Source organism: Balaenoptera ricei, chromosome 10 (genome assembly GCF_028023285.1).
Source record: "Balaenoptera ricei isolate mBalRic1 chromosome 10, mBalRic1.hap2, whole genome shotgun sequence".
Taxonomy (NCBI): domain Eukaryota; kingdom Metazoa; phylum Chordata; class Mammalia; order Artiodactyla; family Balaenopteridae; genus Balaenoptera; species Balaenoptera ricei.
In genome coordinates, this window is record NC_082648.1 from 96,507,843 (window position 1) to 96,628,524 (window position 120,682).

The 120,682-nt window shown below is 52.2% G+C and overlaps 4 protein-coding genes across 13 annotated transcripts; 1 reads left to right on the forward strand and 3 right to left on the reverse strand.

The window, feature by feature from the left end:
- The first annotated feature begins 9,732 nt into the window (after window positions 1–9,732).
- PICK1 (protein interacting with PRKCA 1) lies at window positions 9,733–26,685 on the forward strand. 3 transcript variants are annotated; one of them, XM_059936942.1, is made up of 13 exons: window positions 9,733–10,037; window positions 10,189–10,286; window positions 11,416–11,527; window positions 15,097–15,225; window positions 17,118–17,184; window positions 18,405–18,494; window positions 20,895–20,948; window positions 21,704–21,766; window positions 22,734–22,867; window positions 23,262–23,354; window positions 24,180–24,230; window positions 25,238–25,382; window positions 25,847–26,685. In XM_059936942.1, the coding sequence occupies exons 2-13, from the start codon at window positions 10,246–10,248 to the stop codon at window positions 26,119–26,121; spliced, it is 1,254 nt and encodes a 417-aa protein (XP_059792925.1). In that variant the 5' UTR covers window positions 9,733–10,037; window positions 10,189–10,245; the 3' UTR covers window positions 26,122–26,685. The 3 variants fall into 3 exon arrangements, with proteins under 3 accessions (XP_059792925.1, XP_059792926.1, XP_059792927.1); XM_059936943.1 differs by having other exon boundaries at window positions 9,733–9,940; XM_059936944.1 differs by having other exon boundaries at window positions 9,733–9,887.
- Window positions 26,686–28,726: 2,041 nt separating this feature from the next.
- Window positions 28,727–33,438, reverse strand: SLC16A8 (solute carrier family 16 member 8). The gene is made up of 4 exons (XM_059934852.1): window positions 33,225–33,438; window positions 32,359–32,502; window positions 31,296–32,117; window positions 28,727–29,269 (listed from the first exon to the last, which is right to left on the reverse strand). The coding sequence occupies exons 1-4, from the start codon at window positions 33,436–33,438 to the stop codon at window positions 28,953–28,955; spliced, it is 1,497 nt and encodes a 498-aa protein (XP_059790835.1). The 3' UTR covers window positions 28,727–28,952.
- Window positions 33,439–35,471: 2,033 nt separating this feature from the next.
- BAIAP2L2 (BAR/IMD domain containing adaptor protein 2 like 2) lies at window positions 35,472–62,448 on the reverse strand. 3 transcript variants are annotated; one of them, XM_059936945.1, is made up of 14 exons: window positions 62,226–62,448; window positions 61,042–61,117; window positions 60,215–60,301; window positions 59,666–59,727; window positions 51,182–51,253; window positions 50,841–50,957; window positions 49,848–49,994; window positions 40,350–40,502; window positions 39,893–40,031; window positions 39,503–39,725; window positions 37,224–37,382; window positions 36,679–36,886; window positions 36,154–36,197; window positions 35,472–35,859 (listed from the first exon to the last, which is right to left on the reverse strand). In XM_059936945.1, the coding sequence occupies exons 1-14, from the start codon at window positions 62,274–62,276 to the stop codon at window positions 35,721–35,723; spliced, it is 1,677 nt and encodes a 558-aa protein (XP_059792928.1). In that variant the 5' UTR covers window positions 62,277–62,448; the 3' UTR covers window positions 35,472–35,720. The 3 variants fall into 3 exon arrangements, with proteins under 3 accessions (XP_059792928.1, XP_059792931.1, XP_059792930.1); XM_059936947.1 differs by having other exon boundaries at window positions 35,766–35,953; window positions 62,226–62,446; XM_059936948.1 differs by lacking the exons at window positions 61,042–61,117; window positions 62,226–62,448 and having other exon boundaries at window positions 50,841–50,952; window positions 60,215–60,239.
- Window positions 62,449–63,238: 790 nt separating this feature from the next.
- PLA2G6 (phospholipase A2 group VI) lies at window positions 63,239–114,493 on the reverse strand. Of its 6 annotated transcripts, none has more exons than XM_059936954.1 (17): window positions 114,421–114,492; window positions 105,554–105,942; window positions 94,979–95,194; window positions 93,773–93,956; window positions 92,009–92,196; window positions 89,592–89,688; window positions 88,213–88,395; window positions 84,674–84,782; window positions 83,452–83,613; window positions 81,590–81,668; window positions 78,973–79,136; window positions 77,063–77,213; window positions 66,616–66,752; window positions 66,088–66,242; window positions 64,741–64,908; window positions 64,137–64,210; window positions 63,239–63,987 (listed from the first exon to the last, which is right to left on the reverse strand). In XM_059936954.1, the coding sequence occupies exons 2-17, from the start codon at window positions 105,850–105,852 to the stop codon at window positions 63,843–63,845; spliced, it is 2,511 nt and encodes an 836-aa protein (XP_059792937.1). In that variant the 5' UTR covers window positions 105,853–105,942; window positions 114,421–114,492; the 3' UTR covers window positions 63,239–63,842. The 6 variants fall into 6 exon arrangements, with proteins under 6 accessions (XP_059792937.1, XP_059792934.1, XP_059792935.1 ...); XM_059936951.1 differs by lacking the exon at window positions 83,452–83,613 and having other exon boundaries at window positions 105,554–105,807; window positions 105,908–105,942; window positions 114,421–114,477; XM_059936952.1 differs by lacking the exon at window positions 83,452–83,613 and having other exon boundaries at window positions 105,554–105,807; window positions 114,421–114,493.
- Between the last annotated feature and the right edge of the window lie 6,189 nt (window positions 114,494–120,682).

Below are 120,682 nucleotides of genomic sequence, written 5' to 3' on the forward strand. Positions count from 1 at the left end.
TTTTCCCCATAACAGGCAGTCCCTGTTAGGCCAGCCAGGGCTGATGTGCTCAGCGATGCCACTGTGGAAGCGGATCTCCTGTTTTCCACCCAGAAACCATCTCTTTCAAGCTTCTGTCCACCATGCTGTTTTTCAATATTCTGGGACTGAGAAGAGCTTATGCACACGCTGCCCCACCCCAGACCAGTAACATTAGGATGTTAGAGAACCTCAGGTGGACCAGGCAGCCCAGGTCAGGGTATGCTTGTGGGAGGCTGTTCCTGAGGAAGTGACCTGTCCAAGGTCACACTGCTGCTCAGTGAGCTGAATGACCAAAGGGTGATGGTCACATGGAGGCCGGATTAGAACATGGCTCTTCCCCAAACTGCCAAGTCGAACCATTTGACGTGGCACATGAGGACCTGGAAAACCAGGCCCTGCGGACCTACTTACTCAGCACTGAACTGCTGTGGCTCACAGACACCTCACCGGTTTTACTCTGAGCCTTTGCTTATACTGTTCCTTCTGCCTGGAATGCCTTTCCCTGCTGCCCCCACCCTCTTTGGTCTAACTTCTACTCACCCTTTGAAAATCAGCCCCAGCATCATTTCCTCCTGGAAGCCTTCCTGACCTCCTGGCTGGGCTAGTGGTCCCTTTTCTGGCACTCATAGCACACTGTGCTTGCTGCTTCTACCGCACTTGGTTATACTTTTCTGTTCACGTGCTGACTCCCCTCCCCACCAGCCTCTAGCCCCTTGAGGGAGGAGTGTGTCTGATTCATCTCAGCATCGGCCTGGCCCCAGTCTGGGCGCATTTGAGCAGGAAGTCATAGGACTGGCTCTCCCTCTGCTCCTGCAGGAGCCTTGACAAGTCATAGCCCCGTTTCCCTGCCCCAAATGTGGGGGAGTTGGGCTTCACCAGGTCCCTTCTGAGACCCAGTCATCCTTAAGAAGGCAGGGCTGTTGGTGGTGCCCGAGATCCGGTGGGGCAAGGGGCCCTCGGTCAGGATGGACGTCCCCTGCGGTCACCTGCAGCGCTTAATGGTAGGGACCGGGTTGGGGTGGAGGGCGGCATTCTGGGCCTCAGCAGACCAGACTCCACCAAAGAGGCTGGCCCTGTGTCCCCGCATCAGGGAGGGCGGCCCCCAGCACTTATCAAAGGCCAGCAGGGCCCCCTCCCTCGGAAGATGACTGGGAGGGGGAGGGGATCTCCCTGGGGCTGCTAAGGCTGGGCCACTGACACTGACAAGCCGGCCATCCGTCAGCCCGCAGCACAATGCGGCCATTAACCCCTGCCCCCTGCCCCCTTTTAGCCACTTCCTCTGGAGGGCTTTCCCCCTCCCCACGGAGAAGGGAGGGGAGGATTTCTGTTAAGCCTCCCTCTTCAATGAGGGGCCCAGGAGCTATGGCCCCTTGGCTGGTTTGGGGAGTCGCAGCTCTGTGTCCCTCCCAAAACTTGAGGTCCCAGGTTTCCAGCTCCATCTTCTGTGGCCACCTTGGGGGTCAGGTGGTGCCTCCTCCCTCTGCCACCCACGGGAGTACCCTCGAGCCAAAGCAGTGTGTATGAGGAGGGACAGACAGGGACCCTGAGAGAGAGACAGGGATAGGGACGGAGAGATTCTGCGAGACACACTTTAGACTCAGGGATGGCTCCTTTCCATTTACACAGAACATTCAAAGGGACATTACAGACAAGTCCCACTTGTGAAATTCAATGTGAGAACCCTAAGTAAGATATTAGCAAAACAAATCTGCAATGAATAAAAAGGATATATACCTCATAACAGAATTTTGTTTATTCTAGAAAGGGAACCGTGGCTTTACATTCAAAAGTCTATAATGCCATTCATCACGTTAATAAATTAAGGGAGAAAATTCATATGATCATCTAGGCACTGGCAATAAATCTCAACATCTACTTCTGATAAAAACATTTTAGCAAACTTGGGATGGAAAGGAATTCCTTAAACTGATAAAGATTACCTACAGAAACCAGCACAAACATAGTTCTTAAAGGGCCAACAGATACATTCCTTAAATCAGGGACAAGTTTGCCCTCATCCATGCATCTATTCAACATTGCACCTGAGGTTCTATCTGGGGCAGTAAGACATGAAAAAAATAAACAATAACAACAAAGTATAAGGATTGGAAAAGAAAAAGTAAAACTGGCATTATTTGCAGGTGATACGATTGACTACATAGAGAATCCAAAATAATCTGCAGGCAAATTATTAGAACTATGAAGGAAATTTCACAGAGCTAGAGATAGGATATTCCTATATCAAATCAATATCAAAAACCAATTGCAGGGACTTCCCTGGTGGTCCAGCGGGTAAGACTCCGCACTCCCAATGCAGGGGGCCGAGTTTGAACCCAAGTCGGGGAACTAGATCCCACATGCCACAACTAAACATGTCACAACAAAGATCCCATGTGCCACATAAGACCTGGCACAGCCAAAATAAATAAATTAATTAATTAAAAAAAAATTGCAGCTACAACATGTGGATGGATGAACCCTGAAAACACGATGTTAAGTGAAAGAAGCCAGACACAGAAGGCCAAATATTATGATTCCATTGATATGAAACACCTAGAATAGGCACATCCATAGCAACGGAAAGTAGCTTAATAGTTGCCAGGGGCAGGGGAGAGGGGGGAGATGGGGAGTGACCGCTAACAGATGTAAGTTTCTTTTTTGGGGTGATGAAAATATTCTGAAATTAGATTGAGGTGGTGGTTGTACAACCTTGTGAATATAAACTGAATTGTACACTTTAAAATGGTGAATTTTCTAGTGTGTAAATCATATCAATAAGAAGTAACTGCATTTATAAACAACAGAGCAAACAAAATATAATTTAAAAAAATCCTCCACTTACGATAATAACAGAAATTAAATATAACAAAATATTTACAGAGAAAAGCGTAAAATATTACTGAGGTATAGCCACGCTGGAAAATAGTTTGGTAGTTTCTTAAAAAAGAAAATATCTGCTAATCATATGACCCATTTCTGGGCATTTATTATAGAGAAACAAAAACTCATATCCACAATGACATACGTACATGATTGTACATGGCAGCTTTATTGGTAATAGTTAAAAATTGGAAGCAAACTAAATGCCTTTCAGTGAGTGAATTATTAAACAAACTGGTACCTCCAGACCACAGAATACTACTTGGCAATAAAAACGAATTAACAATCAATACATGTGAGGATATGGATGGAGCTCAAGGGAATTACGCTGAGTGAAAGGAACTGTCTCGAAAGGTTGCATGCTGTGGGGTGATGTTCTGAAAATGACAACACTGTAGAGATGGAGCACAGATTAGTGACTGGAGGAGTTGGGGAGGGGAAGGGGGGAGATGGGTGTTGCCATAAATGAGTAGCACGAGGGGTCTTGTGGGACAGAGTTCTGTATCTTGATTTTGGTGGTGATTATATGAATTCACGCAGTTGATGAAATTGCATGGACCTATACACACACACACACACACACACACACACACACACACAGAGGAATGCGTGGAAAACTAGTGAAATCTGAACAAGATCTGTGGATGGTACCAATGTCAATTTCTTGGTTTTGGTAAAGCGCCGTGGTTATGTAAGATGTCACCATTGGGGGAAACTGTACTATTTTTGCAACTTCCTGTCAATGTATAATCCTTTGAAAACAAAAACTAAGACAAAAAAATTACTGGAAGACATTAATGAAGACCCCAAAGACTGGCTGGAAAAAAAATGAATGCTGGGATGGGAGTGGGCAGGATTATGGCTGAAGATACAGTGGCTGAGAGGTTTAATTGGTAAAGCTTGGTGCTGGGTAAAAAGAGCTTGGTTATCCTTTTTTGTCTAATCTTGTGCATTGAAAATTTTCCTTAATAAGAAGTAAAATAAAGAAACTAAAATAAATGCAGAGAGACAGCCACTAACTTGCATAAGGAGATTCAATATCTTAAGGATGTCAGCTCTTCCCAAATTAATGTCTAGATTCAGTTCAGTCCTGATCAAACCCCAACAGGGTTTTGGTGGTGCTTGTCAAGCTGATTCTAAAAGCAGTAAGAAAGGGCAGAGCACTAAGAATAGCTGAGATACTCCTGAAGAATAAGGTAGGGGCACTTGCCAACTAGCTAGGCTTATTATAAAGCTCTAGTAATTTGGCCAGTGTGGTATTTATCGGTGCAAGACGGACAGCTAGACCGATGGGACAGAACAGAGAGCCTGACACAGACCTGACACGTATGGATCCTGAGGGCGGGGTGGGGGGCAGGTCAGAGGGGAAAGAGGGAGAAGACACAGTTACAGCTGTGTCACATGCCATCCCCACACCTTCCTGTGGGGCTGGCTTTGCTCTTAGCATCCCAAGATGCCATTTCACACTTGGTGGAACTCAAAGAGGGCCAGGGATGCCCAAGGTCTTCTGGCTCTGGTCCCAGTCTCTTTCCAAAGCGGGGTCCTACCAGACCTCCCAGCCCCGTGTCTGAATCATGGGCCCCCGTGCTGAGCCTGATGACTCATATAATCTCTGGGGGGGGTTCCTGGAACTACATGGGTATTAACTTCCCACTTGAGTCTGAGAATCCCTGACCTGGAGAAAGAGAAAGAGAGAGAATGACAGAGAGAGGGAGAGAGAGGGAGAGAGAGGGAGAGAGAGGGGGAGAGAGGGGGAGAGAAAGAGCGAGAGAGCAAAAGTCAGTCCCTCAGCAGCCAGCATGGCTGCGCTGCCAGGGGCGGGGAACAATCAGGCACTGTCCGCCTCCCTCTGCCCCCCGGGCTCCCACTGGCTTTCATCACTGACCTAACCCGGGGGGCAGAGCACTAGGCGGGGGCGAGAGGGGAAGGTCAGGGGTCAGCCCATTATATGCCAAGCAGAACTAGGAATAGAGCTGCTTTGGGGGTGGCTGGGGGAACTTGGGGCCCCACGGGAGCCCACATCCCACCTCTGGCCAGAGGCAGCCGATTAGAGGAGGCAGGTCAAGAAGAGAGGCGAGAGCTGCCCACGGAATGAGGGCCATGGCTCCCTCAAAGCTAGGAACGGGCCTCTGGAAGGATGCAATCTAACCCCCTGCTCACCCACTGCCGCCCTAGTGGGAGACGTTTCCTTGTCCCTAGGGGGATCTGGCCCCCACCAGACCAGGGCTCCCTTCTGCCTCCCCAGCCCAGCTTCCCAGTCGGGCCACCCCTGCACTCTGATTCCCCACCTCACTTCAGACTCCGGGAGGGGGAGGCAATGCCCCCGCCTCCGCGACAGGCGTCTCTGGCTCCCTCAAGCTGTCGCTAGTGGCCTGTGCACTCCAGCCAACGCACAGATCTGACTGTTCTGTCCCTCCTCTGCTAGTCTCCTGTGGCACCTCAGTGCCAGGCTGAGAGGGTCTGGGGTTCTGATTCTGAAATTGGAGACCTCCACTACCTCTGACCACTGCCTGGTCTCTGGGATCCTAGTGACACAGTTTTTCATTCATTCATTCATTCGTTCATTCATCAGGTATGCATTGAATGTACTACTTGCCAGGCGCCATGCTAAGTGTTGGCGATAGAGGTGTGACCGAAACAGGCCAGGTTCCTGCCCTCAGGGAACTTGCAGTTTGGAGAGAAAGACAAGAAGCCAGTTAAGAAGCAAACAAATGCATAACCCAGACTGTGCTCCATGTGAGGTGGGAGATGAATGGATGTTCTGAAAGAGACTAGCCAAGGGCTGTGCTTTAGCTGGTGCTCATGGTGGGCTTCCTGGAGAAAGCGACAAGGTAACACGGAAGTAGAGATGAGGATGAAGTGAGGGAGTAGCATACCTGGGGGAAGAACGTTCCAGGCAGAGGGAGCTACAGGAGTAAAGGCCCTCAGGTGGAAACATTCCAGCATGTTCCACGAACAGCAAGCCGCCAGAGGCCCTGAACAGAATGTGACCAGGGAGGAGCAGCCAGGCCCAGATCTCTAGGTAAGGACCTGAAGTTTATTCTGCCTGTGATGGAAAGACATTAGTGCGGTTTGGGCAGGGGGTGTCATGGTCTGACTTAAATTTAAAATCAACACTCAGGCTCTTATGATACCCATTTTAACCATGGAGACTAAGGCTCAGAGAGGTCAAGGGACATTTCCGGGGTCACACAGCTGCCATGGAGCCAGTGCTCTGTCCAGCCCATCCACCAGCTCCCACGAGTCCAGTTACACCCTTTCCCATTGGGCTCCCCTTTTATTTTGGGGTCTTGCCCAGTGCTCTGAAGAGGGGAATGTTACCTGGGTCAATGCCTGCCACTCCCACTCATGTGACCTCTGGCAGGGCAGGACCTTGCTTTTCTTGTCCCCTGATGTGGAAATGGCCAATACGTGTTAGCTTCTAGTATCACTGCTATCATCTGTTTGCTTTAAAAACCCATGCTCTGGGCTTCCCTGGTGGCGCAGTGGTTAAGAATCCGCCTGCCAATGCAGGGCACAAGGGTTCAAGCCCTGGTCCGGGAAGTTCTCACATGTCGCAGAGCAACAAAGCCCGTGCGCCACAAGTACTGAGCCTGCGCTCTAGAGCCCACGAGCCACAACTACAGAAGCCCGCGTGCCTAGAGCCCGTGCTCTGCAACAAGAGAAGCCACCGCAATGAGACGCCCACGCACCGCAACGAAGAGTAGCCCCCGCTCGCCGCAACTAGAGAAAGCATGCACACAGCAAGGAAGACCCAGCGCAGCCAAAAATAAATAAATAAAATAAATAAAGACATTTAAAAAAAACACAAAAAACCCATGCTCTAAATCTCTATGCTGATGATGAATTGAACTGAATTCCACCCACCCACCTCTGGTTCCTTGACCTTTACAAGGGCCCATGAGGCCAGGGGTGAGTCAGTAAGGAGTCAGGCCTTGTTCTGGGGCCATGGCAGCACTGAGGGGTGGGCACGTCAGGCACAGGTCAGCACCCATTGCCCACAGACTCCAAAGACTCCCCAGCCAGCCCTGAGCTAGGCGGGGCAGTGACAGTGACAGGAATGGGGCGGGGGGGGGGGGGGGGGGGGACGACGACTCCGGTGCCCCAGGAGGTTTTTCTCCCAATGGCCACTGGGTGGCAGCACTTCCCCAGGAATATGGGATTGTGGGGGGCAAGCTTTTCCTGATTGAATCTGAGGCTCAGAACACAAAGGTTAGAATCTTGGAGGAGACCTAGGCCCAGAGAGGACTCGCCTGGGGTCACACAGCTTTCAGTGGCCGGGCCAGGCCAGGGGTCACCCTCCTGCCTGGATGGACTGTGGAGCAGCAGGAGGGGGAGGGGTAGTTCTCCCTGTGCTCTGGCCAGGACTCGGTGGTAGCCTCATCGTGCCTGTCACTGCCCTTGCTGTCTGTCTCCCCTGCCACACTGTGATTCTCTGAGGACAGGGGACTGTGCCTTGTACCCACTGTCACCTGCACCAGCTATGTCCTCTGCCTGGGTCACCCTGCCCCTCTTCTCGACCCGGGTCCCACCAGCACCTCCTTCAGGACTCAGCTAAGATGTCAGTTCCTCCAGGAAGCCTTCCCTGGCCTTTGTCCTGGGCAGAAGCCCCTCCTATGGGCTCCTCCTAGATGGTGAGGCCCCCAGGGCAGGGATCGTTGGTGTAGCTGAACAGGCCCACCCTGAGGGTGCACAGACACTGTACCTTCTGAGCCTGTGACACAGTGGTCCTCAAACTGCAGGAGACATTGAAGCCACCCACGGAGCTCTGTGAAAATGCAGCCTCCAAGATTCCCCTCTTCCCCGGAGACTCTGATCCAATAGGTCCGAGATAGAGCCCAGGAGCCTACGTGTGAGATACTTCCCAGGCGAGTCTGAAGCAGGGGCCCGAGCATCCTAAGGCCCTTGAAGTGTGCCATCAGCCTTGCCCTCTGAAGTAGTTGGGCAAAATGATTATAATGAGGAATGACAATAAAAACCTCTGATGTCATTTAAAAGTCTACAAATAACAAATGCTGGAGAGGGTGTGGAGTAAAGGGAACTCTCCTGCACTCTTGGTGGGAATGTAAGTTGGTGCAGCCACTACGGAGAACAGTATGGAGGTTCCTCAGAAAACTAAAAATAGAATTACTATATGATCCAGCAATCCCACTCCTGGGCATATATCCAGACAAAACTAGAATCCAAAAAGATACATGTACCCCTATGTTCATAGCAGCACTACTTCTGCCTGCGAGAGGTGGATTAGAGCTGGGCCTGGGAGATGGGGAGAACAAGGAAGAAAAGAGGAGGCTGGGCATCTTGCCCTCACCTGAGAAGAGGGACTGGAGTGGGCTGGGTGGGGGGTGGTCAGGAGGCTTGAGGGACATCTGTGTCATGTGAATTGTTTACAAAGCACTCATACCTGTTTCTCCTTTTTATCTTGATGTTTGGGAGAGTCATTGTCCCCAGTCTACAGATACCTGAAGCTCAGAGTCAGGTAGTGACCTGCCCAAGATCCCCTAGCTACAAGATGGCAGCATCTGGGCTTGATCTAGGGCTACTGTGAGGTGGAAGAACCACAGTCCTTGTTAAATTATCTGGGTTTGGAGACTGCTGATTTTTTAGAGTCGAAATTCTGGCCTGCCAACAGGGCTTGGAGGTCCCAGCCCTAGCTCTGCCGCTGACCACCTGGGAGACAAGGGGAAGTGCCTCTCTGAGCCTCAGTTTCCTTACCTGTTCAATGTGGCTGACAATACTTGTTCTTCTCTCACAGGGTCGAGGTGAACTTTGAAATCCTGTGAAAGTGATCTGAACAGTGGCGCAGTGGGTACATGGGAAAGTCGTCGCTGTTGTGGCGTTCTGCACAACTGCCGAAACTCAGATAGTTCCCTAAGGAGGGGGTGGGGTGCAGCTCCCATCAGGCCATGGGATATGTGGATAATCATCCTTCTGCATCTCTCCTTCCTCTGCTGCCCCTGGGAGGAAGCTGGACAGGCCTGGGCCCATGCTGCCTGGATGAGGCAGATGCCAGCGCTGGGTCTCTGGGAGTACCAACCCTCTCCAGGGAACTTACTTTACACAATACCAGTGGCAGCAGAGGTTGTTGGGGAGATGAGATTTGGACCCTTCGGCTGGGAAGCACTGATGGCGTTCCCTGAACCTCAGGTACACAGGCGCTGTGACTCTCAAGGGGACCCCAGGGGAGCTGCTCAAGACTAAGGAAGGAGTAGGGGTGTGAGGAGTCTTTCACTAAGTATCACAGAAAGCATCTGCCTCAGGGCTCTTAGTTTGCATTTGGAGAAAGGAGGCTCGTAAAGGAAAGGGAAGGGAATCCAATCTGTTAATAGAGCCATTGACCACAGGTGTGCAGGTGTTAGGACGGGCACTGAACTAGGTGGCAGGAGTCTCAGGGTCGAGATCTGGATCTTATATTAACCGTGGGTGGCTCTGGACAAAATCTCTTCCCCTCTCTGGCGCTTAGTTTCCTGGCCTGCAAAACTCCTGTTAGGCTGGCATCTCGAAGTATCCTTCCAGCTCGGACACTGTCATTCTAGTAGAGGAGTGACGGCACCCTAGGACGGGGGTGCTGAAAATGTGAAAGGGAAAGTGTCGGGGTTTGTAGTCCGCTGAACTTCTCTGGAGGTGTCCCCGCCTAAGGATGCTTCCGTTGCCACGGCAACCAGCCAGGCGGCTTGGTCCCCCGGCGTCCCGCTGAGGAAGCTGGGAAGAACCCTGACCTTACCAAGATGGCGGCGACCACAGGGCAAGGGGCGGGGTTGAGCGCCGTCGGCCTGTCCGGACGTTTCCTCTATTTCCGCTTTTTCATGCTAAAGGGGAGCTTCCGTCAATACTTGTTCTTCTTCCTCGTTCTGGGAGCCCCGGGAGGCAGGGAGGGAAGGGTTGCCTATAGGGACCCGGGCAAATACCCAGTGCGGGAAGACGGGACTTCCGCGTCCACCCGGAAGTGACGCGACAGTCGCGGCCGCCGACAGGTGGAACGGCAGGTGGGTTCAGGTGCCAGCCTGGCCCGGACCCGGCTGTGGTACTGACGCTTCCGGTGAGCGACAGAGGCGAGCTCCCAACGGCCTGGAGACCCGTGGGGCGGGCTCTGGAATCTGGGGCCCCGCCCTGGCCTGGAGTCCCCCCTGTACCTAGTAAGAATCACCTACCCACCCCCAACCCCGGGGTCTACCCCCATCGTCCGGAAGGGAGGGGAGGGCCCGGCTCTCCCACATCGCCGGGGTTGGGGTTGGCATTTAGGCACTGGTTCCCTAAGCCCTGCGCTCTTTTCTTTCCCGGATCCAGTTCCCCATTCCCCTGCCGAGCTGGGCAGTTAGCCAGCCCACTGGAACTCTCGGAACCATGTTTGCAGACTTGGATTATGACATCGAGGAGGATAAACTGTGAGTATGTTGTTACCCCAAGTCCCACTAGTGCAGGAGCCCCAGGTCTCTCAGGTGCCTGGACTTACCAGTTCCACAGACCCTTGCTTCTCAGCAGAAGATTAGGTCTTGTACTGTAGCAGAAATGAATCCTGCCCTTCCAGGAGCTCACCATCTGTAGGGGGCTGTGGACACATTGATGGATAAATACAGTCAGGGCCATAAGGGTGCTAATGGAGAATGACCTGGCTACGAGGAGAACCGAGCAGGCCAAGCAGTGCCTCTGCTGGGGTGTTCAGGGAAGGCTTCATAGAGGAGGTGACAGTTGAGCCAGATTTTGAAGGATGAATAGGAATATCATAAACATACCTTCCTCCCCAGCGTAGATGATCAGTGGGGCAGGTTTTCAAAAATTAAGTTAGTTTCCTTAATAGAATATATCCTCCCTCAGAGCAAGGACTGGGTCCAATGCCTTTCTGTGTCCTCAGCACTTAGTATGGTGCTCAGCATCAATAGGTTGTTAGCAAATGTTTGTCAAGTGAATAAGAGAATAAATGAGAATATTTACCACAAAACACAAATAAGTGCTAATGTATAGTGAAAACTGAGAAGTAATTGAGTACAGCAATTGACAGATGGGTGATGGATAGTTTAACAGGAGAAGGCTTCCTGGAGGAGGTGGCTGTTATGTTCCATATGTGCCTGAGAAGGAGGCAAGGATAGAGTCTGACTCAAATCTTAGAGGGAGAATGAAGGAAAGGGAAGGGGGACCTATTTTTACGGAGTGCCTGCTCTGGGCTGGGTTGGTGTTAAGTGCCTTCCATGTACTTTCTTCTAAGAACTTTGATAAAGTGGCCACTTTTTATCCATACCCTTTTATGGATGAGGAAACTGAGATGCAGAGAGGGTGACTTACTTACCCAAGTCCCACAGCTGATAAATGGCTGAATTGGGATTTGATCCCCCATCAGCATGGCTCCAAGAGCTCTGTGACGTTCCAGCACAAAATGCTGTCTTTTTGGCCAAGTGAGAAAGAGAAAAGCTGTGCAGCACTTGGAGGCTCTTGGGAGTTTTAGAAGGCCTGTCTGTCCCCGTCCCCTCCAGTCATCCTTTCTCCAGGAGACTCAGCTGCACGTGCTTCTCTCTCCAGCGGAATCCCTACTGTACCTGGGAAGGTGACCTTGCAGAAGGATGCTCAGAACCTGATTGGGATCAGCATTGGAGGAGGAGCCCAGTACTGTCCCTGCCTGTATATTGTCCAGGTATTGAGTGCTTTGGAGGTGGAAGGGAGGTGCTGGAGGGGGCGAGCCACCTCCCTGCTCGGGCGTGACAAAGGTTCATTTCTCCCCTCTGCACAGCTGACTCCTCATTCTCTTCAGAGGGGCTTCCCCGAACACCCACTGTCAGTAGGTCCGCCCTTGTTTTTCTCTGTCATTTCAGTCTGTTCTCTTCCTTCTCAGCACTTATCGCCATCTTGTACTCATGGATTTGCTCATTAGTTCTGTATCTAACTTCTTTTCCAGACTCTTTGCACTATGAGGGCAGGATCCCAGTTTGCTTTTTCACTGCAGTCAGCACCTTGTACAATGCCTGGCAAATAGCGGACCTTCACTAAAAATGTCATCAGTGAATCAATAAAATCATCAGCCTTTGGTACTAACACAAGTGAAGCATAGTGGGAAGACTAAAAGACTATGAAATAATAATGGCCTGAGTTCAAATGCAAGCTTCCCTGCTTATTAAGTAGTTACTTAAGCTCTCTGGGCCTCAGTTTCCTCACCTGGAAAATGGGGATATAAAATATGTAGGTCTGGGCATCTTTGGGTTGTTGTGAAGATTAAACAAAATGATATCACACAATGTCCGACCCTTAAGCAGCACTCCCTCGAGAGCAGCTGCTATTATTTTTATGACAGTTCACTTTCCCAGATGATCTGCCAGCGATACTGAACAATTCTGTGGTCCTTATAAGAAGGGCTGCCCTGGTGATATTCTGTCAGCTGTGACGCAGGAGTGGGGACAGGCCTCGTTTATTATGTGGCTGGTCAGAGTCAGTGATCTTTCTGTAGCCTTGGAAGGAAGCTTGCCCCGCTCAGACATAAACTTGACCTGGATTCCAGCTATGTTTTAACCTTCTCAGCTACGTAGCCATTGGTGGCAGATGGGAAACTGCAGTTTCTCTGAGGATCTTGCAAAAGAATCACTTCTAAGGCCTTGAAGATGGAGATTCCCTGGATCTGGTCTTGCCTGCTTAGGGTGTGGCCTTTACGAGCGCTTTGGCCTTCTCTGGTCCAGGAGGTGTTAGGGAGGCCTCCCCCAGGCCTGGCCTCCTTGCCGTCTCCCTGCCCAGCCTCCCTCCCCTGCCACCTCCCCCTTGCCACCTGTGGGGGGCCAGGTTTGTACTTAATATGAACTGTGATTATAAAATAATAGAATTGATTTTTTTCAAAAGTCAATTTTAATTTTATTCAAAGACTGACTTGCTTTGAACAAGTCAAGAGTACTAAAAGGCCGGTGTCAAATAAGCAATCCCCTCTGCTCGACGCCTTCTCACCACCCTTCCCCCACCTCAATCCTACCCCCACCTCAATCCTACCCCCACCCCAATCCCAGAAGCAACACCGCTTCCCACCCTTTTAGCTGTTGATTCAGGTATGAGGTCCCATTTTTCTCAGTAAGATGCTTACCCTGTTATTTTTTGGTCTATCGCTTGTAAACATCTGTCAGCTTCTCTCAGTATAGGAGATAAAAATTTAGCTTCCTTCCAAAACCTGTTTCTTCTCACTCTATCTTCCCAACATAGTTATCGTGTCAATTTTGGTTAAATCAGTATCGGTACAACAGATATTATGTTCGGGAAATATTTTCTGAGGGCCTGGCCAGGCTTTTTTGTAGCCACTAGAGAAAAGAAAGCAAGAAAACAGAGACCCTGCCCTCAGAGAGCTCGGAGCCTAGTAACATTGCTGTTTTTTTGTCTTTTTTTTAAAATGGCATAGTGTTTGCATATGACCTCTGCACATCCTCCCGTATACTTTATTATTATTATTATTTTTAAAATAAATTTATTTATTTACTTATTTATTTATTTTTGGCTCTGTTGGGTCTTCGCTGCTGCACGTGGGCTTTCTCTAGTTGCGGCAGGCGGGGGCTACTCTTCCTTGCCGCGAGTGGGCTTCTCACTGCGGTGGCTTCTCTTGTTGCGGAGCACGGGCTCTAGGTGTGCGGGCTTCAGTAGTTGTGGCACATGGGCTCAGTAGTTGTGGCTCGCCGGCTCTAGGGCGCAGGCTCAGTAGTTGTGGCGCACGGGCTTAGTTGCTCCGCGGCACGTGGGATCTTCCCGGACCAGGGCTCGAACCCGTGTCCCCTGCATCGGCAGGCAGATTCTTAACCACTGCGCCACGAGGGAAGCCCTCGTGTGGTTTTATAGGTGAGCAGACCCAGGCTCCTGGCCCAGGTCCCTAGCCGGCTAAGTGGTAGAGGCCAAGTTAGAAAGCAGATCCGACAGGCTCCAAAGCATCCACGTGCTCTCCTGCTGTACCAGATGGCACTGCCTGAAGACTCTAGAAATGCTGGTCCCTGCCCGCCCCCCCACCCCGACCCCCCGACTTAATCCCTGCGGCTGCCTCGGGGGGCCCAGAGGCTTCAGTGCAGATTGTCTGCCAAAATCCGTGACGGTCTGGGAAACGTCCGCTGCTGAAGCTCCAGCAGGATGTGGGCAGGGAGCCAGTGGCTGGCGCTGAGGCAGTGGCATTCCCGTGTCCTCCGTGTTCCCCAGAGAAGGGGTCGTGGAGGGTTGTGTGGGTGGGGAGGGAGCCTGGAGTTGAGTCTGTCCCCCTACTTTCTACCTTGCCTTCCACCCACCTAAGGATGTTCCCAGAGGTCTGTGTCCTGGCCTGCTGGCCGTTTCCAGCAAAGACTAGCTCTCTTTCATCAACCCCCTCTGCAGGCCCTTGGATCCCCACTGTTCCATCTTCCAGAAACAGCTATATATCTTTTATTGTTGTGATCTCCTTTACCATTCTTTTTCAAATAATTATGATGTTTTTATTGTGATTCTGGAAGGTAGCAGAAAGAAACGTTTGTCTTAATTATTTCATTATTTTCTTATAATATTAACGTATATGAAACATCATGAAATATTCTTTCTACGTGCTTTGCATAGAAAACTTGGAAAATAAAGATAAGGTATAGGGGAGACAGCTAATAATTTTGGCGTCTCTCCTAGCGGTTTTTGCCTGATGGGACTTTTGTATTCTTGGGTCCGGCTCTGCACACACTTGTGTAGCCTGCTCACCCCTCGCCCCGAGCGTCCCCCATACATCTGTCCTTTAACAGACACATTCAGCTGCACTCAGCCAGTGAGTGCAGACCCTGTGTTAGGGGTCATCTTGGGAGAAGGGGCTTACGTGTGTGGTGGGGCCCTTGCTCCTTGGAGACAGAGATGAAGTGCAGGAACTGATAAGTGGTGCCTTGGGGCTCCGAGTCAGCTCAGTGCAGCGTTGTTGGAAAAAATCTCAAGAAATGGCTTGGGAGGAGCAAACACTCCTGTGGTCGTGTGAGGTTTGGTGTATTTGATACCAGAAGAGGAAAGTCTCATCAGTCGCATTTACCTCCAGTTCCCCCTTCCCCTCCCCCAAGAATGTGGGTCACTTGTTTCTGGCTGTTAGGGTGCTTTCTCCCCTTGCCCTTCTCCAGCACCACTTAAGGGATAGAGGGCAGAGACCAGGACGGAGCCAGGTGCCGGTTGGGGTGGAGGGAATGACTGTCCCCCACCAGGTTTCTTCCCAGCTTTCCTTTTCTCCCCCGCCCACCCCCCCTTATGCACCCACAGGTGTTTGACAACACCCCAGCCGCGCTGGACGGCACCGTGGCAGCTGGCGATGAGATCACCGGGGTCAATGGCAGGTCAATCAAAGGAAAAACTAAGGTGGAGGTGGCCAAGATGATTCAGGAGGTGAAGGTAAGGGCTGCTGCGGGACTGGGGACACAGAGGCCCTTCTGAGACCTCCAGCCTGCCAGAGGGCCTGGAAGGGGGGACTGGCCCTTTCACAGCTCCCTCCTCGGTGCATCAGGGTCTGGGTCACACCCCGGCTCCCTGGGTTTCTTCCGTGATCATTCAGTAGATACTATTTATGATCCAGGACTTGTGCTGGGCCTTGGTGAGAGAGTGGGCACCAGGACTGAAAGGTCCCCGTCCTCGAGCTCCCAGGGGAGCTGTCAGACTTGGAACCACACCTCAGGGAGGGCCAGTGTGTCCCCAGTCAGGGCCGGAGGCGAAGCTGGAAGTCTGAGGTGAAGCTACCTGGGTCAGTAGACATCCAGTAAATGTCCACTGGGCCATGCTGGGCCCAGGAAGTTGTAAGAGGGAAAGAGGGACCCCTCCCCCTAACCCCTGTCCCTGTAGGAACTTTCAGTCCCCTGGGCCCTGGGCAGCTCCTGGTCCAGCGGATGGTCTCCTGTTCTGCAGACCACACTGCACTCTGCCTGTTCCCGGCTTCCCCCTCCCTGCCGCCGCTGCTCCAGGCCAAGGCCTCTCCCCACAGGGCCCCTCTCTCCCTGAATGGCAGGCAGCATTCCGGCCAGTCCCGGAAGCATGCAGCCCTTTTGCCATTTCCTAGAGATTTTTGCTGCTAGTAACTCTTGGGAATCCAAAACAGTGAAGGAGGTGCAAAGCCACAGGATGATTTAAAAGTCTGAGAGTCAAGCGTCCCAGCTGTATGTTGAGCTTGGCCGAGTGTTTGAGCTCCCTCACCCCATCCATCCAAACCTCTCCTCACCTCCCATCCGTCCTCTGTGTCCTCTGTACCGTGTTTCATTCTGGTACAGAAGTGGGGTGCATGTGCCCCCTCTGGATCCCCTCCCTCATCCCCCCATCTCTACTCACCAGAACCCTCCTTATCCTCCCAGGCCTGTGTCGCGCCAGCCCCTCACGTTGCCCACGAGAACAGGAGCTTTTGGTGTGTGAGCACAGCCTTGCCATTGCACCCAGACTCCCCAGCTCCCACGTTTGGGTGCCAGGCAGAGATACGGCCCCTATTTTACTGGTGCCCAGAGTGGGGGGAAGGATTTGCTTGCGGTCACACAGCTGGACCAGAGCCCAGGTCTGACTGCCACCGCAGCGCTCCTTCCTTTCCCCACAGCTGCTCTCCAAGGCGGCCCTGAGCACACTGCGCTGAGCCTTTTGCATCTACCCCTGATTCACTGCATCGGGTCACTTAGGAGGCAATTTTGAAATCCTGTTTTGCATTTGAATGGATTCTGTCCCAAGTTCAAAGGTCTTAGGATTTCAAGAACAAGAGTGACCTGGGTGGCCTCACGTGGTCAGGGGAGGCTTCTCAGGAGGAGCGCCACCTCTCTTCCAGTCACTAGACTGCAATTCATGTAATTTCCTTGAATTGCATCGGCCTCCCTTGCTGGCCTCAGGCCCTTGGGTGCTGGGGCTGCCCCTGCACCTGCTTCCTCCATCCCAGCACCAGGCACAGAGAACGTGCCGGGACAGTTTGTGGAGTGAATGGAGGGAGGATGGGGATGGTTTAGAGCGCGGGAGAAGATCCTCTGTGTGGCAGGAAAAATGATGTCGCAGAGGTTTGGAGTGTGGCCATGGCATGGGGGTGGCAGGGGCACAGGACATCAGAGATCGCCTGTCAACGATCTCAGTGTCAACAGGGACCTTGTCTGCCCTTGTCCCTGCTGATTCTCCAGGGCCTGGCGGGTGGTGAGAGAAGGAGGGACCTTTTTCCAGGGCTCAGGATTTTTTCATGACCACAAACTCCAGGGCAAACAGGCCTCCCCCGGGAAGGGGCTTGGGGTCCGGGGGACTCCGTCACAACTCTGCTTGTCCTGCTTTTCCAGGGGGAGGTGACTATCCACTACAACAAGCTGCAGGCAGACCCCAAGCAGGGCATGTCCCTGGACATTGGTAAGCTGGGCTGGGGCAGTGGCGTCCAGTGGCCCCATAAGCCCCTGTCCTGCCTTCTTATGACAATGCATCAGTACTCACATGGCTGTGGTCTCTGACTCTTCTGACCAAGCCGATCCAAAGGGCCTGGGAGGACCCAGGGGTACTCCCCCTGCAGCTGGTCCCAGGAACCTGTCCCTGGTTTCTCCCTGCCCTGTGTTTTACCCCGCTTCCCCCAGCCACCTCCTCTGGGACCTTGCTGCCCTAGGGTTGTCCTTTGTAGGGCAGCCCTCCAGCTCACCAGGCCCAGTCCCTCACCCTTCTGAAAGGGAGGGCAGCCCAGCCTGGACCTGGTACCTCATGCCCACCTGCATACCCCTCCTCAGCCCTGGCCCCTTCTACGCACCTGCTCCCAGAAAGGCTCAGGGTCTGAACTGGACCTCAGCTTTGGGGCAGAAGCCAGCCCTTCTGCCCATAGCATGCCCTGGAACATGTTGCCTCCTGCTAGAGGGTCTGGGCCTTGGTTCTGTGGAAGCTTCAAGGCTCAAGAGCTGGACAGTAGCTTGAAGGTCCTCTGGGCTAGCCACTTCATTCCAGATCAAGGCCCGAGATCCAGAGAGACGCTGTGTCCCCTGGGTGAAGGCACACCCAGATCTCTTGGCTCTGGGATCCAGCACCCTTTTCCTACACCCTTGGGCCAGAACCTCCTCCTGGTTTTTAAGGAAAGAGGCTAAGGGCAGATCAAGTCTGTCCTAGAGATTCTTCCTCTAAAACCCTCTGGTCCCATCCTAGTCCCCTTCCAAGGACCGAGTGTGTGACCACATATGCAGTAACCGAGTCTGGAGCCTGAGGCCAGCTGTCACTGATGGCACCTCTGCTCCCGGAAGTGGAGGAGAGATGGAGGAGAGGTTCTCCGCGGTCGGCCTGTCAGTTCGTATCAAGCCTGGGCAGCTCTGGGCTCTCAGTGGTAGCCAGTAGCCACTTTGAGTCCAGGCCTTTGGTTAAGCGCTTTACATATTTACCCCTTCCAGGCTCCCAGCGCCTCCCTCAGGTAGAGAGTGAACAGGGCGGGGGCCCAGAACCCCTCACTGGGACCCTCCCTACTTCACAGTCACCCACACACCAAACCCCAGTTCAGCCCCTTCTGCCCCTAGTGTCGCTCCCAGTGAATCGCGATGGGGCAGGGATGGCCTGGGGGCCCAGACTCTACCTCACTGAGTCCCTTTCTCACCTGGTCCCAGTGTTGAAGAAGGTGAAGCATCGGCTGGTCGAGAACATGAGTTCGGGGACCGCAGATGCTCTGGGCCTGAGCCGGGCCATCCTGTGCAATGGTGAGTCCCCTCCTTCCACCCCCTGACCCTCGGTCGCGGGGGACTCAGGCCCAGGCCTCAGGGGCAGGGGCACCATGGCTGCCCACCAGGCTGCATCCTTGGAGGCCTCTCCCGCTCCCAGAGCATTCACAGTAGTCAGCGGAGGCGTCTTACAGCCAGTGTCCTCCGTTCCCCAGCAAGGGTTCACAGGCCCAGGTCACAGATGAGACAAATTCATGGTGGGGAGGTGCCTCCCTCCAGCTCCCCAGGCTGGTGCCTTCGCCACTGCCCCCAGCTGCTCTCACACAGCCAAGGCCTCCCCCTCCACCCCCCGCCAGCCCAGTTCCACCCTGTGCCCTCTTGTCACCCCAGCATGCACTGCGCTGCTCCCACACTGCCCGCTCTGCCCCGCCTCTCCCCAGGAGGTGGCGCTGCTGCCCGCATCCCAGGGCTGGAGGTGGCTGCCCGCCTCGGGCTGGGGGAAAACCGCGTACACGCACATTCGCGCCCACGCATGTGTGCACACACACACACGCACACACACACACACACACACACACACGCGCGCGCGCGCTCTCTCCCCAGGGGGCCAGTGAAACACTCGGTCCTGCTCCTGCTGTCACCAGCCTGAGTTTATAAATAGCAGCAGCTCTGCTGTGTACGTGTGGGGACAGATATAAATACCTACATACATTGTAGGCTCAGCTGAGCACACTGGGCTTTATTGGCTGGGATGCGGGGTTGGGGGGTGGGGTCTGAGCTTGTTCCAAATGGGGTACAAAAGTGGCGGCTGCTATTTCCAGCTTCTTGGTGTCTATAAATCCCTGTTACTGTAGTTACCATGCGTTGGGATGAAATTAGAACTGGTTGTTGTGTTTTTCCCCCCAGACCTTGCAATTTCCCCAGCCTTAAATAGGGTTTCTAAAATTGAAGCTGTCATGATGTCCCATGACCCAGCTAAAAACAACAGCAGGGCACTTACGTGGCTCCTTCCCTGCCAGGCTGGCCAGGGGCCAAGGCTCTGGGGAGCCAGGGCCTGGAGGCCAGCCCGGTGGCCGAAGCCTCCTGAAGACCTCTGAGGTGCTCCCTTCCAGCCCCCAGAGCCCGGGCCTTCCTCCCTGACAGCCCAACACACAGCCGCCTTCTCTGCCCAGAGAAAGGCCCAGGCCCGGCTTCTGCTACTCCCCTTCTCTCCTGCCACTCTGAAAACCCTGGCCCAGGTCAGCACGGGAGACTGGGGGGCAGAGGGCACCCCAGCCTGCACGGCCCTCACTGTGTGCCTTTAGGCAAGTTGCTTTACCTCTCTGTCCCTCGATTTTCTCTACAAGATGAGCAAAGTAGTCTCTGCCTCCAAGGCTCATGTGGAAGAAGGACTGAGCTGCGTGGAGGGCACTCAGTAAGGCCAGGCCCTGTCTAGGAGGTGCCGGGCAAGGACGCCACCAGCATGGGCCCTGCCCTGCAGTTGCTGCCGGTGCTTCCGGTGGGGAGTCGGGGGTGGACCTCAGCCCTGTTGGAGTGGAGGAGGGTGCCACTCGGTGCTGGTGGGAGTCCCACCCACCCCGATCTGGAATGCGGCCCCCTCCCTGGCAATCCGCTTGCTCCCGTCTTGAGCCCTTGAGGTGAGGCAGCTGCCCCTGCCCCTCAGCTTACAGCCCTTACTGTCCCTGCCAGTCACGGCCTGGCCACTGTCGCTGCTGGACTGTGAGCCTTGAGGGCACAACTCAGATTTCACTCACCACGGGCATTCCTGGGCCTAACGGGGTCCGGCACACAGTGGGCGCTCAATAAACTACCTGTGAAGCCAGCGAAGATGATCACCAGGGCCCACTCCCGTGCAAGCTCTTCCTCGAAGCCCTCGCTGAGTTTCTCTCCCCTCCCCGGATTGCTCTCGCCTCTGAGCCGGCCGGTGGTGGTAGGGGCTGCCTTTGAGCCTACCTTAGAGTTATTGTCAAGGCGTCCCGTCTCTCCTGCTTGTCTCTGACTGCCTTGCTCCTCGGCCATCAGCAGGGAGTATGCTAGAAGTCCCAGGGCCTTGACTGCCAGGCATGGGCCTGCCTTCTGCTGGCCGTGGGGAGCCACCCGCGGGCTTGGCCTTGGGGAGGGCCCAACTGGTTTTCACTCCTGATTTCTGGACGTACCCGCATCCTCTTCACCTTTCTGCCCCTTTGCTGTGTCCCAGCCTGCTGGGGTGGCGCTTATCTCAGGAGCATCCTGAGGGCTGCCCTGCCTGCCCCCACTTGTCTGGGCGTGTCGGGCTCTCTGCAGAACACCAGTGAGCCCAGCTGACCCTGAGGTGCCAAATCCCCCTCCCTGGGACCACGTCCTGTGCTGCTCCTCTGGGGGCGACCTTGCCCCTCCCAAGCCTGGCTCAGGTGACCTGTGGGTCTCTCGCCTGACCCTGTGGCTCTCTGATCCCCACAGATGGGCTTGTCAAGAGGCTTGAGGAGCTGGAGCGGACCGCCGAGCTGTATAAAGGTGGGCAGGCGCACCCTCTGGCTGGCAGCCCCGTGGTGGGTTGGGTATCCCAATCTGGGAAGTGCCTGGCACTGGCTCTGCCCTGGGGTGGAGCTCTGGAGCCCTGCTCTAAAGATGATGGCAGTGGGGGCAGAGTGCCAGCCTACACAATTCTAGGACCATGGCCATTAAATATTCTTAAGGAAAAAAAATCTTAAGACATACTTCTTTTTTTTTAAAATAAATTTATTTATTTTTGGCTGTGTTGGGTCTTCGTTGCTGCTCGCAGGCTTTCTCTAGTTGCAGAGAGCGGGGGCTACTCTTTGTTGCGGTGCGTGGGCTTCTCATCGCCGTGGCTTCTTGTTGCGGAGCACGGGCTCTAGGCTCGCAGGCTTCAGTAGTTGTAGCACGCGGGCTCAGTAGTTGTGGCTCGTGGGCTCTAGAGCACAGGCTCAGTAGTTGTGGCGCACGGGCTTAGTTGCTCCGCGGCATTTGGGAACTTCCCGGACCAGGGCTTGAACCCGTGTCCCCTGCATTGGCAGGCGGATTCTTAACCACTGCGCCACCAGGGAAGCCCAAGACATACTTTTTCTGATTGTAAAAGTAATACATGCCCATAAAAATCAAATAATGGCACATGTAAACCTAGCAGGAAGAATCTGAAACCCAGGAACAGTGAGGGCCTCGGGGTGGGGTGGGTGTTTGGAGGCCGTGTCCTGGGCCAGTGTAGTCCCCACCATGTGCCCCCAGCCCCCTCGGTTGGGTCTCTCCCACAGGGATGACAGAGCACACCAAGAACCTCCTACGGGCCTTTTATGAGCTGTCGCAGACGCACCGGGGTAAGGATGCCCCAAACCTGCTGCGTGACCCTGGAAAAACCCTTGTCACCCTCTGGGCTCAGCACCTCCCCTACACCCATACAGTGAGGGTGCGGCCAAGCTCCTCCCTGGGGCCTTTCTCATGCCCATGCTCAGGCAGACACTGCAGCATCTGACCTCAGGCCAGGTTTGGGCTGGGCACTGTCTAGATGCTGGGGTGTAGCAATAATGGGGCCAGCGGGGAGCATGTAGACCAGCTAGTCTTTTTTTTTTGGGCCGCACCGCACGGCTTGTGGGATCTTAGTTCCCCGGCCAGGGATTGAACCTGGGCCCCCTGCATTGGAAGTGCAGAGTCCCAGCCACTGGACCGCTAGGGAAGTCCCCTAGACCAGCGTGTCTTCTGTGGGGCACAGTTACTCCTCCGGGCCCTGTCCCGTCTATCTGTACTGCCGCTTACAATGTACGAGGCCCTTCCTTATTTGTGATCTCGTTTCCTACAAGTTTGTTATTAGTTGGGCAGGGCAGCTACAGTTAACCCCGTTTTGCAGTTGGGAAAACAAAGCCCAGATAGAAAAAGTGGTCACGCAGCTCCTTAGGGGCAGAGTTGACCTAAGGCCCAGATTCCCAGACTAGTACTCTGCCCCCAGACAATTTCACCTCCTTCAACCTTGACCCAGCCTTCTCCATGGTCTGGTCGCTGTGGGGAATGAGGGCCAGCTCCCTTGGATGTAGACCCAGCTTCCTCAAGGTGTAGACTCAGGTGTCTACACCGGAGTCTATATTCCTTGGGGATGTAGGTCCAACTCTCTTAGGGGTATAGATTCACCTTTCTTGAGGTGTAGACCCACCTCCCTTGGGACGTAGACCTTGGGCAGACCTTGGCCTCCAGCCTGCCACAGCCCCCCGCCTTGCTTCTCCCCAACAAATCCCTGGCTTCTCCGTTAAGGGGTCAAGTAGGGGCAGCCTTCAGGACAAACTTGTCACGCAGCCTTTGGGGACGTGTTCTCCGTGATTGGGGTGCGGGAGCCCCAGCCAGCTGCGAGTGAGGCTTTCGTGAAGTTCGCCGACGCCCACCGCAGCATTGAGAAGTTTGGTATCCGGCTGCTGAAGACCATCAAGCCGGTAGGTCCTGTGGAACGTGTATGTCAGCACGTGATGGGGGATGGGGCAGTGTGGCGAGCAGAAAGGGTCCTGTTCTGGAGTCGGAGCACCGGGGGGCCAGTTCTGGCTTGGTCTCCTACACAGCTGACCATGGGTGAGTCACTCCTCCTCCGTAGCCTCAGCATTGACCTCCAGGCTTTTTTCTGGCCCTGGCTCCACCAGAGTTACAGCTTGCCCTTGACCTGGTCTGTCTTCTCGTCCTTGAAATGGACAAGGCTGTCTAGGAGTGCCCTTTGGCTCTGACACCTGAGTCCACTAGAAGGATTGACACATCAGTGCCATTCCTTGCCACCGTGGCCAGCCTGACCCCTCTGCCCATGGGGGCTTAAGCGTCCGCCCCATCCTCCCCTTCCAGATGCTGACGGATCTGAACACGTACCTCAACAAAGCCATCCCAGACACTCGCCTCACCATCAAGAAGTACCTGGACGTGAAGTTTGAGTACCTGGTAAGTGGTCTCCAGCCTCTGCGGGGGTGTGGGCCTGGCCTGCTGGGGTCAGAGCCCACCTGGAGATTTGCCCCTCCTCAGTCGGCCACACGGTGGCCAGCAGGGCAGGGCCAGAACCTTGGTCACATCTGATTGAGGAGGTGGGACCAGGGGCCTAGGGAGGTGCTGGGGAATCAGGCAGCAGCCTAGGCCCTGCTTCGACTGTTCAGAGGAGCCCCTGGGAGCCTGGGGTGGGTAGAGCCCTCACTCTGGAGCACTCTGACCCCATGGGAATTCTTTTGGTCACTTTTAACAATGGATTAGACTAGGTCAGTGGTTATAAAGTGGGTACCAAGGGATGTTAATGAGTTTTATGTTCAAATAATAATTCTGTGGTGAAAGGAGATGAGGAAAAATACTCCATCAAAGAGGCCAAGGTCCTTTGCTTGAGGACTTGTCAGAGCCTTTGATAGACCCATACGTAACATGGGTCTTCAGGGGCCTTCCCAAGCTCTTTGGACCATGGAACCTTTTTTCCCAGAGCATCTCTTGGGACTTGAGTGTGGTAAACGCTGGGCTGTCTCTCAGGCCCTTTCCACCCTCCTAGCTGAGTGCCCTCGCTGTCCTGAGCCTCCCGAGCAAAGGCCAGTCTGACTGAGGGGCCAGCCTCTCCCTGACACGTCTCGGCTCATCCCAGCTGAGGGTGCGCAGGGCCCATGAGGCCTGGCACACCGGCTCCTCTGGGTGGCCGAGGGGTACAGCGTGGCATGGGAGGAACTGGGGACATCAGGGTGGGCACCCAGGTGGTGCAGCCCCTCTGACAACCTGGCCTCACCTGTCCCACAGTCGTACTGCTTGAAGGTGAAGGAGATGGATGACGAGGAATACAGCTGCATTGTGAGTGCCACGGCGGGAGGGGGCACGGCTGTGGTATTGGAAAGGCTCAGGGTGCACAAATCTTCCCCTGCCTACCTCACAGAGCCCCAAGAATGGGCTGGGTCTGCCAGGGACACCAGGTGGGCCAGGCCAATCCAGGAGGGGCCTGGGGGTTTGGCCAGGCTCTTGTTTCTGGAGATTTGGGGCGATCCCCCCACCCCTGGCCCCTCCGGGCCTCGGAGTGCTGGCCAGCTTGCTCTGGGACACTCCCAGTGCCTGCTCCCACACCAGCTGCCCCCCAGACTTTGTGGGGCTCTTGCAGGGAAAAACTGACTTTCCTCACTCCTGAGAGGTGGTTTTTTACTTCTTTTAAATTTTTTTTTATAGATTTTTTAAAATTTTTAATTTTTTTTTTTATGTATTAATTTTTGGCTGTGTTGGGTCTTCGTTGCTACGCGTGGGCTTTCTCTAGTTGCAGCGAGCGGGGCTACTCTTCGTTGCTTCTCATGACAGTGGCTTCTCTTGTTGCAGAGCACGGGCTCTAGGTGCACGGGCTTAAGTAGTTATGGTGCGTGGGCTCAGTAGTTGTGGCTCGTGGGCTCTAGAGTGCAGGCTCACTAGTTGTGGCTTGCGGGCTTAGTTGCTCCACGGCATGTGGGATCCTCCTGGACCAGGGCTCGAACCCGTGTCCCCTGCATTGGCAGGCGGATTCTTAACCAGTGCGCCACCAGGGAAGCCCGTTTTTAATATTTTTGATATCAGGGTCCATCTGTGACTAAATATTCACTTATTTAATGTGGCAAGGGTTTGGTTTTTTGGTTGTTTTTTTTCACAAAGCTATCACTAAGCGCTTCTAGCGGTCCTGGCGCCTCAGAAATGGGGAGCCATGGTAGCTTTGAAGAGTGCCGTGCTGTGCAGCGGGGTGAGCCGGTGGGTCGGCTCTGCAGCCTCCCTGCCCCCGCCCCCCTCTGCCCCAGAGCAGGCTCCCCACCCCGCCCAGGGTCCCTGACGTGCTTCCCCTGCCCCAGGCTCTAGGGGAGCCCCTGTACCGCGTGAGCACAGGCAACTACGAGTACCGCCTGATCCTGCGCTGCCGCCAGGAGGCCCGCGCTCGCTTCTCCCAGATGCGCAAGGACGTGCTGGAGAAGATGGAGCTGCTGGACCAGAAGCACGGTGAGGGGTGTGGGCTGTGGGCAGGTGCCCGGCCCGCGGGCCACACCCTGCCTCGGGCAACCCCTACACCATCCTCTCCCCATTTCAGAGCTGGGAAAACTGTGGCCCAGAGAGGTACAGTACTTACCTGAGCTCCCAGGGCCACCGCATGGCAGAGCTCTGAGTCAGACCCAGGATGGGAGCTTCCTGGAGCCTGGCCTGGGTGGGACTGGCCGTGCCCCGTGGGCTCCTTGGGGTGTAGTCCACCATCCCCCCACCCTGGCAGGGCTCCTCCACTGCCTGACTGGGAGCTGGGAGGCGGCCTGGGTTCTGTGCAGGGCTGGGCAGCCCTGGCCTTGCCCCCTCCCGGGGCACGAGGGGTCAGTGAGGTGCATGATGGGATGCCCAGGCGGGCAGGGAGGGTCTTCGCCACGCGCAGGCAGCCCCGGCCCACTGGCGCCCGTCTGCCCGCCCTCCTGCCCCAGTCCAGGACATCGTGTTCCAGCTGCAGCGCTTCGTGTCCACCATGTCCAAGTACTACAACGACTGCTACTCAGTGCTGCGTGACGCTGACGTCTTCCCCATCGAGGTGGACCTGGCCCACACCACGCTGGCCTACGGCCTCAGCCAGGATGAGTTCACTGACGGCGAGGACGAGGGGGAGGAAGACGAGGAGGACACGGCAGCCGGGGAGCCGTCCAGGGATGCGCGGGGGGCTGCCGGGCCCCTGGACAAGGGCGGAAGCTGGTGTGACTCCTGAGTGCCCCCTTGGGGTGCGGATCTGGGGGGTAGGGCGAGTGGGAGGATGGCAGCACGGGAGTGGGGGCAGGGCTGCCGCACAACAGCGTGGCGCATAAAGGCCTGCTGGCTTGGGGCGCCTGCCTCCCTGCTCCTCTGTCCCAGCACAGCGAACCCGGGCGCCCGCCCAGGAAAGGCACTGGGCCGTGGCCTGGGACCTGGACACTGGCCCCTCCACCTTCCCTCCCCACCTCCCCAGCCAGCTGGAGAGCTTGGTCTCTGGACCTGCCTTAGGAAGGAGAAAGAGGGCAGAAAGGAAGAGGGGCTGGAGGTGGCAGGGAGTCCAGGAGCCGTTCCTCGTGGACACCTCCACTGGCCCCCCGGAGCCCTGCCGGGAGGGGGCCGTGCGTGGACCGCGAGCTTGGGACCAGGGTTTCACGTGCACCCTCACCTTGCCCTAGGCTGGCCCCACCCCAGTCCACACTCACCTCGGCGGCCTTTATTTGTTTTATTCCCTCGCTCAGCCACTTCCCTGGGGAGGGGCTGGGCGCTGGGCCTGTAGTGAATAAACACAAACCCAGATGGAGCCGGGCTCTTTGCAGTGGCCTCAGACCCTCTCTCCCCTCGACGCCCCCTCTTCTGCCCCCTGATCACCAAGGCGGGGCAACAAGGTTTACTGACATTCCCTTTATAGCACTGACTCCTCACAGCAGTTGTGTGGATTAGCACTACTGTCCCCATTTACAGATGGGAAACTGAGGCTCAGAAGAGGCTTGCTCAAGGCCACATGGTGTACAGGGACAGAGTGGGATCTGGACTCAGATCCATCAAATTCAGAAGACCCCACTTTTCCCCCTGCCTCCCAGGCTTTCTGCTCTGTGGAGCCTCTTATATCCTCCCTCATCTTTGATCCGTCAGTGCTTCTGGCCATGAACTCAACCTTTATCTGGGGAAGGGCAGGGCAGATACTGGGTCAGGAGGACCCGAGGCCCCAAACTGGGGAGAGTGCTAAGGGTGCCCCGGCCATTCCAGGTCGCCTGTTCTGCCAGGGCCGAGGGGAGAAGCCCAGTGGGCGGTACCACGCTAGTACCCCGCATGTCCGGCTTCACCTGGGCAGTCCCAGTCCACACCTGTGGCCCTAGTGTGATGATTTACAGTGGCCCTTTTCACTCTCAAAGTGTCCCTGTTTGGACCATGAAATATGTGCTCGTCCTGAGAATGGGAGGGGTGCAAGAGGGTGTGAGAGGTGGGCAGGGTCCACAATGGCCGGGGCGGGGGGTAGTTTCCTGCTTATTAGGTTTGCGCGTGTGGGTCCCGGGCAGAGACGCGAATGGGATCCTCAGGCAGGATTGGGAGTGTGGAGAGAGGGATGGGCTGTCACCATGTAGATCCCCTAGAACCGTCAGACTATACCACCTCCCTGAGGGGGCAGCCAGTGTGGAGGCCAAGGGCACAGACGGGAACCGACAGCCTAGGTTCCGGTCATAGCTTCTGTGACCCTGAGCTACCTCCTCACTTCCTGTGCCTCAGTTTCCCTATCTGTGAGTGTGGCTAATGAGGGTGCCTACCTTCTTGGGTCCTTGTCGAGGATGAGATGAGTTACATTTGTGAAGGGCTTAGCACGGTGCCTGGCACAGTCAGTGCTCCGTGAGGATTTGTTAAACAAAATAAGATGTAGTCACTGTTGTAGTGGCTTAGGGGAAACCACAGACACAGTGTAAGTTGGCCAGGCATCTGCAGGGGCTCCCCACACCTTCCTGGGGCATGGATGGAAAATGAGACCAGTGGGGAGGGGGTCACCAGTGGAATGGGCTCCCCTGAGGAGTACGGATGAATGGAGTCAGGGTCTGCGGATGAATGGAGTCAGGGTCTGCGGTGGGAAGGCTGCTTCCGCCACTGGGCCCCGGTCACCAAGCTGGTGATTTGGAGGGAGGGAGGCAAGGAAAGGGGTGTCTAGTTTGTGGGAAGAGAATGAATACTTAAATAGATCCCTAAACCTTCCTAGCCAGGGTGAGACCTGGAGCTCCCTGCACTTGACTCCAAGTGCCATTGAGGAGCTATCCCTGGGACTCCACTGGTGGGCAGGGGAGCAGATGCCAGGGTCAGCAGTGGCGTCCGTAGGGACACGTGTCCAGAGCAAAGGTCCCAGGACACCCGAGTTTATCCCCTACAGAGAGGAGACCCAGAGCCGGGCTGGGGAGGGTCCCTCTTAGGAAGGTGAGGGGGCAGGGCAGGTGCCGTTCCCCCTCCCCCACCCCCCTGCTCTCCACAGGATGGAGTCATAGAGTCAGGTACTCTCCACCTCCAGTGTGCGAGAGGAGCCCGGGGCTCAGGGCCAGGATCCAGCCCCAGCCCACCTCTCGGACCTGTGCTCTTTCTCTGCTCTGGGCTACTCCAGCAGCAGTTGCTGCCAGCGGGGGCTTCAGTGTACAGCTCCGAGCAGCGGGGCGGCTGGAGCTGGGACACTTTCCCCTGCCGTCCTCCACCTCTGCCACTTCCTCCCCAACACCCACGGCGGTGGGGGGGGGGGTGGTCGGAGGGCCCCAGGAAGAGCCTCTCAGACTCCCTGCTAACCCATCCCCCAGGTAGCAGCCAGAGGCGCGGGAACAGAACCTCTTTCAGCTCAGCTTTATGGACTTAAGATTCACACAGGCCCAGACCCTGCCGTGCACAGCAGCTTCACTGGCGGGGCCAGGGCCAGTGGGCAGATGAGGGAGGCAGCTCCCGGCACGGACCCTGGGGGTGACCACCGGAGCGGCCGCCCGTGTGCCAGGCCCTCCAGGGGCAGCCGGGGCTCTGAGAGGGGAAGCCCCATTCCTGAAGTCCCTGGCCACCCCACCTAGTGGCCCCGCACTACACAGACTCGGAGTCTAGCCCCGGCTCTGCCTCCATCTCGGGTTCCGAGGGCCCAGTCCCTGGGCTCGGCACCTCCGGGGCTTCAAGGCCACGGGGCTCCTCGGCGCCGGCAGGCAGGGGCTCAGAGTCCACTTCGGCCTCAGCCTCCTCCGTGTCGCTGGCCCCGCCCTTGGTGGCTGGGCTGGGCGTGGCGTCCTGAGAGCGGCGCAGGCAACACTTGGTGGCGACAGCCATGAAGATCCCGGCCAGCGCCACCTCAGAGCCTGCCAGGTAGAAGATGATCTCGTAGTTCTTCAGCGCGTCCACCAGGCGGCCTGCGGGGAGGGCCGATGGGGAGGTGAGGGCCTGCGGGGAGCCCACCCTTCACACATACACCCACACCCTCAGGTAAGGGCAGTGCTCTTGGTGGGCTCACGGGTAACACACACACATGCCCCAGTCTTTGTTCCCATTTTACAGATGCAAAAATCCATGAGGGTTCTGCCATTTGAGATCTTAAAACTGTCACTTCACCTCCCTGGACCTCAATTTCTTAAGTGATATGGGGCCTTTGGTGAGGCAGCACTTCACAGTTTACAAGGGACCTCCTGTCCTCGGGATTCCAACCCCACATGTACCCTGGGACTTGCCCAGCTGGGGATATTTGACCTGGGAGTGGGGAGAGCACTGGGCTTAGGCCTGCTCTCCTGGGGGCCCCCAACTCTTGTTCTTTCCACTTAACCTCCTTGGTCTTCAGGAGCCTGGCTCGGCTCTCCCCCCAACCCCCAGGCCTCCCCCCTCCCAGGAGGCCCCATGTACCCAGGACTGAACTATCATTAGCATGGGGGCTGGGGACAGGGCTTGTAGAACTCTTGTTTCCTTCTGTGTATTTTCCAGGTTTTCTATCACAGGTACATGTTACTTTCATACTCGGCAAAATCTTTTAATTGCAACTATTTCCCCTAAAGTGTGGTTCTTCAGTGGGCTCCCCCCGCTCTCGGAGGCATCCTTGTGGCTGTCCACACCAGGCTGTGACCCCTCCGTCTGTATCTCTGAGGCCTTGGGGAGGTTCCCTGGAGTCCCCCAAGCCAGCTGCCCGCCTGAGCCCCTCTGAGCAGTACCCCAAACTTGCCTTCCTGACCCCTGCCCAGCCAGCCAGTCTCGCCCCTTCCACACACAGCCCTGTGGTGTCCCTCACCTTCTTCTCACCCCACGTGCCTTCTCTGCCTATTAGATCCACCCCAGGGTCACACAAGAAAATGGAAGATGGGTCCCTGAGCCTCTGGCTGGTTTTATAGCTTTTGGTGGTTGGGCTTGGGGGCTGCTCACACAGGGGTTCAGGTTCAGTGCGATTCCCACTGCACTGAAGTGGAAATTCAGGGTCAGGTGAGATGACAAAGCTTGATGACGGCACTCAGCTAGCCCAGCCCTGGAAGGATGGGCAGCTCACCTCATCTCAGGTGCAGCCTGGGCCCTAGCGAAGGCGGCCCCCCTTATTGCTCCGTCCTACAGCCTGACGTCAGCTCTCTCCCGCTCACAGGCAGGCTTCCTGCTGTTTCAGGGATAACCTGACAACCCAGCAAGACCCTAATGTCCCCCCCACCCCACCTTTCTGATCCTAGCTCCTGCCTTACTTGTATAGGAACAGTGTCCCCCAAACACTCCCTGTGCCCTCTCCTGGGGGGTCCTGCCCTGCCCCGTGAGACTGCCTTCATGCCAGCCCCTGCAGGAAGCCTTCCCCTACCACCTCGTCATGAGGATTTCCTGTGATGTGTAGAGCACCCAGCAGGCAGTGTGCACAGTGGAAGACTCCGGCACCCTGCCTCTCTGTGAGCGTAATGAGCCCTCCCACTCTGCTCCTGGTTCCCCAAGGACGCTCCGTATTCCAGTCACCCTTAGAGGCTGGGGAGACTAAAGCACTCAGATACAGTGTTTCAAAGGTATGGGCATTGAGCACCGGGCAGGGCTCCACTCTGATTCTGGGATTGCAACCTGTACTGGGCCTCTGTGCCTCAGTTCCCCCACCTGCAAAAGGAGAATACGCATCTGCACTTCACAAGGCCTTTGTGCCATCTGCTGGAGATGAGCCAGTGGGCCAGCTACTATCCATGCTGGGTTCTTCCTGGCACATTTCCTGGCTTTTTTTCCATCCCCACCCTGAGCTGGTGGTACAGCCTGGGAGGGAGGCTAACTGGCCATGGTAAGGGGAGTCTACCCCACCGGGCTGTCTCTCCCCCTCCCCACCCCCCATGGGTCCCTTCCCCTCTCTCATCCCTGGCCATTCCGTCTGGGATAGGGAGGGGGCTTCCCTTGGGCTTAGGGGCACTAGGCTGCGTCACCCTCTCCTCCTGTGGCACGCACCGGCAGAGGGCGGTCCGATGAGCACAGCCACAGCCTCGAGGAGTAGCACCAGGCCCAGCGCACTGGGGAATCGGGGCGCACCCACAGCCGCCATGAGCACCTCGAACTGCAGGGCGCCCACCATGCCGTAGGAGAGGCCGAAGGCGACGCAGAAGGCGACAAGGGCGCCGTAGGTGCGCGCGCGCGCGCTGCTCAGGTCCGTGAGCCCGTTGGCCATCAGGGCCAGGCTGAAGAGGTATGCGACGTGCGGCCGCAGGCGCGCCAGGCCGGCCAGGGCGCCGCAAGCCGGCCGCGCCACGATGTCTACGAAGCCCACGATGGACAGCAGGAAGGCAGCCTCGGAGTCAGGCACGCCCGCGTCCTTGGCGTAGTTCACCAACAGGATGGCGGGCACGAAGAGCCCGAGCGCCATCAGGAACTTGGTGACGGCGTACACCGCGAAGGCGCGGTCGGTGCACACGGTCACGTCCAGCAGGCGCCGGCGGGTCCGGCCACCAGAGGGCGCCTCGCGCAAGCGCAGTCCCGCATTGTCTGCCTCCGCCTCCCCGGGAGCGTCGCCCGCGCTGTTCCTGCGCGGCCGCGGCCCGGGTGGCGGCCGCATGACGGCGCCGCACGCGCAGCAATGCAGCAGGAGGCCGCCGAGCAGCAGGAAGCCGCCGCGCCAGCCGAAATGCTCGAGCAGCTGCTGGCCGAGCGGCGACAGCGCCGACAGGAACACGGGGCTGCCGGCCGCCGCCAGCCCGTTGGCCAGAGGCCGCCGCCGCTCGAAATACAACCCCAGCATGATGAGCGACGGCTGGAAGTTGAGGGCCAGGCCCAGGCCTGTGGGCGAGGCGGTGCTGTGACGGGCTCCCCGAGGGCGCCCCCACCCCAGGCCCCGGCGGGAGGGAGGGGCGAGGTCCCGACAGGGTGGACAGACCCCGGGGTCGGGGGTGGGAACGGGGCCGAAGGACGAGGACCGCCCCTCGTGGGGAAACTGAGGACAGGAGGTCTTGCAGCAAGGGCTGCTGACCCCCACCTGCACCCCCACCCCCACGGGGAGGAGAGCAGTGGGCGCCCTCACCTGTGAGCACCCCAGCTGTCAGGTATAGCTCCAGGAGGCGCGTGGCGAAGGATGCTAGGACCATGCCGGCCGAGGCCAACAGCCCACCCACCAGCATCACCGGGCGACAGCCAAAGCGGGTCACGAGGATGCTGGACACCGGGCCTGTGGGCAGGGCAGGATCACCAATCAGGCTGGACCCCTCTCTGGTAGACACTCCAGGCTTTGTACCTCCCAGCCTTGAAAGACGGCTTGAAGGGATGAGGTCACCCCCGGTTCAGAGAGGTCAGTGTTGTGGCCAAGGTCAGGTAGTTTGGCTGGGACAGACCAAAGAGAGCCATATGGGGGGATGCAGGGGAGGAGCCTCTACACTGGTCCCCAGCCCTCCTGAGAACACGGAACATAAAGCAGAAGGGGCGGACCCCATTCTCTTTATTACCTTCACAGCTGGAATCACAGCTTGAGCTGCCTTCCTCCCCAGGCTTCCCCCATCCCTCACCTCCACCCCTCCACGGGATAACTCCAGCATCTCCCCCACTCCACAGGTGGTTAGAGCTTTGGGATTGGGAATCATTTAGATCTCAGTTTTCCCACCTGTACCATAGGCGGGTGTGGGTCTTTTGACAGAAATGGAGGGGCCCTTCCAGCTGGCCAAGCTTGACAGGTCAGCCACCTGGGTGCGGGCTCCACCTCTGGCCGCTGCCACCCTCCTGCCCTCTGCTCCCCTCTCTGGTGCTAATGTTTCCACAGGAAGGAAGGGGTTTCCATGCCCGCCCCGAGGGGCCTGGGGGAAGATGCTCAAGGGGTCGGGTGTCTCCTGGTCCCTGATCCCGATCCTCAATCCTGGGCCTGGGGGAGGAGGGAGGGATCCGCGAGGGGGCGCTGACCTGTGCCATAGAGCATGGCGAGCATGATGGAGGATACCCAGGCCGTGTCGCTGTAGCCCGCTCCGAAGTCGCGCATAAGCGCGCGGAAGAAGACGCTCACGGCCTTGGGGAAGCCATAGGCGAAACCGGTGACCACGAAGCAGGCGCCCAGCACGGCCCAGCCCCAGCCGCCGTCTGGGGGGCCGGGGCCCCGCCGGGGGCCTCTAGTGCCCATCGTCACCGCCTCTGCTGGAGGAGAGGGGACAAGAGGGAGCGGCGAGGGTCTGTAGCCCAGACAAGAAAGGGAGATGGAGACCCTGGTGTGGGGAAACAGGCACGGGGCTACCCACGGGGCCCTGCTCAGGGAATGGAGCCAGGAGGGGAAACCAAGGTAGGACCTCACCCCGAATCTCCCCTCCTCCAAGGGGCGTGAAGGATGAGGGGTGGGGCGTGAAGGATGAGGGGTGGGTAACAGAGTCGTTCCCACCTGAGTCTTAACTTCAGGAAGACTCCCTCTGGAGGACACTCCTTGCCCCTCAGGACCTAGTAGTGTCAGGAGAGGGGGTTCGGATGAGTGGGAAAGCCGACAGCCAGTGTGTGACTGGAGGCATGTGTGGGGACCGGCAATGTCCCCAGGGTGTACATGTGAGGGTCTCAGGGCAACAGAACAAACAAGGTGTGGGGTGGAGGGGGAGACAAGTGCCAGCTGCAAAATGGGTGGAGTTCATTTTCCTCCTTGGCCTTGGGGTATGTACCTAATTTTTCTCAGTGATCAGGAATGTCTATTGTCATTTAGAAAATTATGAAAGAAAAACCAAAACATGTTGTAACAATATTAGCCTTGTCTCAGAAGCCAAGGGAGCTGAGTTCCAATTCATCCCAGCTTAGCCATGGATTTGCTCCGTGACTTGGGCAGCTCCCCTCCCCTTGCTGAGCCTCAGTTTTCCCACCTGTAAGGTGGGTGACTGAACACCCCAGACCAGCTGGGGATCTTGGTGTGTGGGGGGATCAGATCTCTGGCTCCACTGGACAGATGCAGACCTTTGAGGGGGCACTGGGAGAGAGACCCTCTGCCCTCCAAACCCTTAGCAGCCCCCCAACCCCTCCACATTTCCAGAGCTCCACCCAGGGGTTCACACAGCACCCCCATTGCCCCCATAACAGACCAGGAGGGGGGCCTCACAGGCAGGATGGACCAGCCCACAGCTGGAGCCTCCCTCCCTCCTGCAACCCCTCTGCGCTGGGGTCTCCCGCCTGGCCTTGGGCAATGCCAAGGGCCCCGTGGGACTCTGCCCCTGGCCCACCAGGAGCAAGTTCTGGCTTGGTCACCACAGCTGCAGCCACCTGAGGACCAGGACAAGAGGTGGTCCCTGACAGCCGTCGCCGCACACTTACCTGAGCCGTCCCGTGGGTTTGGGTGTCCAGCCTCGCATCTCCTGAGGCCTGCAGGGAGGGGCCGCCCCACTGGCTCCCCTGTGAAAGCCTAGCCCGATGGGGGCCGCAGCTGAAGACTCCCAGGCTTCCTGCAGATCAGCCACTCAACAGCTCGCGCCCCCAAGCCTGGGGCTTAGTGTTCCCCACCCCCATCCCCTCTAAGAGGCTTTCCGCTGGGAGGGGAGAAGGGCCAGACAGCCACCGCAGCACAGGGCCAGGCTGGGCCGCATGGTGGGGCTCCCTGTCCCAGGCCCATCCAGGGAGAGCTAGAGATAAGGGGGCCCCTTCACCTCCTGGAGCTTCGGGCAGAGAACACAGAGAGCCCTGCCCTGGGGGGTCCGAGTGGTACAAAGGGCACAGCCCTGCCCTGGAGAGACCCCACCAGCCCTAATCACCTCAACTCCTCGCCTGCCCTCCGCCCCCAGGCCACATTCCAGGAGGGGCCTCCATGGCTTTCCCCTGGATAAGGCTAATCCAAGCCAGAGCCTGGGACTGAGGGGGTGGGGATGGGCCAGAACAAAGGGTGCTGTGTCCCAGGGCACCGGAAGGTGACTTGCTGATGGTCCCAGGCCTCAGCCACTGCCATCCCTCCGGCTCTAGAGAACCCACAGCAGAAATGAGCCTGGGCCAGAGATGGGGGGATACAGCTTGCAGGAGTTAGGCCAGACCTAAAGACAACTTAAAATGAGGGATGTGAGGGGCTGGGAGTGAGTGAGGCCTCCCAGGGAACTGCCGGTGACATTTAGGACCTTCTGGACTCCCTTCTCCAGTGGGAGGTCTCCATCCCCACCCCGCCCCACCCTGTCCCCCAAGTCAGACTCCACCAGTCCCCTGCCGTGTCTCACTTGCTTTATTTCTCACCGTTTACAAAAGTTAAACAGGGGAGGTGTGTGGGGCAGGGGAGGGGGTGTGCAAGGGGCTCCTCCCCACTGGGACAGAGAAGGGGGAAAGAGGTTGGGGGGCATGAGGCAGGCCCCCAGGGAGAGTCCGGGGCCCCTGGAGGGGAAGAAATGGTTCTGTCCCCCACTTCCGGCTGCTTTATTTTGAAGTCCCCAGACCCCAGGCCAGTGCCTTTGGAACTGCTCAGGCTGGGGGGTGGTCTGGGGAAGGGCAGCTGCCCCCGGTACCAGGGCCCCGGCTCCTTGGATCCACTGCTGCTGCTTCTGCTGCCGCCAGCTCTGGGCAGCCCCTGGGCAGGTGTCGGGGGGACGACCTCAGACCCCTGGTGGAGGAAGGCACCTCAGCGGATGAGGGGCGCTGAGCGGTCATTGGTGACGGTGGGACGCAGCTTTACGGTGGCAAAGGGGTTTGTGCCCCTATTGGGGGAGAGGAAGGGGTGAGAGGGGCCCAGGTCCCCAGCTGGCTGTGGATCCAGGGAAGGCAGCTGGGCATCTGAGCCAGGTGTTCCCCCCACCTCCTGTCCCTGTCGGGTCACCTCCACTCACGCCCACCTTTGTCTCCCCTCCACAGCCCTCTGCTGAGCCCGGCCCCCTCTGACCCTCACTCAAGGACTCACCGAGGGAAGAGCTCTGGGGGTTGCTGCTCCCAGGACATGAGTTTCTGCAGTGAGGTGGGGGGGAGGGCCAGGTTTGGGGGGGAAGGAACAAGCGAGCCCCCGCCCCTCCCACTCCCCAATCCAGCGGGGCAGAGGACTGGACCAGAGGCCCCTGCAGCGCCAGGCTTCTGGGAAATGAGGTCCAGCGTTCCAAAACCCAAAATGCTGTGGGTTTCAGACTTGAGGAGCCTCTGGGCCAAAGTGCCATCTCCCAGGGCTAACACCGCCCCCAGGGGAGGCCTTTTCCAGTGCTCCCAGCAGGAGCCCGGGGCTCCCATCCACTAGAGGAATGCATTCCCCCCACCCTCCACCCCAGACTCAGAAGCCCATCCCACCCCTCCCTGCACAGATGGGCAGACTGAGGCTGGAGTGAGAGGGTCCCCTGCCAGACAGCCAATGGCAGGGCAGGGAGGGTTACCTGGTCTCCAGTCTTCCTGCCCACTGGACCACCCCAGGGTTGAGGGCAGACTGGGAGAGGGGGCTCACCTTGATGTCACTGGCCGCCCCCATGCTGCCCATGCTACTTCGGCGGCTGCCAGGCAAGGGTGTAGGTGCGGGGCTGGGGGTGCGGCTCGGGACCCGGCTTGGGGTTCGGGAGCGGGACTGGCCATCCCAGTAGTCTGAGGAAGCTGCGGAGTTGCCTGGCCGGTCCAGGAGGTCATCAAGGCTGTGGCTGCCCCGGAGTGGGTAGGACCTGAGCCCAGAGAAAGGAGGGACGGGAAGGGGGTCAGGGGTCAGGCCCTGCTGCAACCCCCACCCCCCACCCTATCTGCTGGGCTCCTGAGCATCCTACATCCTCCTCCCTTGCCCCTGGGTGAAAGGAGACTGTTGGCTTGAAGGCAGTCCTGAGAGGAGGCAGAGGGATGGACACAATGACCTTCACATGTAGAGAGATGGGGGTGCCCTTTCTCCAGGAGCTGAAGGAGGTTGGGTTAACTCAGGACTGCAGCTCAGAGATGCCCTTCCTGGTGGGTGGGGCCACCCCCCCACTGGAGTCCCCGCCCCTGCCCCATCTCTGACCACAGCGGTACCTGGAAGGCAGCTCATTCATAGGGCTCATGGGGTTCACGGACGTCACTGGGTTCAAGGGGTTCGTGGGATTCACGGAGGTCACGGGATTCAAGGGGTTCACGGGATTTATGGGCAGCTCCTCCAAAGGCTTCACATAGGCCTCGGGGAACCAGCCGCTCCTGTGGGGTGGAAGCAAAAGGCCCGACAATGGTGGTCAAAATACCATTTCTAAGAGGAGCAGACGATTACTGGGCACTGCTGTGTGCCAGGCCTGGCTCTAGGAGTAACTCATTTCATCCTTTGAAGGAGGTCTTTCACGACATTCAAAGCCACCCATCCAGCCTCATGTCCCACCAGGGGCTGGGGCGCCTTAGAGAGGAGGAACTGGAGATCCGAGAAGGAAAGCATTGTATCCAAGGACATGTGGTGACCAGCTTCATTCCCTACTTGCTGAGTACCCACCACACGAGGGCCCACGGAGAGCCAGATGCAGTCCCTGTTCCCCAGGGGCTCCCAGCCAGCCTGGGGGGGAGACAGACCCGCACATGATTACAAGGGTGAGGCAAAGGGGACCGGTGGGGGGAACCAAAGGCAGCTGTAGGGGCCCAGAGGAAGGGGAACCAGAGCCGGGGGTGCCTGGCGACCAACCCTCCACCCTAGGCCCCCTGGTCCCGGTGACCCCAGGCACCCTGCTCTTGGAGTCTTTGTCTGGCTGGAGGCTCATTACTGCATCTTCAGAGCAGCCAGGGTTGAGGGAGAGGCACTATGATCAATGTTCCTGAGCCTTTTCAGACTCCACGGAACCCATCAGATTCTTGCAGAACATCTGGGAAAGTGTTCCCCAAACAGCCGCCTTAGATCCCCAAACCCGATCAATAACATTCTCACCTATAGGTAACTGGAAGCTATTTCAAGTCAAACTGACAGAATAAAACCATTTCAGAACGTTTTACTTCTGTTTTCACCATAAAGTGCCTACTGATGAAACTTGCCATTGTTTTCCCTAACCTGAGTCACAGAAAGAATAACGATGTCCCAGGAACGCGGTTTGAGAGCTCAGATCTAGGCGGTTTTATAATCAGGTCCCCAGGAGGTTTGCTACACACCTGTTTTGGGGACTTTCAGGGCAGCACCCTGCTGCCCTCTGACGCGGGTCTGCAAAGCAGGTGTTTTTTCCACTACTCGTGTTCTTAGTCGCGTCTCTACCCACCGGCTCATCTTTCCATTCCTGATCCATGCAGTCGCCTGCCATCCACCCATCTATCTACACGTCATCCCATCCGTGCATCACCCATCCATGATCCATGTGGGCAACCACCCAAGGACCACCAATCCACTAACCCATCCATCAGCACTTGCCCACCTGCCCGCCTCTCTATCAACCCACTCACACACCTCTCCAATCACCCATTAGTCTATACACGCACCCCGCATCCGTGCATCCTCCCATGCCCCCTTCCATCTACCCATGTGCTCACACCATTACGCCCTCACCCATCCTCCACCTGTCCATCTACTAATCACATGACCATCCTGGCAAGCACCCTCACATGCACCTGCTGACTCCCCTGTCGAACGCTCCATTCATTCATCCCCTCTTCTTGTCCTCATTCATTCCTCTCTCCTTAGCCTGAGTGGGCGTGGGCACCACACAGTCTCTTGCCCATAAAGCCCTGTGGTGGGCATTGCCCGGCTCCAGCAAGCTCCCACCTTCCCCTTTTTCTCTGGTAGAAAGAGTGATCCCTGCTTTCCTCCAGGCTTACCGCGACTGCAGTGTACTCCCTCGCCTCCCCCTTCTACTCATGGTGTCAAAAGCAGCCCCAGTTTATGTTCTTTAAGGATTTCCACTGCGCCTGACTGCAAGGAGGTGAGCACACTCAGCTTGCAAGGTCCCAGCACCGCCCCTGCGCCTGGCCCCGCTCCCTGTCCTTTCCCTCCGTCAGAGGAAACTCTGGCGGACTCTCTCAGGGTAGAAGGCAAGCTGCCCCCTCTCTCAGTGTAAAGCGCACAGCAGGTGCTCAAGCAATAGGGTTTCTGTATTGTTCCCACTTGTGAGAGAACCTTCCCATTCCCCATCCTCTACCACCCTCTCAAGGGCCACCACCCTGAACTTGATAAAGAGACTCTTCCTACCCTCGTTGAATGGATGAGGAAACTGGGGTGGGACGAGGAGGGGATGGGGGATGGGTTGTTCGAAGGCCCAGGGACAGCCTCCAACCTGGAAGACTCAGTCGCAGCTGAAGCCCAGGCTTTCCGGTCCTCCTTCCAACCCACCCTGCGCCCCGAGGCTCCTACTCACGTGGATGAGCCCTCCAGCTTGCCATAGAGCCAGCCGTTCTGGGCCTCCGGCACCAGCACCTCCACAACGTCTCCGGCCGAGAAACGCAGCAGCGTGTGGTTGGCGCCCTCCGAGTGGGAGACCAGGGCGCGAACTCGCCGGGCGCCGCCGCCGCCCCTGCAGCCCGGGCGCTCGCCGAAAGAGTTGGAGCGCGAGCGCTCGGTGCTGCTGCTGTAGAGCGAGGCTGCCGAGGGGCAGGAGAGCGCCGCGGCACGTGGGTGGGAAGTTCTCCCTGGCGTCTACCCTCGATCCCTCCTGCTGCAGCGCAATCTCGGTTCCTCTTCCCGGCCCCGGGTCCCCAACCTGGGTACCTGGCCCTCCCTCTGCGCTCCGGGGGCCGGGGGTACTCACAGGCGGACGGCGTCCGGGGCAGGGACCGGCGGTCTGGCTCCAGCTGGGACGCGGATCTCGCCTCAATGGGCTCCGGGCCGTGGGAGCCGGAGCCGTGCCGGCTGCGTGGGGAGCCGAACTCTCCCAGAGGCCTCTGGGGCTGCGAGGGGAGACGGGCAGGGGAGGGTGGGGCGGGGAGGGGCGGGGCCGCGGCGCCCTAGTCCAGCCCCCACCCCCAGTCCCAGGCCTCGGCGTAGGGGTTCTCTGGCCTGCGGCCGAGCAGCCACGGGGGTGCCGAGGTCGCGCCGGGGCGAAAGGGCCGGCCGAGGGGCGCTTCGTAGAATGGGACCCTCGGGGGGAGGAGGCTCCAGGCGGAGGGCCTCAGGCCCCAGGGCCCCGCGGAGGGTGCCGGGGGCGGCGGGGGCGCGAACGGCGGCGGGGGCGCGAATGGCGGCGGCGGGGGCGCCCAGGGCCTCACCATGTCCAGGCGGGTGGGCGTCAGGCGGCCCGAGGGGTAGGGCGGCCCCAGCACGGGGCCCAGCAGGCCCGGGGAGTGGGCACGCGACGGATTGCGGCTGGCCTCCGACTGCTCCTTCCACAGTAGCACGCGGTTCTGGAGCATCCCGCGGGCCTGGCCGGGTTGGGACACGGGGGTCAGCGAGATCCAAGCAGACCCCAGAATCCCGGGGACTCAAAAGTGGCACCCTAGACCCGGGAACTCGGGCCCTGCAAGCTGAAGATGACCGGACTTTCCAGCTGGAAGGAACCAAAGATCGCTGTGGTCACTTTGGGTTCACCCGCTGGCCAGCCCTCCCGGTCTTTTGTCAAAGGCCCCTCACTTTTCCTGGAGGAGTTTCCCCTGACCCGTCTCTCAGTCTTGTGCTTTGACGGCGGCTCTCCCACTGTCTGATGCGGGGGTACGGGTGCAGTCCAGGCTTGGCTACAGAGATGGAGTCAGGTATGTGCACCTACCCAAAAACTGTTACCAAAGAACCCAGTCCCAGAACTTACCCTGGAATAATCTGGAAAAATATATTCTCTCACCTCACGGGGTTTGCTAAATGGATAGAGTGAAGCCGGCACAGGACAATTCAACTAAGCAACAGACAGTGGCAAATTTCTGATGACATCTTGTGTGCTCCTGGATCCAACTGTACTTGAAACCCTTGAACTTCCCAGTGACTAAAATAATAAACACCTTTTCTGTTTAAGCCAGTTTGAGTAGTTTTCTAAAAGAAGGCTTCCAAATAGTTTTTCCAGTCTATGCCTTTAGTCTACGTAAGCATCCCTTTTCTAGTATCCCCAATACATGGGCATCTAACTCTGCCTGAATACCTTCAAGGACAGGAAACTCAGCCACTGCCAGCATAGTCCGTAACAACTTAGGGTGGGAAGGTTTTAAATGTTAGACCTGCTGTGTGTGTTAATCATGTTTTTAATTTTCTGTATTTTATGATGCTTTGACATCGTGGGGCCTTGTTAATCTGAAAAGACTGCACCTCACAGGGCTAGATAATTCCTAGAGATAGTAAACAGTTTGCTTGGAGCACACTTTTCATATGCAAACCAACCAACCCAAAACCCATTTTCCCAATCACCTCCTTCTAATTCACACACCAAACCAAAGTTTCCCCTGCCCTAAATCACCCAAGCCAGGTACCAGATAATTAGAATAACCCCTATAGCCCAGAGCCCACTGAAATTACTCAAACCATCCAATCCTAAACTTACTTAAACTTGCTTACCCTTCTTTGCCCATCCCTTCCCATGGAAACCATAACAAAGGTTCTGGGCCATGCTTTCCCCTGGCTCCTTCTGCCTCTTGACCAACCCCCAGTACTACTCCCATGTGGCCCTGCGTAGTGTGTCACGACCCTTTCTCTTGGGAAGTGTGATGTGTAATAAAACTTTTCAGTGGCATTGACCTCTCTGTGTTGTCACTCAGGTCATCCCTGGTACAATCAAAGCACTCTGCTCTCCAGTTACCAGTGTCTCTCCATTTTCTACTCCAATACTCGCTCCCTCGAGGCCAAGTTCAGGATTGTCACCTTAGGAATAATAAAAGCTTCCCTTTGCTGAGCATTTACTCTGTGCCAGGCCCAGTGTTAAAGACTTTACCTCCATTATCCTATTCGATTCTGCCAGTAGCCCTGCGAGGTAGGTGCCATTATTATCTCCATTTTATAGAAGAAGATGCTGAGGGTCAGAGCAGTTAATGACTGGCTCGAGGTCTCTCATCCAGTAAGCAATGGAGTGGCCTGTACTCGTCTGTCTTGAGGAAGCTTCCTGTGACTACATTTCCAAGATTTTTCGCTTCAGTCTGGCCCAGCTGCTGAAAATTTGATCTCAGGCAGCAAAACAGAAAGGCTCAGCGCCTCAAGTCACAGGAGCAACTAGTCCAGTTAGTGGCTAGGTGGCCGCCCCCTCTGTTGCCTTGCATAGTTAATTAGCAAAACAGCACAAAGACAAAACTCCAAAGGCCTTTGTGCGCTTGTTTCAGAGGCAGTAAGCAAAGTGAGACCATTAAGTTTTGCTTATCGTATTTAAAAAAGGGTTTTTGTCCAATCTGAAAGTGCCTGCCAGGGTGCTAGGGGGTTCTCGGAGTAATGGTCTCAGCACCGAGTCCTGGCCTGGACGGCACTCAACTTCACTGGCTCCCCTCAGCCCTGCCTTTAGGCAGTTTAGCCAGTGGTTGGGAAGAAACATAGAGGAGACCATGGGAGAATGTTAAAAATATTTACAGAGTGGAAAAGCCATTCTGGGACTTCCCTGGTGGCACAGTGGTTAAGAATCCGCCTGCCAATGCAGGGGACACGGGTTTGATCCCTGGTCCGGGAAGATCCCACATGCCGTGGAGCAACTAAGCCTGTGCACCACAACTACTGAGCCTGCGCTCTAGAGCCCGTGAGCCACAACTACTGAGCCTGCGTGCCGTAACTATTGAAGCCCGTGCGCCTAGAGCCCATGCTCTGCAACAAGAGAAGCCACTGCAACGAGAAGCCCGCGCACCGCAACGAAGAGTAGCCTCCACTCGCCGCAACTAGAGAAAGCCCGCGTGCAGCAATGAAGACCCAACGCAGCCAAAAATAAAATAAAAATTAAAAAATTAAATTAATCATGTAAGAAAAATATTAAAAGAAAGAAAAGCCATTCTAAGTATGATACAAACCCCCTAAACTATAAAAGACTGATAAATTTGACTAAATAAAAATAATTTTTTTACCATGGCAAAACTCACAATAAGCAAAATCAAATGATAAAGGACAAACTGGGAAAATAATTTGCAACTCATCACTATGAAAGGGCTAATTTCAGTAACATATAAAGGGCTCCTACAAATTCATAAGAAAAATGGAGGAAAAGATACTGACCTGTCACAGTAAAGAAAATCAAATGGCTCTGAAACATGAAAAGATGTCAATCTCACTTATAAGACAAGCATAACAAGTGTAGAACTACACTGAGATACCATTTTTATCTTTTTGATTACCAAAAATCAAAAAGTTTGCTCGCATACCGTTGTCAAGGAAACAGGGAATCTCCGCCACTGCTGGTGGAAGTGTAAATTGGTACAGCCAATGCTTATATTCCTGGACTCACCAATCCCATTTCTAGGCATTTATCCTAGAGATGTACTTACACAACTGCAATAAACCCAGAGAAGCTGACGATGAGGTAGAAAGGCGTGTTATTGACTAGACTTGGACTAAGCAAGGACCGATTATTGGAGACAGATGAGAAAGACACCTTACTGTACTCAGGCACTTAAGAGTTCTTTAAATCTTGTGCATTCTGCGTATAGATATACTTAACAGGTAAATATTTATGCTTCACTGTCTTAGGAGTTAGATCTTGTATGTCCTAAAGCCCAGCTGGGTCAGACAACATGCTACCTATTCCCCTGTACCTAGGGGAAGTCTGGTTCATTCAATCCACAGCTCCCTCCTGAGGGGGCGATCACTCAGCAGGAGGCAGCCAATGGAGGAGTCAGCTCTCCTCTTAATGTTGGAGGTTAACTGTTCAAGACACAGGCGGAAGGAGTTTCCTTCCAAAGAAGATGTACACATGGCCAGTGAGTACAGGAAAAGATACTCAGTATCGTCAGCCATCAGGGAAATGCAAATCAAAACCATAATGAGATACCACTCCACACTCACTAGGATGGCTATAATCAAAAGGACAGACAGTCACAAGTATTGGCAAGGATGTGGAGAAATTGGAAACCTCATAAACTGGTAGTGGGAATGTAAAATGGTGAAAGAGTGTGGAAGTTCCTCAAACAGTTAAACATAGAGTTACCATACAATCCAGCAATTCCACTCCTATATACCCATGAGAAATGAAAACACACGTCCATGGAAAAGCTTTTACGTGGATATCCATAGCAGCACCATTCATAATAGCCAAACAGTAGAAACAAGCCAGATGTCCATCAACCGATGAATGGGTAAGTAAATGTGGCATATCCCGATGATGGAATCCTATTTGGCAATAAAAAGGAATGGTGTATGGATACATGCTCCAACACTGATGAACTTGAACAACATGATGTTCAGTGAAAGAAACCAGTCACAAAGGACCACATATTGTATGATTCCTTTCATATGAAATTACCAGAAGAGGCAAATCTATAGAGACAGAAAGTAGATTAGTGGTGGCTTAGGGCCAGGGGGAATGGGAGGATCAAGGAATGACCGCTAAGGAGTACTGATTTTTTTTTTTTTTTTTTAGCAGTAATGAAATGTTCTAAACTTGACTTGAGGCAATGGATGCACAACTCTGTGAATATACTACACCGCTTTTTAAAAAATATTTATTTATTTTGGCTGTGCCGGGTCTTAGTTGCAGCATGTGGGATCTTTTAGTTGCAGCATGCATGTGGGATCTAGTTCCCCAATCAGGAAGTGAACGTGGGCCCCCTGCATTGGGAGAATGGAGTCTTACCCACCGGACCACCACGGAAGTTCCTATACTACGCCATTGAATTGCACACTTTAAATGGGTGAATTTCATGGTGTGTGAATTATATCTCAATATAACTGTTTAAAGGAAGATAAAGCAGCTCCTCCCTGAAGGATCACTCAGTGGGGGTGGGGTAGGGTGGGAGAAGGCCGAGCCCTGAGCCCGGGGCTGGGTGCGGTGGTGAGAGTGGGAGAATGTCAGCCGAGGCTGGGATCAGTCACTGGATCCAGCCACGTCTCCCACCTCTGCTCAGCACCAGACGGTCCCTGGGATCAGAAACAGAGACTCAGGGAGGACCTGGCAAGGTAAGGACCCCGCGGCGGGGAGGCGGGAGTCGGCTGCTGGCTGGTGGGGGCAGCTGACAGCAAGCACTCGGGCCTCCTGAATGGGAGCCTTTGTTTTCATCTTTGGAGGGGAGAGAGCAGGGGCAGGAGGACCTAATCCCACTGGGCTCTTGCATATGCCAGGCTCCACCATCGCACCAACCTTCTGCAGGGGCGATTATTTCCCTCCTTTTCCAGATAAGAAAATGAGACTCAGAAATGAAATCACTTGCCAGAATTTGCAGCCAGGGCACAGTATGTGGGAAACTGAACAAGAATGCAAAGAAATGGATATAGAAACTAAACAAGACTACAAAGAAATAGAAAGTAATGGAAAGAGCAATGAGGCTGGGGGAGGGGCAGAGGAGCCCATGTTCGTGGCATCAGGAAAGAGAGGCTGGCTGGCTGGGTGGGTCTCTCTCAGATACCAAATAGAACCAGAGCCTGATATGTCATCTGGGCTCAAAGACTATGTGTTGAATAAGTGAATGAATGAACAAATGACATTGGAAAAATGCAAGGATTTTTAGGGAATGATGGAAGGATGGTTTCCCAACAGCCCTGGCCCCTCCCCTCCTGCAGATTCCATCATCCCCCTCCCCAGAGGGGTCAACAGCTGGGCCAGGCCAGGGAGGTGGGCAAGTCCACATGCAAGAAGGGTGATTGGGAGGCTTTGGCCCCTGTTGGACTTTCAAAGAAGGCAGGACAGAACTTTGACCACCAGTGGGCTGGCAGGGACCTGAGGATCTGCAAGTGAGAGGCCAGGCAACAGGGCTCAGGGGCCTGAGCAGTGCAGTCACAGAGCATCTTGGGTAGGGCAACATCAAGTGTCCCTCCTGAGTGTGGTCTGAGAGGGGCTGCTGGCTTTCCTGAGTTCCAGGCATCCATAGGCTTGGGCAGCTGCTAGCCCATAAGGTACTTCTTTGTAACTTAGAAACATGTTCTGTCTGGATGGACAGAGCCTGGTGGGTACACATTTGGTAAGAGAATGGCCTCTTTTTTTTTAAATTTTCTTGATAAATTTTAAAAAATTGAAGTATAGTTAATTTACAATGTTGTGTTAGCAAAGTGATTCACACACACACACACACACACACACACACACACACACACACATATATATACATTCTTTTTCAGATTCTTTTCCATTATAGGTTATTACAAGATATTGAGTATAGTTCCCTGTGCTATACATTAGGTTCTTGTTGTTTACCTTTTTTATATATATAATGGTGTGCGTATGTTAATCCCAAACTCCTAATTTATCTCTCCCCCCACCCTCTGCTATCGCCTTTGGTAACCATAAGTTTGTTTCTATGTCTGTGAGTCTATTTCTGTTTTGTAAATAAGTTCATTTGTATCATTTTTTAGATTCCACATATATGATATGACATATATCATATCATATATCATATGACATGTATATGTGGAATCTAAAAAATGATACAAACGAACATATGATATTTGTCTTTGACTTACTTCACTTAATATAATAATCTCTAGGTCCATCCATGTCGCTGCAAATGGCATTATTTCATTTTTTATGGCTGAGTAATATTCCATTGTGTGTGTGTGTGTGTGTGTGTGTGTGTGTGTATCACATCTTCTTTAGAGGATGGCTTCTTTAGAGGATGGCAAAGGTAATGATGCTCCTTTCTTCAGGCAAACACAGTCTGCACCAGTATGTTCAGCTTGGAGAGCAGAGCATAGCTCTACTCTCAGCCAGGCTTCCTTGTGCAGTACACAACCTGCACAACCTTCCCTAGCAGCCATGTCTGCTGTGGCTCTTCACATGAGAGGCTTATCCCTCTCCCTGAGGCTGAGTGACAGATGATGTTTGCAAAAGGAAAACCTGGGGCAGAGTGCGGTCCCACTGGGTAGAGATTGCTCCATTCTCCTGTCCCCCCCACATTTGCCAGCACCACTTCCTGAGCCCTTGCAGTTCAACTCAACCCAGAGTGGGAACAGGACCATGAGGAGGCAAAGGAAAGAAACAAGGCACCTAAGAGGACCCAGTGGTCAGCGAGGAGAACACAGCAAACCACCCCGGCAGCTGAGAGGAGGGAGTGACAAGCTTAACAAGGACTTGATAAGGGTACTTACTGCAAAACAAAGACCTTCTTACCCAGACAAAGCATGATGTTAAGATTTAAAATTGAACAGATGAACTAAAGAGAGGACAGTCCGGGGTGGGATAGGGCGGGTGGGAGGGAGACGCAAGAGGGAGGAGATATGGGGATATATGTATATGTATAGCTGATTCACTTTGTTATAAAGCAGAAACTAACACACCACTGTAAAGCAATTATGCTCCAATAAAGATGTTAAAAAAAAAGAGAGAGGACAGTCCTGTTGAGAACAGAATCAGTCGCCTGCAGATCAAGGAGGAGAAATATCTCAAAATACAGAGCAAGAAGAAATGAAATAGACATAGTGGGGGAGAAGATGGTCATAGATGTGGAGGCTCAAATGATTGGAGTTCCAGAAAGAGAAAAGGTAATGATGGCAGAGAGATAATAATTAAAGAAACAGAAGAGGAAATAGCTCCCCAGACCTGAAGAAAGACTTGAGCCTGCAGGCTGAAGGGCCACCGACAGGCACTCATCTAGGTGGTACCTGGACAAGTTCCCGAGTCGCAAGGACACAAAGAAAATCTCCAAGCATCCATAGAGAAAGAGCCTGTTACTTAAAAGGGAAAGGAGACAGACCAGCACCTGACTTAGCATCTACAACACCGAGCACTAGAAAACAGGGGCAAATCATCTTGGACCATGAGAAAAAAAAGGCTGCAGCTCCTTCAACCAGCCAATATGCCCTCACCAGCAGGGTAAAAGTGAGACATTTGCAGAGATGCAAGGATTCCGACAGTGTATATGCAGAAAATACTCATGCAAGTTCTCCAGCCATGCCAATTAATCAAAACAGAAACCTCAAGACAGTGGGAGGTGAAAAGGATTGAAAACAGTGGTAAGCATTGTATGTGATCCTATGTGTGGTGAAATGTTAGTGGACGATGGTGGTGCACTGGCAATGGTAATACATGTAATCTAAGTACAGATTCTTGAAATAGAAGGGCCACGCTGCAAAGAAATGACTAGTGAGGGTCTGGAACTAAAAGTCCTGAAGTTTCTTGGCAAAACCAAGAGGTGGTGGTTTGGGAGGATGAGAAGAAGAGTAAAGACTTTACAAGCCTCATCTTAGAGCACCAGGGAGGGCAGGAAAATCCTTCTCAAGGTCTCCTCTTATGGGGTGAGGGGAGCAAAGGACCAAGTAGTGTGTGTGTGTCGGGGGCATTATTTTTTGAAAAACATAATAGACAAATATATATGATTATGAGGGTCACAGAGTGAGGTCATCATGAGCAGAGATGAAAAGAACAATAGGCTTTCCAAAATAATAAAGGGGAGAGGGATGTGGAATTAAATAAATTAAATGAATCTCAGCTAAAATTGTGGTAGGGGCAGGCCTGTAGGGGGAGCTCACATACCCTGCTATGTAGCCTCAATTATTCCAAGCAGGAAGAGAAGCAAGCCTACATCTCCCACAGGAAGTTGTTGCCTACTTTGTTATCCAGCAGCAGCAGAAAACTTCTCCCCCAACCCCCACCCCTGTGACAGCCCAGCCAATCAGACTGTAGCAGCCCAACCAATGAGAAACCTCCATACTTTGGACTCCCAGCTTCCTCCAATGGACTCTTTGGTTATTACAGCCCCTCCCAACTCCTCTCTTTTCCCCATAAAAGCAAGCTGTCAGTCTCTGTTCTCTGGGTTTGCGCGTGGTCTGCCATACGTCGCATAACGTGAATTGCAGTTCCTCTGACTATTCCTGAATAAACTTGCTTTTGCTGGTAAAATAACTGGCTATTATATTATTAAAGTTGACAGAGGAATGTATATTTTATCAAACTGACGAGAACAAGAATGGGAGAAAAAGAGGAAACGATAAAGTAAATACAGTTAACTCAAGTTATCCAGAAAGAATAGAGCAGGTATATCAGTTGTTAGGTTAAACGGGAATGAACTGAATTCTTCTATTGGAAGACATAGACGGTCAGACTGGTCAAAAGTCAAAACTGAGCTATAGCTTTGTAACATAAAACAAAGATAAGAAAAGAGAAAGTAGGAAGGGCAATATTAATGTCAAAGTGGAATTAAAAGTATCAGACTGGATTATGAGATATATACATACATGACAATATTTACAGAGAAGGTATAATAGTCAAGTCATAAACCCCACAGCACTAAACAACATGGCAGCTAAATGCAGAAAGCAAAATCCACCAGAAATACAATGGTCTGGCAGATCAGACAAAGCAAGACCATAGAAGATTTAAATATCATGATAAAATTAATAGACAGTAATTGAATAAACCTATGAGTTAATGATTTTGTGAATAGTGAGTGTATGTAAACAGGAATGAAAAAAGTAAATGGTCCATACATGAATGAATAAATGCAGGAATTAGTTAGTGAATGTGAGAATTTTTAAAAATCATGACTATAAATGAATGAGTATGTGATGATACGAATAAAGAAATAGATGGAGAGAGTAAATAAGTAAAATAAATATCTACAGGGTGGAAGGAAAGAAGGGAATGGGGAGGAAGGGAGGGGAATTCCCACGCACAGCCAGCTCACAGAGAGCACAGCCCCCAGAAGGCTTCATTTAGCTGTCCCCCAGCCCCAGCTCACCCGGCCAAAAAACTGCAGGAAGGTATTGGAAAGCAGCAGGTGCTTCTCAGCCAGGAAGCGGTAGCGCCGCTTCTCTTCCAGTTCAGCTGCCCGCTGACTCTCAGACACGAAGGCCTGCATCTGCGCGTGCAGCCGGTTCACGCTCTCCTGGGGGAAAAGGGGATTCTGGCTGGAGGCAGGGGGTGTGTCCCTCATCCCACTCCCGCGAGTGCCAGCTGTCTGAAGCCTCTCTCTCCTTCCTGAACCAGCCACCTCCTCCTGGAAGCCTCCCCTGAGCACCCAGCCTGCCCTCGCTTCCGGGCCTGCCCTCCCATGTGTATCCTCATCCTCATGAGCCTGGGTTCTGCCTGCCCTCTGGCCCGGGCACTTCTCCCAGGTAGGACTGGTGTCTGAGCCATCCTTCTGTCTGTCCCCAGTGCCAGGCACAGCGCCAAGCACAGAAGTGAGGCCTAAGAGAGTTGGTTTAATGAAAATGCAAATTAATTGATTAGTAACCCCCTACTTGGGAGCGAAGATTCCAAAGAGGAGAGATATGAGCTTATTAAAGGAGCCAGAAGAGCGGGCAGGAAAGGAGATAGAGGTCTTGGAGACAGAGGCCAAGGATGGGGCCCTGAGCTCAGGAGGAGGGGCTGGCCTTAGCCAGGGGGCAGGAGGGAGGGAGAGGGTGGCGGGGCTGCTGGTGGATTCTGCCTTTGCTACCTTGATCAGGAGCAGCGTGACTGAGGGCCTCAGGTTTTCTCAATGAAGTAGGAGAAGGCAAGGAGGCCAGGGGAATGTGGGGAGGGCCAGGCAGTGACAAGACAAGGAGCGGCGCTGAGGGTGTCCCTGAGACAGTGATGCCCACACGCCAGGGCCTGGCTGACCTCTCCAGCTACGCTTGCCACCCAGGGTGGGGCAAGACACGCTCCTGGAGTTGGGCCGGTGCTGGGTGGGAGAGCCCCAACGGGTGTTGGGGGTCCCCTCGGAGCCCGGTGTTGTCCCCAGCCCCTGCACCTTCATCTCCCGCGCATTCTTGTCCCTCTTGCGCTCCATACGCCACAGCTGGGACATGCACTTCTCCAGGTTGGCGGCTCGGTGGCGGTACTCCATCTCGTAGTGCTGGCGGCTGTCCTTGGATGGGGTGGAGAGAGGAGGGAGACCCCCGTGTCAAAGAGCTCAAGGCACCTGGCTTATGGGCCAGAGTACTGGACAGGGGCAGGGGGCTCAGCTGGGAACATGTATAACCTGGGGCCAGTCAATGCCCAGCGCTGGCCTCAGTGTGCCCATCCCTCAAAAGGGGAGAGACGGTCCTGCTGGTGATGGGCTGGGGGGCCAGGATGCGTGGCCAGACTCACTTTGATGAACTGCATGTCCAGCTTGGTGTTCTTCTCCATGTGCTGCAGCAGGTCTCCATGGAATGTCTGCACCTGTGTGGAGTGCAGGGTGGGGGTGATCAGGGCGGCCCTATCATCCCCAAGCCCCAGCGTTCCTTGCACTGCTCACTCCAATACATTGCCCACTGCATTCCTAACACACCAGGCACCTCGCCAATCATCAGAGAAGTGGGTAAAACAAGAGCACCTATCTGGAGGGAGGATTAAATGGTTAAACATACAACACATTTAGTGCAGTCCCTGGCTTGAAACACATCCTCCATAAATGTGTCGACGTCTTCCGGTTCTTAGTCTCAGTCTGTGCCTTGATTATGCCTGGAATTTCCTACCAATCTTCAAATACCAGCTTCACTGCCCCCTCTGCTGGGAGGCCCTCCTGACTCCTCAGGCAGAATTCATCACTCTCTCATTTTGTTTCTGGCATGTGTACAACTTGTTTGTTCATTGTTCGCTCCTCCAGCCATAAGATGGAATTTCTTGCCAGGCCCCTGGTCATAGCCCGTTTGTATGGGCAGCATGAACCAGGTCTGTCCCATCTCTGTGTCCCCGGCACTGTGGGCTGGGCCTGGCCCAGCGAAAGAGCTCACAACTGTTGAGGGCTTTACTGGGGTGGCAGGTTCCCGGGACAGGTGAGAAGGAGGTGGCTGACCACCTGGGTGACCAGGAGGACCAGGACGGCTATTGGGCTCAGGCTCAGAAAAGCTTCGTTCTAGCAGTTTTGGTTCTGCCTCCAATTTGCCCTGTAACTTTGGATGAGTTGCTGCCCCTCCCTGGGCCTCAGTTTCCCCATCTGTAATGGGAAAGTTTTGCCCAGATGGTCCCTAAGGTCCAGCCCTAGAACCCAATGAGCTTGATTCTGTGGGCCTCGGTGGTCAGCTGGCACGTTCCCCTGTGTCCCCCATCAGTGCTCCCTGGGTCACTCCGTGTTGTTAGGACATCAGACCTAAATCCTTCCATCTGTATTCTTTGCAAAGAGGAGCATCTCCCATCCTGCTGCCGCCTCTGGGGACACTTCCAACTCTGCTCAGCCTTCTCTGTCTGCCTGGCCTTTCCCCTCAGGAGTCCCTGCTCAAGAACCCTGGGTGGGGGACTTCCCTGGCAGTCTAGTTGTTAAGACTTCGCCTTCCAATGCAGGGCGTGCAGGTTTCGATCCCTGGTCGGGGAGCTAAGATCTCACATGCCTCGCGGCCAAAAAACCAAAACATAAAACAGAAGCAATATTGCAACAAATTCAATAAAGACTTTAAAAACAAAAAAAAGAACCCTGGGTGGATCCTGCCTCCTGCCACGGGGGTCCCCAAGCTGTGCTGTGGGAGCTCTGTCCCTCAGGAAAAGGAATGCTGGTCATCAGGAAAGACCAGTAAATTATAAAAGTTCTCAGTTTTTCTTCCACAGTTGTTTCTGAAACCTTGCTAACTGCTGGTCTATAAGGGAGCTTGGGTGTGGCCCCCTCAGGACTAGCCGGGCCTTAAACCCCTAAGTGTGACTGCCAGTGTGTGTTTTTGGTTGGGGGGGGCACGGGATCAGTGTTACAAGCCTCTCTGAGTCCCTATTTCTGCCCCATGGGGGCCCTTTTCTGCTGGATCCAGGCAGTAAGGAAGTGAGCCTTCCTGACCTATACCTGCGGGACCTCCCAGTTCAAGGTTCTGCTCCAACACAAGACATATGTTCCTGAAAACTGCCACATCCTGCCAAATCGCCCAATATAAACAACAGGGCTTATGGAAGATGCAGGGTTGGGGCTGATGCTCAAAACCCAGGCAACTTGGCAACCAGAGCACTAATAGAGACGGTGAATGGTACCTGGAGAGATGAACTTGAACCACGCCTAAGGCCATGGAAAATATTAAAAATGCACAAAACCAATAGAATGGACACACTGGCAACACCTGAATTACTGCAGAGCTGGCATGCTGAGGTGATGCAGGAGGAGGTGGGGCTGTCGTGATGGTGGAAATGGGAGGCTGCGACACCCGCCCCCAGCTGAGAGACCTGGGAGGCTGGGAGTGCTTGTCCTTCCCAGGGAGGCCTGGGTGCAGGAGCTCTTTTAAAATGTTCTTAAAATACAGCCTGAAGGGCTATTGCTGTCAGTGCAGCAGACAAGTTGGGGGCTTTACCCTTCTTCCTAATTCCTAATTTTCCCCTCCCCTTGCCTAGGAAACATCACTTATGAACAAGCCACCTTCCACGTCATAGGATACAGCTCCTGCTGCTTCTAGTCACGTAGGGACTAAGTCACGCCACGGAAACATGCATTAGAGCGGGACAGGTGGATTATAATTCTTCTCATTACCAGAGCTTGGCTGTGATCGCCAACAGCATAGAGGACACAGACCCAGGATGCCCCAATCAGACGGGGCCCAGGTATCAGTGGGTTAATGGAAAGTCGTTGTCAAGCTCCCAAAGAAATGGATCTAATAAGATGTTGATACTTGAAGAGAACTTTGAACTCTTGCTGTGGGGGAACCACAGGACTGCCTATAATTAGCCAGTGGCTTCTGAAACAAGGAAGTCACCAAACCCAGGGCAGGCTGAGGAGTTCCCAGCAAGTCGGAACAGAGGCTGCCGTGCCCTGCTCCCCTCCCCCTGGGACACGCTCCATTAGCGGGGTCCTGTGAGCCCCTCAGTACAGAAGCTGAGAGCAGACCCACTGCTGAGAACATGCACGGTAAGTTCTATGTATTGAGTTATTCCAGTAACTCGAGAAATCCTTTTGCTTTTGATACAGGAAAATCCCTTTGAAAGGATTGTCTCTGTGGGCTGCCCCCAGCTCCTTTCTTCCCATTTGCTCTTGAACACCCTCCATCAGGCTCCTGCCCCACCACGCCAGCAAGAGTGTTGTTCTCAAAATCACCAAGATGGCACCTCGCTAAGCCCCATGATCAATTCTCAGGACTCACCCAACTTGCCCCTTCATCATCATTGGACACAGTTGGCTACTCACTCCTCCTGAGACAAGTTCCTCCCTCAGCTTCCAGCCCACCACCCTCTCCTTGTTTTCCTCACATGCCCCGGCTGCCTCTTCTCTGTCCTTTGCTCAGTCCCCCTCATCTCCCTGGTCCCCGAAGGTTGAGTTGCCCCGGGGCTCAGCCGTGGGCCTCTTCCCTTCTCTATCTACACCACTCCCTTGGTGAGCTCATGCAGTCCACTGGCTGAGGCCTCCCAGATGTATGTCCCAGCCCAGATCCTCCCCCAAACTCCAGTCTCATCCATACGACAATATGGGCTACATTCAGCCAAGAGGAAGAGACAAATATTGAAGATAGGCTATGAAGGTCTAACACACAGATAATAAGGGTCCCTGAAGAAGAAACACAGAGAAAGAGAACAAAAAAAAAGTCTAAAAATTGTAATTCAAGACAAGTTTCCTGAAATTAAAAAAAAAAGAAAGATTTCAAACTACATATTGAAAGAGTACACCACATAACTAAGAATATTGTCCCAGACTGATCAATATCAAGGCATAGTCTGGAAAAGTTACTAGATTTAAGAAAAAGAAAAAAATTGGGCACCTAAGGCAAAAAAAGCAAGTGATTTACAATGTAAGAAATAGATTATCAGACTTTTCAACAGCAACATTCAAGATGAAAGAAAAAGAAAGAGAAAGAAGGAAGGAAGGAAGGGAGGAAGGAATGAAATGTGAGCCAAGGATTTTATATCCAGCAAATCTGACTTTCAAATATAAGGAGAACAAGCTGTTACCTTGGTGTCAGAACTCAGAGAACATTGTTCACACGAGCCCTTCCTGTGGGGACAATCAGAACAAGGCCAAAATGACGAGCAAGACATGGACATGGGGTTTGAGATGAACATTAAATATGTAGTTACTTGTAAACAAAGATCAATGAGGGTGAAAGGGGAGCAAGCAAGGTGCAGCAGCTCTGGGTCCTGACAGTGTAGACAAAGCGCAGCTGCAGATACTGAGTTTTTCACACATTGAAGATTTGTGGCAACTTTACATCGAGCAAGTCTATCGGTGCCATTTTTCCAACAGCATTTGCTTACTTTGTGTCTGTGTCACATTTTAGTAATTCTCTCAGTAGCTCAGACTTTTTTATTATTGTCATAATCTGTTATGGTGATCTGTGATCAGTGATCTTTGATGTTACTATTGCAAAAAATTACGACTTGCTGAAGGCTTATATGATGGTCAGCATTTTTTGGCAATAAAGTACTTTTAAATTAAGGTATGAACATTGTTTGTTTTTTTTTTTGACATAATGTTATTGTACACTTAATAGACTACAGTATAGTGTAGACATAACTTATATACACAGGGAAACCAAAAAATTTGTGTGACTCTCTTTATTGTGATATTTGCTTTTTTGCGGTGGTCTGGAACAGAACCCACAATATCTCCAAAGCACGCCTGTATTTTGAAAGTGAGGAGAGGCTGGGGAGAGCAAACATAAAACAGATTTTAACAGTTTTCAGAAATCATATTGGTGGTGGTAGAATTACTATCATTATTCAGAGACTGTTGTGTATATGTAACATGAGATAAAGCAAACGGTAACTATGGGATATTCTTATTCTTTCATTCTCTGTATCCTTAAGAATCAGGACTTTTTTTTTTTTTTTTTTGGGCTGTGCCGCACAGCTTGCAGGATCTTAGTTCCCTGACCAGGGATTGAACCCGCACCCTTGGCAGTGAAAGCATGGAGTCCTAACAATTGGACCACCAGGGAATCCCCAAGAATCAGGATTCTCGATGTGGAACAAAAGAGATACTGATGGAATAGGGAAGAGGTTAAGTAAAAATCTAGTGCTGAATCTGAATTGGAAGTATCAGTATGAATTTATGAAGTGTTCTATCTTTAACTATATATATTGTCACGTATGTATGTGTATATATATGTTTGTACAAATGTATGTACGTATCTATGTATATATGTATGTATCTAGGCATCTATCTATGTATCTAGGCATATGTAGCATATCTATTATATGCACATATGTATGTATGTATGTCTGTATAGCACTGGCCACTGAAAAAGCCTAGGAGCAATGATCAACCCAATGGACACCCCTAGTGCCCAGATTATGGTCTTGAAATACCACTTTCCACTAAAAGCAAAAAATAAACACAGGGCTTCATGGAGAGATGGCTGATTCTATGTGCAGGGCAGCAAAGTACCAGATGAGGGCAGAACTTCTTGTCAGGCTGGATAGCAAGGAGGCTGTCCGAACCATGAGAGTTATGCCAAAGGACTCGTGTGCCAGACTAAAGAGGCTTCTGCTGGTCAAAGAGGGGACATTTTCAACTTCAGTGAAATAATGATTGCAAAGGAGTAAAACACCACAAATATGTTTAGATCTATGATACTGACTAGATACTAAAAAATATGATACTAAAAGATATTATAATGATGGTACTAGTAAAAAAATAAAGCTAACCGGTCACCTTCAGAGGATGACAGGGAGCAAATTCATGATCTTGAAAGCAGACAAGGCGGGAATAAGCCTTTATCCTGTCTTTCCCATAAGAAGCGTGCCACTGGGTAAAAAATAGCACATAAGAAGAAACGTCTCTTTAGAGAAATATTCCAGTTCATAAGTGAAAGAGCAGCAGAATAGCAGCATCTTGTAACTCCCACGTATGAGTGGGTGTGGACACACAGCCTCCATTGCTGTTATTGTCACAAGGTGGCAGGAGCCACATGCCTCCTAATGGAAGAAGCCAGCACCCACTCTAGTCTTGCCAAACGGATAGCACCTGAGTCTGATCAAGCTTCTGGGTCCAGAGGACAGAGGAACAAGCTGAGCTGCATGAGGAGTGTTTGGAAAACCAACAAGTCAAAAGGTTCCAGACCCTTCAACAGATAAATGGTAAGGAAAAGAAAGGGATGGAGGGGGAGCCAGTAGATTAAAAGAGACTCAAGGACATATTTTAAAAAAGAGAGAGCAAGACAAGTTCTAGCATCCAGGGACATACAATTGGGTGATCAATTACGAAGAAACACAAGGCAGTGTCGGACCAGCAGTCACTTTTGGAGGAAGAGGGGGTCTGCGATTTGATGGGGGCATGTAGAAAGGCTCCAGGAAAGGCTGGCAAAGTTCCTGACCCGGGTGGGAGTTTCAAAGGTGGTTTGCCTTATAATGATTCATTAAGCTCGAATTTGTTCAGTGACACTTTCTATGCCTGTATTTTAGTTTACAATAAAAAAGGTTTGGTTTTTGAAAACCAAACTTGAGTCAGATCCGGTCATTCCTTTGCTCAATACACTCAGAGGCATGGCCAGAGTTCCGACAATGCCCACAAGGCCAGACCCCTTTAGCAGCTGGTCATTTCCACGCTGGCCTTCGCTGCCCCCACTCCGGCCACATGGGCCTCCTCAAGCCTTCCCATGTGCTGATCCATCTGCCCAGAACACTCTTCCTGCAGGTGTCTCCCACTCACTCCCCACCTCCATCAGGCCTCTTCTCAATGTCACCTTTCTAGTGCTGTTCATCTTGAGCATCTGTTAAAAATTGCATCCCTCCAATACTTTCTACCCCACTTCCCTGGTCTATTTTTCTCCATAGCTTATTTTGCATCCAACCCATCACATCTGTACTCACTTACTTGTCCTGGGTTTTGTCTGGTGCCCCCTTGGGGAGAGCAGGGGGTTTTGTCTGCTGTATCCCCAGTGCCCATAGCAGTACCTGGCACAGGGCAGTAAATAGTTGTCGAATGAATGAGCCCAAGGGGTAGGTGGCCTCTGGTGTGTTCGGCCCAGTATGGCTCTGGCCAAGGGCCCTGCCCTGTTGTCACAGCCAAGACACTGGTACCCAAAGAGGGCAGCTCTCCTTACAGAGCAGGCCTGGGTGACACTCGTCCGCGTCCAGCCCAGGTGTGCCACAGGTGACATGGAGAGCCATCAAACACAAGGACAGGAAGTTGCAGGCTGCCAGCGTGACCCATGCTCTGTAACTCCCCGCCCAAGCCCCAGGAGGTGGCACGGGCTTAGCACTAAGCCTCAAAGTGCCTGGGAGCGGGACCCAGGGTCCTGGTTTTATCGAGTGTAGCGGATGCACGTTTTCTGCTGGTGAATTTGTTCCCCATTTCAACATGGTTACCAAACTGATGAGTATTTTATGGTGTCCCCAAAGAGTATCCAGACCTCCAGTGGTTTCCCACACACACGTTTGAGAACCGTGCACTTCCACGATTAGTTGAAATTTCCTTCCGAACTTTCCAAGGTTCCTCACACCCGGCCCCGCCCACCTTTCCCTGTCTGCCTGCCTCGCATCCCCGGCTCGCTTCTGCCCGATGCCACGCTCTGCGCACGCTCAGCCCACGGCAACCTCTGGAAGGCCCTCTCTTCTCCTCTCCCTCTGGCCCAGCCCTGCTCCCTTTTCAAAGCTTATTCTTTCCTTCCCAGTCAGTGAAGCCCTGCTTGGTGCCAGGTCCCTGTCCCAGGCCCTGGAGTTACAGAGAAGACCACGTCCCAGCCCTGGCACAGCTTCCAGTCTTGGCAGGGATAGAGACGGGGGTAAATTCTGCTTCTAATGATCATAGCTAAGGTACATAGAAGGCTACAGGTGCCAAGGTCAATAGTTTATACTTATTAATACAATTAATGCTCACAAGAATCCTACAAGGCAGTTATTATGATTATCTCCATTTCACAGACAGATACACTGAGGCATAGGGGTTAAGTAGCTTGTCCAAGGTCACAAAGCCAGTAACTGGTGGAGCTGGGCTTTGAACCCAGGTGCTCTGGCTGCAGAGCTGGTTTTCTTCACCACTACTTGCTAAGAATGGATAGAAGCATCTGTTGAAGTCCAGAGGGAGGAGAGACTGAACTTGCCCAGGAGTCAGGGGAGGCTTCCTGGAGGAGGGGGCGACTGTGCTGGCCAGCAGGGGTGGGGGTGGGTGGGTCCTAGGCTGAGAGAACAGCGTGACAGCAGCCCACGGTGGGGACGCCAGGCGTGTCTGCAGAGGGCAGCTCTTCCGGCTGGCTGGGCTGTGACTGGGGGTGCCAGGGAGGCTGCTGGCTCAGCAGGACCTGGAACCCCTTAGCGAGGGGCTGGGTTTAGTTCTGCAGGTGGCAGGGCCGTGGGAGGGTTTTCTCCTAGGTGTGTGAGGTCAGATCACTGGCTGCTCCCTGGGGAGGCAGTTAGGGGCAGGGCCTGATGCACGTGGGTGACGGTCCTTTTGCTTCCTGGCTCCTCCACTCACTCTGGAATCTTGGGCGAGTGGCTAGATCCCTGAGACTCAATTTCCTCCTCTGTCAAATAGAGATAGAAATGGCACCTGCCTCCCAGATTGCTGGAGCTTGAACAGGATGTGCAGGTAAATGTGCCCAGCAGAGCCGGGCCCTGGCAGGTGCCCAAAAGGGCAGCCGCTGTTGTCATGTCACCAAAGTCCTCTCTGAGGAAGGGTGTGGAGCCCCTTGTCCCCCATAGAATGCAGCCCACTCTCCCAAGTGACCCCTCCAGGCTGTGGGGTCTGGGACTCACCACCACCTCCAGGTCAGAGTTCAAGTGCCGCTGGGTGTCGGACATCTGCACCAAGATCTCACCTGGAGGCACGGAGAGCAGCAGCTTCAGTGCGGGGACCTACCCTGCCCACCCTCTTCCCACCAGAAGCTGCCAGAAGGGCCTGCCCAAGGCTGGATTTGGGGACCAAAGTCCAGGGACTCCCCATATGACTCAGGGCCTCTGGCAGCACCTGTCCTAGCCCCGGCAAAGTCCTACAGGGAGGGGAGCGGAGGGGCCCTGGCTCCAGAACAAGAGTCTGGGCTCTGGGCCTTGGGCTGCAAGACCTGTGTCTTTGGGGGGAACTTCCTGGAAGGGCCAGACTGTAAAAGGAACCCTCTCTGGGACCTGAGAATGGGGGGTCAAGGCCGGTCCCGGGCCTGAGGGGAGGCACCAGGGAGGCAGGCAGAGGGGGGTCTGGAGCCTGGAACACAGGAGGAGGCCGGGGTGGGGGGGAGGGGGGCTAGGAGGAGTGTCCCCCAGGCCTAAGAAGATGAGTGGGGGAGATGGAGGGGAAGAGGCGTGCCTCACCCAGAATCTGCGAGGTGGAACTCTGCAGGGCCTGCTCCCCGATCTTCTGGATGGCGTTGAAGTACACTTCTGCCGCCTCAGACAGAGCTGCGTGGAGAGAGGGATGCGTCCAGCCCCAGACCCTTCCTCCATGTGCCCCTCCCCACTTCTGGAGGCCTCTCCTTCTGGCAGGAGAGAGTGTGGAGGGGATGCCTCGGGCTCTGGCGTAGGTGTGTGTGAGAGGGACGGGGTGCCCTGGGCGGCGTGTGTGGAGAGGTGGCATTGGCCAGAGGAGGGGGGGTGGAGGAGGGGGGGGTGAAAAAGCAGGGAATGGGCTCTACCTGCGGGGCAGGGCGCAGGGCAGCTGCCCCCAGCGCAGGGCCTCGGCCTGTGTCTGTCTGGGAGGGGGCGGGGTGCAGGCATCTGTGTGTGCCCGGGAGGGCGTGGGCGGGTGTGTTGTGAGGCACGAAGTGGGGCTGGGGGTGGCATGGGCTCAGGTCACTGCTGTGAGGACTCTGAAGTCCTAAAGGGTGGGGAGGGATTGGGTGACACTCAGCTCTGGGTGTGTCCCTGGCTTGTCCATCCGGCAGGTGGCCCACAACCCTCTGCTGATTAGCTCTGCGGGTGCGGCAGGTGCTGGGGAACGGGGGAGATGGGAGCTGTTTGCACAGGCACTGAGCGAGTGGCGAGGTCTGGCTGTAGGTGGCTGGAAGGGGGGCTGGTCAGGGTGCCAGGCTGGGGGTGCAGAGGTGGCCTGGGTATGGCAGTGGGCTCAGTGGCAGCATCAGGGTGACATAGAGAAGTGTGCGTAGTTGGGGTTTTGAGAGACTGCAGGGCCTGGCACTCACCGTGGAAGGCCCGGAGGTAGTTGTTCCCCAGGTACACCAGGTTCTCCAGGGCGGGGTTGAACTGCTCCATAATGCTCTGGAGTCCAAGGGTGGTGGGAGGGAGGGTGGAGATGGGGAGAGGAAGACGGAATGATGGGCCTCAGGATCAGGGCACCCCCAACCCCAGTGAGAAGCCTGACTCGGGGGAGCCCACCTAGAAACCTGGAGTCACCCAGAATTCTGGCTCTCGGCTGCAAGGAACTCAGAGGCCAGGATCCAGGCCGGGGTCCCCTTGGCCGGCTCCAGATCACCACCTGCCCAGCGGGAACTTGCGCCTGGAAGGTTCTCCTCCCACTGGCTGAAGCCTGTGGTCTGTCACAGCGCCCAGCTGGGCGTGGCTCAACGCTGCCTTGAGTTCAGCCACCTCAGGGGCAAGGGCAGACCTTGCCCTGCTCAAAGAAGAGCCCCTGGGGAGCAAGACTGTGGCCGGGTCCCTTGGGCCGCCGCAGGCCATGGCCAGCTGGAGAGCACCCTGGGTAGAGGACCTAGACTTGGGTCTTGATTCAAATCTCAGCAGCCCCTCTTCTTCCCTTGGTGACTTTGAACTAGCTGTTTAGCCTCTCTGGCCTCAGTTTTCTTATCTATCAAATGGGGTGATTATTTTCTACCCCAAAGATAGGGTGTTGTGAGGTTTACATGTTGCAAGGGTCCTGCACACAGGAGGTGCTCAATAAATGTCTATGGAGACTGCAGCAACCCCCTGGAGTCGAGTAGGAAGTTTCAGTGAGGGGCTCAGAAACCAGAGAGAGCCAGAGAGACAGAGACAGGGAGACACAGAGAGAAAGAGACAAAGAGAGACTCCCCTACCCTGGGACGGCCAGGTGGCTCTTCGGGCGGGCCCCCTGCTCCCAGCTAAGGCCACCCTGGGCCCTGTCCTGCTTCATCCAGTGTTTGGGAGTCTGTCTCAGCAGTCCTGTCACTCACTGGATGAACCCGTGCTCTGGGAGCCTCAGGTTGGGGCTGGAGTGGCCGACTGCCCCCAGGGACCCCCACCCCCATGCCCACTGCTTAGCCCAGCCTGGTTCTGGGCCTTCTTTCATGGAACAAGCTGCTGCTATGCTCACTCTCTGTCCTCCAGAGCTGGCTGACCTTCGAGCCCTGGGAGAGGGGGCGGCAGCCGGGGCCTGGGCCACGCACACACTCACCTTGTAGATGGCCATGGTGGACCTGTAGAGCTGGTCCATCTCGGGGGCCATGGAGTGGGTGCACCCGGGCACTGAGTAGAAGGCTGGTGGCACTAGCAGGGCTGGGAGCACTGGGGGTCGGTGCCCTCCAATGCCCACTGCTCAGCGGGCTGTGAAGGAGGCTGCAGAGTGGGACCCGGAGATGGAGGGCTGGCCAAGGAGGAGGTGGCAGCTTAATTATTCACCAGCCAGGGATGTCAGAATGCGATCTGGGGCGTAACCAGACCCGGCGGGGAAGGCATTCTGTGACGCGGGCGGGTTCGTGTGACCTGCCCTTCAATTATTTACCCCTCTGAGCCGCGGACTGGTGGGCACGCACGGATGGCCACTCTCCTGGGTCACCTCCTCTTCAAGGAAGAGCCTCTCCCAGGCCAGCAGGGACCCCTAGCTCTGGGGGACCCCCGCCCTCCCACCTACCTACACTGGGCAGTGCCCACCCTATTGGGCTCGAGCTGTGCAGTGACCACCCCCGGACCCTCCCTGGCAGTCCGTCCCTGCAGGCGGAAGGCACCCACGGCTCGTCACTGTTCTCAGGCCCCCTCTCTGCCCTGAGCCCCTCAGACCTGCAGCCCAGGGGCTGAGGCTCCTACGCCCGCTGTCCCCCCCCCAGAGACGAGACAGCACAAACCCTGGATTTGCACAGACCTGCGGGCACGCTTTGGCCCTGGTCACTTGCTGTGTGACGGTGCCCGAGCCCCCTGCCCTCTCTGGGTCTCATCCCCTCCTCTGGCAAGTGGGGCTCTCCCTCGCCCTCCACCGTGGGGCAGGCGGGCCTGGCGGCCGCCTCTGCACACCCCCAGGCCCTGATTTGGGGAGGCCTAAAGAGAAGAGGTGTCCCTGGCCCGCAGAGCCTGGGAACCAGAGCTTCCATCCGTCTGCGTGGGCACAGGCAGGTGACAGCCAAGGCTGAAGGTCAAGGCCGAGGGGGGCTGGCGGGTGGGGGGCACTCACACCACAGTGCACACAACACAGGCAAACCAGAATCGAACCATTTATTTCACAGCTTGGGGCAGCCCCTGGGGCCCCTCTCCTGTCGTAAACCACTTCCTGTCGGGAAGGATAACTGACGTCACGGGAGCGACCTCTGAGAGCTGCAGAGAGCTCGTGGGTGGGCGGCTGGGTATGTGGAGGGGCAAAGTCGAATGGGACACCCCACTCCTAGGTTTCCCCTCCCGATGGGGTGGTGATGGCCCGTTTCTCTAGCTCCACCCCCAGCGGAGAGGGCAGAGGGTAGAAGGGGTCTCTGCAGCTCCAGGGGCCCGGGAAGAACCTGGGCCCTCTGGGAGGCCTTAGTGTTTGAGCCACCTTGGGGGTCAGGGAGCAGCCTGAGTGAGGCTTGAGGCTTTCTAAGCTGGAAGGACACAAAGTGCCAGCAGGCGGGGACAGAGGGGGGGGGAGAGAGGCCTGAGGACCAGCCTTAGGCAGGAAGCCCGGCGCCCCCCTAGGCCGGGTCTGTGGACACAGAGCCGCCTGGGCCTGGCTCTGCCCAGCCTCCCAGCGGTGGTTGGGCCTCGCCCAGCCTCCCAGCTGGGCCTGGGTGGGCGGGGTGGGGTGGGGACGGCTGGGGGCCTGGCGGCCTCACGGTGAGAGTAGCAGCTGGATGAGCTTCTGGAACTGCTCCCGGTGCTCGTAGATGTAGACCTCAGTCTCCCACAGGGCGTTGACCAGCACCGTGTCACTGACCTCGTCCAGCATGATGTCTGTCCCCAGCTGGGGATTCAATCTGTCCGGGTCAAGGAGGAGGGGTCACACCCAGGACACTTGGCCTGGGTAGGGGACGAGAGCTAGGACTGGGGCGGACTCGGGACACAGAGCAGCCCCTTGGGGAAAGGGAAAGTCCAGGCTGGGGACTGGGGCCAGCAGAGCCCTCACCTGAAGTACTGGATGCCAACCATCTCGCACCAGGCCCGGGCCCGGTCCACGGCCCGCCCATCCGGATCTGTGCACTGGTGAGAAGCAGCCTCTGTGAGCGTCCAGCACACACCACACACACAGCCCCTGCCTGGGGTCCCCAGGTTCCAGGTTGGCTTAGCCCCCTGTCAGCAGAGTGACTTGGGGCAAATCCCCCTTTCTGGGCTGCAGTGACTGTCCCAGTTATGCAAAGGGGCACGGTCTGTGGCTTTGACAGGTGGCTCGGCAGCGTTCAGGGTCAGTGAGCTTGGAGGGGCTGAGTGGACAGGCCTCCACCTCCCTGCCCCCTTAGCTTTTGTCCATCTGACATTCTGGGCTTCCACATGGGCTGTGTTTGAAGGAAGGAATCCACAGCTAAAAAATGCTTGGAAATCCCACCGTAGGTGGTCACCAAAGGTCCCTGCCAGCACTGAGACACTGTATAGGGGAACAGCCCCTGCCCTGAGCTGGCTGAGGAGGGTCAACAGAGTCCTGCCATCCCCATGACACCCAGGGTCCCACGGAAAGCCTCATCCTGGGGCTGAGATCCCAAGGGAAGTGGGCCTTGGGAGGGGCCCATACTCACACAGTCCACCACCATCTTGCTGAGTTCCTTGGCCCCAAAAACAGTCTTGGCCAGTTCCCAGGGGTTGCTGGGACGGAAGACGTCCACACAGGTCACAGGCACCTGCGGGGACCTCCCTGTCCCCAAGGAGACGACAATGGAGAGCTTCTTCACCTTGTTGCTCTGACCCTGTTGGGACAGGACAGGTCAGAGGAGGCCTGCCCCACAGATCGGGGGCACCCAGGGGTAAGAGAGGCTCCCTGGGGGATTGTGAAGAGTACAGGCCTCCTGTGGCAGAAGCACAGCCTGTGCTGCCTCTCCTTTGCTTCGGAACAAGTTCTGCTGCCAATCTTCTGGGCAACCTTGGCAACCCACCTACCCAGGCTCCCCATCCACTCAGACGGGTGATGTTTGAGCACCCTTCGCCATCCCAGTCTCTCACTGATTCCCTCTTCCTCCAGGAAGCCTGCCCTTGCACATCTGGCCCCTAGAGGGCGCTCACCTCCCTGCCGCCTGGGGCTTCATCAGGGGTTTGGTGATGACCGCAGTGACAACTACAGCCAACAAGGATGTGGCACACTCAGGGTCAGGCGCTGTTCTAAACACTTCACAGATAAGAGGCCACGGAAGCCTCATGACAGTCCCCAGGCAGGTACTATCAATAGCCCTAGGCAGTGGTTGAAGTGAAGCACGGGCAGAGACAGGCCCCAGACCCAGAGGCCCCTGCACCACACTGCTTCTCCTAACGTGAGTGGGCCTTGCCCACCTCTGCACTAAGCTCCTCGGGCTGAGGGTCGCTTCTCTTCCTCTGGATCACTGACTGCACTGCCCCATCCCCAAAGGCCTCAGCATGGGCTCCCCTCCTCTGTGAGCCCTTTCTGAGCCCTCATGTCTCTCAGCAGGGGTGATGCTCCTGGGCCCCTGCACAGTTCTGTCACAGCACCTAAAACACGCGGATGGATGTGTCCTCGTTTATGGACTGTCTCCCCTAAATGTGAGCTCCCCAAGGGCAAGCGTGTGTCTCCAGGCCGGGCAGCGTGGCTAGGCCCGTGATTGGCACATACTGGTATGCATGCTGTCCTCCCCACAAACAGCAGATGCTGTTAATTGATCATAACACCTTTCACCACCTAGTCCGGATTGGGCCTCAGAATCCCTCTTAGCACAGTGCTTCGGGCAGACACCACCAATCAGGCAGGTTCGAGTGTGACATAAAATTGCTGTTAAGTGCACAAATGAATGAACGCATGAAGAAAAGCCATTTGTTCTCCCAGGAGTCAGCCCAGGAGTACAGTCAAGGTTTGCAGAAACAGGAGAGGCCGCTGTGGGCGGTCACGTCCAGCCCCTCCAACCCGAGGTGGCTCTCACCTTGCGGATCAAGTCCTGGTTGTACTCATGGATCTCCGTCATGGCGTCCAGCGTGGGGTTGTTGGCCAGCAGCCCGCCATCCAGGAAGCGCCCGCTGGGCCGGAAGTAGGTGGGGGCTGCCCCACTGCTCCGGGCTGCCCGCCACACCAGCTGCTCTGGGGGTGGGGGAGGAGGGGGCCCAGTGGCACAAGAGATGTGCGTTTCAGATCTAAGGGTGTGTGTGTGTGTGTGTGTGCACGTGGCACTGTGGGACGAGGGTGAGGCTGGGGACTCTTCAGAAGCAGGACCGACAGGCCATGCCGTCTGGCCCCGCCATCCTGGTGGAAGGCAGGGTGCAACCTGCCCGAGGCCTGATGGCTCCCCGGCTCTGCCAGCCCTCAGCTGATACCCTTGGGAGGGAAGACCAGGGCAGTGGGTGGGATGGTGGTGAGCTGGGGGTGCCTGGCAGCAAGCTTGCGACTCCCACCCACCAACCTGCAGCCTCTCGGGCCAATCACTTCCCACAGATGCATCAAGCATGGTTTTAACCTGAGGGTTGAGTTGGAGGCTTTAGGTTAACGTTCTGGCCGACACGAGGCTCCCGTACACCCTCTGGAGCCTCGTAATTCCGGAAGAGGTGGAGTTCAGCCGGCTGCCGGTCGGACAGTGTCCCTGTCAGCATGACCCTGAAGAGAAAGAAGGAGCAGGACACTGAAGCCACTGACCCATCCGCCCTTGACAATCCACCTTTGGCAATTTTTGTCCAAACTGCCGACGCATTAATTCTTAAACTCAGCATTCCTACTTCTGGGAACCCATCCTAAGACCCTCCCACATGTGTGGGGAGATGGGCACACACTAGGCTATTAATGGCATTAAAGCAAACGACTGGAAACAACTAAAGGTCCACCAGTGGGACGGTTCATGCTCCGTGGCTCCTCTGCGCAGTGGGGTCTGTGTTGCTGGAGAACGGCTGAGGTATTGCTTCATGTACTGATGGATGGTGAGCGCCAAGATTTATATTTAAGTGGAAAAAGCAAGGTTCAGGACGGTGTGTGTAACATGCCACCATTTATTTAAAAACAAACCCCAAAAGACCCTATGTACCTATCTGCGTGGTCAGAGGACCAACTCTGGAAGGACCCATGTGCAGAACCTGGCAACAGTGAGCTGCCTCTGGGACAAGGGACTGCTTAGGGGCTGCAGCTCCAGGACAGGAGTCGGGGGAGACTTTTCAGCGAGTCATCTCTGATACCTAATCAGTGTTCTACCATGTGAGTCTACAACCTATTAAAGAAGACTCCTGTCTCAAGAGACTCAGACATCCTTAAATACTGAGGGGAGTGTAGACTGACACAGCCCCCTTGGAAACCAATATGTATTCAGATCCTTACAAATGTCCTGGCTCTTTTTTTAAAAATTTATTTTCGGCTGTGTTGGGTCTTCATTGCTGCACGAGGGCTTTCTCTAGTTGCGGCGAGCGGGGGCTACTCTTCGTTGAGGTGCGCAGGCTTCTCATGGCGGTGGCTTCTCTTGTTGTGGAGCACGGGCTCTAGACACGCGTGGGCTTCAGTAGTTGTGGCACACGGGTTCAGTAGTTGTGGCTCACGGGCTCTAGAGCGCAGGCTCAGTAGTTGTGGCGCACAGGCCCAGCTGCTCCAATGTGCGATCTTCCTGGACCAGGGCTCGAACCCGTGTCCCCTGCACTGGCAGGCAGATTCTTAACCACTGCGCTACCAGGGAAGACCTGTCCTGGCTCTTTTATCTGGGAATTCCGTTTTGGAAAATCCAGCCTAAAGGAATAATCTTGGTTACAATGAAAGCTTTTTGTTTAAAGCTATTCATGCAGTGTAATTTATTACAGTGAAAAGTGAACGCTCTACATGGAAATAATAGGAGGGCGTGCCTAAACAATGGAATGTTTTGCAGCCATTTCAAATTACACTAGCAAGGAGTTGAGACTAACACAGAAATGTGTTTGTTACAATGAAAAATATAAAGAAAAGGGAACAAAAACTATGCATGGGAAAAAAAGATTAGTTTTCCACCTCTAAGAATCTTGCGGAAAGGTTATTTGAACATACCTCTCAATGAACAAAAAACTAAATGCTGGAAAAAAAAATTTTTTTTGATCTTTAAAGCACAGAAGATTGGGTGATTGGGATTGACATGTATACACTGATGTGTATAAAATTGATGACTAATAAGAACCTGCTGTATAAGAAAATAAATTAAATAAAATTCAAAAATTCAAAAAAAAAAAAGCACAGAAGATCTGATAAGATAGAAAGGAAAATGAGTGTAAACTCTGAGGATAAGCAAGAACTCACAGAGGTAAATGGAGCACAGATCCATCTCTGACCTGAAGGCAGACACCGAACTATCAATTTGAACTTCCATGCTGATGGCCTCATGGGGCCAGAGGGACAGAAGTCAAAGCCCAGGGTTCACTAAAGGTTAGGGATCTAATGGGAGACCCTCCCCATATTAGGTTGTAATCCCAAAGGGCTACTCCCTTGGATAAGGGTAAACCAGAAATAAACCTGCCCCTTTCCCACCCCTGGAGGCTGTGAGTAAAGTTGGCTGGCATTAAACAAAGAAAGGAGAAAAAAAAAAAATCCCTGAAAATGTATAACCACAAACTAACCCTCCTGCAGATCTGTAGTCTAAATTCACATCACCTGGGGGGAAGTTCCAAAACCTTCATGCCAAGAATTTAGTTACAGTGATCCTAGATGCTACTGTACGTGGGTACCTGGAAGATACAACATAAGACACTCTGGAGAAGATACCCTCATTCTAGGCTTCACAGAATCTGCACATATTTCTCAACACTAAGGAATACCACACAGTTCCAAAAAAGGTGGGGAGGGGGACATCAAGGAATAAAACACCATGAATAAGAATAAGCATAAACAACATAAACAGCAAAACATACCTACATAGACAGCAGTTATTTGAATCCTCAAAAGACTGTAAAACAGCTATGCTTGGGACTTCCCTGGTGGCACAGTGGTTAAGAATCTGCCTGCCAATGCAGGGGACACGGGTTTGAGCCCTGGTCCGGGAAGATCCCACATGCTGAGGAGCAACTAAGCCCATGCACCACAACTACTGAGCCTGCGCTCTAGAGCCCGTGAACCACAGCTACTGAGCCCGCATGCCAAAACTACTGAAGCCCGTGTGCCTAGAGCCCATGCTCCACAACAAGAGAAGCCACCGCAATGAGAAACCCATGCACTGCAATGAAGAGTAGCCCCCACTTGCAGCAACTAGAGAAGGCCCACGTGCAGCAATGAAGACCCAATGCAGCCAAAAATAAATAAATAAAATAAAATTATAAAAAACAAACAAACAGCTATGCTTACAATGTTGAAAGACATCAAACACAAGCTTGATAATATTTTCAGGGAATAGAAAACTATAAGTAATGACCTAGAAGATCTGAAGAAAAAACAAAGAGTACTTCTAGAAATTTAAATAAATAAATAAATAAAAACTCAACGAATAGGTTAAATGGAAAATCAGATAAAGTTAAAGAGAGAATTAGTGAATTGGAAAATAGGTAAGAAGAAATTATCCAGAATGCAACTCAGAGAGATAAAATGAAAGAATATACAGGAGAAGTTAAAAGACATGAAAGACAGAAAAGCTGTAACATTTTTAACTGGAGTTCCAGAAGGAGAGGCAAGAGAAAATTAGGCAGAGGCAAGGCTGAACAGATAATGACTCAGGCTTCCAGAACTGAAGAAAGACATGAATCCAAAGATTTAAGAAGGCCAACAAATCCCGTGCAGGATAAATTAGAAGGAATTCATAACTAGATATATCATAGTGCAACTGTAGAGCACCAAAAACAAATAAACAAACACATAAATAAAAGCATCCAGAGGAAAAAAGACTACTTACTTTCAAAGGAGCAAGAGTTAAATTGAAATTGACCGCAAGTGTAACAATGGATGCTAAAAGGTATAGAATGATATCTTTCTTGTTCTACAAGAAAATCACCAGCCTAGAATTCTATACTCAACAAGAATAAGAGAGAAGTAAAAGAATGTTCAACTGATGAGGGTGAAATACAACTAGTTTCAAATGATGAGAGTGAAATAAACCTATTTTCAAACAACTCTGTTAGTGGAGAATTCACTACCAGCAGACCATCTCTATGGGAAAGGCAAAAGAAGGTACTTTAGGCAGGAGGAAGGTGGTCACAGGAAAGACTGTAAAGCAAAGAAGTGATACACATGTATACATACACACACACACATATGCATACTCGTATACATACACACATACATGAGCTGGAGCCAGCTCATACTGGCTTGTGAGAACCTATTGCTAAATCTCATGAGCTGGTTGTTAAACTGTTGGTAGCTTGAAATCAGCCATGGTGGGGGTATTTATGCCATGGGAATTGGCAAACACTACAAACCAGGGTTTTATCCCCCTACAGATCTGGTTTCCCAGCTCACCGCTAGATAAATATAAATAAACATCAACTTCAACAAACAATATCTTGTGAGGTTTAAAAAAATGAGATAGATTTAAAATTCAGAAAAGTAATTACTGGGTTGGCCAAAAAGTTCGTTTGGGTTTTCCCATAAGATGGCATGGACCTAGAGACTGTCATACGAGTGAAGTAAGTCAGAAAGAGGAAAACAAATAACGTATATTAACGCATATATGTGGAATCTAGAAAAATGGTACAGATGAACTGGTTTGCAAGACAGAAATATAGATACAGATATAGAGAACAAATGTATGGACACCAAGAGGGGAAAGCGGGGGGTGGGGGGTGGTGGTGGGATGAACTGGGAGATTGGGATTGACATGTGTACACTGATATGTATAAAATGGATAACTAATAAGAACCTGCAGTATAAAAAATAAATAAAATTAAATTAAAAAAAAAAAGAATGAGTTTGTGCCATCCAAATTCTTCTGCAATTTTCTTTAAAAAAAAAAATCCTTGATTATCTGAGGGGGGATAATGGTATCAATTAAATTTAGACTTCTATAATACGCACTAAAAAAAAAGACAACAGAAATGAGTGCATAAATTTCAAACTATTGGGTTGGGGGTGGAATGTAATGATTAAAACTATTCAGTAAATCCAAAAGAAGGCAAGAAACACGGAACAAAATAGTATAGCATATGTCATCCCCAAAATATGAGTAATTATGTAAGTATAAATGGATCAGCCATATAAACTATTAGATTAACTATATGAAGGTTCTGATACCCAAACCAATCAGCTAAATCAGACTTAACTAATTAAATAACTTAAATAAATATATTACTATGCAATAAAAATGTATAAATAGACTAAATGCACAGATTAGATAAAGAACAAATCCAACTATAGGCTATTTACAAGAGAGACATGTAAAACGTAAGGATCAAGAAGGCTGAATTAAAGCATGAGCACAGACATACCATGCAAATATAACCAATGAAAGCTAGTATAACTATATTAATATCAGACAAAATTAAGGCAAAAAGTATTCTTAGAGATAAAGAGAGCTTTTTCCAGTCACCGGAAAGATTCATAAAAACTTAAATTTACATGTACTTAATTTCATAGTGTCAAAATATTAATGTAAAAATTGACAGAAGTAAAGGGTCAAAAGGCAAATCCCCAGAGTGGAAGACTTCAATGTATCTCTCTCAGTAATTGACAGAAGAAGTGGACAAAAAAATTAGTATACATACAGAAGATTTGGAAATTTTAACAATGCTTCTAGCCAATATGACTCAATCAACATGTATAAATATTGGCATTCAATGAAGAATCCACATTCTTTTAAATTTTATTTATTTATTTATTTATTTTTGGCCTGTGTTGGGTCTTCGTTTCTGTGCGAGGGCTTTCTCTAGTTGTGGCGAGCGGGGGCCACTCTTCATCGCTGTGCGCGGGCCTCTCACTGTTGCGGCCTCTCTTGTTGCGTGCGGAGCACAGGCTCCAGACGCGCAGGCTCAGTAGTTGTGGCTCACGGGCCTAGTTGCTCCGCGGCATGTGGGATCTTCCCAGACCAGGGCTCGAACCCGTGTCCCCTGCACTGGCAGGCAGACTCCCAACCACTGCGCCACCAGGGAAGCCCCACATTCTTTTAAATTACACATGGGACATCTACAAAAACCGACTGAGGAAGGCCACAAATCAAGTCTCAATAATTGTAAAGGACCAGAATCAAACAGAGCATGTCCCCTGGCTACAAAGCAATTAATAGCAAAAAGATAACTTGAAAAATCCCTAAGTTTAGAAATTGAGAAACACCATTTTTAATAACCTACGGTTAAAAAATAATAATAAATATTAGAAAATATTTTTGAACTGAAAAATCATAATTGTGCTTATAGACTGTAATTAAAGCAGTACCTGGAGGAAAATGTTTAGGTTTACATACGTACACACACACACACACATAATATATATACATATATTATATAGTAGAAGAGAAAAAAGGCCAAAAAATCAATGAGCAAAACATTTATTTCAAGAAGTTAAAAAAAGAACAGCCAAATAAGCCCAAAGAACATACAAGAAGGAGTAAATATATAAGAGCAGAAATTAATGAAACGGAAAACGTACATACAATAGAGAGCCAATAAATAGCTCAAAGTTGGTTTTTTGAAAGACTAATCCAATTAAAAAACTTGTAGTAGCAAGACTATAATTTGAAAAGAGGAGGTGTAAATAATCAGGAATGAAGGGGGCCATCACAGCAGGTGCTGCAGACACTGAAGATAGTAAGAGAATTTTGGAACAACTCTATGTCAGTAAATTTGAAGATTTATTATGAAATGGACATATTCCTAGAAAAACATAATTTAACCAAAACTAACTCAAAAAGACATTTAGAAACCCTGAATAGTGTTATAACCATTAAAGAAATTAATTCCGTCATTAAAAATTTTCCTACCAAGCAAACTCCAGGCCTAGATGACTTCACTGGCAAGTTCTACCAAATATTCATGGAAGAAATAAAATCACTATTATATTAACTCTTCTGGAAAAAAGAAAAAGAAGAGACACTTCCTCAAAACCAAAACCCTGGGCTTCCCTGGTAGCGCAGTGGTTGAGAATCTGCCTGCCAATGCAGGGGACACGGGTTCGAGCCCTGGTCTGGGAAGATCCCACATGCCGCGGAGCAACTAAGCCCGTGCGCCACAATTACTGAGCCTGCGCGTCTGGAGCCTGTGCTCCGCAACAAGAGAGGCCGCGATAGTGAGAGGCCCGCGCACCGCGATGAAGAGTAGCCCCCGCTCGCCGCAACTAGAGAAAGCCCTCGCACAGCAACGAAGACCCAACACAGCCATAAATAAATAAATTAATTAATTTAAAAAAACCCAAAACCCTGCAACCTAAAAATGGGAAAGAACAGGTCAATCTCACTCATGAACACGGATATAAAAATCCTAAACAAAATATTAGCAAATTGAACCCATCAGAATCCTCTCTGTAAAAGGCACCAGGAATTGAAAGCAGAGATCCAAACAGTTTTGTGTATACCCGGGGGCATAGCAGCATTATTCACAACAATGAAGCTAAAGGTGGAATGAATCAGACGCCCATCAACAGATGAATGGATAAACATATGGTCTACAAATGCAATAAAATATTATTCAGTCTTAAAAAGGAAGGAAATTCTGTCACATGCTACAACATGGATGAACCTTGGGGACATTATGCTAAGTGAAATAAGCCAGTCACAAAAAGACAAATACCGTATGATCCCACTTACAAAAGGTACTTTGAGGAGTCAACTTATGGAGACAGAAAGTAAAATGGTGGTTGCCAGGGGCTGGGGGAGGGGAGGAATGGGGACGTTGTTTAATGGGTACAGAGTTTCAGTTTTACAAGATGAAAGAGTTCAGGAGATTAGCTGCACAACAATGTGAATATACTTAACATTACTGAACTGTACATTTAAAAATGGTTAAGATGAAAATAATGATTAAGATAGTAAATTTTATGTTATCTTACCACAATTAAAATTTTAAAAATAAACAAATGGTATTTCTAAATACCAACCCCAATTAGAAAATGAAATGTTTAAAAATGTATAATTTACAGTAGCACAAAATATATGCAGTACTTAAGAATAAAAATAACAGGTGTGTAAGACTGCTATAGATAAAATTATAAAACTGTACTGACAAACTTTAAACAAATGGAATGTTTTGCTATGTTCCCTAATTGGAAGACTTGGTGTTTTAAGATGTCAATTCTCCCCTAAATAAGCTCACAACAAACTCTTATATATATAATAGATAAACAACAAGGTCCTACTGTATAGCACAAGGAACTATATTCAATATCCTATAATAAACCACAATGGAAAAGAATATGAAAAAGAATACATGTGTGTGTGTATAACTGAATCACTGCTGTACACCAGAAAGTAACACAACACTGTAAATCAAGTATACTTCAATAAGAAAAAAATAAAGCATACAGATTCAATGTAATCACAATCAAAATCCCAACAGGATTTGCTTTTCTGTAGAATCTGACAGTCTGATTCTACAATTTCTATGGAAGCGCAAATAGCAACAAGTAACCCACATCTTATACAGCACTTCTATGTGCTAGGTGCTTTTTACGTGCTTTATAAACACAACTTTTTTACTTCTCATGAAAGCCCCAGGAAGCAGGTAGTATATTATTCCCATTTTCTAGAAAAGGAAACTTCAGGGTACATGCTCTTAACTACTTCTCTAAAGGGCCTCCAACAATAGCCCTGAAGAAGGACAAGGTGGGAAGCCCTGCTATAAACTTGCTATAAACACTGCAGAATAAGGGCTCCGTGGTCAAAAACAGACCCAAGAAAGACCCTGGACCCACTGCAGAGGAAGCAAGGCCTGCGATGTGGAGGGAAAGACAGACTTTTCACAGATGAGGCTGGGGAAACTGGTTATTTGTGGGGAAAACAGGAAATTGGATTTCTCCTGATAGAAAATCAACTCCAGGTTGATAAAAGACCTAAACGTGATAGGCAGATCGAGGGAGCTTCCTGACCTGAGACCCAGGAAAGCAGCTTCATGCCTCCAGTTAAGGAAGGGTTATTGAATGGATATAAAAAGCACAAATCATAATAAGGAAAACATTTCTAAATTCTACTGCATTAAGAACATCTGTTCATCAACAAAACACCGTAAGGAGAGTGAAAAGACAAGCCTAGAGTGGGAGAAGAGATCCATCAAAGGACTAGTTTTCAAAATATAAAAAAGAGAATTAAGAAGCCTCATAACCCCCAGCACACAACCCAATTTTGCCAAAAATGGGTAAAACACTTGAATAGGAACTTTATAAAAGAGGAAATCCAGATGGCCTCTAAACATATGAAAAGGTGTTCAACCTCACTAGTAATCAGGAAAATGAAAATTCCAATCAACAGAGACAGTACCTTTCACCCCAGATTTATAAAGACAAAAACGTTATAAAGCTAAATTGGTTTGACAATAAGCAAGAATGCAGAGTGCCAGGAACTCTCAAACATGGCTAACAGGAGTGGAAATAGAAACCACCACTTTGGAAAACAGCTGGGCAGAATCTAAGGGTTGAGGCCAAGCAGACTTGGCAGCTCTACTCCTAGGCATGTGCCCCACGGGGTCTTCTGATAAGTCCCAAGATGTCCACTGCAGACTCAAGAGGCCCAAACGGAATGACCCAAGTGCCCGTCGAAGGTATCTGGAGAAATAAACCGTGGGGGCATAGTCATAGGAGCCGTGAGAATGAATGAAGCACAGCTTCACCCAACGGTAGGGACCATGCCGATGAATGTGGCATTGGCAGAAGGAAGGATAACACACAAAAGGATTCTGTCCAAGCCCAGAGACAGGCAGGACCAAAACCGTGCTCAGGGCTGCATTCAGGCGCCGAAACTAGACAGGAAATCCAGGTCACAGGAGAGCAGTTACCTCCGTGGGAGGTGGGGGGGAGCAGGAACTATGATGGGGGCCGTCACACACTCAAGGGGCTTTTGGACTTGGCTGGTGGTCGTATGTGGGTGTCTGCTTTAGAATTATTCATGGAACTGTTTAATGTACTTTTCTAAATGTATGTTCTATTTCACCATAAAAAAGAAAAAAAACTGTCTAGGATAAAATATACAAAAAATGTTTTTCAAAACATTAACTTTTGGTTAATAAATCTTGGATATTTTCCTCTTCTTTTTACTTTCCGTAACTTCCAAATTTTCTTAAAAGACTGTATTATTCTTAAATGGAAAAAAAAAAAGCTTTACTATGCAAAGAAATCCTCCTAACCCTCCAGGGCTCGCTCACATCTCACTTCCTCCAGGAAGCCCTCCCTGACCACCTTGTTCTCAGTCCTTTCTCCCCCTTGCTTCCACAGATGGTCAGTTGCTGAACACTTTTCAGGGGCCTGCTCTGGGGCAGGCACTGTGCTAGACACCGGGGCAACAGAAAAACAAGGCAGTCACGTTCCTGCTTCATGGAGCTCACAGTCTGGCAGGCGAGCCAGGCATCAGGCAGACAATAATGTAATTCCAGGATGGGAAATAAATACTGCAAAGAAGTGGTGGTGCTGAAGGTTCTTCTGGAACCTCTTAATAAGTACATGCTGCCTTGCGTGGCTGCCATTTTTTTAGGTCACTTTATCTCCTAACCAGATCGTAAGCCTTCCCACCTGATGGCTGCATCACCCCATCTCACGCACACACACTCACACACACACACGCACACGCACACACGCAGTGCCGGGGGCAGAGCTGTGCTCAGCAAGCGTGTGTGTGAGGGATGAGAACCGACCCCCTTTGACCCAGGGATGTGCTGTTCGGGTGGAAAAACATCAGACATGGGTCGAGGGTGCTCTGCACCTGTGTCCCCCAGCCGCCCCGCCCCCCACCCCCCCCATTCAGCTTTAAGCAGACCAGGGCAGGGAGCCCTCTGCTCCCAGGAGGAGCCGACGGGGTGCGTGGCTGGGGCCAAAGCCGCTGTGCCCCCGAAGAGGGGGAGGAGGAGCCTTACTTGGGTTTCTTGACATCCGTCATCTTGGTGTGCTCTCCAAACTCCCGCTTCAGGAACTCCTCCAGGGGCCCCGACTCGTAGGGCCGAGAGCCCCGGAATACCTCATCCTTCATGCGAAAGTACATGCCACGCATGTAGGCCATGGACTTGCCTAGGAACAAGGGGGTCGGAGGTGGGGAGAGACGCGAGGGCTGCCCTGACAGGGGGCCTGAGCACAGGATCCAGCGGGGGGCGGGGGGCAGATTTACCAAAGCACCAACCAAGCTGGGGCCCCTGGGACCCTCCTCTGCAACTTCCCCCACAGGCAGAAACCCCCTTCGGCAGCCCCAAGGCTCGGCACTTAATCTTGTACTCGTAATTTGTATTTTTTCTTTAAAGAAGGGGTCCTGAATGTGTAAAAGCTTATAAATCTAGATCCACCCCGTTTGCCATGGAAGAGAAAGACCAGCCCTGTCCCGTGAGAACAGACGGCTTCCAAGGGGCAGGCTGCACCTCACAGGACAGAGAAACCGCCCAGCACGCCTCAGCCGGCCCAGGGGTGTGCGAGCGGGGGGCTGCGGAGAGGAGGGCTTCTGCCCCCAGGAGAGGATGAACTAGGCATCTTCTCAGATCCCTTCCATAGCCCCCAGGCACCTGAAGACCCTGGATGGGGGATAAATGCCCCCTGAAGAAGGAAGTGACCCTTTCTGGAGGAGAAACTAGAACCTCTGCCCACTCTGCTCCACGCCCAGATCTCATGCCCAGCCGGGCAGAGGCCAGCCCTGAGCTGGCCCTTCTCTCAGGGAAGACCAGAGAGGGGACACGGGGCCACAGAGGCCAGGGGACAGAAGTCCCAGCAGCTTGCTGACTGATAATCCTCCTCTTCCCAGAGTCCCATGGGACGCTGCTCTAGGTCACCTCCTGGGCTGGCTGTGCCCCGTGTCCCTCCCACACACACCCTGGGCTGCCGGGCCATGGCCCCCTCACACTGGGAACACCCGGATGCCTATGCCTCCCCCATGGGACCCGGGGCTCCTTGCGGTGGGGCGTGCACCTGACTAGCACCCGGCACAGGCCTGGCCCGAAGGCCTTGATGTCCCGGAGGGGGAGGGTCCTCTCCTGGTGCCTTCAGATCTGCAGGACGAGCTGGAGGGCATGGAACCCAACCCAGGCAGGGACCCCCGGTCAGGGATGCTGAGACAATTCCCGCCGGGCGGTAGCTCGTTCTGAGGGGGCCCCCCACATGCAGCATCACGCAGCCCAGACAGCTCCATAAAGGAGACGTCGCTCGAGCCGAGACAAGGCCTACCCGGAAGTCCGTCCAGTAAGCAAAATGCCCCGTCACCTCTGGGAAGCTGTAGTGACAGCAAACTGCGTGGGTTGCCTGTGTCGCTGGGAAGTGCTGGGATGGGCGTCCTTGGGACTCCTAGCCCCAGCAGGCCCTCCAGTGGCCCATGTGACTTTGGGTCACCTCTCCCCCCAGGGCCTCCATTACCCTGTGGGTAAAATGAAGTGTGCAGACTAGGGCTCTGGCATTTGTGACTCGGTGGCTCCTCATTCCTGAGACCCTCGCTCCACCCACCCTCAGAACGCTTTTCCTTATTTCCAGCAGTTTTGAGGCCCTTCTGTGTCTGCCTTGCAGGGGCGTGGGGAGCAATGGTTGAGGCAACCGGTATAAAAATGCTCCCAACGCTGAGAGTGAAACCAGTTCTGTCCTCTGTGGCTGGGTGGGCATCGCCCTAGCCCACCCCCCAGCCCTTCCTCCTTCCAGCCTCGGACCCCAACACCCCAGCCACCCCCCCCAAGGGCCTATGGGCCCTCCCCTCCCCCATGACGTTCTCCGCAAAGCTCGGAGAACAAACTCAGCCCAATTTGAGGGCAGGCCTCAGCCCCAACCCGTCCTGCCTCCGCAGCCCAGGGGCTGCCCTCACTGTGCAGGATGGCCAGGGCCAGGATGCCCCCCGTGCTGGTCCCCGCCACCCAGTCAAAGAGGTCCTTGGTGGCGATGCCCGAGGCCTTCTCAATGGCGATGAGGAGCTGGATGATGACGAGGCCTTTCACGCCCCCTCCGTCCAGGCAGAGCAGGTGGTCGCGGCTGTGGTGGGAACAGCAGTGGGAGAGAAGAGGGTCCCATTACAGCCGGCACTTTGCATGCCGTGTCCCTGAGCACCTGCCCCATGGTAGCCGCTTGAGCACGTGGAGACCAAGCCCTGTGGAGCTTGTGTGCTACCGGGGCTTTGGGGAGGCGGCAGCAAAGTCAGTACAGGAATAAACACGGTACTTCAGGAGGCGAAAGGTGCAATAGAGAGAAAGATACAGGAAGGTGAGGGCAGCAGGGGGCAGGGAAGACCTCCCTGGCCATGTGCCACCTCAGCAGACGCCTGGGTCTGCCTCCCCAACTTTGAACACGGGCTCCCTAAGGCCACTTGGTTTTGGTCAGATCCAGATCCCTAGTCCCAGACCTGACCCGAAGCAGGTGCCTGATAAAAAGTCTGTTTGAATTAAACAAGGCTGGGGGAAGGGCTGCTCTCCCGCGGCCACAAGGAATGGGTGTCCAAGGAGGTCAGGCCCCTCCAGCCAGGTGGGAGCAGCACGGCGGAAGGACCGTCTGTGCGTCAGGAGCCATAAGGAGCTTCCACCAGCATGAACTCACTTAAATGCTCCAAACCCCTTCCAGGTGGACACTCCCTGTCACCCTGTGCATATCTGTGAGGACACGAAGCTCGGAGTCACACAGGTGGATCTGGACCGGGGTCTGTGGACTCCCGGGTCACACACTCTCCAACACATCCTGACCCGTCTCCCTACGGCCCGCCATGCCCAGCCCCTGCCCTGGGGAAGAAGGCCTCTATCATCTGTGCTCAGACCTGGAACCTTCCTTCCGGTCTCCTCCTCTTCTTTCTATCTCAGCTTAAATGTCACCACTGAGAGAAGCCTGCCCCATCGGGACCCTCCCGCTCAGCCCGCTCCTGCCCCACCCACTTCTGCGGTGCACAGCCCTTCTCGCTTCCATCCGCAATTGCTTTTGGTCACTTTGGTCACTGTTTGCTGCCTTTCTTCCCCCGCTGAGGGCAGGGCCCGGCTCTGCGGGCGGGAGGCGTCCCACGGACACACAGCTGGTAGATGAAGGAGCCTGCGCGGCCCGCCTCCGGGGTCCCTCGTCTTTTCCTGGACAAGCTGCCCAGCCCTGCAGCAAGCCCAGAGCGTGGCAGAGGAGGCGGTGCTGTCGCCGGAGGCCTGCAGGGCCCCTGGCCAGGGAGGCTGGAGCAAAGAGGCAAGAGGACTTTCTGAAGATGTGGGGCTGGCAATGGAGGGCAGGGCCGAGCTGTGTGGCTCACACACCTGCGTGGGGAGGTCCTTACACACCTGCGTGGGGAGGTCCTCACAGGGGTATCCTGACTCTTGTCTCAGCCCCACCTCTAGGGAGGGCGCTCAGGCTTGTGCAGTCCCCAGTCCTGCTGGAGAATCTGCCGCCTCCTTCCTCTTACTGGTGGGGACCTGTCAGTCCTCCCTCTGGTACCCTGCTCGGCCCCTGCGCAGGGGTGTGTGTGAGAGGGGGGGCGCAATGGGAGGGAACGGGGAGACGGCCGATAGGGCAGGTGCACCCTCAGGGCGCATGTCATGGGGTGGCCAAGGAGACGAGTGGGCTACAGCAAGGGGAAGCCGAGCCTTCTGACGAGGAGAGGCCCAGCCACCGATGTGGCTGCCTGGTCCTGGGAGCTGCTTCTGGGAGAAGAGAGCTTTCCCTGCAGGGGAGGGCACTAGGGGTGAAGCCAGGAGACAGCCTGCAGGAGCAGAAAGGGCATGGACTCGGAAGCCCTGGGCTGCGTCTGCTCTGACACTGACTCTGTGTGACCTTAAACAAGTCACTTAACCTCAAGTTCTGCATTTGCAAAACAAGGTTACTAACGCCTCCCTAGGAAGGCTGTTAGGAACACAGGATAGTAAAAAACAGAGAACAAATAAACCACCTCCAGCATTACAGGGAAGGGTGGAGAGAGCACAGCTGATAGGAAACACGTTTGTCCTGGTAACTCGCCGAGCTGGCGGGCACTGATTCTGACAACCACTATCACCAGGGACTGTCCTCAGGGACAGGGCTTGGGTTTCTTCTCTTTGTGCCCATCACCCCAGCCTGCCGCCTAGAATGGGCCTGGGTATACGGCAGATGCTTGGGGAACCAACCCACCCACTAGCTCTTGGAGGGAGGCAGGGTAAGGAGTGGGTAGAATCAGAGGGAAGCAGCCTCAGCATCAAGGCAGCTGAGGGCTCTCTCCAGAGGAGAGCTGGGCCATCTCCCCGGACAACCCATGACAGGGTCGGGGAGAGAAGGGACAGGGCCGCAGCCAGCTCCACCGTGTGGCTCGGAGCCGGCATGGTGATTGATGGAGAAGCAGGCCCAGCCTCCCTAAAGACTCAGTCTCTTTGCTGTGAACTACAGAGAGCGCGAGCTAGCTTGCAGAGCCAGATACAGACTAGAAAAAGTCCCACGCCTGCTGCATGGCACCCAGCAGAGGCCGTGCCCATGAGCCTGCCCCCGACACTTACGTCCGCTTCTCGTCCCTCATGGAGCTCAGGATGAAGGCCGGCTTCCGGGCCCGGGAGATGTGCATGAGGTCCTGCAGTTCTGTGAGGCACAGGGCAGGGCGGGCTGGGGCCAGGCACGTGCCGCTCCCCGCCACCCCATGGGTCCTGAGGGCAAATCTGGAGCTGTGCCCTTACCCCGCTGTCCCTAGCAGGAGCATCCGCCTCCCACCCCCTGGAAGGGCTCTTCATCCCAGGATACAGCAGGGCCAGAGGCCACAGGCCCCTCAAGGAGCGATGGGCTGGAATGCAGAGGGGAGCCCACTGCTCTGGGAACGGCGCCCCACCCTGCCCGGCCAGCTCCCGATTTTCCTGTGTCTTCCTCCCAAAGCCCCGAAGCACAAGCACCCCCAACGTGCCCTGTGTGTGCGGTTCACAAAGCGTTTCTTCATGCACAGGAGCCGGTGCTGTTGAGAGCCACCATCACAGAATCACTACCCGCAATTTACAGATGAGACTCAAAGAGGTTATGCAACTCGTCCAAGGTCATTTAGCCAAAAGGGCAGAGCTAGGACATTCCTTGGGGTTTAACTCCACGAAGGAATGGAGATATCCCGACCACTTTCCAGATGCCTCGTGCCCTGATCCCAGGTCTGGAATCTTCCTCAGCGGCCTCAGATCGGATGCACCCACCCACAGCATCCATGTTTTCCCCTGTGCCCAAGGCCCATCCCACGCCCACCAAATGGATTAGCTGCCCTCCTGACAAGCAGCCCGGCCCCAGGTCGCCTGGCCCAGCAGTGTCACATCATCCCGATTCTGACGGGCCCTTCCCACAGCTGTGCACGGAGTCTAGAAGCAGCAAAGCAGGACGGCAGGCTGCCAGGCAGTGTGTCTCCCCCTCACCAGGGCAAGGGGCCAGAGTGGACAAGATAAGTGGGAGACTGGCCAGGAGAGGCGTGGACAGAGCACCAGGGAGAGGGACGTGCAGCTGAGAAAAAGGAGCAGAGGGGACTAGAGCTGCAGCTAACTTGGGGCACAGCGGGCTCTGCGGCCCCTCTAGGCCCAGGGCATTACCCATCTGACGCCGCGCCCCAGGCCCACCATCCAGCCTGGCTTGGGTGGCTGATTGCCTGTAAAATTGAGAGACAACGATGGGGGGCAGGTCCTGGGTGGGGAGGGTCAGGGGGAGGAGAGAGGCGGAGCCAGAAGGACTAACTGTGGCTGCCGGCTCTGCCCGTCCTGAGCTCCAGGGTTGGCCGGGCTATCCTGGCTGAAGACGCTGGTGTCTGATTCGCCAAGAGTTAAAAAAAAAAAAAGCGCCAGCTTGCCAAGGATCGGTCTCTGACTGCCCTGTTCAGGGAACCCCACTCCCAAACAATCCAGGGCCCTGGGTGGGCCAGCCCACAGGAAGCCCAGAGAAGGTCTCTGCCTCCTCAGGGGCTGTCTCCACGGACACCAAGGATGCACGGGGCAGATGCTGGTTGCCTGGCCAGTAGGTCACCAAAGGGGCCGGAAGAGGAGCACACAGGCCCCAGGCCTGACAGAGATTCAGCAGCGTGGCCGAAATGCTCCTGGTCACAGCCAGAGGGCCAAGGGCTCTGAGCCACCACCAGCACTCCTCACTGCCCACCCGAGCTCCCAGGGCACAGAGAGGCCAAGAAAGTACCCACCTCATGGGTGTCCAGGGCACCCTCTCGGGGGAAATGGACCGCGGGCAGCCTCTGGGCGCTATGGGTTGCTGGCTGCCCCCGAGGCTGACAAATGCTGCCCATCCTCCTTTGCTTCCTTCAACAACTTCTCCCCTGGGGCCCCGTTTCTTTCCCACAGGGACTGCTCTGACCCAAGGGCCTGGGAGCCAGGTAGAGAGGAGGGGAGCTGCCTACCTAGGTTGTTGAAGCTGATCCCTGGGGGCTGAGATCTTTCCGGGGAGAAGGAGGAGTGCGTTGCTGCGGAGCACTGCTCCGCCGAGACTGCTGGGATGAGTGGGGAGCGGTAGTCGGCCCCCACGGTTCTCAGCAGAGTTAGGAGCGCCTTCCTGGTGACGACTTGTCATGTTTGGGGAGGGGGAGATCGCACAGGATCAGAAACTGTCGATGTGCAAGTGAGAGGTCCCTCCCTTCCCCACATGGTCCCCTCTCCCAGGCCACCTGGGTATGTGGGGGGGTCGGGGGTGCCCCAGAGCCCCGATCCCACCCTGACAGGGCGTGCTGACTCTAGTCTGTTACTTCCAAAGCAGCTGCCTGGGGCTGGGGCGGGTCCTGGGAGTCGGACTTGGAACATGGAAGGAGGAGGTCGGTGTTGCCTGGCCCGAGTATGTGAGGAACCCCCGCTTTCCCTTCTACACCAGCCAAGAAAGCAGGACTCCCACCTCCACGTTCAGCAATTCTTGAGGCTTTCAGAGCGCAACAGGAACGAACCAGCCAGTGGGCATCTACTCCCATCTAACGGATGGGATAACTGAAAACGCACATGCACACACATGCACACACGCTTGCTTGCAAACGCTATCAGGTACGCACCCACAGCAACCTCCACAGTCCCCCGGAACCTTCCAGAGGGCGCCAGCCTTCTGGTGAGGAGGATCTGCTCTTTCCAGCCCTGAAGCCAAGGCTCACTGAGCCAGCACGCAGCACAGGCACGGTGCCTGTGTGCACGAGGGGTGCACACGTGTCATGCAGCACATGCCTGTGTGCACCGGGGTAACACGTGTCATGCAGCACATGCATGAGCTAGTGGCTGTTCTTGCAAGTGGTTGCGTCAGTGAATTCCCCAAGAGTGGGGAAGAGGGCTGTTGCTGCTGCCTACCCCGCCCCCCCAACCCCCCAGAGTCCTGGCACCCTGAGGCAGGATGGTGGCCGCACAGAAGAGGACACTGCCTTGGCAAGCCCCCTGGGGCCCCCATCTAGTGGTCAGGGGCCCTGTTCTTGGGAAAGGAAACTTCCCCTCTGGGCCTCCCAGTGCTCCTAGCCCCTCTGCACAGGGAGCAACTGGGGGCCGGTATGGACAGGACGTGGGCAGCTGATGGCTGGGACTTCCCTCCTCCCCAGTCCCTGCACCCCACACCCACCCCTGCCCAACTCTGGTCCCAGAGTGTAGAGCACATACGTTTGCTATGCTTGGAGGCTATGAACGCAGGAGTTTCTCCAAAGTCATTCGGGATGTCCACCTCTGCCCCAAACACAATGAGGGCCTTGATCATCTCCATGTTGTCTTTCTGTTGGTGATGGAATGAGGGGGAAATATGCAACAGCTCAGGGAAGTGCAGACAGAAAGGACCCCAGCCTCTTCCCCTCCAGTCCATCAACTGGGCGGACCTCTCACCTGCATGGGGAGAGACACTGGAACCCTTCTGACTCCCACCCGCAGTCAATCCCATATTGCACAGTCTACAGTTTGAAGGCCACTGCCCTGACAAACAGGCTTACAAGTATCCCCAGGTGAGAATTTAATAACCCAGGTAGAAAATGGAAGTGATTCACCCAGCCCCCAGCCCCGCCAGCTCCTTCTCTAAAGAAGCAAAACATCTATGACCCCTGACCCAGGAGCCGTGGGGCCACTGAAGGGTCAGCCGCTGGTCGCTTGCAGGACTAACAGGAGAGGGTAAGTGAGGAAAGGCCCCCATCGAGTCCAGGGTCCCGGTTGTGAGGGGGAAACCGAGCACATATCCTCCCTGACGGCAGCCCCCTCCCCAGAGAATGCGCAGTGAACGTCTGGAGGCTGGGCAGCGGGGCCGGGCTGGGCGTGGTTTCCCAGCACAAACCAACAGACCGGCTGCCAGGAGACCTGAGCGCTGGGCTCCTCCCTCTCTCGGGGCCTGATTTCCTTGCCTAGAGAATGAAGAGGTGTGTCTAGAAAGCCGTTTTCCAAACTGCTGTTCATGCACCATTAGGACGTATATGGGCGCAGGTAAACGTGTGTTTTAACCATTAGTTATGTATTTCTTCTTTGGTTACCTTTTATTTGTGGCACTGGTTTACCACCTATGGTGGTAATATAACAGTTCCTTCAAAATAAATTTAAGTAAGCTTAAAAGCAAGCCAAATTAACGCAATGATTAAGTACATAATTGTAAAAGTAGTTCGTGAATCCGCCAAAAACTGCACACATGGTATGCAGGTGACTGAAGTATGGAAGCAATGGCCTATGTCAGCAGTTCTCAAAGTAAGAACTGTGGACCCCTATGAATACGGAGACCCTTTAGAGGGTTCAAGAGGTTAGAACCATATTCATGAATATATCAAGGTGTTGTTTGCATTTGCACTGTGTTAACTTTTGCACCGATGGTGTAAAAACAACTGTGGATAAAACTGCTGGTGCCTTAGCATGAAGCAAGGCAGTGGCACCAAACTAACAGTCATCATGCTTTTCTCCTCTGCCACGCACTCATCGTAGAAAGTAAATTCAGTCATTAAAAAGCCAGCTTCACTTAAGAAGGCCCTTGATGAAGCAGTAAGAAACGTTAATCTTATTAAGTTTCGACACTGGTGTATTCGGTGTCATAAAATGCACAGTATGCACAAGGCATTTCTGTGGCATAATCACGTACGATGGTTGTCTCGGGAAAAGCACTGTGTGACTGTTTCAGGTGCAAGCAGAATGACTGCTTTTTTTGCAAGAGAAACTGTTTTTAGTCGAGAAAACAACTGGCAGACAAACTACAATTGTTCAGCGTTGGGTATCTAGGAGGTATTTTCTCAAAAATGAATGCGGTGAGCCTATCACTTCAAGAAAAACAGCTGGCAATATTTTGTGCCAGTGATAGAACTCAAGCTTTCAAACAAGAACTGGAATTCTAGACCACTGCTCTATGCCATGATGGGCTTGACAGCTTCCCCAAATTTAAAGACTTTTCTGATGACATTGTGGTGATATTTACAACTGTGGGGTTTTGAGACTGTATAACAAAATGGGTCAACATTTGGTAGCTAGGCATACTCAGCAAACCAATATTTTCCAAGGATGACATGAAGTCGTGCAGGGGTAAAAGATCCAGGCAAAGTGCAAAAGATGCCAGTGGTTTTCACTGTAACAGAGAGTGAAAAGTCCGAGGAAATGATTTCAGAGTGTCCACTGCAACCAACTTGTCAGAAACTACCCCTTGTCAAGTTTTGGTGCAATATGGAAGAATATCCAGGGGGAATTCCCTGGCGGTCCAGTGGTTAGGACTCCACGCTTTCACTGCCGGGGCCCGGGTTCAATCCCTGGTTGAGGAACTAAGATTCAATCCCTGGTTGGGGAACTAAGATCTCGAGAGCCACGCAGCGTGGCCAAAAAAAAAAAAAAAAAAAAGAAAAGAAAAGAAAAAGAAAGAAAGAATATCCACAATTATCTGCAAAGGTACAACTACATATCTTTTCCAACTATGTACATATCTATGTGAGGCCAGAGTTTCTTCATATTTTTAACATATGCAACAACATACTGAATAAATGTAGCAGAAGATAGGAAAATCCATGCCTTCTCTGAAGTCAGGCATCAAAAAGATTCAAAAAAATGTAAAACGATGCCAACTCTTTTCAATTATTTTTTGTTTTGGAAAATAAAGTCGATCTTCCATAAAAATGTTACTTATGTTAGCATGGGCTTGGTAAATTATTGTTATTTTTAAATGAATTAATAAGTATCCTGAAAATCCCTCACTTCTAATTTCTAATATGGTAAATATGGATAGATAACATTCAAATAAAGTCTTTGAGATTCTCAATAATTTTGAAAAGCATAAAAGGATCAAACAGACCAAAAAGTTTAAGAACTGTTCAACTACATAATTCAAAGGGCCCATTCAGTGCTAAAAATGTCCACAGTTTTATTTATAGTTTCAGTCTCTTGGGCAACATCCCCTCTACAATTATGACCTTTGGTATATAACAGGATGTCTTTGACTTTGTCCTAAATCTCCTTCTTTTAGAGTTCCAGGGGAATCTCCTATTCTATCACTCCGAGACATGTTGAATAGAATTATGGGTACATATGGTTTGCTACAGTTATACACACACACACACACACACACACACACACACACACATACACACACATCTGTAACAAATAACACTCCCTCCCCTGCATTTAGTATGTTCATGCTGTAGTTGTCTAACCAGACTGTAGGGGCTTTAAGGGCAGGAACTGTGCTCTCTAATAAACCAGCAAAGGTGACCAGCACCTACCATGGGCCACCAAGATGTGTAAGCAGGCCCGGCTTTCCAGGAGCTTGGCGTCTACCAGGGAGATAAGGGCAACATGCAGATGAATAGCTTTCCCTGATGATGCAGGGAAGGAGAACGAACGTCTCGGGGATGCCTACTCCATGCCATGTCTTACATGTGCTGCTTAGACATCCCCCATAGAGTTACCGGGTGTCTATCACTGAATCCACTCAACCACTCTGTCAGGTGGGTACCAACACCTCCATTCTCCAGATGAGGAAGTCAAGGCTGGCAGAGGTGATGTGAGTTGCCCAAGGCCACGGTCAGTAGCCAGAGCTGTATTTTCCCCTCTCACAGCATCCAGATGTCACATGGGGGCATGGGAATGAGAGGTCCTGGAGCGCAGAGGAAGGGGCTGTTATTCTGGGCTCAGAGTGGGGCATGCCCCAGCCCTGCTGGTCGCCTGCACCCCTGCCGAGTAGGCAGTAAGCCCGGGCTCACCGACATGGCCAAGTGCAGCGGCGTGTTGCCGTGCTCGCCCCGGGCTTCGGCGTTGGCCCCGTGCGTCAGCAGCACCATGACGCAGTCGAAGCGGTTGCGCATGACGGCCACGTGCAGGGCTGTGTTCCCCACGGAGCTGGTGCTGTTCACGTCGCAGCCCCGTTTCAGCAGCAGGCGGGCCATCTGCGGAGACAGGGTCCCGGCCCGAGTCAGCGGGGTGCTCAGAGTGGCTGCGGCCTGTGGCACCTGGTGGCACCTGGGCAGGGCCACTTCCCTCAGGTCTCGGGCCCCTGGAAAGCTCCAGCAATGGGAGGAGCCAAGGTGGCAGGCCCCAGTTCTGGGGGTGGCCCCAGACCTTGCCTCCCACACCGGCCGCACCCCAGGAACTAGGGGACAAAAAGCTGAAGCTGTGGTGACTTTTTCAAAGGGCTTCAGGGTCCTTTCCTGGAGCTCACAGGACCCCATCCCTCCCTGCAAAGGTTCCTCTGGGCCCTGCCCCAGAACTGCCCCACTCCTCTGGGCCCTGCCCCAGAACTGCCCCACTCCCTGCCACCTTTGCCCATGCAAAGGTATGACCCCATCTGGGCCTTGGCAACGCACACCCCTGCTCACCCAACAGCCCCGGAGAGCCTGGACTTCGGACCCTGACAGACCTGAGCCCAAAGCTCAGCCCCACTTCATCCCCATTGTCTGAGCTTGGAAGGGTCACTGCACCCCTGTGCACCTCAGTTTTCTCTGCTGTGAAAATGGGAATGCAAGTTCCCACCTCACAGAGTGTGCTGACAAGGAACATGAAAACATAAAGGAGGGCCTGACTTGGTGTCTAGCTCCTGGTGTGAAGGTATCCACAGTGGTTGTCAGTCTCTTCCCTCCTGGCCTGTCACACTTACGAGTATCCCATCATCTTTGAGGGCATCCAGTGCACTGATAGCTGTGCTTCCTGGAGATAAGTGATCAGAGACCTCCATCCTCCCAGGGGGTCAGAGCTTAGCTCAGGGGGAGGCCTCAGAGGAGATGCCGGCCAGGCTCTCTATAGACGGAGCTAGAGCCACCATCATCATCACCATCAGCATCATCACCATCCATCACCTTCTATTTGCGAGGTGCTTGACAACTTATGAAGCATTTTCTCACGCACTGCTTTGCTGACTTCACGATACCTCCACAGGTAGGCCATAGGTCCCCAATTCACACATGAGGAAACCGCAGAGGGGACACTCACCTGCAATGCCAGGACATCATCCCTCCTTGGGCTTATTTCCTGGGCCCCCAAGTGCCACCCTCAGAGACCTCTCAGGAACCTCCTTCCGATAGGTAGCTAAGGAACAAAGGGCTCTGGGACCCTCCCCCTGCCCCGGCTCACCCTCAGACCTGCCTACCTCTGCGTTCTTGGCCCAGTGGAGGGGGCTGGCTCCATAGCGAGGGTCTTTGCTGCGGATCTGGCTGCTGTCCATGCTGACAATCATTTCAGCACACCTGGGGAGAGAGAAGCCACGTGGGAGCGAGGAAGGCCGGCGGGGGCAGCCTGACACTGGAAGAGGCCACGACTCAAGGCTTCATCTACTGGTGAGGGAGAGCTCCTGTAAACACAGTTGCAACAAAACCGACCAGCATGCATATGGGGATACGGCAACGGTCTCCTGAGCCCCTCAAGGCACATCTCAAGCCCCCTCCTCCAGGAAGCCTTCCTTGATGACTTCGGTCAGCAACGATCACTCTCACTGGTGCTGGCTGCAGAGTCAGACAGGCTCGAGGTTAAGCCCCAACTTCCCACTGGTGACCTCTGGAAAGTGGCTGGGCCTGTCTGCAACATGGGTGTCTGTGACTGGCACACAGCCGCCCTCTACCCTCCCCTGCCTCCCAAACGGCTGGTGTTGCAAGTAGTGACTGCGTCCTGTAGGAGGCAGTAGGCGGGGTGAAGTGCAGTTGCTTTCCACTCCTAGATCGATAACCAAAAGAACTGAAAGCAGGGGCTCAAGAAGATATTTGTATGCCAGTGTTTACTGCAGCATTACCCACAATAGCCAAAAGATGGAAACAACCTAAGTCTCCATGGACATATGAATGGATAAGCAGAATGTGGTATATACAATGGAGTAATTCTGCCTTAAAAGGGAAGGACGTTTTGATACAGGCTATGACACAAACGAACCTTGAAGACATGATGCTAAGTCAAAGTGGGGTCCTGGGCCCAATCCAGCTCTCTGTGAAGCTCGGCTGAGCCGATACCAACAGCAGAGGGGCCCCCAGATCAGGGCTGGGATGGAACCAGTCCCAGTAACCCTAACACTTGTGATTCTTGGAGTATGAATGCGCGGGCTGCCACGTGGTGACAGAGAGATGTGCCCCCTTGGGGCCCTGAGAGGAGCGTGGCTGTGTGCAGAGCACACCCGAGGTATGAGACGACTCGTGCTGCCTCATCTGCAGCGATCCACACGGGAGGCCTGGGATGTGGTCGCAGGTGTCTGAGGAGGGAGCAACCTGGGCCACATCGGGATCTCGGAAGTAACCTGGACCAAGAAGGTGACTGAAGCCAGTAGGGTGGCTGGAGCCAAGCTGGAGCGGGGCCACCGTGCCAGCCCTTGGGTGTGGGAGAGCATCACTCATCACGTGTGTCCATTCAGGTTGCAACCTGCAACTCAGTAACTGGGGGTGACCGGGGGTGGGAGCGCTGGGATTGTCTCCAACCATTTGGTCAAGTCTTCCCGAAAGTTCTAGTTCATCTTGGCCGTACGATGAAGAATCAAGGAAAGGAGGGTTTGTCCAAGCTTGGACCAGACCTTCAAGGGGACATCAATGCCCTCCAGGGGCCAAAAGGTGGGTGCAGATCCCAGAGGAAGGAAAACCCTGAGGGAGGGTGAGCGTGCCTGCCCCCCACCCGAGGGCAGCCCCTCTGAGCTCTTTTCTTGCTGCCCGTCTACCACATGGCTCTGGAAAGTACTGGGCGACTTCTGTATCCCCTGTCCCGAGCTTTCTCTCATCCACCTCTGTAAGGCACAGTGCCTGGGACTGAGGGACCACCTGACTCATTCATTCATTCTAGTTACTGTATCTGCTGGGTAGTATTTTGGGATAGTCATCTCTTTTATCCCTCCTACATCCACACACACACACACACACACACACACACACGTGCACACACTGCACATGGAGAAGAATTATCCTGAGACCAGGTTTCCCAGGGCTGGGAGAAAGGAAGAAATGAGTGGTCTAGAGCTCCCTAAGACATGGGCCTGGCACCTGAGTCCCAGCAGTGCCACCCCCCAGGAAGGAGGGATGCATCAGGCGGATGGGGCCCTGGGCCACCTTGCTAAGCATTCCTAGGCTTCGAGCTGGGCACAGAAGCTGCACCAGCACAGCAGCCATGAAGGGGCTGTTCAGATCAGATGTGGTGGGATTGGATGGAAGAGGATCCAGGTCACATGGGCCCTTCCAAGCCTTAGGGTTGCATGAGATTCTAGCACTGGGGCATCACCTGGGGCAGCGGGAAAGGGGGAACCCCGGGGAAATTTAAGATTGTTTTTCTCCAGTTTGGTAGAGGGAGGCTCACGGTCAGAAATTAAGGTGCATGACTGAGCAACTTTCAAAGTTCTATTCTCTGCACAGCAGAGTTCATGGACCGAGATTCACACTCCCACACATTTATCAAATACTTTCTTTGTACCAGGGCAGCCCTTGGCACCAGGATCTGACACGCACCTAATGAGCCTGTGGAGGCCACTGCTCGCCTGGGCAGGAGGACTGGCCGCGCAGACGGGAGGGCCCTCGGATCACGTGGGGCAGGGCAGGGTCTTACCCCTTCTGGGAGAACTTCATGGCCATGTGGATGGGGTAGCCGCTGGGCCCCATGATGTTGCAGCGAGCGTTGCACAGCAGCAGCACACGGACCATCTCCTGCTTCCCCAGCTGGCAGGCCAGGTGCAGCGGGGTCAGCCCTTGGTTATTCACCTGGTTCAGGCCAGCCGATGCGTTCTTCCCTAGGAGCTGACAGCAAGACCTCGGGGTGGGCAGGAGCCAAACACAGCGAGGCCCCTGGCCTGTCCCTCTGCTAACATCCACCGCTGTGGCCGTCCCTCTCTGGGGCCTCAGGGGAAGGGAAGCTGGACTCCACGAGAACACTGACAAGAACTTCAAGAGAAGCAACCAAGAAAGGAGGCTTTGGGGAGAGAAAGAAGCTGACTGTGCCAGTGTTGGCTGGGGCGCTGGTCTGGCATGACTGTGGCGTGTATGAAAAAGTTCTCAATCAGGAAATGTAAATGAGGTTGTATCTAGGATGGGCACTGGGGGTCTGGGTGGGAATGAGACTTGCTTTCCATTGCATACCCTTCTGTCCTGCCTGAATTTTTCAGCTACGTGTAGGTATTATTTTTTAATTAAACAAAACAAAACACCAGTATTAATAAAACAGCCATGAGGATTTTATTTCCTCGACTGTGGTTGAAAGCTGTTTCCTTGAGGTTAATTATGACCCCTGTGTACCCCTGTGACCGGCTGGGTCTGTGGACAGGCTAGGGACACAGCAGGTGCTGGCCGAGGTGCTGGCATCCAAGCCCGATTCAAGGGCCAGCCCCACCGCTCACAGCTCTGTGGCACCCCTCCCCGGGCACATAACTTCGCTGAACCTCAGTCTCTTTGGTGAGGAGAAGAAGATAATGGCCCCCACTCACAGAGGGTATCTTGAGAATTAACTAGAACACATATAACACTGAGTACAGGGTCAGGCACGGGACCAGTGGTAAAGGACAGCTATTGATAAGAGTGAGTGCCCGCCCTCTGAATCGAGGCAGGTTCTACGTGGTGCTGTGCTGAGCACACAGTGGGGTCTCAGTAAGGGCAGAGTTCAACAGTGGGTATAGAATTCCCTTCCCTGACAGCACTAATCATAAGACAGGAATCCATATTTTCTGGAATAATGTGGTCCCATTCTGATGCCAAGGCAGAGAGAAGGATATAACCTTTAGAAGAATCTTCTAATTCTAGGCAATAAAATACTGCCCAGTATTCTGTCTTTTCTATCTGATATATAAGGTAGCCTTTTCATCATTTGATCTACTTGCCTACAATTTTATTTTTTATTTTTCTGCCCAGCTGATCAAAAATTTAACAGAAGGAGTGCCTTTGGTGCAAATGCCTACAGGAGCCAGATGGAGTTTTGTTTGTTTTGAGTTACTGTAAAAAGTTAAGCTCAGGTCCTGCTGGACCATGGGCGCCTCCAGGCAGGGGCTGAAATTCACCCAGCCCAGGGGCCCAGCCTACGGTGAGTGCTCAGGAGAAGCTGAATTAAACTGACTGACGGGACTAGACCTTGAGTTCAGTTTGCTGGGTTGGAGGACTTTCCCAGGGTTGTAGGAGCAAAGTGGCCGAGGATGTGTCTCCTTGACAAGCATGGGGAGGCAAGTGCCGGGTGGGGCTGCACCCTTCATGAAAGGGCTCAGGCCTCAAGGATCAAGGTGGGGACAGTGAGAGGCCCGGAGGGACACCTGAGCCCAGAGGCCCAAAGACAGCTGCGGCCGTGGTAAGGTGTGGCCAGAATCAGTCGCCCTGTCTCCACCCTGCTCACCTGCAGCACCTGGGAATTGTCACTCCGGACAGCATAATGGAAGGCGGTCTCTCCGTTGTTGTCGGTGACGTCCATCTGGGCGTGGCAGTACTGCACCAGCTCCACCAGGATCTCCCAGTCGCCCTTGCGGCAGGCCAGGTGCAGGGGAGTGCAACCCTCCTCATTCTCCCTGCTGTTGGCGCAGCTGCAGGGGAGGGCCGGGGAGGTGAGGGGTGTGGCACGAGGTGGGCGGGGCACTGAGAAAGCCAAGTGCAGACGCAGGGGAGGTGGGCGAGGAGCCCAAGAGCATTCGTGCCCCACTCAAGCTGGCTGGTTCAAACTCAGGGCTGAGTCACAATTTACTTGTAACTGATGTGATCTGTATCAGTTTTTAGTTCAGTTTGCACACCTGTATGAGGGATGTGCCCTAGGGCCATACCAGCCTGAAGTGGGCAGTGGGGTGGCATAGAAAGAATCGCAGAAGGCAGAAATCTCACCAGCCTTGGGCAATTCACTTAACTTTTCTAGGCTTCAATATCCTTATCTACAAAAAAATAAAAATAATACCTGCCACGCCTGCCCTAGGAAATCGAAAGAACTACTGTGAGATCAAACACCATGCTGTCCAAGATCATGCCGGTAAACTGTAAAAGGCAGTGAAGATTTTTGAGCTTTGGGCCCGGGAGCTGAACCAAACTGTCTGAAGCAGAGAACTGGAGGTGTGGCTACCTCAGGGCAGGATGGTGAGCTCGAGTCCTCCGGCTGGCACGGGGCCCTCGCCAGGGGCATGTTGGCCGAATAGACATACGAGATTAAGTGTTCCAGCTTCCAGAAGGGCAACCAGGCCTTTGGAAGGAGACACCAAGGATCTGAAGCCTCTTCAGCCCTCTTCAGCTGAGTGACCTTGCACAAGTCACATAACCTCTCACTGGGATGACACTACTTCATGGGCATGTTGAGAGGATTCAAGTTCATGGTGGGTACAAAACAGCTACCAGCGGCCTGGCACCTGGCAGGCACTCCAGAAATGTTACACTGTTCCTTCTGACTTTAGTCGGCATTCCCCTGCTCTAACCCAGAGGCAATGCTGCGCCTTTTGAGGTCAGACGTTCTGGGCAACCTTTGAGTTTATGGAGGGGAACTGAGGCTGGACTGAGACTCCCCATTCACACCCAGCATCCCCAGGGTCCTGCCCTCCTGCCCCACCTGGCCAAGTCCCCCGCCCACCTGATGATGCGGCTGTGATGGAAGCACTCTCGGATCCCCAACTCCACCGCCAGGTGGGCCACCGACCAGCTGGGGTGGTTACGGATGAGGTCGGTCAGCTGCTGCAGGACCTCAACGTGCAGGATGTGGTTGGAGCTCTCGTAGAAGGGCGGCAACTGGGAAGAATACTGCTGGAAGTTCACCAGGGCGTCGGCCTCTGTCTCCAGCTGGAAGAGTCTGAGGAGCCAGGGCAGAGGAGGAAGACACAGAAATGAGCCGGGAGGGACCCTTGGCCCATGCCCTTGATGGAATCTGAAGACTTGGGTCCCTGCAAACAGGTCCCTGCCTGCTTCCAGCTGTGGACTGACCTGCTCCCGCTGGACTCCCTTCCCTCACCACACACACACACACACACACACACACACACACACACACACATACATAAACCTAAATGGAGCTGGGGCTTTCTTTTTATTTGAAAAGATTTCCTTTCCTTTCTTCCTTTTTTAAAAAATATCATCACGTATATTTCCACAAGCACTGTTGCAAATCCATGGTCCAGCATGAAAGCAAAACTCCCCAGGCACAGGAAGAGATAAGAAAACATGAAAAATGGGACTTCCTTGGTGGTCCAGTGGTTAAGAATCCGCCTTCCAATGCAGGGGACGCGGGTTCGATCACTGGTCGAGGAACTAAGATCCCACGTGCCGCAGGGCAACTAAGCCCGTGCACCGCAACTACTGAGCCTGCACGCCACAACTAGACAGCTTGTGCACCGGAACTACTGAGCCCCCACGCTCTGGAGACTGCACACCACAACTAGAGAGAAGCCAGCGTGCCACAACTAGAGAGAAGCCCGCACACCACAACGAAGAGCCCGTGTGCCGCAATGGAAGATCACACATGCCGCAACTAAGACCCAGTGCGGCCAAAAATAAATAAATAAATAAATAAATATTTTTAAAAAAGAAAATATGAAAGAAAACCAACAGAAACAATATACAAGAGAAACAGATCTATAACTGGGGGTCTACAAATACTGAAGTTACCTGACACAGACTTTAAAATAACTATGACAATATTAGGATAAAATAGAAGATTTACAATTTTGGCAAAACACTTTAAACTATAAAAAAAAAAAGAACCAAGTGGATATTGCAGAATTTAAAGATACAACTGCCAAAATTAAGAGCTCAGTGGTTAGGTATAATAGCAGATTGGACAATGCTGAATAGAAAATTAGTGAAAAGGAAGATAGGTAAGAAAAAAGTAAACAGAATAAAGCATGGAGAGACAAAAGCTTGGAAAATACAGGAAACTAGATAAAAGACATAGAATATATAATGAAAAGATGTAACATACATATAAGTGGAGATACAAAAACAGAATAGAAAAAGAATTGTACAGAAGCCATATTTGAAGAGTTAATGACTATGAACTTTCCAAAGTTGATGGAAAACATTATTCCATTAACTTAAAATATTCTATAAATCCTCCTCTACCCTCCCCCGCCACCAAATCCACACTTACAACTTACATTCCTCCCACTGAGCCACTGAGCAGTGGGAATTTATGTGTCTTTACCCTTTAACCTGGCTTTGTAACTGCTTTATCAAAAGAATATGGTAGAAGTGATGCCGTCCTAGTTTCTAGAGCAAGGATTTAAGAGACTGGAAGCCTCTATCTCTTTTTTCTTGGGACCCGGCCATCATACCACAGGGAAGCTGAAGCACCATGGAGATGACTCTTGGCCCTGGACCCTTAACCCTGGATGAACTCCCAGACAACAGCCAGCACCAACTTGCCAGTTGTGAGTCATCTTATAAGTGAATTGTGCAGTCAAGCCACCCCAGCTAATACTATGTAGAATCAAACTGAGCCTTTCCCACTAAGCTCTGCTCAAATTGCAGATTTGTGGGATAAATAATTGATATTGTTTTAAGCCACTAAATTTTGGGAGAGTTTGTTGCATAGCAATAACTGAGAATGACACATATTGGTCAACATATTGTAACGTAGCAAAAACTGACACATGTGCCATGTAACAACTGCTGAAAACAAAATGCAAAGAGAAAACATTAAAAATAGCAAAGAGAAAAAAAGTTTTCAGAGGGCAACCATCAGACTCAACAATGCAGCTCAACAATGGAAGCCAGAGATAATGAGATGACATCCTTAAAGAGCTAAAAGAAAATAAATGCCATTGAGAATTCTACACCCAGAAAAAAAAAAACAACCTTCAAGTATGACGTTGAAATTAAAATATTTCACTAGTCAAACAAACAAATGCACCAGAGAGACAGACTGACTGACTGTGACATTAGCAGACCCAAATAAAAGGAAATACAAAAGGATTTTCTTCTGGTAGAAGAAAGTTGATCCTAGATGGATGGTCAAAGATGCAGGAAAAAAATTAAGCACCATGAAAATGGTAAATATGTGAGTGAATCTAAATAAATATTGACAGTATAATGTCTTGTTGGGTTTAAAATAAAAATATTAATAAAAAACAATACATGGCATAGAAGTCTCGAGTGGGATAAATGGAGTTAAAGGGTTCTAAGCCCCTTGTATTGTTCTGGAAGAGGCCAAAGTACCAATTATACTTCAGTAAGGCCAAGGATGTGTGTTACAATCTCTAGGGTTCTATCAAGAACTGTGAAGGGTACCATATGACCCAGCAATCCCACTACTGGGCATATACTCTTGAGAAAACCATAATTCAAAAAGAGTCATGTACCAAAATGTTCATTGCAGCTCTATTTACAATAGCCAGGACATGGAAGCAACCTAAGTGTCCATCAACAGATGAATGGATAAAGAAGATGTGGCACATATATACAATGGAATATTACTCAGCCATAAAAAGAAACGAAATTGAGTTATTTGTAGTGAGGTGGATGGACCTAGAGTCTGTCATACAGGGTGAAGTAAGTCAGAAAGAGAAAAACAAATACCGTATGCTAACACATATATATGGAATCTAAGAAAAAAAAAATGGTCATGAAGAACCTAGGGGCAAGATGGGAATAAAGACACAGACCTACTAGCGAATGGACTCGAGGATATGGGGAGGGGGAAGGGTAAGCTGTGACAAAGTGAGAGAGTGGCATGGACATATATACACTACCAAATGTAAAACAGATAGCTAGTGGGAAGCAGCCGCATAGCACAGGGAGATCAGCTCGGTGCTTTGTGACCACCTAGAGGGGTGGGATAGGGAGGGTGGGAGGGAGGGAAACGCAAGAGGGAAGAGATACGGGAACATATGTATATGTATAACTGATTCACTTTGTTATAAAGCAGAAACTAACACACCATTGTAAAGCAATTATACTCCAATAAAGATGTTAAATAAATAAATAAATAAATAAATAAATAAATAAATAAATAAATAAAAGAACTGTGAAGGGTTTCAGATTTTACCCTACTTGCAAACTAACAAGTTAGCCTGACACAGTTTCATGGATGCTGGCAGAAGACACAAGGTTCCTGGATCAAAGACAAAGGGCAATTTATTACTCACAGCAATAGCATTTGTGCCAGAGTATCAGCATTTGTGCCTATTCCCTGGGATCCATTTCCCAGAGGGTGACATGAAGAGGGTCAGGTGACACCTGCTCATGTTGCATTAGAAGACAGAAACCCTGAGTGTAGGGAACTTGAATCTGTTATAATCATCAATGAGAAAATCTGTCTAAGCTTTGCTCTGGAGGAAAATATTATCTTTATTATATAGAAGAGTAAGCAAACCTACCCTTTGCTGGAGAGAAAGACCCTACCTCTATCTTCCAAGGCTGTTCACAATACAAACATCCTTGTAAAGACAGTATGGAAAAAAAGTAGTCAGAGTCTCTGCTTGTAAGATGTACAGAAACACAAGAGACCCAAGGAGAACTACCTCCCAAAAGCTATCATTAAAAGATAATAATAGAGTATAAATTTCCAAGCTAAAAGAGGTGGAAAAATGGAATAATAAGGAAACATTCAATCATGAATTGCAAAAGCATTATGCCAAGGGAAAAAACTCTGATTCATAAGACTACATGCTGTATGATTAAAAGATAAAACTATAGGGATAGAAAGTAGATCAGGGTTGGGGCTTCCTTGGTGGCAAAGTGGTTGGGAATCCTCCTGCCAACGCAGGGGACACGGGTTCGAGCCCTGGTCTGGGAAGATCCCACATGCTGTGGAGCAACTAAGCCCGTGCGCCACGACTACTGAGCCTGTGCTCTGGAGCCTGTGAGCCACAACTACTGAGGCCCACGTGCCTAGAGCCCGTGCTCCGCAAGAAAAGAAGCCACCGCAATGAGAAACCCACGCACCGCAACTAAGAGTAGCACCCACTCGCCACAACTAGAGAAGGCCTGTGCGCAGCAATGAAGACACAACACAGCCAAAAATAAAATAAATAAATTTATTTTTTAAAAAAAAGTAGATCAGTGTTTGCTAAGGGCTGTGGTGGGTGCAGAGGCATTATTACAAAGGAGCATGGAGGAAATTTGGGGGATAACAAAAAAGCTGTGCATCTGGATTGTGGTGATGGTTACATGGGTGTGTACCTTTATCAAAATCCACTGAATGATACACTTAAAATTGGTAAATTTTATTTTTTGTAAATTGCATCTCAATAAAGCTAAAACAAAACAAAACAAAAACCAAAAAATAAAAAGAAGACAAGAAAGAAAGGAATAAAGAAAAGAAAATACGTGGAAGAATAACAAAAAAAAAGCAAACAGTAAGACAGTAGATTTAAACCCAAATATATCAGAATTACATGAAGTATAAATAGACTAAATGTTCCAAATAAATATAAGAAATAACAGACTGGATAACAGGGAAAAGAAAAGACAACTACATATTCTTTACAAGATTAAAGTTATAAGGAAATATATAAATACTAACCAAGAGAAACCTGGTGAAGCTATATTAATATCAGAAAAAGTAAAGCTTAAGGTAAAAAGCATTGCTGAACACAGAGAGGGATAATTCGAAATGATAACAGTTTCAATTCACTATGAAAATATGATAATTATGTATCTAATAATAAAGCTCCAAAATAAAGTCAAACTTGAAAGAATTAGAGAACTAGACAAATCCACAGTCACACTGATAGATTTTAACATACTCTACTAGTTTCTTACACAACAAGCAGACGAAAAAAAAAAAAAAATCCCTATTGGATATAGAACAATTAATAAACTTGACCTAACAGACATATATAAAGCACTATTCCCATCAAGTACAGAATACACATTCTTCTGAAACACACACACAAAATTATAAATATTGGACCCATGCTGGGCCATAAAGCAAATCTAAACAAATTTCAAAGACCTGAAAATATTTAGACTATGTTCTCCAACCATGATGCAATTAAGCTAGAAGTCGATAACAAAAAGATAATGAAAAATTTCCCATATGTTTACAAATTAACCAAGATACATACAAATTATCTACAGTTCAAACAAGAAGTCATGGTAAAATTTAGGAACTATCTTGACTCGATGACAATGCAAATATTACATATCAAATTTGTGAGATGAACTTCCACTTCTGGCTATGACAGAGGAGTTTGTACCAGACTAGCCTTCCTGGTGAAAACAAATATAAAGGCAGGATTAAATTCAAACAAATATTTGAAGGTTCTAGAGAGAACCAAATGCAGGCAAGGCATAGCAGGCCAGGATTTTAGAGAAAAGGGAAGCACACTGAGGTAAGCCCCACATTTTTACTCAGTTTAAAAAAAAAGAATAAAGGTAAAATATAGTCATTTTTAGAGATAGAAAAACAGAGAATTCACTGTCAGCAGACTTGCACTAAGAGAATTAAGCAGAAAGAAAACTATCTCCGATGGAAGCAACATAATGCAGGAAAGAATAAAGAACACTGGAAAAGGTATTATGTGGGCAAATCTAAATTGACTGTGTTTTGGGTGTTTTTTTTTTGGCCGTGCCACACGGCTTGTGGGATCTTAGTTCCCTGACCAGGGATTGAACCTGGGCCCTCAGCAGTGAAAGCATGGAGTCCTATCCAGTGGACGGCCAGGAAATTCCCTGAATTGACTGTTTCTAAGAAAAATAAAAATGTTTGGGGGTATATAGATAGAAATATTTACATATATATTTAATTAAAATGAAAATACATCTCAAAAAGTTGGTGAGATGGATAAATGGAATTGAAATATTCAAAGGTTTCTGCATTGTCAGGGAAGTGTCAAAGTGCCAATTTAAGGTAGACTGTGGAACTTCCCTGGTGATCCAGGGCTAAGACTCTGCGTTCCCAGTGCAGGGGGCCTGGGTTCCATCCCTGGTCAGGGTTAGATTCCCACATGCTGCAACTAAGAGTTCACATGCCGCAGCTAAAGATCCCTCGTGCCGCAACTAAAAAAAAAAAAAAAAAAAGATCCCACACGTGGCAACAAAGATCCCACATGCTGCAACCAAGACCCAAAGCAGCCAAATAAATAAATAGATAAAATAAACATATTTTTTAAAAAGGTAGACTGTAATAAGTCAAGGATGCATTTTGCAATTTTTAACTACTTAAACATTAATAAAACAGCTAATGGACAGGGGAAATGGCATTAGTATACATACAGCAGCATTTGGCTTAAACACAGTCAAAAGTTGGTTCTTTGAAAAGACTTTAAAAAATCAATAAACCCCTAACAAAACTCAATGAGAAATACAGAAAACACGAAGTACCATCTTTTCAGATTCTTCAGATGTTAAAAAGAAAAAAAGAGGACATTATGAACAACTTTATGCCAATGAATCTGACATTTCTTGAAAACCCAACATACCAAAACTGACAGAAGAAGATGGAGAAAATCTGGTAGCCCTGTATCTGTTAAAGAATTGAATACATATTGAAAAGCTTCACACAAAGGAAACTCCAGGCTTAGATGGCTTCACCCATGAATTCTTCCAGACATTTAAGAAAGTAGTAACATCAATCTTAAACAATTTTCAGAAAATAGAAGGATTACTTCTCAACTTTTTTTATGCAGCCAGCTAAAGCTGACACCAAAACCTGATAAGAATGTTTTTTAAAAAGAAAATTACAGGATAATATCTCTCATAAATATAGTGCTGAAAATCCTAAACAAATATTTGATTTAACCTAGCAATATACAAAAGGGATGCTACATCATGACAAGGAGAGATTTATTCCCAGAACATATGGCTGCATTAACGTTTCAAAACCAACCAATCACCCAATCGATGTATAATTCACCACGCTGACAAAATAAAGGAGAAACTAACGAGCTAATAAATGCAAATCTCAATTGTTTCAGTATGAGCATTTGATAATATACAACACCTATTCATGAATTTTTAAAAAAGAAAGCTCTTAGAAAACTGAGACTAAAAAGGAATATCCTTAATGCAACAGAGGGTATCCGCAAAAAACTCAGAACAAACATCATGCTTAATGGTATGATGTTGAAACTTTCCCTTTTGAGACAGGAATGAGATGAGGATGCTTCCTTCACCATTTTACTCATCATTCTTGTCAGTGCAGTACGGCAAGAAAAATAAATAAAAAGTATAAGGATTGGAAAGGAAGAAGCAAAAACTGTCATTATGTTCATGATGATATGATTATGTTCTCAGAAAATCCAAAAAGTCCTACAGATAAATTATTAGAACTAATAAATGAGTTTAGCAAGGTTGCTGAACACAAGATGAATATACAAAAGATCAACTGCCTGGCTATATACAACAACAAACAGGTAGAAAATTAAATATTAAAAAATATCATTTATTATAACATCAAAACATGTCAAACACTAGGAATAAATCTAACAAAATATGTCCAAAACTAACGTGCAGAAAACTACAAAGAATTATTGAGAGAAATTAAAGAAAAGCTAAATAAGTGGGAGGGTATTTCAGGTTTATAGTCTGGAAGACTAGACAGTATTAAGTTGTCAATTCTTACCAAACTGATCTATAGAGTCAGTGCAATACCAATCTTAAATCTCAAGAGCAGGGCTTCCCTGGTGGCGCAGTGGTTAAGAATCCGCCTGCTAATTCAGGGGACACGGGTTCGAGCCCTGGTCCGGGAAGATCCCACATGCCACGGAGCAACTAAGCCTGTGCGCCACAACTACTGAGCCTGCACTCTAGAGCCCACGAGCCACAACTACTGAGCCCACGCGCCTAGAGCCCGTGCTCCGCAACAAGAGAAGCCACCGCGACGAGAAGCCCGCGCACCGCAAGGAAGGGTAGCCCCCGCTCGCTGCAACTAGAGAAAGCCCACGCGCAGCAACAAAGACCCAACGCAGCCAAATAAATAAATAAATAAGTAAATAAAAAGATACATGCACCCCAATGTTCATGGCAACGTTATTTACAATTGCTAAGATATGGAAGCAACCTAAGCATCCATCAACAGATGAATGGATGAAGAAGATGTGGTACATACATACAATGGAATACTGACTCAGACCCAGGCCCTGTCCTTCCAGAGCTCTGTGGTCTGGTGGGGGAGACAGATGTGCAAACAGACATGTGGCAATCCGTGGCAAGAGGGGCGGACAAAGGTACAGACACCGCTGAGGGAGAACAGAGGGGTGAGCACAGGCTCACAGAGCAGGTACACATGAGTCGCAGGCCAAGGAGTGCGGGAAGAGCATTCTTAGCAGATGGAAAAACAAGGGCAAAGAAACTGTGTAAAGAGTGAAGGTCTGTCCGGGGAACATGAATCTGACACAAGCCCATGTACCCCACATTTACCCCACTGAATGCCGGGTCCTGATCCACCTTTTCTGGCTACTGCCTGAGCCCCTGGAGGGCAGAGACCTGCCGCTGGTGGAGATGGGCTGTGGGCTGGATAAACAGTGAACGGGCAAACCTTAGGGTGTGTGTCTAGGCAAAGTCCCAGCACAGAGGGCCTCAAAAGTCAGTCCCCTTTCGAGAAGCAAAGATCACATGTCACACACGCTTTGATCATTCCTCCCAGGATTCCTGGGAAGTGCAGCCCTGCTTCTGCTGAGATACCAGCGAGGGGCTGGCAGGGTTCGTCAAACAGCATATGTCACAAATCAATGTCAGCAGTAAATGATTAACTCGTACCAGGAAGAGAAGTATGGACGTTATCACAATGTACACGGCGGTGCTACAAGTGACCACCACGGGGCTCACCCCAGAAGAGCCAGGCGCCTGGACCATATGTCAGGCTGGGGGCCCAGGATGGGCCCAGCTCATCACGCTGCAAAGCGGCCCGCCTGGAGGCAAAGGAAGAGGTGGGTTCTGGAGCCAGGATGTCTGTACCCCAGCTCTGCTATGAGTGGCTTTGTGACCTCAGGCAAGTTACTTAACTTCTTTGAGCTTTGTTTCCCCCTCTGTAAGAAGGGGTCAATAATAGCCCTACCTCTGGGGACTGTGGTGAGGACAGAGGGAGCTAACAGTTAGACCAGCGCCTCACATGCACTAATATAATGAGATACTATCATTGCTGCCATCTGTATCAGCCAGCATCCAACTCTCCACCCATTGGGTGTTGTGGGACTCCCAGGCCTTAGGGAATAAAACCTGAGGATTCGGAAGACCCTGATCCCCTCCCCCAACCTGAAGCTCTGCAGTTACAGAACAATAGGAGCCCCTCTACCTGGAGGCTGGAAGCAGGATCCTGACACCTCCATCCAACACACTTAGTACTTTGGGGACAAAGCCCTCCAGGCAAGTAAAGGAGGAGACTTAAAAGACAGACCTCGGCCCCCTGAAGAGGAAGTCCAGCACACCAAGCCTTCTCTCCACAGAGCACAGGGTGTTCGGATCAGTGGGGAACCCCCCACGATGACTACCCCAGTGAAAAGCCCAGGGCTGTGGCACAGTGCCCCCATCCCCCCAACAGCCCTCACTCCCAGCGACTCCCAGGCATTGGCATCACCATTTCTGCAGCTCTTCAGAGCCTCTGCTCCAGCTTCCCACCCTCCAACCTCCATCCCAGCTCACCCCCTGGATGACAGGAGAGCCAGATGGGTGAACGAATGAAGCACCATCAGCACTAACCTATCTCAGCCCCAGTCTGCCAAGCTCCCCTGGACCCTGCATTTGGGGATCCTTGGTCACTCCTCTCCCCTTTTCCCAACTGGCCCTGCAGCTGCTCAGCTCCCTCAGCCCTGTCCTGGATTCCTACACGTTCCTCTAGCCCACGGAGCGGGGCCCAGCATGCCCGGAGAAGAGCAGCTGTCCACCCCTTCCAGGCTCCCCTGAACAAACCTCGGCCAACCAGCCCCTACAAGGACAGTCACGCCTTAAGGACCCAGGGCTACAGGTGATCCCTGGGCCTTCCCCGATTTGACCTTCTCAGCTTCCGCATCCTTCCTCCCTCCCTCCATCTGTATGGGTCAAGCCTCGAGGCAGGCAACAGTCCTCCAGCCCCAGCCCCTGCTGCCGGGACCCTGATGGGCCAGAAGGTGTCGAGTCTGGGAAGCCCCTCCCTCCATTCTAAAAGCGGCCCCACCCCCAACAGACCCCTCAGATGTCAACCTGAAGAAGCTGCTCTCGGCCAAGGGACCTCCAGGCTGAGACCTGGGAGGAGTCAGAGGCGAGAAGTGTGTGTGGGGCAACGACCATCACCCACCGGAATCCACTCTGGGGGTTCCTGGGGTTGACCAGGATGCAGTCCCACGTGCGACTGGGAGCGTTCTGGAACAGAATCAGCTGCCTTTCTTCCCGGACCCGGCCGCTCGAGCTGTAGTCCGCCACGGCCACCTCCTTCACCCGGAATGGGTTGGAGAACAAGTTGGTGACGCTGCTGAGGGTGTTGACCAGGCGGCCAAAGAACTGCATCCTCCGCGGGGCCGGCAGGGAGGCCCCGCCACCTTCACCCTCAGTCTGGAAGAAAACGGGGTCTCTGGTCAGCCGGGCTCGGTCTCCCATGCCCACCTCACCACGCACGGCGGTTTCCTGCACGGGCACCCAGGTGGCTCCCCACCAGCGCTGCTCCCCGGATTCTGGGCCTGGAGGGACCTGGAAAGGAGGGGAAAGAAAGAGAAACAGCACTGAGTGGGAGGGAAGAAGGGTTGATGAGAAGTTCCAGGGCTGCCACTGTGTACAGGTGACCAGCACTGTCCTGCCCCCGACCCAGTTTCCCCAAAAGAGACCCAGTTTCCTCATCAGCAGTGCGGGGCTGTTGTGATCAAAGGAGATGGCAGATGTGAATGCACGTGATGGGCGACACTGCCCTGTGCAAACGGGGTGTTCTCACCCTGTAAAGTATGGAGTCGACTTTTGGGAACTCAAAGAGCTTAGCACTGGTCATTTGAATTCCACAAACAAAACCAGTGTCCCCTCTCTACTGGATGCCACAAGGGGACCAGGGTCATCTCACACTCCATCAGGGGCATTTGTCTAAAACCTCTGGTGCCTGCTACCACGGGCTTCCCAAAGAGCTCTGAGAGAACGCAAGAGCAAGCTCCGCGGAAATGAGCGTGAACGCAAAGACTTAGAAACAGTGACATAGGTTTGGGTGGAAATTTTGTTTCCTACCCACAGGGTCACAGTTTCTGCTATGGAAACTGTCCCCAGTTTGGATGACAGAATCAGATGTCTTGTTATTTCCTGGATTCCCAGAAAGCACACTACCTTCCTCAGGCAGTGCCACCAAAGCTGCATGACAATCGGCTCGAGGCCACCCCTGCCTCTGTGCCAGGATGTCACCTGCCAAAAGAGCAGGTCAGTTGCAGGACAGAGCGTGGGAGTGTGGGCACCGTGGGAGAGAGTGGACATGTGAGTGGATACTAGTCATCCTCTGGCCTATGGGTGGAGGGAGGATCAACGTTAGGGATGAAAGGAAAAGCAAGAGGCCTACAAAGAATCATCTAAAAAGGCAGTAAGGTTCAACAATAATCATCACATCAGGAGACGCTTACTTACTTACTAGGTAGTAGGCCCTGAGCTAAGCACTGCACGTAATTGTCTCATTTAATTCTCACAAACCGTATGAGGCAGACGGCCAAAGCACACAGTGCAGCTTGGGAGCAAAACTGCATTCAAATCCCAGCCTCACCACTGACCAGCTGTGTGACCTTGGGCAAGTTACTTAACCTCTCTGAGTCAGTTTCCTCAACTGTAACATGGGGATCACAACAGAGCCTAATAACAGTACCTGGCAGATAGTAACTTTCAACAAACATTAGCCCTCTTTAGTTCCATCACCCCCTTTTACAGATAAGGAAACTGAGGCTTAGAGAACATGATTGAAGAGCTTTGAAAACGCTGTGAAGCTTTGTAACGTCTTTCCTTTTTTGATGTGGTGTGAGCAGATTGTGGGAGTCAGTTTCTCCTCCTTTAAAATGAGGACAGCGCTCGCCTCTCATGTGCGGTGAGGATTAAATGAGAACGTTCATGAGGATGCTTAGACCTATGTCAAGGTCCTTCTTTCTTCCACACTTGGGAGCTGAAAGGACAGAGGAGCTGGGTACCTGCGCCTTTCCCCACAGCCAGGGGAGAGGGGCTGGGACCCCAAGAGAAGGCATGGGACTTGGTATCCGGAAAAGAATTCCCCCAAAACAGAACACATGGCATGCACAGCAATATGCTTTATAACAATTTCTGTTTTGACACAGAAATGGAAGCAACTTCAATACCCAGCATTAGGGGAATTGTAAGTTATGACATGTGACCCCCAAGACACCGTGTGGTCACTAAAGGCTGCTACTGAGAAGGTGGTAACAACTCAGGGAAAGCACGTGGCGTCGTCATAGGCTCGGTGGCAATGAGTCCATGACGCTCCCTGTGCTGTTCTGGGCTGTGAGCTCGGCCTGCGAAGCCACTGCCTGCCCGTCCTGTCTCTCCCCATCAGTCCCACCCTGCCAGCTCCAAACCACACGCGATTCCAGAAAGCAATGCTGTTTCGCACCTCCTTGCCTGTCTGCATTGTTTTGTCTATCCAGAATGCCTCCTTTTGTAGCTGGAGAAGCCATGATCCTCCTGCCAGACTGTACACTTCACAGCACGAACCACACCAGGCACTCACGTGGCTCTTTCTGTACTCTGGCCCCGTTCCAAGATCTTTACATATATTAATCATTTCATCTGCACCACCATCCTATGAAATCGTTACCATGCTTATCCTCATTCTACATATGAGACAATCAAGGAACAGAGAGGTAAAGTAACAGGCCCAAGGTCGCACGGCTAGTAGGTGGAGGAGAGAGAACTGGAGCCCAGATGGGCTAGCTCTGGAGTCTGAGCTTCGTATGGGCAGGTACTGGGTCTTTTTACTTCTATCAATTCTAACACCAGACTCGGTCCAAAGAAAGTTTGTTAAAACATAATTTAACTGAGTAAAAATTACGCACAGCAAAAAACAAAACGAAACAAACGAACAAAAAAAACTGATAGAAAACATACCAAAATACTAAGGGTAGATGAGAGTATTAGGTTCATGGGCAAATTTTTTTTTCTTTCCCCTATTTTCCAAATGGTATAGAAAATTATTATATTTTTTAAAGAAAGTGGGAGTGTAGGCTGAGCCTCTGGGGCCTGCATCTGGGGAGTCGGGGGTGGGGGGCGTGGGCGGGTCAGGCCTGGCTTAGAAAAGCAGCACAGAGGCTTCGCAGAGGGCAGGCCGCAGCAGCGGGAGAGGCGCTCACAGGGAGCTGGGGAGTCGGGAGCGTCCAGCGCCCGCGGCCCACCTGGGTTAAGGAGGAGAGTCACCGTGAGGGTCCAGCTGGATGGAAGGCAGATGCCCCGCCCCAGAGGAGAGCCTCCCTCCTCAGGGTCCCCAACGCTGGTGGCGAGGGTGCCCCCCACACACATCGACAGCAGCCTGGCCCCAGAAAGGACAGGCCTGGCCCTCCTCCAGCCTTCCAGGGTAGGCGTGAGGATGAAATGACACAGTGGAGGGAAAGTGGGACGCTGGCCACTTTGGGCACACAAACAGTGGCCACTGTCATCACGAGGTGGAAGAAAGGAAATGAAAACCCTGGGCCACATCCTGGACCGATCGTAACAGGCTGGCCTCATTTCTGTCCCCTTCCTCCTGTCCCCGCCACCTCTGACCCTGGAGCCCAGGTTCTTTCCGGCATAGCTGCAGGGATGGGCGCTGGGCTGGGGAGCAGCTGCCACTCGGAGCGTGGAGGGCCCCTGCACACACGACCCCACCCGCACCCCCTCACCCCACCCCCGTGCCCATCCCCGACCCCTGCCTGGACTGTCCTCCCTGCCGTCTTCACCTGCCCCAGAGCCTGCTTTCAAGAAAGGGCTGTCAGACAGATGAATAAACCCCTTCTCATCCTTCAGGACTCAGTTTATGTGCCACCTCCTCCAAGAATCACACCCTGCGCCTCCCCTCCTCCCAGCCCTGGGTGCACGTGCGCCTTCCTCCGTGCCCCACCCTGCCCAGTGCACGCCCACTGACCACTTAGCCTGGGATGGTGATGCCGTATCTGCTGGTTGGGCGTAGGGGGGCCCATCCCCCCTTTATGGGTTTATCCAAGCACCTGGCATGCTGTTCCCGCCCCACAGTGGGCATAACATAAATGTTTGGTGAATGAATGAGAACAAATGAATGAACCAACTGGAGGCCCCGGGGGGCCAGCACCTCTGAGGCACCCCTCCCTCCTCTCTTCACCCTGTGTGGTGGTAACAGACCACATGTCCCATTCCTCACCCACTCCGACCACAACAGAAATGCCCAGGAGCTCACCCCAGCACAGGGCAACCTTTACGGGGCACCTGCTGGGCTTTGATCTGGAAAATTCGATGCTTGAAGCTGAGCTCATTCATACTGCAGACAGGGAAACTCGTCAAGCTCGCTGCTGGACCAGAGGGGCAGGGTGGCTGTTCAGGAGGGGCGTGCCAGGACAGCCGGGCCAGGTGCCTGACCTCACGGGACGGGCCACGTGGGGATTCTGGAAGCACACACAGAACTGCCTGAGTTGGAAATGAGGCTTTGTGAGCCCCAGCTGCTTATGACAGGATGTCCCATGATTGGAACGACTGGCACAGGACAGCCTCCGGTGCAGCCGACGTCACCCCCGTGCCCTGCCCTGGCAGGACGGGCTGAGAACACGGGGTCAGATCAGAGCGCTCCGCCTGCCCTGACCCCCGCGGACTTCCTTCCTGCAGCCCTTGCCATCTGCACCTCCCAGCCCACGAGCGCATCACTGCATGCTGGCCCACGGCACATCCTCTCACAAGGCCACCTCGCTTTATGGCTGGCAGGGGGTTTTCACGTCTGTTAGCTGCCTCAAAGCTCACAAATGCCCATGAGACAGGGACAGTGCGATCGCTAGCCCTGTCTGGCATACGGGGCAACAAGGCCCAGAGAGAGGAAATGAGAGGTGTTGCCTGGAGACTGGACTCACGCCTTCCTCCTCGGACTCCTGACAGCACTAGGCAGGGCGCCTGCACGGAGCACGCAGGCACTCAATCAGTGCACGAGGAAAGACGGGATGAACGTAGGCATCAGGTCAAACATCATTTCTACCTCTCATCCGAGCGTCTGGGCCTCCAAGGCTGCCTCCAAACAAAACATCCCTCCAAATGTTCACCCTGACCCCAGCTCTTCCCAGACCCTTCCCTGAGCCATCGAGGAATGGGGGAGGGCTGGCTCCTGTCACCTCGCACCCAGCAACACTACCCCATTCATCCAGCACCCACTGAGCACCAGATGCCTAACCAAGTTTGGGGGTAATGATCATATTTATTCCTCAAAACACTCATAAGAGAAGGCATACTTCTTCCCATATTACACACAGGGAACTGAGGCACAGGAGGTGATGTAACTTGCCAGGATCTGAACCCAATTAGTCGGAATCCAGAGCCCCAGCTCGTAATCCTCAAGCTGCCTTCAGGAGAAATCCCGAACGGAACGTGGCTGAGTGAGGCTTGATGTGCAGACCCCTGTGTGCCAAAAGCCAAGGCCCTCATGGAACAGTGCACTGCCATTCATATGAGCCAGAGCAAAATGGCCTTTCCGAAAAGGAAAAGGTGTCTCTTTCACCCACTTTGTTTAGCTGGACCACAGCTGGAAGCAAACTGCCCAGAACTGCTGCTGGAGTTCCCTAGGACGGGAGACCCCGATGACTTTACGAAGTTTTTGGGCTGGTGGCATGAAACAGGGTGACCATTTTACGATTCACTGTACAAATATTTATCAAGGACCAATTCTGTGGCAGGCACTGTTACAACTGCTGAGAACACACTAGTGAACAAAACAGATAAAACCCCTGCCCTCCTAGAGCTTCTATTTCAGAGGGGGCTATAATAAAGAAGATAAATAGGCAAAATAAAGACATAGTTTCAGGGGGCTTCCCTGGTGGCACAGTGGTTGGGAATCCGCCTGCCAAGGCAGGGGACACGGGTTCGATCCCTGGTCCGGGAAGATCCCACATGCTGCGGAGCAACTAAGCCCGTGCGCCACAACTACTGAGCCTGTGCTCTAGAGCCCGTGAGCCACAACTATTGAGCCCACGTGCTGCAACTACTGAAGCCCACGTGCCTAGAGCCCATGCTCCACAATGAGAGAAGCCACCGCAATGAGAAGCCCTCACACTGCAATGAAGAGTAGCCCCCGCTCACCGCAACTAGAGAAAGCCCGTGCGCAGCAACAAAGACCCAACACAGCCAAAAATAAATAAACAAAAATAAATAAATCAAAAAAACAAAAAACATAGTTTCAGAATGCTGATTAGATGCCAAGGAGAAAAATAAATGAAAGAAGGGAGATAGGAAGTGTCCATGTGGAGATTAAAATTTTAGATACGGTGAACAAGTCCTCACCAAGAACTTGACCTTGAATAAAGACTTAAAAGAAATAAGGGCAAAAGCCATACGGGTATGTAGGTGAAGAGTCTTCCAAGCAGAGGGAAGAGCATGTGCAAAGGCCCTGGGGCTGGACCATGCCCGGTGAGTTCCAGGAACAGCAAGGAAGCCAGTAAGGTCAGAGAGGTAACAGGGAGCCAGGCAGGTACATTGAGAGGAGAAGTTATTACAGGGCTTGGAGCAAAGGAGTGATATTAACTCTGGCTGGATGCGGGGTGTAGAGAGGCATCAAGGATAATCTCACAGGTCTTCCCTGGTGGCGCAATGGTTAAGAATCCACCTGCCAATACAGGGGACACGGGTTCGAGCCCTGGTCCGGGAAGATCCCACATGCCACGGAGCAACTGAGCCCGTGCTCCACAACTACTGAAGCCTGTGCGCCTAGAGCCCATGCTCTGCAACAAGAGAAGCCATCGCAATGAGTAGCCCCTGCTCGCCACAACTAGAGAAAGCCCGCACGCAGCAACGAAGACCCAACGCAGCCATAACTAAATCAATAAATGTATTTTTTTTTAAAAAAAGGATAATGTCACAGCTTGAGCCAGAACAACCGAAAGAAGAATACTGCCATTTCCTAAAGATGGGAGAGTGCGTGTGAGGGACAGATTTTGGTAGAGGGTGAGGGAAGGGATGAAGGGGATGGATATCAGGTGCTTAATTCTAAGTACTTTAAGTTTGAAATTCCTAAGTTTGAGATGTTGAGGGAGCAAATATGTGTGTGTCTATCATTCAGCGGAAATGTCTGGACCGGACTGGAGATATAAATTTGGAAGTTGGAGTCAGAGTAGAGATGGTACTTAAAGCTATGTCACTGGATGAGATCACCCAAAAAAATGAGGATGGACAAAAAAAGAGAAGAGGCATTTAAGGCATGGACCTATTAAAATGATCTCCCAGGAGCCACACTCTATAAAGTGAAGCTTGTAACACAAGACCTCCCCTTCACTACAGCCCCTACCTCCTCCCACACACACCCAGTACATACATGCAGACACACACACACACACACACACACACCCTGCATTTAAATTCCTCCTTCCTTTATCTCTTGGTGATGTCATTCTGCTGAGAAGGAAATTCCCTTTTGAGGATACTGTCATTTAATAAGAAAGTAACCCACGGAAGGGAAAAAGTGCCCTGGACACTTAGACAACAGTAGTGACCCTTACAGAGCACAGCAATCCCACCACAGGCTCTGGTGTTATAAAGTACTCTCTTCAGATTCTAGCTCCAACCACATCAGTTGGTGTGAACTCAGGCAACTCAATTGCCCTCTCTTCCTTATTGTGTTAAATGGGAGTAACATTGGCTACGAACGTAGCCTAGAACATAGCAAACAGTCCACTAATATTTATGAAATAAATGAGGAATGAATGAATAAATGGTAAGAATAACATATAAAAGAGCCTGACTCATAGCAGATGGTCAATAAATCTGCCAAATGCTAAATGCGAAGACTTGTCTTTCCCTCCTTGATTTTTCATTCTATCCCTTTCCCTTTTCTGCCAATGACACAATAGCAAACCCATGCATTTGTACCGGACCATGCTGGTTACAAAACTTTGCCTTCTACATTTTCTCAAATTTTGAACCTCATGGCAGCCTTAGGAGGGCAGGAAATACAATCCCCCTGTCACAGATGAGGAAACTGAGACTCAGACAGGAAACGGCCTACAAACTCCAGGAAATTTTTAAGGCAGAGACAATAACAAAAACACTGCATTCAGCCCAAGGGTGGAGCATCTGTGGTGCCAAACCAAACTTGCCTGACATCCTGTTGGGTGGGTAACAGGGAAGGTGAAGGGAAAGACTCAGAAGTTTAGGGGAAGGGAAGGTATTTGAGGTCATGTGAGTAGTCCATACAAAAAATGAGCATAGATCCCTGAGCCCTGTGCCCTCCCTGTCCCACACCCACCGGCCTGCCCGTTCCAGTCACATGGTCACAAGGGTCACACACTTCCTGTCACCAGCTTCCAGGTCATCGGTGGGAGCAGGAGGTGGACACAGGATTGGGGGATTGGGAGACTCTGGGGTGACTAGGCTATGGGAAAGGAGGGAGCATGGGGGGGCGTAGGCACAGATGAAATCTGGAGGCACCTGGGAGACAATAAGCAGGGAGAAGCAGGGAGTCGGGGAAGAGTGATGGAGAACAGGGCAGACAGATGGAGGGACACAGAAGACAGAGATGCAGTGGGGGATCGGGTGGGAACACACAGAGGCGGAAAAATCGGGAGCACTTAGAAAGGCACAGAAAGAAAGATGGGAACAATGAATGGGAACCAGAGTGAAAGCTGGGGGCACTAAGAGGCAATGAGAGTTGGGGGACGACGGGAAGGGGTTGACTCAGAAAGTGAGGGACGGGATAGAGGAGAGACGCACAAGGAAGAAAGAGGTACTGAGGGGGAACCCGGGGTCGGAGCTGGGGTCCCTGAGGGAACACAAGTTAGAGATGAGACAAGAGCGGTCACAGGATGGGAGTTGGGGACGCTGGGGGATCAAAGGGTGGAAGCTGGGGGCATTTAGGGGTCAAAAAAGGGTTATTGGAGGACATGCCTCGGAATCGGGGAACAAGAGGGAAACCCGCGGGACGGTCGGGGTGGAGCCCAAGGAGTCTGGGGCACCGAGGAGGTTTGGGGAAGGTGCCCCTGGCCCCGCCTTCCCCGCGCCGTCACTCACCTCGGCTTACTCAGCACTTCTACTTCCTTCTACTTCCGCAAACAGACGAGCCCCGGGCCACGTGACAAACCCGGCCACGGCTCTCCGCCAGTCACTGAAGCCTGTGCTTCGCGAGAGGAAGGCAGGGGCGGGGCTCCGCCATCTTCTGTAACTGCCCAATGGAAGGGGCTCCCACGGCCGAGGGAGGCTGGGCTTTGGGCTGAGCCAATCCCCGGCGGCGGGGCGCGGCCACGTCTGTGCGGGGCGGAAGGTGCGCGTTGCCGCTCCTTGGCAGACATGTTAATGGGGGGCAGGGGTCTCTCCGTTCTCCGCCCTCCGCCCACTAAAACGGTCAGAGGCCTGAAGTCTGAACCTGACTTTTACTACGGCTCGTAAAGACAAAAACAAAACCAACAAAGATGTGTTAGGGCATAACACGCAGGAACCTGCTTTGATTTTGCCGGGTACCTCCAAGCTAAGGTTGCCAGATTTAGCAAATAAAAATACGGGATTAAATTTCGATTTCAGCTGAACAACCAATGATTTTTTAGTATAAGCAAAAAATACTTAGTTATGGTAAAAAAAAATTATTCCTTGGTTTCTGGCAGCCCTTCCTCAAGCCGATCTCAGGAAATACTTAAGCACTTTTAGTAGAAACTTGGCCAAATGACTTGGTCTCTGTGAACTCCTCATCTGAGAGTGAGCACAGTAATACTTCACAGGGTTGTTATGATGACTAGAGATAAATTAGTCCCCCTGCCTGCACATAGTGGGATTTCAATAAATGACAGTTGTGGGACTTCCCTGGTGGTTGGTCCAGTGGTTAAGACTCAGCTCTCCCTGTGCAGGGGGCCTGGGTTGCATCCCTGATCAGGGATCTAGATCTCACATGCCGCAACTAAGAGTTCGCATGCTGCAACTAAAGATCTCGCGTGCTGCAACAAAGATCCCGTGTGCCACAACAAAAACTGGAGGCAGGCAAATAAATAAATAAAAATACTAAAAAATAAATGACAGTTGTTATCATTAGTAATGCTGAGAATGCGTTAAATAGAAGGGAGGAGGCTGGGTTTTAGTCACAAATCTGCTTCTGACTGAACAGATCATGTCCCCTGTCCAGCCTGCCAGGCTTGATTGGACACATTTTCTTCCCCCTAATCATTCCCCAACCCTAGACCTAGATAAATTATCCAAACTGCTCTCTGTTGGCATGGGAAGGGTAGTTTCTGTTTGTTATTCCTGTGAATAGAAGAATATTTCTGCCTGTCTGTCCCAAGATATTAGTGCCCAGACTGGGGGCAGCCAATGTAACTGGGGCAAGATTTAGCTAAGAATCTAGACAAGTTAATAAAACTAACCACAGTAACTACTATTTGTACAGAGCTTTGCCAGTTACAAAGTAACTTGACTTCACATCCACCATCTGGGGATTGTAGTTACTCTTGTTCGTATTTCACGGGTGAAGAAACTGTTCCTTTAAACTAAGATTAAAATTTTGTTCGGAGTTTCAGCTTTGAGTTGAGAGAATGGGAAGAAGACTCAGAATTCTCAGTGAAATGTATCTTGCCCTCCGCACCCCAAACAATTAAAGTTAGGGCGATGGTTATCAGGGAATTTGCAAAAGGTCAGGTATTCCACCCACTGCTGAGCAATCTGACCTGGGAAACCTCAGAGGTTCAACAAGATGAGTCCCATTCTTCAGCAAATACTCTCCAGTATTCAAGGTGAGTCTACAAGGCAGGTTTGGCAACACAGACACACAACTGAATCTGAAATGCAGAAAAGGCCAAGGAAGAGAGATCAATCATCTGGATCAATGTTTAGAAGCACTAAAAGATCCATAGAGGAAATTAATAAAATAGAGTAGAAAGAAAGTAATAAATAGAAGAAAATAATACAATAGACTCAAGGCCTGATGAAGTTGAGTGCCCCTCCCTTGGGTGTTTCTGGTGAAAACTATTAAATGAGTGGGTAAAGCAAGAGATGAAGAACCCGGAGTTAGTAGGTAGCACTGAATGAGCAAGCAGTGGAAAGGGAGGGGGGCAAGTAAGCACCGGGAAGGTACTCCTTTCGGTTTCTGCTGGATTTTGCTTTGGAGCAGTTCAAGTCAAAGAGCTTCTCTTGAGGGTCTGTGCTAGACCCTGCAGCTACAATCATCCCAGAGCCCAAAGTCGATCCAAGTCCCCTCCTCAAAGAGTTAGATGGAAATTAACGAACATGCTCATGGTGAATTTTACACTTTTACCTTGTTTGATCCTCACGACGATCCTGAGAAGTAGTACTATTATCTCCACCTTATAGATGGAGAAACCAAGATTCTGTCAGAGGAAATGATTCACAGAGTCACATGTCAATGAGAGGCAGAACCAGAATCAAGACCTGTCTTGACTTTTCTTTCCCTACACTGCAGGAGGACCTACTATGTGTCAAGCAGTGTTCTTGGTGCTGAGGAAACCACAGCGAAAACAATAGACAAAATCCTTGCCCTAACAGTGTTCACAGTCTTGTTGGGAAAGACAGACAATAATCAAGACAGAGAGGTCAGACAAAGAGTGTGTTTTGCTAAAGTCTTTGGGTGAAGTGTCATGATATTACCATCTTACTTTCAAAAAACCTAGTGTGTTGAATCTGGGGTTGTGTACATGAGTGCCTTTGTACTCATCCTTCCATTTTCTGTGTGTTTGAACATTTTTATAATTAAACAGTTGGGAAAAAATACAGTGTGTTAGAAGGTGATAAATGCTATGGGGTAAAAGCAGGGAGGGGAGACAGGGGAGGATTGCAGCTTTAAAAGAGTGGCCTGGGGGACTTCCCTGGTGCTCCAGTGAGTAGGACTCCACGCTCCCAATGCAGGGGGCCTGGGTTCCATCCCTGGTCTGGGAACTAGATCCTGCATGCATGCCACAGTGAAGAGTCCTCATGCCACAACTAAAGATCCCACGTGCTGCAACAAAGACCCGGCACAGCCAAAATAAATAAAATTAAAAAAAAAAAAATAGTGGTCAGGGAAGGCCTGATTGAGAAGGGAGACTTTTTTTTTTAATCTTTATTGGAGTATAATTGCTTTACAATAGTGTGTTAGTTTCTGCCTTATAACAAAGTGAATCAGCTATACATATACATATATCCGCATATCTCCTCGAGAAGGGAGACATTCAAATAAAAACCTGAGGGAGACGAGGGAGCCAGCCCTGTGATAACCCAGGAAAGTGTTCCAAATGGAGGGAACAGCAAGAGCAAAGGCCCTGAGACAGGAGTCTCCTTGACTTGTTTCAAGAAAAACAAAGAGGCTATTAAGGCTGGAGTAGAGTGAGAGAGAGTGTAGTTGGCAATGAGGCTGAAGGGAAATCAGGGCCTGTAGGACACTGTGGACAGTTTTTAAACTTTAGCTTTCACTCTGAGGGAAATGGGGAGCCACGGGAAGTTTTTGAGCACAGGAGTGACCTGTCAGACTTACATTTTAACAAACTGTGTCTGTTCTGTAGGAATAGACTGTAAGGGCAGGGAAGAGGCTGGGAGACCAGTGAGGAGGCTCTTGCAGCAACCCAGGTGAGAGACGATGGTGTGACCACCATCCCATTTAATCATCACAACTGTAGAATCATTACAATCAGGGTTTGTATTATGATAAAATGTGTAAGGTACAGAGGGCTTTGCGAGAAGGCATGGTTGAACTCTGTCTTCTGGGAAGATTTGTGAGATGACTCTTGAACAGGGGTGGGCAAACTATCCCACCTGCCACCTGTTCCAGGAAATAAAATTTTATTGGAACACAGCACCATTCGCTTATGTATGAATATGCTTTCTACAGTGGCAGAGTTGAGTCATCATGACAGAAACTGTATGGCCCACAAAGCCTGAAATATTTCTATTTGGACCTTTACAGAAAAAAAAAAAAATTTACCAACCCTTGATCTTAAGTTGGGTTTCAAAGGTTGAATAGGAGTTTGCCAGCTGGATTAGGAAAGTAAGAAAGCCAGGTGGAAAGAGCCATATGGGCAAAGGTCAACATCATGAGATTGTGTGGATTGTTTGGGGAACGGCAAGATGTCAAGTGTTGCTGGAACCTGGTATGTGAACAGGTGAATGGGCAGGTGAGCCCCAGAGGCAAGGCACGAAGGGTCACGAGTGCCAGGCTGAGGATGAGGGCCTTGCCCTGCGGGCAATGGGAGCCCCGGAATGGTTACAGGCAGGGAATTGACTAGAAAAAAAAAATCATTCTGCTGCAGTGGAAGAGGTGACTGAAGGGCACAGAGGCCACAAGGCAGCTATGTAATGATTACACTAATGAGGTGGCTGTGATTTGAGGAGGGGGCCATCGGGGCTTGTGCCCTCCTCAGGGAGGAAACAAGTACAGGTGACCTTGAGCTGTGAGGCTGCAGCCACGTGTGCTCCCAGCCTAAGGGGGGACAGCCAGTCCTGGCCAACAAAGGCAGGATTTCCCCACTTGGGGGGGGTCCCTCAGCCCAGCTCAGGGGCTCACAGGACAGACTGTGGGCTGAGGGGAGGCTGATTCTCAGGGCCAGGGGGCCAGGGAAGCTTGGCCAAGAAGCTGGCCTGAACCTGTGTCCTGAAGGACGGGGAGGGTTTGGAGAGACTGCTGAGCAGGCGGCATTTCAGACAAAGATGCAGCCCATGTGCTGGTGATCATGCAGGATATGGCTTCTCAGGACGGGGTCCAACGGGGGGTTCATGAGGGTCAGAGTGTGCAAAGCCTTCATCCCTTTCTTCTTTCTCCTGGGCTTCTCATCCTCACTTAAGTTTCTTCAGTCAGCAATTATGATTTATTCCCCCCTGCGCCGTGCAGCATGCGGGATCTTCCCCGACCAGGGATTGAACCCGTGTCCCCTGCAGTGGAAGCGCGGAGTCTTAACCACTGGACCACCAGGGAAATCCTCAGCCAGCAATTATGAAGTGCCTACTACTGTCTGCATGGCCTCACTCCTGGTGGTGTGGGGTCGCAGGAAAGATATCCATTCCTGTCCTTAAAGTTCACAATTGAATACAAAGTTGCCTCAAATACAGAGATAATTGTTTGTTGTGAAAAAGCACTGGAATAAAGGCAAATACGGTCTTCCTGAAGAAATCACGAAATGACAGTGGATGATGTTCCAGACTCTGTCAGGCAGGATAGGCTAGGGAACGCTGCAGTAACGAACAACCCCACAGTCTCGTTGGCTTAACGGGAGTTAACATCTTTGTTCACACTGAACACCTGATGTGGGAGGGTGGGGGTGGGGCGTTCTGTTTATCAAAGTCACTCGGGAACCCAGGCCGAGGGGGCTCCTGCTCCACATGGGGTTGGGGATGCAGTGAATCAGGCCCTGGGTCTTAAAGCCACAGCTCAGAAGTGACATGTGAGTCTTCTGCACATTTCACTGGCCGAAGCGCATCACATGGCCATACCCAACCTCAGGGGAGCTGGGAAATGCAGTCCTACCAGGCGGCCAGAAGAAGAGGAACCAGGATAATTGCAAATATCCCAAATAACTACACTGATTGACAAGGCAACGAGGTTCTGTTTTTGTTTGTGATGACAGAAACCTCCCTGCTTAATCAACTGTAAATCATATTCCCTGTCAGTCTTCAGCCTAAAGTTTTCTAAAATGTATATAAATTAATTTAATATGGCAATACCACCATAATTTTAGAGCTTTCTGGAAGAGAGGACTGAGTAAGAGGGACAGGGTTCTATGGGATTAAGAAGAAAGAGACCAGAATGAGTCAGGACCCTCTTGATGGTAAGCCACAGAAACCCGACTCAAATTAGCACAGGCAAACAGGCAAAAAGACTGGAAAGTAACCAGAGAATCTCCCAGAATCCAAGAAAGAGGTGACCAGCCAAACGCTGGAGGGACCTCACGGTGAGCCTTAAGCAGGCCCTCCACGGCCTCTGTCTTTCAGCACATCCATCTCACTCTCTTCTCTGGCTTCCTCTGCCCAGGACTGAGGAACGTAGCCCCCTCACCACCTACAGCTCTCAGCACTGGGAATGGACTGAGCTTCTTCCCTTACTTCCTGGAAACGACTCTCACTGAGTCAGCTTGGGCTGTGTGCCCACCCCCGAGCTCATCAGCTCTGGCAGCTCCCACCCTAGCTGGGCATGCACAGAGCTATCAGGAGAAAAGAGGGTGCTGGGCACACAGCATCCTACAGAGGCCCTTTCAGCCCTCAAGGAGGTGATTCCAGGATAGAGAAGACCACCAGAGGCCAAGAGCAGAGAGGGGGGTCTGAAGCCTTGGGTGATGACAGGGGCCAGGCACGTTGAGTGAGGTGGCAGGGA

What these genes read in the sequence shown, in the direction of transcription:
- PICK1 (XM_059936942.1), top strand. Translation starts at nt 10,246, where the DNA reads ATGTTTGCAGACTTGGATTATGACATCGAGGAGGATAAACT. An exon ending in AGATGATTCAGGAGGTGAAG is followed by an intron (nt 15,226 to 17,117) that starts GTAAGGGCTGCT and finishes CTGCTTTTCCAG; the next exon opens with GGGGAGGTGACTATCCACTA. An exon ending in ACGAGGAATACAGCTGCATT is followed by an intron (nt 24,231 to 25,237) that starts GTGAGTGCCACG and finishes CCCCTGCCCCAG; the next exon opens with GCTCTAGGGGAGCCCCTGTA.
- BAIAP2L2 (XM_059936945.1), bottom strand. Translation starts at nt 62,276, where the DNA reads ATGGCCCCCGAGATGGACCAGCTCTACAGGTCCACCATGGCCATCTAC. An exon ending in GCCCCGGACGCCGTCCGCCT is followed by an intron (nt 39,726 to 39,892) that starts GTGAGTACCCCC and finishes GCCCCTCGGCAG; the next exon opens with CCTCGCTCTACAGCAGCAGC. An exon ending in ATGAATGAGCTGCCTTCCAG is followed by an intron (nt 36,887 to 37,223) that starts GTACCGCTGTGG and finishes CTCTGGGCTCAG; the next exon opens with GTCCTACCCACTCCGGGGCA.
- SLC16A8 (XM_059934852.1), bottom strand. Translation starts at nt 33,438, where the DNA reads ATGGGCACTAGAGGCCCCCGGCGGGGCCCCGGCCCCCCAGACGGCGGC. An exon ending in CGCCATGCTCTATGGCACAG is followed by an intron (nt 32,503 to 33,224) that starts GTCAGCGCCCCC and finishes CCCTGCCCACAG; the next exon opens with GCCCGGTGTCCAGCATCCTC. An exon ending in CATCGGACCGCCCTCTGCCG is followed by an intron (nt 29,270 to 31,295) that starts GTGCGTGCCACA and finishes CCCTCCCCGCAG; the next exon opens with GCCGCCTGGTGGACGCGCTG.
- PLA2G6 (XM_059936954.1), bottom strand. Translation starts at nt 105,852, where the DNA reads ATGGGAGACCGAGCCCGGCTGACCAGAGACCCCGTTTTCTTCCAGACT. An exon ending in GATCAGCTTCAACAACCTAG is followed by an intron (nt 81,669 to 83,451) that starts GTAGGCAGCTCC and finishes TGTGCCTCACAG; the next exon opens with AACTGCAGGACCTCATGCAC. An exon ending in GGCCCTGGCCATCCTGCACA is followed by an intron (nt 77,214 to 78,972) that starts GTGAGGGCAGCC and finishes CCTTGTTCCTAG; the next exon opens with GCAAGTCCATGGCCTACATG.